Genomic DNA, 144,179 nt, shown 5'->3' with positions numbered 1-144,179 from the left:
CATCCTCAGTCATACTGTGATACACTTGGCAGTATGTTTCTGATCTAGGGAAAACCACATCTGTGTTTTATAAGTCATTCTATTAAAAGTGAATGGAAATTACTCTTTGCTGTTCTGCTATCCTTTCCATCTTTTTTTTGGGAAAAAAAAAAGTCCAACCCCCTGAAATTCAGAAAATATTTCAGTTGGTGGATGTCAGGATTTAGCTGAACATGTGATTTAAAAGTTCTGTGGTTATCATATGTATATGTGCACTCACACAAACCAAAGGTCAGGTCAAGCATCCTTCTGCCCTCCTGGCTGGCTCTCCCTGTCCTTCAAAACTTCTTACTTGCTGGATGTATATAACTTATTAACACCTCAGAGATGTGAATTTGCCTTCCAAAGGCAGCTATATCAGTCCTTTGTGGGTCTGACCTTCCTCACCATGGATTTACGGGATCAATGGAAGGAGTGAAAATTACTGGTCTGGGACAGTTAGACATTTAGAACAGAAGGCTTAATTGCTCCTTCTGCTGTCACTAGGGCTCTTCTCTTCTGGCTTTCCAGGGCATAACCTCTTGGGGGTTTTGCCAGAAATTTTGACCAGGATAAAAAAGACAAATCAGATTACTTGTGAAAACTTTTTAGCTATTTGGCATCTCGGCCAGGCCTCTGACAGGACGATGCACCAGGTGACTGGAGACTCCAGGCATGGCCTGAGCACAGGGGGCCCAGTGAACCCAACACAGCTGTCTGCAGTCAAGGCTTCACTGACCAAAACATCATGGACATATCAGGCTAAATGCATCTATGCTGCACAACCTATAAACTGATATTACTGTGTGGGAATTCCTAAACAAATATAGGCTTAATAAGTCTTAAATAGTGGCAATTTTAGCAAATACAGTGTCCACAACACAGGAATCTGGGTAGTCACATCTCTGCAACCAGCAAAGGAAACATGATCAAACAGGGCTTTGGACAGAAGATTTTTAAACCCTTTCTGTGGGTAGAGCCAAATTCCTTTAGTAATTTTAGTTCACAGGCCAAGGTTTATATTTAGGACTTTATACACACTTCAAGCAATAGCTACATTGCCTGTGGCATCAAAGCATTCATCTATAGAGTGTTGCCCCAAGTGTTTAACTTATCATGAACTAGTCCTTGGAATATCATTAGGTAAGCTAGAAAGATATAATGTTGTGGTGTTCATCTTGGCCCTTTCTTGTCGTTTGATACCCTGTTATAGAAGGTGACCTAAGCCTATTTAAAAGCTTTTCTGCCCTTCAGGATTGAAGACATGTATTTATTGAAGACTTTCCTCCAAACCTTGCACACTGAAGAAAGTACAACTTAATAGGAAAGCATCTTTAATGCTTTCAAGGCATCAGTGAGCTCAGTGGAGGTGGGAGGTAAGACTAGGCAAGACACACATGGAAAGGGAGCTGTTTACCTTGTGTCACACTTATGGCACAGCTAGGAATTGAACACAAGTCTTTTGACCCCCATCAAATAGTACTTTTATGAAGCTGAGTAAGATGTTAGTGGGAGAGGAATTGTACCTGCTCAAGGACTAGTGGCTGTGTGAAAAGAGGCAAAGGCAGCAGCCCCAGCTGAAGGAAGAAATTATAAGGAAAAAAAAAATTCCCTTTACTTTCCCTGCTTGGACTGTGACTGAACACTTGTAATGCTGGGATTTAATTTTCTCTGCTATTTGGGTGTGACTCATGGGGTGTTCCACTGCAACCCAATACCATGTCATTCCCACCCTATGGGTGACATTGGTTAGAAGTAATTAAACTCCCTGGCATTGATTCAGGCATACTCTGGGGTAAGGGCTCCTATCAGTTTGGGGACAATGTTTGAAAGCAGAGGTATCATTTGGTCTCTGTTTCTCATAAAATCTGACACAAGCAGCTGCACCAGACTGATGAGCTCTCCAAGGAGCCAGACATTCAACAGTGGTTACATCAGCCTTTGCAGCACCAGCAAGATGAATTTTGTAGCTGTGTTTGCATAACTCAGTGAAGGACCAAACCATAGCCCTGAGTTCTGTAGGGGCTGTAATGTTATGTGTACCATCTATAAAACTTCCATCCAGAGACTACCATCTTACCTTGGTAGCTGTCATGCCAGAAACTTGTTCTGGATATCAAGAAGGGGACAGGTTTGCTGATCTCACTGCAGCAGTTGGTGTTCTGGCTCATGCTCTTTGTGCCCATACTGGTCTTTCTCAGATTGTTGCTGGTCCTATGGGAGTCATGCACAAAGAAACATTGTCACAAAGCCACAGGCTCTTTTGTGTCTACCTTGGATAGGGCAAAGGGATTTTTTTCTGGGACTTACCTGGGACTGGAAAAAGCTTCTAAAACATCCAGCTGTATAACTGTGGTTTGCATGGAGAAAAGTGGCATAATTCATGATCTCCTGTAGAACAGGTCTTGTCTCTTTTGCTTTTCTATCACTCCCTTTAATTTGCACCTAATCAACAGTCTTATGCCCTCACCTCTGTGTCTTCTATGCAACCAGCTTTGCCTATCTGGGGTACTCTGCCATAGTTCTGGTCTACCTGCTGAATCAGTCCTTTTAAAGCCTTCTATCTACTTTTCTTTTTTCTTTCTTTCTTTTTTTCTTTTTTTTCATGTGAGCCCTAGGACTGACAGACCCTTGCTCAGGAAAATAGTATCAAGAAAAATAATTCCAGCAAAAGTGATTTTTACCCTTAATGGTCTTGTTCTAGCTTGTTCTTTCCCTGACCTTTCTACCAGAAATCGTTTAGGCTGCAGTAATTAAAACTGCCACCTTGCCACCCAAGGTGTCTATCCTTCAGAGGCCTTTTATCCACCCTACAGATGATGACCTTGATTCAAGAATACACCACCTGTTTCCAAATGCATGGAACAGTGTTCAAAGAAATTCATCACAATTCTTTACCAGGACAAATGCTGGATAAATCAGAAAGAAATATATGGGTAAGTGTACCAAATTACTATATTAATATATAAAGGTATATACTACAGCAAGAAGAATTTTCTCTAAAGTGCTCCCTTAAGTGTCACTCACACCAGCAAAACAAGTACTTTAGGTAGGAGAAACATTCTCTGGGGAGCCTGTGTTTTGTCGTTCTCCTGAAAAGCTGTAAAAATATATTAGTAAATTGTTAGTCATCATAAGACAGATACAACTGTGTAGCTTTGGTGACATGTACCAGGTATTTACATTTGATTTTCAAAAGTCACATTTTCATTAGAAATCTCTATGTCTGATTGAGCAACACCATTGCCTTTTGTCTGCATATTCTATGCATGGTAGTTACGATGCCCAGAACTCCCATCATCATTAATATGGACTATATGAAAAATAGACATAAATAAAGACAATACAGATTTTACTTAGTAATGCTGCTTGTATTTAATTCCTTATGACTTATATAAATTTTTTATATTTCTGGGTTTTCCTTTTAAATAAAATCTTCAGAAACACACACTGTTAAAGAAAGAAATTGACAAACCCCAAGGAAATGCTAAGTACAGAAACAATAACTTGTAGTGCTCACTGTGTTTAAGAAATTGAGCAATTTTTTTATCTGGATGGCAACCCATAGGTTTGGCTAAGCTGCATGGGACAACTGCCTGAGACTATGGCATTCAAACAAGGATTAAGTCCACGTGCTTTTTATAATCACTTAAATTTATGTACTTGCAAATACCACCATGAATAATGCAGTGCTTATATTGGCTGAAGTTTCTTTTTTGTCATGCTTTTTTTGGGAAAGAATAGGGTAACTGAAAATGCCTAAACAGCATCTCACTCAAACTGCACTTCCAAACCCCTCACTTTGTGCATGCAGCAGTTTCCCTGCTACTTTTCTTTGCAATACAGTGACCTCTACTTCCTGTCCAAACCTGTTGAGCAATGTCGCAATGTAATTCCAAACAGCTGCTGTGGTCACCCTATGGCTGTATATCAGCAGCGAGTGAAAACGATTTCTATATATAGTTTGTAAATCTGTTGGCAATGTTTGTAAAGCACACTGAGATTCTTCCTGAGAGATGAGAGCAGCTATATGAAAGCAAGAGCATTAAGATCTTTCTGGTGTAGCAGAAACTGGCACCGAGGAAATGGTCAGTCTGCAGAGATGTGGAGAAGCACTTGCTTTGAGCAAAACCCTGGCAGGAATACTTTGTACAGGTTCATCTTGCACTGTTGTTACCAAACATGACATTGTACTGACACAAGTAGCTTAAAAGGTATTGTCTGTCTAGGAAAGAAAGAAAACTGGTAATGGAAATTATGTATAAATTTGTCCCACTCACCTTCCCTACTTTAGCAAGATTCAGGTAGACAAAAGCAGCAATGGACTCTGAGTCTGCTGCACCCTTTGCACCCAGCTTCATATGTTTCCGTGTAATCAAAGAGACCTCTAAGATCCATGCATGAAAGACACTGGGTACAATGTGGGTAATAATTTTTCCTTCTTTTATTCAAAGGTTAAGGAATTTGGTAGTCCAGAAATGTACTTATTTGTACCCAGATTACTTTTTTTTCCCTAGTATCTCCCTGAAGCCAGGCTGACCTCTTGACTCTCCTTCCAAAATCCATCCTTATGCTCTTCGCATCGGCAGCACTATCAGAGCCTATTATGACCCTTCTGTCTTCTTCACAATCAAGGCAACCTGAACACTCCTTCCATCACAAAACATTATGTTAATGGTTGCCCCATGGCTTGCTATGGTGTATAGCGTTATGTATAGACTTCTGCTTATGTCCCCAGCAGGTATTGGGAGTCCTGTTTTCAGAACTAAACTGAGCAATAAGGCATCTCACATGAACATGTTTTTGAGTGAAAGCTGATCACTGTTTGTGGTGAGTCTGAGCTGTTAAGCTGGACCTGGAATCTGCCCTTCGGATAGCCTGGGGTGTGCTGCAGGGAATCAGCAGGAGAAGTCCATCTTTGAATTAGGATGCTGAGTTTGATTTCCCAACAAAGACTAGTTTTGGATCAGGGTCAGCTTTAAACTTACCCCACTTTTTGTTTCCCCAGCACAGATGAAGGGAAAGATCTTTTTCTCCTGTGTGACTCCCTGTTTATGGCATCACTAGACAACAGAATCATCTGGCATGGGGAAAAGCAGCTGAAAAATTGCTCCTTCAAATACCTTGGGTGCATGCTTTATCCCTTTTGCTCTGCTCATACCACTGTTAAATGTAGGTGATGACACATCCTTTTCAGGAACAGTACAGTGTCTGCAGTTTTCATAAATTACACCAGCCTCCCTGGGGGGAGAATGCTACAGCTTGTCCCATCAGTCTGCCTTGCAGTCCTGCTTCAATGTTGCTTGCTGACCCTTTGTCTCTCCAGGCCTTCAGCATGGGGCTGTATAAGCAGCATAAAGAAACTAAGACAGAGAAGTGTATATATATATACAACAGTTGACAGAGGGGAGAGGGGGAAGGCAGGCAGCAAGGAGCATGGAGGCAGGAGGCAGGACATGGGATGATTGGGGAGGGCAGGACAGGTCCGCAAACAGGCTGCAGAGGTTGTGCAGACAGTGAGGGGCTGTGCAGGGAGAGCAGGCAAGGGGAGCCAGCAAGGCCAGGGATGGAAAAGGCAGCACAGCAGCAAAGAGGCAGGAGAGGAGAAAGGTATAACGGTAGCATATACTATTCTTCATAGGCTGTGTGTTAATAAGTTTCCAGGTGAAGACAGGATGAGAAGACTCTTATTGCAAAAGGTGAAAGCATTTATTGCCTAAGCCACTAAGCACAAGCAAAGGCAAAAGCCTAAGCATAAGCAAAACCCACTACTGTGTTACACAGTCAACTTACATACTTTTCTAATACAGAGCTGTCACATCCCAATTGGCTATCCTTTCACTGACAGGGATCCAAGCAAAGCATACAATAGCATACTGACAAACAAGCTTCTCAACATATCCAGTCAACTTCTGCCTAGTTTTTCTCTTCAGTTACAAGATGTTTACATTCTTTCCAACTCAAAGACAAAACATAGCCTTCTCAAAAGTTGTTCAAAGGTTTGCTATCTTCCTACAGAAAGGAGAGAGCTAAGGGGCTGGCAGCTGGGGGTCTGTGTGAGGCGGTAGTAGGAAAGGAAAGCTGGTTGAGGAGTGAGGGGTGCAAAAGTGGTGGGGAGAAGGGGGAGCAAGCACTGCAGGCAGAAGGGTATCAGGAGAGATAGGGAAAGCCCAGACGTGCTGTGGTGCATTGTTTTTAATGTGCTCTATGGCAATTGGACCCGTTCCTGCAGTGTGAGACTGCAGCTCAGTATGAGCCAACGCATCTGTCTGACAGGCTGTCCTCAGGAGTCGTGACTGAAATAGCTGCTGCTCTGGAGCTGGCTGTCTCCCGTGCCTCAGGACAAGGTTGTGCAGCCCTCTCTTTGCTTGCCTGTAGTTTTCCCTGCACTCACCCAAGTGCAAGTAAAATTTAAACTGTGGGCTTTGCCCTGTTGGGGGGTGAGTACCATTTCTCAGATGTTGCTTAAGTCATTTCAGTCACCAGGCAAACATGCCTGAATTGTGGAAATGTGTGAGAAGCAAAACAGTTTCCTAGGCTGCTGCATGAAACAGGTTATTGCTTGGAGAGAAAAAACAAAAACATCACCAAAAACAATAACAAACATTTAGAACTGTTTCTTCTTTTAAAACCAAGAAAAGTTTGAAAGTCTTTTCTGCAATCTATATGCTGCTGAGTGGGCTTTGTCCCACCTGAAGCTGGGAACCCAGATACCAAGTATCTGCAAGGGCAGAGTGAATCCTGCTCCTATAAAATGGGTGCTCTCAGTTCTCATTTTCTCTTTTCCCAGGTCCTGAAGGGAGCAAAATCTTTTAATATTGAGTGATGAGTTTTCAAGGCCAATACATGAAACAGTTTATTCTCTGCATACAGGATTTCAGCAAGGCATTAGTGAGGTGAGTTTGGGTTTTCTGTGAGGTGGTGGCAAAACACTTTGGAGAATTCTTCTTAAACAGCTGTCAACATAGCCAGTTATAAACCTTCCCTCACTTAATATAATCATAGATTTTTTTTGTTTGGAAAAGAACTCTAAGATCATCTAATCCAACTGTCACCCTAAGACCACCGTGGCCATGAAACCATGTCCCAAAGTACCACGTCCACATGTTTATTGAACACCTCCAGGGGCAGTGACTCCACTACCTCCCTGGCAGCCTATTCCAATGTCTGAATGCTCTTTCAGTAAAGAATTTTTTCTTAATATCCAATGTAAACCTGCTCACACTACTCTTTCCTGCTTCTGCAATGGAAGGAAGTTCATGGTGCTAGCACAAGGTCTCTGTCCAAATTGTTTACCATGCTGTCCTTGAGCACATAGCCTAGGATGTCTAACACAATACTCAGACTGCTAATTTCTTTCCTTTTTTTTTTTTTTTTTTTTTAGAAATCCAAACATGTATAATGCCTGGGAAATGAGACTGTGAAACAGTAACAAAGGGTTTCAGGCAGGAATGCTACTAGTAGGAAAATGCAATTACTTCTTCCTTTTTAGCAGAGTTCCTGTCAGAAGTTGCATGAGTCGATTTAATCATAATTAAATAACTTGAATGTTAACCTGTGATGTGAACTGTTGTGGTCAGCATCTTCAGCAGTGGTTGGTGCCCACACCAGCTGAAGTGCTGCATAATGACAAATACCCACAAACAAGGAATTATAAGCTCAAAACTAGTGGGTACTTTCAGTCTTAAAGTCTCTGTACTACTATTTTTCCCCCTCACAAAGGAGGAGGTCTTGAAAGTACTACTGGACAAGTAAAGCCATTGGTAGTCTTGACATGCTGAAGAATAGGGGCAAACCAAAATGCTGAAAGGCTGTTTATTAAATGTGCATGATCTCTCCTGTACACTGAACAAGAGTAAAGGTCCTTGAGATTCATCAGTCTAGGATCAAAGCATATGATTTCAGAATTATGGAATTAAAGACCATCCTGTGCTCATCAACAAGCAAGGAGAGATAACATCCACACATTTTCTGACCTAGGTGTACTTAGCTTTACACTTTTAACATCCTTTTTATTGTGCTGCTTCTCTGGCTAACTCCAATGATAACAAAGTGAATCATTGTCCTAGACATACTGAAGAAATAGAATTGCTTAGACTTCTGTTATATATATTTATTTAAAGACAATTGTAGCACTTACAACGCAAAGTTGAAAAAAAAGGCATTTACTATCTTTTCCTGCCATTTTACAGGATTTGGCCTAAGCATCATTTCTGCAAGTGCAGCTGAAAGAGTGGACACAACCCACTGGCTTGTCTAGACACAGGAGGTTCATCACAGTGTCTTATATTGTGAAGGTAACACTCTTAGACGCATAAGCCAAACTATTTTGTATATTCCCCCTTTTTATTTTATGCAAAGGTTTGATCAATGTAAATGATTTATTAATGTATTTTGTGGTTTAGGGAAGACAAAGCTTGTAAGATTTATGCCCACTTCTTGAGCAAGCTAAACTGCATGGAATTAATATTAAAAATGTTGAAAGGAAAAAGACTATTTCTTTATGAAAATCATGCTTCATCTCTCCTCTCCATTGCCAGTAAACAGATATGCATAATAATAAAACTAAATTAACAATTTGGCTAAACATCATACATCAGTTCAGCTGTTCAATACATACTAACCAAAAAGAGAAGAGCAATACTTCGAACTATTTTCACTTGCATGCCCACTAAAACCTGACTTGACTTGCTACAAATAAACCTGTTGTGTATTACCATTTAATAAGGTTAATATATGTTGTTACAGACGTGCTCCTACTTCCCTCTACCATACCCAACTTTTTCTCTTTCTCTTTTCCTCTCCCTCTCTTTTTCTCCCAACACAGCTTTGCAGATATTGCTGATCAGCATATTTCAGAAAACGTTGCTAGTTCACCACAATTCATTGCTAATAGAGAAAAACAAAACCGCAACAAAAAAAAACCCAGAACCCCCCAAAACAAACCAAAAAAACCCCAACCAGTATTAAATTTAACCTCTTATTCAATAGTTTCTCAGAATCATAGAACACATTGGGTTGGAAGGGACCTTTAAAGGTCATCTAGTCCAATCCCCATACATAAAGCAAAGACATGTTTAACTAGATCTTACATTGGAAGATATCTGTCTACAAAAATATCAGAATAACCTATCATGTATTAGCAGACATAATATTCACATAGATACACATTTAAAATTAAGAATTGAAGAGCACTCTCCATCTGCACATCAGCCAGAAAGCAATAGCTATTGACTGAAACAGCCACTAGAGGCCTTCATTTGCTAGGGGCTGTCAGAAGTAAAGAAGACAGAGCACTGCTGCCCACCCAGGGCTGGTTCCCCCTAAAACTCTGTGGTCCCTTCTCACTCCTCCAGCAAAGTGCAATTGTCTTCAAGAAAAAAACAGTCTCACAGGAGCTTCAAATGGACATGTCAAGCTGATTCTCCCTCCAATCATTCTCAAAAAAAGAAGGGGCTTTATAAAATAATCCATTTGTGTGATTCATTACAGGCAAGACACAACAATGTGAGAACAATGCTCCCCGTGGGCATTGGCACTCTGGCCTCCTCTCTTTCTGGGCTGCCTTCTCACCGCTCTCCCCCTAAATGTCTTTGCAGGATAACTGTGTGGTTCCGCTTGAAAACCGTGAAAATGAGAGGAAGTCTGCTGAATGTTGGTGAGAGTGTTTTATCTGCAGCCCCTGTGGCAGCTCCGGATTAAATGGATTTTCTGTGTTCTATATCACATTTTGGAGATGAAGTCAGTGTAAATGCACCCGAAGTTTATTTGCTGCCGCTCCCTGGGTCTGTGAGGCTGGTATTCTCCTGCTAGCTGTCTGCTCTAAATATGGCCATGGCCAGTGTGTCAATAATCCCCCTCTTTAAGGGACCTACAAACACTAGTGTTGGGACATTCTTGCTGTTCAGATGTCTAGCTGACGTCTGATGCTTAAAACGGAGCATGCTTTCATCCCTTCCTGCATTGTCGTAAGCCCCCGATGATTACTCTTAAAAGGGTGCCTCAGCTACACAGGCAAACAGTTGCTGACCAAATGAGATATAGCTTGCTTGCTCCAGCCTTCTTGAATGCCTAGTCAGTTCAGGTTTGTACCAGTCTGACCAAGCTGGGACCATGTCTACCTTTGGCTACAGAAGAGAGCTCAGTAAATATGAAGACATTGACGAAGATGAGCTCCTTGCTTCTCTCACTGAAGAGGAGCTGAAGGAGCTGGAGCGGGAACTGGAGGACATAGAGCCTGACCATAACCTTCCGGTGGGTCAACGGCAGAAGAGTCTGACTGAGAAAACACCGACAGGGACTTTCAGCCGGGAAGCACTGATGGCCTATTGGGAGAATGAGACCAGAAAACTCTTAGAAAAAGAGAGGCTGGGTGCATGTGACAAGGTAAGATGAAGAGGCATTTACTGTTTCCTAGAAATATTTGGGTTTGTTCTTCCCTGGCATGATCTTGCTGACACTTCTCCTTTTCTTTTAGTTTTTTCATAGCATTTTTAAGAACATTATTAGCTGTACTTTTGTGGCAGCTAATGCACTCTGTGTTAGCTCAGAATTTTTATTCTCTCTTGAGGTGCCTTAAATGCTCAGTTGAGAACAGAAGAAAGTTCCATGAAAAAGCTATTATTAGTGATTAAAACAGGAAAAAAAATAAAGGGCATATTAGAAAGTATTGCTAGGTAACAATGTGGACTCTTGCTTTTGTCTAAAAGTTTAAAATGTGCCTTTTTCTTTACTTCAAAAAAATCTGTATTGATTGCTGAGAAGTATGTCAGAAAGATAATTTTAAATACATGCTCTGTCAGAAGTTGAGTAAGCAGCCGCCAGGCTTCATGCTTGCTGAAAGGAAGCTGCACTGCACTCAGCAGCTTATGTTGCTTTGTTCCTGCTAAGGATCCCTGGTGCAGCTCAGTACTCTTCTGGCAACCATTTTCAGAGGGTAGCTGTAAGTTATTTAAAAAGTGGCCTGGGGTAGAGTGATCAGCCAAAACATTTATCTGTAGTAAAAAAAAAAAAAAAAGGCAACCAATAGTGCATGTTAGCAGTTCATCCCCCAAAACAAAAAAAGAGCTGGTCCCTGAACTGCAAATGAACAGCACAGCTGGGCAGCGCTGTAAGGCTCAGGCCTAGCAGGTGATGAAAACTCTCAGCCTAAGCTAATGTCTGTGTTACCATCCTCCAACCCTTACTAAACAAATTGTGAGACTGAGCTCTATGAAAAACCAACTTCTGTTCTCACATTTGCTCCATGTAATTTCAAAGCAAAGTGAGGACTTGGGGATGTAACTTTTTGATTTCTAAGCACTGCTTATCACTGCTTCATACCGAGCTCTCTCCTTAAAAGGACAAGTTTTCCCAAGGCAAAGACAGCAAAACTGGACTTAGACCTTCTAACAGCCTTGATTCAAAAGCTTAGTTTATTTTCAAGGCAATAACTGCAAATTATCTAACACTTACATAAAATACACTCTTTAAGAAAAACCACCTGGATTAGATTATCCTGCAGTAACAACAGTCAGAATTTCTTTACACTGAAGTGTTCTTTCCTGCTCATGAATGGTGGTGTAGGCAAATGCACAGACCACTATCTGTCATCAGACCATTAGTATCAGCTTGCAGACATTGACTTCACTCCCTGTTTGTCAAGTCCTAGGGAGGCAATGTCAAGATTAATGTTTATTTCCAGCTAAGTTTGGAACTTGAAACCTGGGCAATTCCAAACCCCTCTCTAAACAAGCCTTGTTTGATGTCTTATATAATGGCAGGATATGTTTTTCTTTTCCCATTTCTCTGCAGCATTAACAATGTGTGTTGATCTGAAAAGAAACTTCCTAAATGCGTCTGTAAATATGAAAATGTTGACATGCTAATGTAGGGGGCACAAAGGCTCCTTTCACTGAAGGCAGTAAGAAATTTCCTTCTTTCTTGAAAGCAATTTTCTTCTTGCCCTCAACTCTCTGAAAGTTAGACACCTTATCTTAAATAGTTATTTGTGTTCCTTCTATAGTTAGTGGTGAGAGAGATCAACCCCTCCAGAAGGCAAATATCCTGCAGATAGCCTTTTAGGGTGAATGACTTGGCCTCCAAAGATATTTACCTCTGTGCACTGACTATCTTAGTCCTAACTTTTCATGGCATTACTACTATAAGTAAGATTAAGCCTTGCAGGCTATATGAAAATGCTGCCCCAGTAACAGAGCATCTCTATGGATATGCAAAAGAAAGAATACTTGATCTTAGAATTATCATGCAGATTGTTATGACACCAAATGATGGGATAAGAAGCAAAATCTCTTCTTTGTTCTCAGAAAATTATTCCACTCAAAGAAAAAAAAATAAGTATTTTTTAATTAATTTCATGTCATGAAGCACATTAGAGTCCATTTAGAGGCACCAATTTCTGCTCATCTGCAGCTGTGTTGAAGGCTCTAGTATACATTCCTGGATAGATAAAAGCTTAAGCCTGAAGACAGGTTCCTCAATGCCTGGTGTTTTCAGCTTTTGAAAGTCTGCACGTATGTGTAGAAACAACAGACACAAATCTTAGTCCCATAATAAATCTGGCTTAAATGCAGCCCTGTTTCTCCATGTAGCACAGCATCTCTCAGTGTAAGGGCCTTCCTGCACATGATCCACCCGAGAAACGACATGGCTCTGCAAGCCTTCCATGTGTAGGGCCATGGGGCTGGATCCTGCAAGCCCTGCAGGTGCTGAACACTTAGGAATGATAGGCTGAAACAGCTCCATGTCCTATTTCATTAGAATCATGCTTCTGCAGACATTACAGTTACTGCCTGTTTTGCAGGTGTCCCAACACAGAAATCTGTTTAAGACTGTGAACCAGTACTGTACAATCTGTCCTTACTATTATTTTAACTTTTCTCTGCATTTTTATACCTGGATAAGTAATCAAACTTAAAACTGCACAGGTTTTCTAAAAATAGACTGTCATGTTAGTAACACTCCAGTTTTCCAGAAGCACAAAACACAATCACTGTGTCTCCATAGGCTGTGCTCACTTTGTAGAATACCCTCTAGTATTTTGCAAAGACTAAAATATGAATATTGCTAAATATCTGCATACAGAACAATTATATGTCATCCAAAATTTTGTAAACATTTACATTTGGCTTGTCCAGTAAACAAAACAGGACCACGGGAGATCTTTTTGGGCAAGAGGTTCAAGGCTGGTTACAGCTTGTAGGTTCAGTCATGGCCTGTACAACACTGCTGTACTTCTGGAGTCCTCTGAGTGGAGAGTGAGACTTTCTGGGGGTGCAGACATTTTGCTGTTCCTCTACAGAGAAATGTCCTCAACCACCATAGCTGCTGAGGCTACCAGGCAGAGCTTTGAGAAGTAGACACATTTTGGTGCCCACCAAACATGCTAAAATAACTTTGGGGTTTAGAAAAACAGTCAGTTTACTCTGTAGGCAAGGAGTTATAGTGAGTTACGATATGGCAGCTGAGCTGTGACAGCTGTCAGTGAGCTCAGTCTTAAATCTTGTCAAACATGTGGGTATTATTGATATGTGATTGTTTCTTACCTGTGGGAACAGGTCTGAATCTTTTCTTCACAAATAGCTCTTAAGTGTATATAGCCTAGATGGTGCATCCAGAATCTTTTTGACATGACTCCTGTAGTTTGGTATTATTTTGCTTGTTGTTATGCATGTTTACATGTGCAAACACTATTTGTACTCTAAAGCATATCAGTCTTTAGCCTTTTTAGATATACTAACATATGCAAGGGAGTCTGAGCATAGACACAGATGTTTAATCCTTGTGCAATCAAGGAACTTGTTGCTCATAGAACGTGTCCATTCTGAAATTGCAGTCTTATGTTTCTGTGGGCAAATATCCAAATAACATACCCTTCTTGACATGCCAACACATAGAAAGCATGAAGTATGTTCATGTTGCAATATCTTGTATCAAATTTTCTCTTGCCAGAAATCAGTGAGGTTACTAAAAGTGTTCCAATGTATAATAAGCACTTGTCTTCTAAAGAATGTTTAATAAATACTATTAAAAAGGTGTTAGGTGCTGAAACATTTTCTGTTCTTCTAACGATCTCTGTTTCTGGGGATTTATCTTTAGCTTTCAGTATTAACTTAAATAGTTTCAAAATAATTGGTTTTGGGCAAAAAGGCAGCAGCTGCATTACTGCAGTCATGTTTAACACCCACACCTACCTTCTTGTTCAGGACTCTGAGCAAGAAGACAACAATTCAGAAGACATTCAAGAAGAATATTTCACAGAAAGCAATAGTGAAGTGTCTGAGGAGGCATATACTGAAGAGGATGATGATGAAGAAGAAGAGGAGGAGGAAAATGAAGATGATAGTGATGACGAGGATAATGAAAAGCAAAATGCTGCAGCTAGTGAAAGACCTGAGCATAGCAGGAGTTCTGATCACATCAGACACAGAAAGTGTAGTGGTGCAAAGGGCAGTGAAAACTTACTCAATGGCCACGATGGAAGAGACACCGATAATGTGAGTTTAAAAAGCAGTGCCATTCACCCTTGTGGAAATCCAACAGTTATTGAGGAAGCTTTGGAAAAAGTTAGGAGCAATGACCCTGACACCACAGACGTCAATCTGAACAACATTGAAAATATCACTTCACAGATGCTTATACAATTTTGTCAAGCCCTGAGGGACAACACAGTGGTAAAGTCATTCAGCTTGGCGAACACCCATGCTGATGACAGTGTTGCAATAGCTATTGCTGGTATGTTAAAGGTAAATCAGTATATCACTAGTTTGAATATTGAGTCAAATTTTATCACAGGCAAAGGAGTGCTAGCCATTATGAGAGCTTTGCAGAGCAACAACGTTCTAACAGAACTGCGGTTTCACAATCAAAGACACATCATGGGCAGCCAGGTGGAAATGGACATAGTAAAACTGTTGAAAGAGAACACCACTCTGGTCAAGCTTGGATATCACTTTGACCTTGCTGGGCCAAGAATGAGCATGACAAGTATCTTGACAAGAAATATGGATAAACAAAGGCAAAAGCGTATGCAGGAGCAGCGGCAACAAGAGTCTGGTAGTGATGGAGCCATCAATCCAAAGACCAAAGCCTTGCAGAAAGGGACACCTCGGTCCTCACCTTATGTGTCCCCCAAGAGCTCACCCTGGTCCTCTCCAAAGCTCTCTAAGAAAGTACCACCAGTGAAAAATCAGCCTTCAGCTCCTGCACCCCCACCTCCTCCTCCCCCTCCACCTCCTCCTCCTCCTCCTCCTCCCCCCCCAGTTATTCCAGAGAAGAAGGTACCAACCAGGAATATAGCTGAAGTCATAAAACAGCAAGAAAGCGCAAAAAAAGCCTTACAGAATGGACAGAAAAAGAAAAAAGGCAAAAAAACCAAAAAACATGAGAACAGCATATTGAAAGAAATTAAAAATTCTCTAAAATCAGTCTCAGACAGAAAATCAGAGGAAGGGTCACGACCCTCCACCCGTCCCTCCACCCCACAAAGGTCTCTCCATGACAACCTTATGGAAGCAATTCGGGCAAGCAGCATAAAGCAATTAAGGCGGGTAAGTAAGTGATTATATTTCAGTAACTGATTGTGGCTCAGATATAGCACAAGCTCAATTAATTTTTTTGCACATATATGTTTAATAAAAGAAAGTAACTCTTAGAAATGTGAGCACAAGAAAACATTTGAGAGGAGACTTTTCTCTGGTTAGTCTTTTCTCAGCACACTGATTTCACTCAGCTGTAATTTCTGACAGAAGTGGGGTACTTTTGCAGGTTCAAGCTTGTTATGGGAGATGCTGCATAGCATAGGTCTCTTCTTGGGAGTGTGTCTGGTAGGAATTTTGCCATCTAGACTATGCAGCAAGAGTAATGAACACCCTCTCCAACCCACGCCCCTCTTGTAGGTGGAAGTGCCAGAAGCCCTTCGGTGAAAGCCTGGACAACAGAAGCACAGCACTGCAGTTGTCAAGGGGAGGCTACTCATCTATTCACTGGTGGTAATATAGACTGTGTAGCAAGCTGCTTCTTAGATTCAAACCATTTCTCTTTTATTTCAAAGAAATAAACCTGCTAAATATCAAACAATGTTTTAAGGATACATTTGCCTTTTAATCTGTAAATATGGAAATAATTTTCTTTTTTATTTAATGAGATTTCTATGGAGGAAATGCTGTTTATTTAGATATTCTTTTCAATATCTGATTGCACATCACTGGACAAGTTCTTCACACTGAGATGTAATAGTTTACCAATCTGTGGTTTCTTCTTTTTTCCCATGAATTTACAATAAATGTGGTTTGAAGCTTTAAAGCAGACATATAGTCCTGGGTTTCTGTGAGCAAAAACCTACCAGATGTTTGTGTCAATTTAATGACCATTGGGGAAGTCTCCTGGGAAAGAACCTGAGATTCTTCCCAGATGCAGCCATCAAGCCTGCTTGGAGGATAGTAATCAAGCCTATACATTAGTGCAGTTTCATATTGTCATGGGAAAAAATGGTTCATAATGCTATATACTGCTAAAAAGGTAAGTCAGCGATCAATAGAGCTGCAGTTCATGTTGAGTTAACAGTTAAAAATTAGTGTAGCTATTTTAAAGATGCAGCAGAGTTACTCAGCTGAGATCCATTCAACACAAGTACACACTGCTGTATCTAGGCAGAACTAGCTCCATTATTTAGTCCAGCATTCAGGTGGAAAAAGACTTTCATGTGATATCAGCTGAACAACAAGCAGGGTGTGAACTGTCAATATGATATGGTGGAAGCAGAGCCAATATCATTTGGAGATGCAGGAGGTATCACATCACAGGCGACAGCATGAATAACCTTTCTTCATGTAGTACTAGACATCCTCCCCTGCCAGATCAGTTATGGTTCTGAGTGCTTTAGCTAGTGAGAAGTTAGCAATAATATGAAGGAAACTGAGCAGTGGCCAAAATGTTGAAAGGTAAGAGAGGATACATATTCAGAAACACTACTAAATATTAATTAGGTTGCTCATTTCAACAGTAAATAGCAGAATTAGTATTTCTTTTACATAAAACTACACCCAAGTAATTACTGAAAGTTGCCAGCATTGCAGTGGTAGGGAAAAAATGCAGATGTCTAGAAATATTAATGAGTCAGATTTCCCCTAAAAGAATAGATTACTGGATGGATAGGAAAGATAACAAACAGGCAATCAATCCGTTAGTGAATTGTCAGAAATGTTACTCTTATGGCAGGAAAATGATGAAAGTACTTCTTGCTTTTGTATTTATTGACTAGAACATACCAAAAGTGATTTATAGTTAACTGAAACATTTTCCAACATTTTTTCTTTTGCCTCAGGATAACAACAATTTATGAGTTATTTCTAGCCCCAGTATCACAGGCCTTTTTCTCCATTTGTAATTCATAGGCTTTAGCATAAAAATCAACCTATGGTTAGTGTCCCATGACTAAATGGAAAATCCAAGCTAGAGCCTGGGATCTTCTGAGGATAGAAGCTACACTGGAATGCAGACCACAGCCAGGAGGAGGCCTCTGACCCCAGACTTTGTTCATAGCAGCTTTGTGAAAGATAAGAAGCAGCAAAATGTTTAATCAAATGCCAGAAGCAGCTAAGCAGTTGCAAGGAAGAATGAAAGATTGGGAAGGAACTCAGGGAAAGTGTAATGGAGAGGATTTTGAGGAAGACAAGAAAATGCTTAAAAAAAAAAAAGAGCAGAGGAGAGAGAGGAGGGGAGGGGAGGGGAGGGGAGGGAAGGGGAGAGGAGGGGAGGGGAGGGGAGGGGAGGGGAGGGGAGGGGAGGGGAGGGGAGGGGAGGGGAGGAGAGGGGAGGGGAGGGGAGGGGAGGAGAGGGGAGGAGAGGAGAGGGGAGGGGAGGAGAGGGGAGGGGAGGGGAGGAGAGGGGAGGGGAGGGGAGGGGAGGAGAGGGGAGGGGAGGAGAAGGGAGGAGAGGAGAGGAGAGGAGAAAACTTAGAAAAGGGGAAAAAAGGAAGGTAAAATTAAATCTTCAGGTTGGTAAGAGCTGTTGGAGTTGCTCTTTTGCAGGAGGGGAAGCTGGTAGGCATAGCCCGTATGAAGGCTCAGTTATAGCTGCTGACTGCAGTTGCTGACAAGTAGGTTGTCAGTTCTCTCTGGTGTGAGGCCTCCTCTGATGATGGAGATTAGCATTTCAGCTAAAATGTAAAGTCACGGAAGCGGCAGCTGCATGCGATTATTTAAGCTTCGGCAGTACCCTCCCTCACGAGGTGTCAGTCCTGTGCCTTAGCCAAAGTCTAATCTGGGTAATTACGTTCTGCCTACATAAATTTCACAGTAGTTTCACTTGGAAGCATTTCAAGGCCTGCCTTCTATTTGCAGAGTTGAAAGGCAGAGCCCTTGAAAACACCTTGTTAAGATTTTGATGTCCCGCTGAAGGCACAGGCAGCCTCCTTCCCTTCTCAGGTGGGTGTCAGCCCTGCTGCTGGCAGCACTGAGCTGCCTCACAGAAGATTCCTTTCAGACAGGCGAGTAAGCATCATATGACAAGCATACAAAACCCCTCTAGGAGGTACTGTGCCACCTTCCTGGACTGCAAGATGGTTTAGCAGGAGCCAGGAGCTGTTATTCCAGCCTGGGGAGCAAACGTCCCTCAAAGGGGCCTTTTCCCTGGGGTCCAGGTCCTGCCTACAACTTCAGTTCCCATTCTACATCCTTTCCTTGAGTCACAAGGAGGCAAATCACCCTGTCTGAAAGATTGTCCCCTGGGTCAGCTTCTGCACATCCCATGTAGGGCTGTCCCACTCCTCTCAAAGACCAGCCAGAGAAACAAGCACACCAAAATCCGTCAAAATTAATTGGTCTGCATTAAAAGAGGTGCAAAGGATAGTGAAGTGCTTGCTGTCACTGAAGAGGTAAAGGGACAGGATGGGACAATGGATTATAATGTCTTTAGGAACAGAGGATATATCCTTAGAACATTATTCAACCACTCATAAGCTGCAGAAATAACCAGCCCACTGAAGAGCAGATATACTGTAGATTCCCAAGGAAAAAAAACCAAAAGCAAAACGTGTCTCCCCTATTTACACTAAATCAAATCTCTCCTCTGAGTGCTCCCCCAAATTTGGGCTGGGTGTGGGAGGGAAGGGCTGGCTTGTGCAGACCACACAAATTTCACACTGTAACTGAGACTGATAGGGGGTCCTTCCACCAGCTCATGGCTATCCTAAGTACCCAGCACTAAACAGCTGCTGTGGTGCCATTGCAGTGGTGATGTGAACCAGGCAGAGACTGCAGCCTTGCATAGTCGTTGAAGGCTCTGTTTCCACTGCAGCTTCGTGCTCTGGCCCTTCCCCATAATGTGTCCATGTGAGCACGCATGCTGTGTAACACAGCACAAAAGAGATGAGCTACCAAAACACCAGAAGTACAGAACTTGACTGTTACATGTAATTCCATACTTGGCCCTTTAATTTGTGCTTTGTCAGCTAGGGAACTGTCTGAGCTTATAGAAAGAAAAACAAGCTCATAGAAGTCCAAGAGATTGTATTCCTATGTCTTCCGAAAGTTTTCTGCCTCCCTGTTTCCTGAGTCCTCTGTCAGACATTCTGCTCTGCCACAGAGGAGGCTTAACTGGGTGTAGAGGTGCTAGCCTGACAGCCCTGCAGAGGTGCTTTCTTCCCACCAAACAGTGAAGGTGGCTAACAAGGCTCCTTCCAGGTAAAGCTGCATCCATTTCTGGTGACTGAGTCTGCACTGCATGCACCTGTAAAGCCAGAGAAGCTGATACAATGCAGCCCCAGCATGGCATGCTGGGAGGATGGGTATCCTGTGGCATGGGCAGCTGTGAGGCAGAGGGAGCAGGAGGGTATGGCCAAGGCCTCTATTTTGCCCACACACTAACACAACACGGGAACAACACTCCCAGCATAGAGGAGAACCTGTGAATATTCAAGAACTTCATGGCACCACTCACAGGTTTTCCTCAGAAGGTCACCAGATCTATGAAAGTAAGGCATAGCAGCTCCCTAGCCAACATACAGAGGGTTTGTCTGTGGCTTGTTTAGAGTGTGACACGTAACTACCGCAAGGTAGCCATGAAGGGGCTGCAATGCTTGGATGTAAGGGGAGAGGCAGCTCCAGTAACTATTCCAGGGTGCAGGCCCAAGTGAAACAGCATCTGGAAGTGTGTGCACAATTCCAGCAACTAACAGTCAAGAAAAATTGTTCTGAATTGGAAGAGGGGCAGAAAATGGCTAGAATAATTGGGGAATTGGAGAGGCTGTCCTCTGAGAGAGAGGAGAACAGGTGGTGGCATCAGTCTAGCCAAACAAAGGCTCGAAAGGATTTCAGCTCACATCTATAAATACTGCAAAGGGGAAAGAGCTACAGGACACCGTCAGCAGTAGAGGGAAAAAAAAAAAAAGAAGAAACAGGACAGAAACTGTGCATGACTGCATTTGGATCAGAAATTAGAAGACCTTTCCCAACTCTTATTACAAGAAGGTTATTAGAAAGGATGGAAGGAATAGGCTAATTCACCAACTTACTGTTAAAATAATGCAAGAAGCTTAGGAAAGGGTAGTATGGCATGGTGCTTTCCACAGTAGAGGCCTGAAACATGGAAGCTCCTCCCATTGTTATTTTAATGCTCTCAGATGTGATCACTGCACAGAATCTGCGAGACAGAACAGTATTGAAAGTTGTAAAAATCTACAATTTGCAGCAAGATTTATTTTTTTAAATCTATGCAAGTCAGATGTAACTTTAGAAACAGACTATCACTTGCAGGCAGTGTTTTCTACTGGGTGCTGGACTAATACCATCTATGCTTGATACCAACAGTAACTAAATACTTAGGGAGCAGAATTTGGCTCAGGTATTTATAAGTCCAGCACTGTACATACACTATTTTGGTCTTACACATCTCCATTTCCAAACTTTGAACTTAAGAAGGAATTAATGTTTAGATTACTTCCTGAAAAGTTACAACTAAAGTTTCTTTGACTTGCCAGGTCAATGACTGTGTTTTGAACATTATGTTCTTGAATGGGATGGTGATAATGGTGCCTTACATGCTGAGTGAAAACCTGCAACCAAGAGCCAAAGCCCTGCTCATAAATTAAGTTGTGTGTCTGTATCACTGAGAATGTGCTCTTTAGAAGCACCTGGTGATTTTGAGTGTCTACTTTTGCAATAAGCAGATATTTTTCTTTTCAGACATGTAAAATGTTAGCCCAGTAACGGTTTCAAGTTAGACACTTGTAAATGAAGTTTATTTTGCAGTATTTTGGTAATTTTATGTTATCAGATAATTCCCCTGCTTTTGGAAATACAGAGAACTCATTCTGCTATCCAGAAAAGGCCTTCATCATCTGTGGGAAGACATCTCACCATCCTACATCTCATCTGGGACTTCAGCTTTTCCAATTCTCAGCCTCACCCTGAGCTGCCATAATTTGGAAGCCATGAAGGAGAAGAATTACAAGCAAGGGGTGCCACCATAGCTTGGGTAGGAAAAGTGAGAGTATGAATCTGGACAAAGTAAGGGGGCTACTGGTAAGGATTTTAACTATAGCAGAGGAGCTCCCAGCTTGCACTGACCATTTGCCCTGGATCAGCGATGTTCCCCCACTTGCTAGGGCTGTCCTGTGAGGGGAATGCAGGCTGAAAATCCATTGCAGCTTTGGGTCTGCCAGGTGGAAAAAGCCTTCTGCTGAAACTGGAAGATGAAAGAGCAAACTGCAGCTAGTGTGCAGCAGTTGAGTGGCTTACTTTTTTTCTGTGAAGACAGTGTAAAAATAGGACAACTGTCACCAACTGGCTGGATGTAACTCTTCTGTGTGAAAGCAGGGTGACATTCTGCCTGACAGGTGTGTTTATTTGTCTGTAACGTTTGACTTTTTTTCAGCTTCAAATTAGTACAAATGTTATAAATCCTTTTTAATTGCAAACAATTGAATGATTGTCTACAGAACTCTAAGACAGGGAAAGGTGCTTCTCTTTCCTTAAAAGATTGTCAAAGGGAAAAACCTCAGTGAGTTTCTGGTAAGAGCCAGAACTAAACTGAGGGTTATGTCCTGGGCCATGCTTTTGCTACTTGTATACTCTACTGTACATTGCTTAATTTCTTGTGCCTTTACTTTGCCTTTGAAATATCAGTACTGATCTGCCTCACAGTATTGCAAAGCAGTGTCCACATAGAGTCAAGATCCTCAGACATCAAGAACTACTAAATGTGTTCTTTGTTTGTGGTTTTTATTATTATTTCTTTTTTAATTTTTTTTTCTTTAGCTATAAGGAATGTTTTGGCTGGCTGAATACAAGTGGATGTGATGAATGTCAGTGTATTTCTAAGTGGCAAGAGAAGTGCAGTATATGACCAAGTGCAGGAAATTTTGGAAATCTGATGAGGCAAGACAGGAAGACAGGAAACCCAAGGCCAACTCAGACATGCAATTTTGCTGTTGAAAGCAAGACATACCATTTCTGCTATTTAGGCATCTAAGAAACTGAAAGGATAATCAGAAATGCTTATGCACACTAGAAGAATAAATCTGGGCTATTTCCCAGGAGAGACTTGGGAGAAAAGTTTCACCAGACTAACCAAGTATAACCTCTATCCATCAGAAATTTTTCTTGCATGAAAGATGATTGAAGTTTCAATTCCATAGGTAAGAAATTCATCCCTTCTGCACATCACTATGCCTTTCTGCCAAGAGAATTAGGTCAATCCACCCATTAAGGGCTAAATGTTTGCAGGGCTTTTCTTCCCAGGGCTTTTTCTGAGAAATATTTGAAGCCACAGCTTTATTCTTTTGTGACCATACCCATGACTGTTCTTGAGGGCTGTCAATGAGCTATAGCTAAAGCAGTGAATTTCACAGGCACCTGAAGGAAGTGTTTATGTGTACACAGAGTGGGGTCACCCCTTTCAGTCGGTCTCAGCTTACTGCTCTTTAAATTAGCAATAGATGCTCATGTTGCTGTGTTTCACAAACAAGTTGCAAGGCAACAGTGCTCACATTTCATGTGCTCTTGAACGCTTCCGCCCAGCTCCAGCTCTTCATTTTCCACGACACAAGTCTGCCCTGACTGCCGTGGGTTAGCCCTGATTCTGCAAGGCAGGTAGGCAACATGCATGCTCTGCCTCTACTGGAAGCTGGTGAGACAGGCACCTGCACCAGTCCAGCTGGAGTGTGACTGCTCAGGCAGAACTCAGAAGGGGCAAATGTTTTTGCTTTTCATGCAGGTTTACTGCACAGATTTGGGTGCCTCACTGGCCCCTGTTACATAACTTCTAGTCTGCTCCCATTCATCTGCAGCAGGCTCTGTAGACTTCCCTACCACATTTCAGGTCTATCTTTTGTCTGGCCAGTCATGATTCAAACTTTTCAGTTTAGAGTGACCCAAACCAGTCTAAGGGAGATCCAACCACTCCAAACACCCCAATTGCTGGATTATAGGTGCAACACTAACCAGAGCAGCTCCAGGAGATTTTGCAAGTTTGGATCAGCACTACTCAGGCCCCTGCTGCCCCTTGTCTGTGCATTACTCCCTCTCTCACACCAAACGAACAAAAAAGAAAACCAACCAAACAAAAGAAAGACTGTTCTGGTTTGGTTCCCAAACGTCTCAGTGCAGGTTCAGTATTGTGTTGCTGGTGCAGGGGAGGGAATGGGAACCTCTGACCAGGAGCAGAGGTCAGAGCAGCATGGGTTTAGCTTGGCTTAAGTTGTTCCAGATCTGTAACCTAAGCTCTTTGTGACAACAGAACTGCAGATGTTGATAGCCCGACACAGCTGAACAGCCTGCATCACCCCACCAGTGTCGCTGGTTCCTGCTCTCAAATCCTCACCAAGATGAAACCCAGAGGTCACATGGAGAATTGAGATCACAGCTGGGTGCCAGACAATCTCAAACTCTAATCCTGCTCTGCTAGCTCTGTGCTATGAGACACGATGCACCTCAAGGGCACTGAGCAGGTTGTGTCAGCTTCCTGTCTCTGTAGAGCATGAAAAATACAGAAAGAGGTTCCAGAGCAGCCTTTGCTCCAAAACAAGATCAAACATAATTAAACCAGTCCTTAATTAAACCAGCCCTTAAAAACATGTAGTAGGTGTCACTCCTAGTCTCCCTAAACAATCATCCATTGGAAAGTCTCAGTGCTTCATCTTCTCAGGTGGAAAGGAAGCCCATTACTTTTGGTACCACCCAGACTGGACATGGAGGATTGTTAGGTCCATTAGGAGGACTATGGAGGCCACTGCAGTTGTTGTTTGACTGCCTCAGAGTGACAATGCATGGTGTCATCTGTGAGTGATGCATCTGTCAGTATGTTAATATTATAAATGCTGTGTCTCATTCTACCACTTAATTAAATTCATTGCTAAAGATATGGGGTCCTCTGGCAGTCATCCATCCATTCAAGAGGTAATAAGCTTCATAACTTACTGCATGGTTAGCCAGCTGTCATCCCACCAAGGGCATGATTAATTCTAACGCAATCAGCTATTCCCCTGCAGTGTTCCCCACAGATCCTCAGCTATATTCCCGTCCGGAAGAGACATGGTGGTGAGTAACTGGGAATACTGGGTTGTTATCACACTTGGGGATCTGCATGACCCAAGATTGCTCTCACTTTACTTGCTTTGCCTGTCAGTTTTCTGACACTGTCTCATTGTGCTGACACTAATAGTGCCATCTGGGGATGGAGTCATAGGTACAGAAGAAGTTTTTCATCAGGGATGGGCCAATTAATCACTCCCAGGTGGAACTTCTGCTCAGCAGAGAGTGGAAGAACGAGCCTGATCCTCCAGGTCTCAGGTGCTGCTGCTGTGTGGGACTCACATGCCTGAGATTGCTCAGAACAAAGATCTGAACTTCATTCTGTTGCTTTTCAATGAATGTTTAAACACCTTGTTGCCAAATCAGCCTCTTTCTGAGCTGATATTTACCAGCTCTCCAAATGGAACAGTAGTCTCAAGAGAATTTAATTTTGTTTGTAGGATATTTTCTTACTTAACATTCAAGGTTAATGCATCTCTTGTGCAGATTCTGGATCTCTCTCTCTCTGAAATGATTTTCATGAGGAGGTCTGGAGAATTCATTTCTTCTTGGGGCAAATAGTGAAACTGTTCAGTACTTCAAGAGCCATGGGATGGAAAACCTTTGTAGGGCCACTGAAAACTCTTGCTGTGGCTGGGAGAGCTGCAATAATCAATCTGCAAAGAAGATTCAAATCTGCTGCTCTGAGGTGTCAAGAGTTCTCTAGGGCCGTTGCTAGATTTCAAAAGCAAGTAATGGACTTGGGTATGCTATTTCTGACACAGAGCTTTAAAACACCTTTAAAGCAGCACATCTGATTTAGTTGAAATCAGCTGGGAATGACCTAGAGGCATATCAGGAGTTGCATCATTTATTACAATCAGCTTTTAAATGAAATTGGGGATTTAGTCTGGAAATACTGCTGAAGCTGTAGCTTACCTTGACTTCCTACCTCTTACACCAGGTAGTCTATAATGTTTGAAATGCAAATACTGAGCTAACCAGCAGCAGAATTTCCTGTTGGGTCTCATCAGCACAACTGCCTGTGAGTGGGAGTCTCACTCCAGTACATGGGGGAAGGCTGCATAAAAATATATGAGGAACTAAGGATGTTCTATCCCTTTATGTGCTTTTCAGCAAGCAGTATGTGAGGGATCACCTTTCTGTGAGATGGAGGTAGGCACCAGCTGCCAGTGATCAGAATTCTCACTTGTAGGGCTGCCTCACTGGCTTAGCCTCCATGCTGCAAAGCACCAAGAAATGTTTAACTGTAGTCAGTTTTTATTTCCATAACTCTTCCCATTCCTCTAATTACCACTTTCAAAATCATGGAGGAAGCATGCCCCATCACTTTATTTTCTTCTGCCACCCTTTCCCTTCATTTCAATGTTTTGCATAGAAGAGGCTTCCTTTGTTCCATGTGTGCTTTGGGACATTGTCTGTTTAATAACTCTCAGAGACATACTCAGCATGAGCCAAGTGTTATCAGCTTGGGCTCAGGCTGCTCTCAACAATGTCATTTTTTTCCTCACACGCCTCTGTGCTGGGCTCCACATTGTCATGTCAAAAGATACCTTTAACAACTTCTTTCCCCTTTAACCCTCAGCTGGCATTGCTTGGCTGTGTGACATTAAGTACATGAGGGAAGGAAAAGCCAAGCCTAAATCATGTAGAGTCTGCATCTAAGGTCCATAGAGCTGCTTTTCCTTCCTAGTGCGTCTGAACCAGAACAAAGAATAAGTGATCTTCTCATCTCATGTCTCACTACCAATGAAGAATGTACTTCCTAGCTTTTAAAACCTTAAAGTGTTTCAGGTAGAGGGTCCTGTTCTGGTGGTTGAAAATGTGAAAGACATAACTGAGAGGTTTCTCTGGCTGATAAAGAAAACTAAAACTGAATCTTCCTCTATGCATCTAAAAAAAAAAAAAAAGGCATTAATTTCTTTAAAGCAAAAACATTCACAAAGCTTTTTTTAATATAGACTTGCAGTGTTTCTTTATTCTAAAAAAACTTTTGCAGATTTTCCTGGAAAGCAGCTACTTAATTACCTGCACCACATATAAAAAATGTCATTGCAACCTGGAGGACAAGGTAAGTTTGTTCTGGCATTGAAAATTCTCCATCAGAATAATTTGATAAATATAAAGCAGCATGAATAACCAGTCTGATTTTTATTTTAAATGCTTTCTCCAGTGCCACAGGAGCATGTCCTTTATGCAGCTCCAGTGTCTGGACAGCCAAACAATTACCCTCGTTACAAAGGTCAAATGTTTTGCCAGCTTGCAAGAACTGCCAAAACTGTAATATGAACTTGTGGATCTCCTGATATATTCTGGTACAGACCGATGCCTTTCTGTGTAATGGTGCACTGCCTCAGATGGCCTAACAAATCCCTTCCCAAGTCTGTAATTCCAGTCTTTGTTTCTGCTCAGTGAATTCTGCCAAATGCTCATGTGCCCCAGAGAGTGAAGTCTGGGGTCTTTAATCGTACATACTGTGCAGATTGCTTCAGATGCTCCCATCTCCAGTGTAACCTTATCTTTTGTACATCAGCCGTCAGCCAGCATACATTTAGGAGGAAAAGGTGCTGAAAGGCAGAGACAGCCCCATGCCTTGCGTCCCTAGCAGGTAGCTATGGTACATGAGAACTGCTCAGTGAACATTGTAAAAACTAACCCCACAGGGCCTCACTATCTACAAACTAATAGTTCTATCCTTTACCAAACCCATGGCTGAAGTATCACACCAATTAACCACCTACTTTTCTCTGAGACTATTGCTAGTTAAGTACCACCATACTGCTGTGTTTGCTCTTGCAGACTCCCATCCCATTTCCAGAACAGTCTGACTCCATATCATAACTTATATCCACATCCATATCATAAACTCCAGTTTAGTAGTTCTAAATACAGCTTGGTGAAAAGACTTCATGACTGGGTAGAATGCAATGATGCTGGAAAGAAATAAAGAGCACGTACCTTTATTAACAAAACTCTGCAAAAGATTTGGTGAAATGAGCCTTCCTTGCCTGCAACTTGAGCAGTAATATTTTGCCTGAACCCTTTGCAGAACCTCTTGCAGTTTGATCTGGTTATTGTTAACAAAATGCTTAAAGGTCCTGAACAACATGCTGACATGTCTGCACAGAGAATAACCAATGTTTAAACTGAATGAGAAACTTTGGATTTAGTAGGTCTATGAGCTTCTGTTTAGCATGACCTTAAGAAGTTGCAGTGGGCAGAAACATTTTGTCAGTTTCACTCAAATCAGCAACAAAAAAGACAAAGCTTTTGTTTATTTCCCACCCACTCAGCTGCCCTCCTCCCCCCTTCTTTAATGCTGCAACATAGATGCTGCTAAATTAGCACCCAACTATCTTCACAGCAATAAAACAGGAGGTCAGATTTAAAGAGCTACATTTGCCCTTGTGTTTCTTGGAAGACCTCTCTGTCTCTAAGTTGACAGTGCAGCTGTTCACTGAAAATTATGCAGAAAGATTAGTAAAATCTTAGTTGGGATCTTAGAATATATGGCAAGTCTGATAGTTTTAAGTAAACATGGACCACATTGTTCAGCTGAAATAGCTGACACATTTTTGCACCATGACTGCAGTACTTACCAAATGCAAATAGTGAAAATTAAACTTAACAAAGTAAATCAGTCTGATTTCAGCTGCATCCAGTCACAAATATTCCTAATGTCCCATGATGATCCAAGAAGCTGCAGACAGCGTGACTGTCATCCTGCAGCAAAAATATTATCACACACTTCAAAGCTATTTGCTGCCTTTCCTCAAATAAAGTCAGAGCTTTAATGTGCACCCTGATGGAAACAGGATGGCCCTTTTCAAACAGAGATGATAGACACAAGGGAGTAAGATGAAACCAGCAGAGCCAGCACACAGAGCTGCAGTAACTCCAAGCCATATACAGAATGCCTCTTGTACTTAAAATCGGCTGAGGCCTCTGAGCTTTCTGAAAGCATAGCAGCAGCACAACTGCAATCTCTGGTCTTGCAGACTTGTGAGGATTCAGAAGAGGCACCAATTATAGTGATTTTATAATGACTTAAACCCATGAAACCAATGTTCTTTACATCCCTAGGGAGAAATGGGTGACCATTCGTGGCCCGTCAGCAAGGAAGTCTGATACATCAAACAGGCATTGCTGAGTGACCATATAGGTAGGGGCATACATAGCTGCTGCCACTCATACACAGTGGCTCGGGTGGCTTACCCCAGCAAGGACTCCCTGTTCAGGATCAGTTAAGCTTCTGACACTGTCAATCACAATGAAGCACTCTTGATGGGAGCTGATGGGAGAGGCTGTGCTGCAAACTTGATTTGTAAACCAGGGGATTAGCAATTGCTCTATAACTGTAAGTCCTCAACTCCATGTTTTTTCATATGGTTTATTAAAACTTTATTAAAACAAAATTTGGTAACTGTATGCTGTGGTTGGGTTTCAAGAGTTCTGATTGTACAGGAGATACTAAATTTAAAAGCAGTTTAAAGCAGCTCTTGAGTATGACCCAGTATTTGCACACACAGATAACCGATGGGCTTAACTCTGGGTTAGACATGATTCAAGGGAGTTTAGTTTTTGAGAGTTTAAAAACAGCTGCTGATTCTGCAAACCAGGCTTAGTAGGAATAAATTTTACTTTACGTCTTTGTTCTGAAAATTGAGATAACTGACTTTTAACAAGTAAAATGGCATTTTAAACTATTCTGTCTCATGTTTGGCCTGCAGTAGCTTGTTCCATCTGTATTTACATGCATTACATGCTGTTACCACTATTACACAGACAGTGAACTGAGGTTCAGGGCAAGACAGAGTGAGATTTGTCTTCAGATAAGACACCTACATCTAAGCATCTCAAGTATAGATGCCTATCTGTTCAATGGATGCCTACGTTCTTACTGCAGCCAGTGGTGAGAGTCTGAAGAGTGACTGAGATGGACAAATGTAGGGGCCTGCTTTTAGGATGCATCCCAATTCTGATTTTTCAGTACCACATCATCTGATCCTGAGAGACAATACAGCTAAATCTCTCGAACTCTGAGCTGCAAGACCTGTTACCTGAAGACATGACCCCCACACTGTTCACTAAAGGTTTCTGTATGCACTGCAGACAGTCATCCCTGATGGCTTTCACTCTTTGGAGTCATCTTCAAAAGAGTACCAAGAGATGATTTTCTTGAGGTTAAGACAAGATGCACCTGCCACATACAGCAGCACTTTCATCCAGGGCTCTGTCCTGGAAACAACTTGAATGAATTTAGGGCAAAGAATGGACAAGATGCAAATGTTCAGATAGTTTGACTTTTTACCATCTTCCAGAAGCACAAGCTCTTCCTATGCAAAGAGGGAACATCTGAAGAATGGGCCAAAGGTTAAGAGGCTTAGTGTTCAATGGCTTGGGGAATGACATAAGGAAGCATATCATCTAGTTTTATTGGAAAGTCAGGAATCACAAAGATCTGTAATGATCTCGTATTGTAGCATGCTTCTGGAGGATTTCAGGTCTGGTGGAAAGGCTGTTCTGACAGTGAAAACATGAGGAACAACATGACTAACAATTTCAGCTACTACAGCGTTTGATTTCAAGCAGGGGGTGGCAGCTACAGCCTTTCAGGAAACAAAGAGACCTTACCTACATGGTGACAATTCCTTTCTACTTGGCAGAACACAGAGATCTCACTAAATTCTCTGCACTGTGGTGTAGCTGAATGTAACCCGTCAGCTAGTATCCACAGTGCCAGGCACACGGAACGCTGCCCTAAACCCATTCAAAATTCAGGTATCATCTCCAGACTGGATGGGCAGCTGGATGGAAATGACAGACTCCTCACATAAAATAGTGGACCAATAATGATCATCCTGACTGGTCACTGTCCAAGGTCCATGTGATTTCTATAATCTAGGTCTATAGATAGGCCTATAACCTTGAGAGTCAGCATACAAGATGAAACAAGGCAATGTGTCCAGCAACAAAGAAAGATTAATTTCTTTTTTCTATGCCAGCAGTGATCTATGTTGTGTTGACTCCTTGAAGACTGGATTACAGCTATCTCTTGACCAGCTGACACTCATCACTCCTGTTGCTCATTAAAGCAAGTAGCACAAAGCTTTCCCTATTTATTACCTCAGAGTTGTCTTATGTAAGACCATTTTTTCCCTCGTAAAAGAATTCACATCAGTACAACTTCTGTTCACTGTGAAATGGCTCATGTTACACAGCGGCTGCATGTTGCAGGCTACTGAAGGTATTTGTTAGGCAATTGTGCTAACTGCATTTTTATGATGAGGCTTGAAGAGCTGTTCCAGAATGAGACAGTGGCAATGAAGACCAGAAAGGCTGAGAGCAGCAAGGACTGAAATGCAATAATGCCTCTGCAAGAAAGAGACACTTCAGTTATCTGGGTAGGGTGTTACTTTAGGAGTTAGAAGAGTACTCCTGTAAGGCAAGCACAGAGGATGTTACAGCACAAAAGCGATCCTTTGAATGTTACAGAATGACATAGGACAGGCTCATTTTTTTTTTCCATCTTGCTTTACTGAACTCTATTGGTTCTTCTGCAGACTTCTAATGAGATTTTTAGGCTTTTTAAGATCTCTGAAGACTCTTGTATGTTTTGATCTCCATTTTGGCCCCTAAAAAAAAAACCCTAGTAATGTTATGCCTTCTTCCAAGGCATCTCGCTAGCTGAGGTCTTAAATGTTTTTGCTAGATTTCCTTTTATCCTAGTCTGGTAAGAATTCTGCTTTACCTGATAGTTTGCATTAGAGAATTAGGGTAGTTCACAAGGAACATATGCTAGGTTTTTTCTATAAGGAGTAACCTGCATGGGATGGGTTACCTGGCCAAGAAGCAGATTACAATGCAATGTGCCACATTCAAATGCTTTTCTAGAGTCTGCGGGGAGACATCCAGCCAAGAAAATCAGTGTTCTCCTCTCCAAACCACAGAATGCCATTCAGTCAGAAGTCCTGAAAAAGTAATATAGAAATACTTCTAAAGATGTACTACTTCTGTTTGGCAAAGTGTAGACATGGTGAAGAAATGAAAAGGTCCAGGTACCATCCCATCATGCTCTTTATCCAGGAATTATATTGACTCACCTTTGAAATAGAGAATTTAGATAGGAGCAGGATGGAATACTGAGAACTAATCAATATCATCCCCAATTCAAAACCAAACCCAACAGCAATACGATGGTCTGTTTTCTTCCCTGTAATGTGCACTTGGCACCAGCTTTGATACGAGCTTGCCATTTGTTTTTACACCAGATAATCCACTATTAGCATGGTCAGAAACAGAAAACACAGGCCTGAGCATTAACGCAACCGGCAGCAGACAGCTCACTTCCTTTCCAAAACTCATCTTCCCCTTACCTGTCTTGGAGACAACAGGTTAGTGTTAGTAATATATTCTTTAAGGATTAGGTATTAGTGCTACTACTGATGAAAACTTAATTTTGGGTGTAGGACCTGGAAAGAGAATGCTACTACCTAGCAGATTTCTGTTTTAACCACCTGCCTTTCATGCTTACGCACATTACCCTCAGGAGACTAACTACACATTTTTCCGTTTCACTTTGAATTTAAAAATAAAGACAGACTCTCTGCTGACAGTTGAACATGCGTAACCCTGAAAAAGGACTATATCCTGAGGATCATTTCTTCCCTTGATGATGAAGTAATCACTATTTTATCCAAAAGACTATTCTACCCAGAAAAACTTTATAGTAGAACATAAAAAAAAAAAGGCAACGTGGAGGGGGCTGGTGGTGTAAAAAAAGGATGCAGGTTTATCAACAGTGTGTCAATCTGTTTACCTTCTGTCCTGAGTACCTGGGAAAATCCCATCTACCAACAAAGGTCTCTATCTCCAGCGCAGCTCCCCTGGTAGTTGCCTGGTTTTTGGCACCAACATCAAGAAGAGCCGATTCCAGATTCTGCATGCCTGCCAATGTCATTTAAGCAAATATTTTGTGTCTGATAGATGATACAAGTGTTATCATATTTCTTAAGCTTTACACTCCATATCATATTGTGTCCCCAAGCTGGCAGACGAGAAAATACAATGTGGATTTATGGCTGGTTTTGAACTCATTCTGTTTTTTTGGAACTCCTGAGGTTTTTTCCTCAGAAAACCTTACACTTCCTCATCTAATCCTTAAGTAACAAGTTTCAAATTTAGACTGCCTGAATAATAAAACTCAGAAAATATGATTAAGCTTCAGGGATGGTAAAATACACATATGAGGTAATGGCTCAAGAATTTCACTCAAAAGAGAGTCCAAAAACTCTTCAGAGAACTAGCAAAATGACCTTTAAATATGTTTGTTAGGGCTGACTGTAAAACCCACAATAAATATAAAATATCAAACTTCACAATTTCAGGTGTATATTAATCTGTTTATAGATGCAGGTATTACCCAAAAACTATATTAAAGTCTGAATACTTAACAAATTATTATTCTAGCTCATGTTAGCAGGTTGCTCCACAAATAACTGTAAAATTCATTGCAAAATCAATTCATTATTTGTATTTTGATATCAAGACACAACAATTTTACTTGTCAAGCTGTATCTGCATCGATTGCAAATCTGATTTCCAACAACTAATGGCTTTTTTCCAGCACAAAAGAGCAGACTTGCCATAGCAGTTTGGTGGTTAAAAACAAGTCTCTTCCACAACTGCATAAACATCCTCAAGCTTCTGAACACTACCCTAGAGAGAAGTGTTGGGCATTAAACCTCCACAGCTCACCTTCCAGCTCATAGCACCCTAACCTTTCCTCCTTCTCTCACAAGAAAACTCCAGGCAGTAAACAAATACATAGCAACAGGAACCCCTACTGCACTGCTACAAGATAATACTGGAGAGTCAGAGATTTAGTATATTCTAAGCTTCCTTAAATGATTTTTACTTTTCTATAAATAAAGCTGCTTATCACTGTACTTAAGCTTCAGGAACTTTAATTAGACCAGGAATTCCTCTAATGATTAGATAAAGGCTGTGGCAATGGATTGGTAAGAGTCAAAGAGAAACAAAAGGATCTCTCCTCCTTTCTGCTCTTTATGTACATCTTGCAAAAATAACCATTGTCAAATAAAAACAACATAAAGAAAAGCCTCCTTTCAAAAGGATGTTTTAAGCTTTTGCTTACTAAGCAATGAGAAAATATCTTTATAATTCAGCACACCCTGTAAGCAAACAACTTTACCTTGCACTTAAGGCCTAAAAAACATCAGAGCAGTACTAAGCTTCAAAAGAAAGTGGACAACAAACAAAAATGTCAAATGCTGAACTTGTCAGCTGCTCTGGAGGAAGAATATAGACTTCTGGTGTCCTCAGCTAAGATCTGTAAAACCCTCATAAGTTAGAGCAGTCACTGACAAGAGTTAACTATTTGGAGCTCCTTCTAAAGCATTTATTAATGAAACCATGTTTGTATGACCTTGAACTATTGCTGGATTATTGTGCTTGCCTGCAGCAGTAGCTGTTTCCAGAGAAGCTGCTGAGCAGCTGCAAGATCAGCCAAGAGTACAGGGTGTCACATTCTTCCTCATTGTGTTTACTCACTAGCACAATCCAACTTTCCAGAGACATGCAAACTACAGTGACTTGACAGTGCCTATTTACTGCTTGGCTAGGCAACCAAAGTTACTAAAGTGTAATCAAGATGCAGATTTATTTTTAAAGTTGTGCCACAATTAACAGATAAAAACCACACAGTTTTACACTAGTTGGGTCAAATTAATTTTATTATGCTCCAAGATGAATTGCCACCAGTGCAACATCCTATTCACTGTACATTTCAAAAATTCACATACTAAAAATTTCAGTTTGATAAATGGAAAACTGAATGATTGAGAAGTTCTCACGGATTTCGTACGTACAAGTGGCTAGCTGATATTGTCTATGCACATAGAGTGTTGAGATACAAAAGCCTCATGCTAGTTTGTTAATTGCTAAGGCTATCTGGACACTCATTTAACCTGACTATATAAGAGAGGCCTTCATTACAATGTTTAGCAACAATGCACCGGTATCATGAAATGCTATCTTCTGCTCATAGTGCAAGTGGCGGAGTGCTGAAGCATGCAGTTATGACTAACTCAACTGCCATTGCAGTCTTTATGCCTGTTATTTATCATGTACAAACACGGAAGTAAATATTAACCTGGACACCACAGAAAGTGAGGGTACTTTTTGTACGAAGAAACGGAAATAGAAAACCCAAAATCTTTCTTTGGCCAGTATCTACAAATCAAAGTTTTATTCAATAAGGTAACTTCAGAGCTCCCCAAACCTGGAATACAGAGTTTGATTAATGAACTGTGATGCTTTATTATTAACTATATTACAGAAATTCCAATTTTGGGAGCATAACAGGTAAATATATCTAGTAAGTAGCAGGTTAGGAAAACCTCTAGGCCTCATCTGCTGAATTTTAAAATGCCCTATATGCAATAAAAAATAAGGGAGCAGTGCCAGAAGTTATACGAAAGCCATACAAATATTTTCCTTATACACAGTAAGTTCTTGACTCCACTGCCATTAGCTACCCCAGGCTGCACTTGCACTTGCTCCAATGCTCAAGTCATTACAGCAAAGCTAGTAGGAAGTGTTTCTAGCAGCACAGGGCAACGTGAAAGTTACTGCAAGAAAGTGAGACCACTTGGAAATTTTTTTCCTCAAGTTATGTGCTTAAATTACACTTGGGAGTAAGTTAGCATCCTCTGAATAATTTAACTATACCCTTACCTCTCCCACTACTTTTCAGCAACTTTCTTTTCTTCTCATATGACTAGATTAATTCTAGGTTACAACTGAGTTAGAAATCCAAGCCGTATCATGCAGGTCCAGCCTGTCAAGATCAGGTCAACACTGGGTTTCTGTCAATACAATTCTGATAATTTAAGTTTAACTTGATAGCTTGACTACAGTCCAAGACCCAGGACACTATGCATTAACTACGCTCCAAATATGACTGACTTGACTAAACAGATAATGTGGTTTTTAAGAAGATTTCCTACCCAAAAGTCACACTAAGTACAGTAATTAATGCTGCAGATATTAAATACCCACATAGCATAGATTAGTATGTTGTAATAGGCTTACTGCACTACAAAGTACAACTTACATAAACGTGTGAGCTGTGAAATGAGAATCCCATCCGCTGTACACTTATTCAAATGCTATTCTTGTGAATCGGGTTCTTGATCTCCATCACAACCCTTGGTCTTAAAGCCAACATATGAAGACAGAATATTGCCATGAAGTTCGCTACTTATTCAGAGTGTATATTCTGAGTTAATGGTTTGCCAACTTTATGGATGTAGGATTGGTGTTTCAGCATTTGTTGTGTACCATAACGCAAAGACTGCAAAGGAATACCACTTATGTTTACTTTATTAGTACACCAATATCCTACAAATTTTAAAAAGTAATTAAACATTATTGAAGCAAGCATTAAGCGCAGCCCTTCAGCCTGAAAACCGTGTAAAATTGATTTAAAAAAATAAATCAAACTGTAGCAACTGCCAGCCTCCAGTACAGCCCCCGGTAATTTACACTTCTTCATTCCGAAAGTAAAAGCTGGGAAGAAAAAAAAAAAAAAAAAAAGACTGAACTTGTCTGCATCAAAGATGCCTTTATCGCTATTACAACATAAAGCCACCCTGTTTTAACTTCAGATAGAGTTCTCTACTTGAAAGATTGCTACTGCTATTCAGTAGCAGTCAACATTGCTACAGTTAGGGCAAAGTAATCTTCACAACTAGCATGCATTGCAGTGGTGATTTTGTTTTATGCAACACACACTGCTAAGATTTGAACTGCAATGTTGTGATGTACCTGAAACCACGCAACAGTATAACCCAGCCTCAACATTCATGTAGCATTGCATTTGAAATGAAGGGGCTAAATAAACTAAGAGCTGCATCACTTAAAGAACATAGTGCTATACTAGGTTTTAATAAGAAAATTTAGATACAGAAAAAGTAGGGTATGAAAATAGTGTTTTCCTTCTTGCATTATAACTAAATTACATTAAGGTTTTTGTCAGTCTCACATATTACATTTAAACTCCCTTATTGATGGAATGGAAAGTATTCACATGTACATGATCATCCAGGTGTAAACTTGCACACATTAACAGGGAGTATCTTTGAAGAGGATTTGACAAACCTTTACAGATTAAATGAGGTATTGCACAGATTAATAAAAAAGCAAAAGGCAACAAAAATATACAGCAAATTGGTAGACATTTACATGATAATTTTACAGAATCCATAGACAGAAAGTAGTGTTTAGTATATCATTCACCTTAAAAAATATATATAATAATATATGATCAATCATCCCATTCATCATCATCCTCAAAGTCTTCTTCATCGTCTTCATCCTCATCTTCGTCTGTAAGACAAAAAAAGCAAGTTGCTTGCACACACCAAATGAACATGACAAAAGTGTTCTTGATTGCTCCCCACAACTTTCTGAAAATAGATCGGTTCAAGGCAGTCACAACAATACATTTGGTAATGCTCTACTTTAAGATTTCTAGACACAACATTCAGTATAGATAGATACTGACTGAAAGTTAATCTAATTTGTTTCCTTTCTCACTCCTTTCACTGCACATGAAAAACATATCTTGTTTTCTGTTATGAAAAAAACAATCAAAAGTTCTCATTTAACATACAACTTGTTGCTCTTTCTTAGAGAATGGGTAATGGGCCAACTTGTTCCCAATTTAAACTTCTAGGACAGATTAATTTCTGATATGTAAGAACTGCTTCACCAAGTTTACCACATAATGAGATCTCTGTTTGCTGTACAAGCAGATAAAAAAATTTGTGAGCTAAAGACCATGCAGCTAATGGAATAGTCTAAGCTGCGTAATGCACACTGGCATTAGTATTTATTGTTAACTTTATTCAGCCTTACATGGTTTTTGTATGTATTATAATTTTAAAGTTGTAGCCTATTAAAATTAAACTACTTACTTGTGAGGCAAGAGCATTCCCTTCCTTAGGAAAACATTGTATTGAGCACTGTTCTGGTATTTATGTAAAATATCAGAACAGAAAATCACTATGTGGGGCAACAAATCAACAAAGTATATTGCCCTTAGTCAAATGGTCTGCTGAATGCAAATGCAGCTTTGGCATCAAGGCAAGCTCAGAAGAGATGTAACCAGCTGCACTGTAGCTACTGAACTGCACTTATTATAAGCTGGTACTTGAAATGCAAATCCTCTTCTAAGCACTGAAGTGTGGGAAGTTGATTCAGTACTAGTATGGGACTAGTCAAGCAACACTAGTTATCTGATTATTATCCAGCAGATGGCATCCAAAGCACACTGTAATCCGCAGCTTTGAGAGCATGACTCTTTTCCAGAGCTTTGGCTTCTACAAAGAGAAAGCATTAAAAACCTTCCCTCCCACATATTTCGATGATTTATTTAATCAGAAAACTAGTGGATAAAAATAAATCAGTCATTTAAAAAAATTATAAAAATATTAACGTTGATCAGGAATTTTTATTTCAGTATTACTGGAAACTACTATACACCAGTAATTCAAAGTAGCATGAAGTAACCATTCAAACCATCACTAGAGGCTTGCCTAGAGTATTGTGTATTGGATTATATGCTGAAATCTGTTGGGTTTTCCAACAATATTTTATGTTGAACAGCAGTGTTAACTCTTCAAAACCTGACACTGTGAGACTCACCTGAAGAATGAATGGCTTTGCTCCTTTTCTGCATAACTTCCATTAATGCACCCACAATTCCTGAGGTGGGTGCAGGTGTTGGTGGTGCACTCTCCTGACCATCAGATACCTTCAAAAAAAGGAAATTAATAAAACAGAACCTGTATATTTCAAGATAATCTTGTAAGAAAGTTTGATGAGTTTCTTCTCAGCTAGAAGGGCGAGTAAAACTAGCCTGCTTCTTTAGCTCAAGCTAAGTCTTTTTTTCTATGATAAAGTTAACCTCTTCTCTTTTGCCATGAAACACAACTATTACTACATACTCAAGATTAAGTCTTTCACAGCTCTGACTACCACAAAGCAAGTGCTCAATTAAAGGAAAGCTTCTTAACATGGTTGTGCATGGCTTGTGCACCTGCATAATTATTATTTATTTTATCCTTGGTATATATTCCAGAAAATACTTTTTCTTGTTTGGGTTTGTTAGCCAGGTCTGCTTCGGGTTGCTACTCCCTTCTGAAAGTTAGGGATAGCAAGTAGATATTAAAATGTCCTCACACTTCTTACATCGCAAACCTCAAGAGGACTGGCAAAACAAAACAAAACAAAGGGGGAAAAAAATAAGACAACAAACTAATGTTTGTCCAAAACCTAGTGTTGGCCATCCACTACCATTACTGTTGAAGACATCCCCTGCGACCCCTGCAGCTGTTTAGACAAATTTACTGAAGTATTCAGGAGATCAGCAATGCTTTGTAGCTCTTGCTGAAGTTCTTTAGAGCCTCAATATTGTGATGTCATCACTGTAGGATTTATGTAGGATTAGGAAAAGTGAGACATGAGTTTGAAACAAGGATAATTCCATGCACCAATACTCACCTATAGAAAATATATTTTCTAAGCATTTTCTCAGTGCTGTTTATAGCATCACTTCAACAACTCTAAAAGTTATGATCCATTCTAGAATAGAGCTGCAATTTACTGTCCACACTGCAGTACTGCAGCCATTTTGCATGTCCTAAGGGGACACAGATGAAGAGCAGCTTTTACTCACTGATTTCAGCTGTATACCCTGTCGTATCTGGTCTAACAGTGCATCTCTTCCTGAGCAAGACACCGGCCGATTGTTCTGTTCCACTTTCTTTAACTGAGCTCCTTCTCTGATTTGATCCAAGAGTGCTGCTTTGTTTCCTGCAGGAACTGGAAGCTGGTGATCAACCTCTGAAGGAAGGCCTGGTGGTGGAGGAGGACCAGGAGGGGGTGGAGGAGGAGGTGGTGGTGGAGGAACAGATGACCCACTTGCTGGTGGTGGTGGGGGCGGGGGAGGGCCAGATGGTGCAGATGATGAATGCACTGGTGGTGGTGGAGGATACATCCTATTTGGAGGGGGTGGGGGCACTGCTGCACCAGGTCTAGATGGAGGTGGGGGTGGAGGTGCTGCTGTGGGAGCTCTTGAAGGAGGTGGAGGTGGTGCCCCTCGGCCCCTAGCAGGGGGAGGAGGAGGGCCTGAACTATGGGGAGGTGGTGGTGGAGGTGGAGGGGGTCCTCCTCTACACGGTGGTGGTGGAGGTGGAGCTGAAACAAAACAAAACAATTTACAATTACATGCAACTCAATAAAAGAATGTCTTTCAGAGACAGCAGGAAAAAAAACAAACAAACTTGTCTTTTGCAAGGATCTCTGTGCCTGTGCAAATTTTACCAATTATGGATTAAGTTGAATATAGAACAATATAAACTGTGCTCATATGAATAGACACCAAAGCTGAATGCAGTCCCCTTGTCTGTTGTCTATTTTATAAAAGAATCAACATTGCAGGGAGCAAGTGCAATACACAGAAAGACTAAATAAAGTCACAAAACATGCTTGGACATTAACTCTGGTTTGGTCCTCCAGCAGTGATTTTCTTCATAATCAAATGATATCTTAAATCAGTATTTCAATTTCTCATGACAAAATGTAGAAAAAAAAAAAACCAAAAGATTCTTCTAGAATTTTGTTGAACCAGGAGGCAAAAGGAAAAAGTTTTGGAAAACAAATGTAATATGAAATACAGAATTCCTACTTTATAACTCATCCATTATTTTATTAGGTAATTATGGAGGCTAATTTTTTTGAAGTAACATCTTCTGGTAACGAAAAAGCTACTAATTACAAGGCAGTGTAACTGCCTCTTCATTCCTGTTACTGAAAATTAGATCTAACAATATCTTTTATGGCAGGAATTGTAGAAAGGAAACACCTTCAGGGCTACCTCATCACACAGGATCATTTCTATTACAAAACGGCCTTAAAATGTATTTGCCCTGCTAATCAAATTTTAAATAGCACCATTTAGTTTCCTCTTCCATTAAGCATCTAGCTTATGGCACTTTAGACTGTGTGATTGTTGCATGTAGTTAGTTAATAATCCAGGTGCCATCCCACAACTAAGAAAATTCATATTTGATTTCACATGCTTTGGGTAACACAAAAGGTATTACACTCAAGAAGACACTGCTTTATTTACCTTTTCTATTATCTCCTCCCTGTTACATGCTGAGAAAGCAGGCTGTCTGCACAAGAGCAAAGAGAGGACATCCCCCAAAGAGAGTTTTTTAGCAAGGAGACTATAGTGCCTCAGTGCCTCTTTCCCTGCTCATCTTAGAGAAACGTATCCCTCCTAAAACCCGGTGTTACGTTCCGTAAGTTCTACAAACTTGCATGTTTGCATCTACAAGCTCTGCATGTTTCCATCCCTACAAAAGAATACCATAAGGAGAATCTCCTCTCAAACTTCACATTTTCCAAGAGACATACTGTCAATATTCGTGATTCTAAGAAAGTCCCACTACTTTTTGGTTGCCCTGCTTGTACTTTCCTTTGCGTCCACTTGAGGGCAGTATGTCACAACGTGATTTACTCCGCAAGCCCTACAGACAGCTGTTTTTGTACTACCGCAAAGAGATACAAACATGGGTTACGCTCCGGAATCTATGCTGCCTGTAGATCTTAAACCCAAGTGTTAGGTTTTCCTGCGGGGAAGGCGTTTATTTGCACCCAGTTTATAAAGATATGCCACATCCAGTCTGTGGAAAGATAGTTCATGAGTTTTTATAAGGCCTGCCTGTGCTCAACTGAAGGAAGGAGGAACAAGGAGAAAGCATTTCTCTCATCTTCTCTCCATCTCCCAAACAAATGATACAAGAAAGGAAGTTTTAGCTTTTTTTTTTAAATAAATGCACATTAATCTGAACATTGTTATTAACAAGGAAAAAAACCAAACCCCAAACTGTAAAATCTTCTATTAATAGTACTGTCACTAAAAACAACCAACAGTAGCAAAACTAGGGAAAGGGCAGGAAAAACAGGAAAATAACTTCTGTTTTAGCAGTCCTAGCAGGGTGAATACGTAAGCACAGAAATTCTTGCAATAAACACAGAAAAAGGTGTTTCAGTTGGGAAAGAGCACTTCAAACAGCAGTCAAGCCTACACATCAAATAATGTAAATGTGGCTTAAAATCGCTGAAATATTTTATCTACCTCTATCAGAAAGCACAGAGGTAGATTATTATCACACAGTAAAGACGAGGCAGCTTTTCTTTCAATGACATACATGCAAATGGCTGTAACTGGAACACCCAACTAATAGAAAAACAGACATTTTTAAAGTATTTTAAGCTAGCCATAAATAAAACTTGAAAGTCTATCTTCTTGGTCCAATTTTATCACAGTCTGAGAGTAACAGCTCTGTAAACATTTAAACAGAGTAAAGATTATATTATGAAAGTGACAGATTTTGAGAAAAAAAATCTAACTGAAATTTTGCTTGCAGTTTAACTAGGGAGTTTGGTTACAATTTTTAGCATTGCAGTCAAACGGATGTGGACTCTGGTTTCTCATCTAGAAAGGAAATCACACAGCAGCAGCATACTTTGAAGCATATGTTTAGATGCCAGCTCAAATACATACATACCACTCCACCGTGGAGGACCTAAGGAATAAATGTGACAAGTCATTGTACCCTGAATCTGCACTCAAACATTGTATTCACTAGTTTTAAAGTGCTATAATTTCAATGGCATTTCTATCTTATTTCTCTTAAGATGCATTCTAGGCAAAGTTTTTAAAGTTTGACATTGGCAGTGCAAGTTTTCAGACTGACTTATTATGTCACAGGAAATGGCTTATGTGAGAATTTTCTTGCAGCAGCATCCTGCTCAAAACTAGCACATTTTACTTTGAATTAGAAAACAAAAAAAAAAAAGGTTTTAAAACAAAGAAACCCACAAAAGAACCCACAAAAAATAAAACCAAAACTGTTGCAGGTCTCTAGTTGTTGCAAGGCTCATTGCTGAGTGCTACCAGGGTAAATGGGCACCGTATGGACATCTGTCAGCCATGTACTACTACTATAACAAACAGCAAGATGGCTTCGACGATCTTAATTAATTTATAAGATTGAGACTACAAACAAACAGACAACATACAGTCTGAAAAACATCTATATTGAACATACTGCATGGCATTGTAGCTTGCAGTTACTGGAAATTCACTGACATAAGATTCTTATTCTTTAGGGAACAAGTACACTCATGGGTCACCAACATTTTTATATCATGCATGGTGTACAGAAACATTATGAAATCCAGTGCAACTGCAGTGACTTGAAGCCCAAGGAAGAGAACCAAAATCTCTTTATCAATAGCTTCTACTCTAATCCTTATATTAAAAAAAAAAAACCAAAAGCCCTGAAAATAAAAGGAATCCCACCTTGTCTCCGCAGTTCATTTTTAACAGCTTCCACACCTCCCGTTTTTTCAATGAAATCATATATGACCTTTGAAGTTTCTTTATCTTTCAGTTGAGCCTCTGAAATTCCACACAGATCAAACAGGTTTTTCAGTTCTGGGTCTAAGTTGTTCACCTGAAAGTCAGATATGTTAGTTTCAAGAAGCTTGAAATAGATGATTTCTTTTAAAATATAATTTGTATTGGAAAACCCCATAAACCATGTAATTAAAAAGAATAGCAAAGCCACATACCTATTTCTGGGTTGTCTTTTCAGTCAGAAAGGACTGGTTTAGGAGAGGTAAGTACTTTATACAAAAACTTAAGTTTTGCATCTTTTTCCCCTCAACCTTGGATCCCTCCTATTCCCTTCAACTCCAACATCTCTATGTTTGTATTGTATTATAAAATCACAATTTGTAACTATTTGAATGCACAGCTTTTTATTCAATGCTAATCTTCACAACTTACACAAAAAAGCCTGAAAAGCTTTTAATCATTCAGTGTCTTGAATAACTTGTTAAATTACTTACATCAAAACCTGTGTTTGGATCCCAACCAACATGTCCAATGTGTCTAAAAACAGAAGGAGAGTCCATTTAATCAGCATAAAAAGAACCCTGTTAACTAAAACAGGATACCAAGGTAACTGGAGATTACTACCAGCCTCTACCTCTAGTCTCGTTAAGACACGAAGCAATTCTTACTCTGCAGTGTCCCATTTAAGAATGGAATAGGAAAACTCTACTCTCAATTTTTTGTCTTGTGTCAAAAAGACCAACTGGAGAAGTCATTTCCTTCACTGGCTCTGTGCCACTCTGTGGTGCCTACAGATGGTGATGGAAAGACTGCAAACAGCTCCTGAAGCATTATTTTATGTGATGCTATAATCAGCTGAAAAGGCCAAAGAGTTTGTGCCTGACCAAGCTACTCCATGCAACTGCCACTGGCTATAGAAGACAGAACAATAATGTTACCAGGTTTCTTTTTGTCAATGGCCAGCCCAAGATACCATGAGGAAATCCAGTTGCACTCTTAGGAACAGTTTAGGCTAAAACTGTCACATTACAAGGACTGTTTCTCTCTCCTTACACGGTGCCTATTGCACCAGACCTTGTACACTTGCTTAGTATCCTCAAGAATACACATTTTTTAATGAGAATACTGAAACTCAGTGATTAGTTTTGGCCTTGGTATAACTATGATTATTTAACTACTTAGCTTGAGGGACATGAAAGAAAGTAAACCATCTGGTTCAAAATTATGTTATGCTACAAAAGAGGCAAAAAAGGAAAGCCCCTTGCTTTACCCAAGTATTTAAATGCCTTTCACTACCAAAACATGGGATGATTTATTGCTTAGAGAATTCCAGATGTTAAGCTACAGCTGGCTCACATGAATTAGATATGCATTTCCTAATACACAGTCCCATATCTGATTGGAATGTATTAACTGGCCTATGTAAATTGACAGAAATTTACCAGCTCATCAACATATCTGCATATCTGCTCTCAGGATGCCCTTTGAAGGGGCTGTGAACATATAATTCAGAGCTTAGTGCACTTAATTGACAGGAAAGTTTATATGGAGTAGCGTACATGGTATTTCTCCTTTATTTTTCATCCTTCACTGAACATCCCTCCTATGAAGAAAGACTGAGAGAACTTGGACTGTTTAATATGGAGAAGAGAAGGCTGAGAGGGGATTTTATTAATGTCTATAAATATCTGAGGGGTAGGTGTCAAGAGGAAGGGGACAGGCTCTTTTCAGTGGCAGCTGGTAATAGGACAAAGAATAATGGATATAAGCTAGAACACCGTAAGTTTCACCTCAAGATGAGGAGAAACTTCTTCACTGTGAGGGTGATGGAGTGCTGGAGCAGGCTGCCCAGAGTTGTAGAGTCTCATTCACTAGAGACTTTCAAAGCCAACCTGGACACGTTCCTGTGTGGCCTACCCTCACAGCACTCCAGCTAGCATTCACTGTAGCTCAGGTTACACATAATAGTAACATAATCAAGACTTTAGCATTTGCAAGTGTAATTGACATTAAGATAAAAACCAAAAACAAACAAACAAACAAACAAAAACCTACCAACCAACCAACCAACAACCCACACAAACCAAAACAAACCAAAAACCAGCCAACCAATAAAAACCCCAAAGAAACAAGAAACTCCATCCACCAGTCCCCAAACTCCAGAAAGTTCTTACTGGAAATTAGATGGCGTTCCAATATCTGCCTTTGTCAATCTTCTTTTCTTAGTTTTTCCTTTCTTCTTTTCTTTGGTATATGAAATATTGTTGACTTGTGGAGTATAAAATCTGTTAGTTGTAATTTCTGGGTTTTTGATGTCAACAGTTGCCATTGGTAGACTTGGGCCTGTGAAAGTAGGTAGAATTTGTATTTTACAAATTTGGCAAAGTACTTTTAAACTAAAGACTTTTCATGAACACAGAACACATGGAATGAGACATATCAAGGTGTAGCACAGCTACACTTCTAGATAAGATCAAAGAATGAGTGCCATAAACAGTAATGCTCAGTACCCATTACCATAGCAGCATAGGAAAGTGATTGCAACGGAGAGCAAACCTCCACTCAATAAGTGCCAAGCATGAATGCTTTCTGCTGTCACACTGAGAAACTGAACATCGCGAGAACATCTATAGGAACTAATCATGTTTTCTAATGTCTCACTCTTCGACAGGTTTGCAAAGTAATTGAAGTCCCAGGTAAGAAACAGAGCTTGAAGAACAGCACCAGAAAACAGAGCCAGCAAGAACAGCACCAGAAAAACAAGTTAAACACTCAAATTATGAATGATATTCTCAAACCTTCCTCTTTATTATAAACAATTCTGAATTACTACTGCAGTTGTTGAAAAAGCATCTGAATAATACTCCTGCTAATTTTAGCATTTTACTATTATGTTGCTTATAGAATACTTGCAAATACATGTACTTAGCAGGTATTCCAATGTATTCCATTTTCAGCTTTGACAGAAGGTAACTCTTGACATAAGCAAGTGATAGTAGTATTTAAACACTAAGCATCAATTTTTATATGTGTGCATATATGAAAAACTCATATATAAGTATGTATACATACACATACTTGTAAAAAATATGCAATAAGGGTATTTTCAGTTTTGAAAAAATGAGATTAAGTAATGAATTTAAGACCAGTTTGGACACAAATAGTTTGAAAACATCCTCTATTTGCCTGTGAGTTACTACTCAGCAGTTACTCATGCATCCAGTCTTACTGTGCAGATGACAAAAAAATCTTCTTAAGATTTGATAAATCAGAACCTTTTTGGACACTTTTTTTTTTTTCATAACTGCATTTTGTATGCATAATTCAAAGTTCTCTAAGCATTCTGTAAGGACCAACAAGTCTTAGGTTTCACAATCAAAAGTCCAAATGAGGAAGGAGCAGAAAATACACTGGGTAACACATCTGACATTTCTAGTTTACACCTCAGTGGGAAGCACTTAGTTCAGGCCAGACAAAGAACAAGAAACAAGAACAGAAATACACCAGACTAGACAAAACTAATCTGCTGAAATGCTTTAATCTAGAAATGTTATGACCTAAACAACTGCCCTTTGAGAACACCAAAGCACATTCTGACCACACAGTACTCTGCAGAACAATTTGCATTATTAAATTTTCCACAGAGCATAAATTTAGCATTAATTCCACTAGTCATCAAATATTATAAACGCAAAACTTAAGAAGTGGAGTTACGTAAAATCTTTGGGATTAATTGAAAATAAAAATAAAAAAACCCTCTAAGAGTTAATTTTCACTTTAATCACCTATTACATTTTTCTCTGTTATAGTCTATTTTCATCTATGATATCGATATTTGTAGTTTCAACAGATGTACTGATGTTAAAAAAGGCACCTGTACCTCTGCAGTGCTGTGAAGTTTGTGATATTCTTCTCAAAATTCCTAATAGCCACTGGAAAACAATGCACCTTTGTGCATATAAAATCCCGAAGTAACCATACATGGTCTTAACCATGTAAAGCATAAGCCATTTGCAAATTTAATTTTATTCAGCTGAGCAGACTGATAAGCCTGATTCCTTGACACTAACAATATTCATACAGAAGTTCACAGCAAACTCTTAAAATGAAAAATCTTTCTTACCGTCAGGTTTAGAACTTAGATGTCCATGAGAGGTAAAAGAATCTTGGGAATAATTGTACTCTTCTAGAACTGCCATATTTATATCCAACAAAATTTTTCCTATCATAAGACATGCACCTTCCCCATCAGGTGTAGCTAGCTCAATAAATGAAGATGAGAGAGGCACATAGAGCTCATCGCTAGGAAGTACCTGGCAGTACAGTGGCGTTAAGCATCCACTGTTACCAAGATCTGTGACATCTTCAGAAAATGTAGTACAGAACATTTTGAAATATTAATTCTGTGGAATTTTATTTTAGAAGCTCTGTAGGCATCGGTCCCAGGCTACAGACACCCCTACAATAATAAATGCAAACTGTTCTAGTTAATAGCTGAAACAAAATTCTGCCGCATGGTTCTTAAAGAGTCTCTCAAAATCTAATTCTCTGACAAATCCTCATTTCATCCAGAACTTCACTACAAGGTCAGTTCAACTACAGTAAGTCTTCTTTATTTGCATAAAGAGACCTAGCTATTACAAATGCGTAGAACATAAATCCCAGGAAATTACAGACTAGTACATTTTACATAACTCTTAATGCCAGTTTGATTTTAATCCTGCAATTCTACCCAAAAAACCTCAAATCCGTACCATTGAAAACGTCACATGACAAGACAGAGCGGTTTTTCCACGCAGCTTCAACATATGCAGAAAATCCAGACAAACAAGCTCCACTAAAACAAAATTCCCCATAGTATTTCAGGCATGGATCATGTGAGTCCAGAAATGTGACTGTTCTTGGTTTTCAGTTTTAAAGGTAATTACACATTGATACTCAGTAGAAAAAAAAAGCACATTCCTTCCCACCCACCCTCCCCACTTCCCCCCCAACAGAATTTCACTGCATAAGGAGAACAACGCAAAAGCCAGCTGATACAACAGTTTTCTCCCAGTTACATGCTGATAGTATGTAGTTGCTCTAGTCTGAATTGCAAATACTATAACCCATGCCCTGAGCATGTTTCATTTGCAACTACAGAGGGAATGAACATGCCTAACTCTCAGCAAGCAGAGAAGCCAGACGTTACAGAATTAGACAGAATCGGAAAATGAAGACAGGCAGCTCACAAAGAATACATGGTCTCTCAGTGAAATGGTTTACTGAGAAAGAAGAGATGCTTTGAGCTGTGATCACTAACTATAAACCTGCAACTTTGGACATAAACCTATGTATTTCACACACTGGTCAAGATAAAGGCACAGGATCCACGAATGCTAGTTTAGTGTGCAATATTTTTCTCAAAAAGTGTTGCCTGAGATCTTACAGGATTAATGATGAGAATGTTTTAATAATAAATGTTTGCCTGGATCTAGTTATCTTAACTGTTATTCAAAATACAGGTAGCAAACTAGACAAAAATTGTTTGTGTTACTGGTGAAAACATTTACAGTAGAGACAAAGGGTAAATTTTTTTGTGGTAGGTGGCACTATAGTAATCGCTGCTCTTTTAATTCCTATATACTCTGCAGACACTGATATCAGGAATGAGCTCTTTGAGTGAACAGAAGCAAATGTTCAAGCTTAAATGTTAAAGGCCTAAACTTCCTCAACACTTTATACTCATTTTTGAGAAGCATTAAAACCTGTGGGAGGCTTTATTTGGACAGAAAAGATCTCAGTAGTTCCCGTAATTTAGAACTAGTTAAGGATTGCCTAATTTGGTGACATACAAGTCTGAAACAAAGCTCTACATAAACACTATGTGACAGCAACAGGAATAAATAAAAAGGCATTGATTTATGCAAAAAACTTACCATTTGGTGGGTCTCGTCTTTTTTCTGTAGAAAAAGAAAAAGAGCTATTTATTCACACGCACCACGAGAAAAAAATAATTCTAGATTTTACTTTCTAGTGAAGCTTTCAATGACCTTGAACTCAATCTATTAATATCCTTAAAGCCTACTTACTGCGCAAATCATTACAGAGAAATAAAACCCCTGTCTTAGATAATAAGCACTAACTTCAACTTCGCAAACTGAGTATGAGCACACAAAAATAGCAACTGAATTGTTTTCAGACATGTTGATCACAAAGTAAGTTAAAAGACTAAAAATTAGATGCTTTTTGTACAACCTACCAAAGAAATATTTTGAAGTGTTACGGCTTCTAATTTCCACTGAATGAAACTGTCCCTTCATTTTTATTTGAAATAATTCATACTTTTATAAAGTATTCCTCTCTCACAGGATCTAAAATACATTATTTTCAAGTTTATGCAAAGAAAATAGGACATAGCACCTAAGTTATCAAACAGGTAACTAAGCAATATGGAACAGAACTAGAATCCCCTTGGTACTAATCTCATACTCAGTTCAGAAATTCTATTCACAACACCACTGTTTCACAGTCCATGAAGAATTTGGCTTGATGAGGTAAAATGTACTTGTAAACACTTCACACCTTAGTACTCTCAGACTGTAACAGTAAATTCTCCTTTAAAAGAGATTTCACTCACTCACTATTAATTCCATTTCCCACTTCAGCAAGTCCCAGAAAAATTGTAAAACTATTATATTATTCCAGACACAAATAAAAAGGTAAGGGATAAGGTGTGTCCAGAGATCGCATTGACCTTGTCCTAGCAATATTTTTGAAAAATACTAAGAGGCAGTTGCCTCTTAGATCACAGATGATTATTTTTAGGCACAGACATAGAGAACCTCTGCAAGGGTGCCTCAGCACAAAGTATTAGATCTGAGGGGACAAAAAAAATTGAGAAGAAAAAAAAAAGTTTGTTTTTTTTCCAAACACAGTGCTTTCTCTTCCTTGAAAACTCAGTTTGAGAAACCACTCATGTTGCACTGAAAAAAACCCACAAACCAAACCAAAACAACAAACACAAGAAAGAAAAAAAGGAAAAAAACCCAAACCACAAAACCCCCTTGCAAATTCAACTTTTGGAACATAATTAGAGTTTTATCCAACAACTCAGAGACAGCAAACGACAATGCAGGCCTGATTGCAAGTCATTTGGCACAGGATGGGAAGCTGGCAAAAGCAAGAGGTATTCATTCATAGGAAGTGTTAAGTGGCCTTGTGCCCAATCATGGGAATCTGTTACAATTCTCATTAGAAGAAAGAGTTCAAGTGATAAGACAGTGGAAAACAAAGCAAGACATTTTAAACACTTCCTGTAATTTTTGCTGAGTACATAAAAGATTAATTTTCACCCAAAGATACTAGAGCCATTTTTCTGTGATTCCTACTGCTGATTAGAAAATATGAACTCCTGTTCCAAAGTGTGGATGACCTTACTGGAGTGGTAGATTTCTCCTTTTTTGAAAATGCACATGCCTAAGGACCCGAAACAGATCAACTTCACCAGCTGCCTATGTCCCTTCTGAAAGTACTCCTGGAAATAAGAACAACCTACATCAAGTCTTGAATCTAATGCAAGTCGAGCACTTCAGACATGCCCTTATCTCCTAGGCAGCAAAACAAAAAGCTGTGACCAAAGATTAAAAAAACCCAAACAAACCAAAGCTCTCCATATTAAATACCCAGATTGAAGCTCATGAAGTGCATTAGAAAGGACATCAAGAGCTAAAAGCTTGTGGTGGAAAAAAGGCAGCTTCAGTGAGGCTAACAGAGCTTCCGTCCATGACCCACAAATAATCCATAAAAATTAGCCAAGAAGCCTCCTAACTTCAGAAAGGCAATTCAAAACAAGGCTCTGTTCTACAAGTCCTTGCTGCACTTTTATGGCTGAGTGCTCAGAAGGTGGGGAGGATGTGTGTACACATATTAACATTTCTGAGGCAAGATAATTAAAACTAATGCTACCTATGTGCAAGAACATCCAAAGTGAAAATGTGCTATGCTGACAAGCACTGAGACCAGAAAAAACACCATGTACACCCTGCTTACTGGGGGAACTATTTGAGATTAGGGTTTAAGAAATAAGTAGACAGATTATTTAAACAAGTCTACCAGAGAAATTTACTAATTATAGTAATTTCTTCATAATCTATGGTTAAGAATTTAAGTGACTTGAAAAAAATAAAAATCAGAATTTAGCTAGAGGAAGACCAGCCTGATATTAAAAAGATTAAGACAGCATGTCAATAATTCTTTTTCTGCATATCTCCCTGATTCTGTTCTCTGTCAGATATTTTGTACATTTGTGTGGCAGTTTAGGCTGGGTGCCCCCTGCCACTGCCGCATGAGATACACCTCTGGTGTCCTGGGTGCCCACCCACAGGGGTGGACACAGGAAACGATGTATTTCTACCCATAAATCCTGCGCCCTATAAAGCCATCTGCAGAGTCATTCTCTTCCTCTTTCTTCCCTCTCTGCTCCCATGGGAGATGTCCTCTCTTATCGGGTAATGCCGGGGGAGTATCCTCAAGGCCTCTTAGGCCTGTCTAGGCCTAATGCCAGGAGGAGAATGGAGGGGGGGCAGTCTCAGACCTGGCCAGCCTGAGACTTGCCTAGCAGCAGGAGGGGGAAGAAAGAGCCCTGGGGGGTTTGGGTTTACCCTCAGGTGGGAAGAAGGGAAGGATTGGGAAGCCTCTGGGAATTCTGTGAGGGGTTCTGTACGCTTTGGGATACTCTTTGTCACTATGCTTTGTAGTTTATAGTTCTCTGTAGCTTCACCAATTGCTTTTCCATTTAAACTTTCCATCACTCTCCAATCCGTTTGTGTGAGTCTCATTCTTTTGTCCCTTTCGGGGCAAGAGACGATCCGTCTGGTCCCAAACCAGCACAATTTGCAAGCTTTTGCGCATTCTCTTTCACCTCTCTGAAACTCAAGATCTGTCCACTTACTGGACTGCATTCATGCCCACTGAGGAGGGACAGAACACCATTGCCTCTTCTTGCAGCTTTTAGACAATATTATGGGTACTAATCTCAGCATGAAGATAAAGTTTTGTAAGACAGAACACACAGTTCTTGCTACTTTCCAACAACATAAGCTTTCCACAAGACTCTTGCAAAACTCTCCTAGCAAGTCACAAATGGTGTAACAGGCTAAGTCAACACAGAGTACTCATTTCAGTCGAAAGCATGTCAGGTGGCATTACTATGAAATGAAATGTATTTTGAAAGGCACAGGAGTAAAAATCCCTTTTAAAAAAACAGCATTAAAGCTACCAGACTATTACATCTCTGTTTGAGAAGTTAAGATGCATTACCATACACACATTATTTATACATAGAACACAAATATTATGCAACTTTGATACATATAATTTACAGTATATATATATAAAAAAAAAAACCTGTGGACAAATTACTGTATTTTAAATATTTATGAACACATAAATAAACACCATCAGCAAATCAGCTCTGACTTAAGCAAATGCAAAGCCTGTTATTTAGAAGCACAATTATATAGAGCTGCATCAAAGATACACAGAACTCCATCTGGTGGCTTGACTAAGGAACCTCGTGATTGTTTGCAATTCTTAGTTTTGCAGTTTGCGAGTTGTGATCTTTTGGTTTGGGTTTTTTTTTTAATTGAAGCTGTCTTCAAGTTTTTTGATGAGGGGGAGCTGTTTGTCAAAAGACAATGTATGGAATAAACTCATCCTACAACACAAGTTTCAGCACACAACCCAAGATAAGTTTTCAAAGAGTAAACAAGAAAAACCTATGGGGTCCTGCCAAGAAAAACTCCATGTGGAAGGACAGAGGTGAATTCACCTCTATCCTGTGTACAAGAAGTTAGAATGAAACCTCAGGAAGAGAAAACAGATTCACAGAATCATAAAGGTCTTTTCCAACGTAAATGATATTAAGATCATTGACTCCAACCACAATGTATGTATGTCTGATAATATAAAAGCTATGTAAGCTGATGTAAGATTACTTTTATGCAATATGTATGAGAAATTATCAAATGCCACTTCTGAGTGACCCTGCTGTCTCCAATAAAACCCTATGAACTTATTCGGAGCAGAAGGAATCTTAAAAAAACAAACAAAACCAAAACAAAAACCACAAAACCAAAACAAAGCAAACTAAAAAACCCACCAACATTTAAGATTCTGGAACAAATGCTTTGCACTCAAGTCACCGCACCTGAAGTCCGAGCAAATACACACAGATCGTGTGTATTTCCAAGAGTACTTTCAAGGATAGCACTCCAAAATGAGGGGTTCTTTTTTCATTAGTTTACACTGCATTGCTAGTGCAATTCAATTCCACAATGAATTACAAAAATGCATCCTGTAGCCTGGGAAGTCCATGCTACAGCTTACAGCAAGCCTGACCACATTCATGTGCTCCCAGCCTACATTTTAGAGCACCATATTCTTCACTGATGTGTGGCTGTCAGACAGGCAAGTTGTTTATGGTCTCCCTGGAAAATGACCAAGACAAGATCTGTAGGAAGTCTGAGCTGCCTTTAAAACACTGACCATGTTCCTAAGGCATCTTGCAGCTAGCTGTTCTTCACACTGTGCTGCAGTGGACACTACAGACACATTATGTCTCCTGATCTTGGCCTACAACAAAATCACTAGTTTTGAACAACATAGTTCTCTACTAAACACTGGATCAATGACAAAATTCATTTACATAAACTACTGAACATAGCAGACGGTAAAATATTTGTTATAATTAGTTATAAACAGCCCAGAGCAAAAAAGAGGATTTAGTCAAATATGAAAACGGCTTACAGGAAAATTTTTAGTTTTCCCCCTGATAGTTTACCGTTTTTACTTCCTCCTGAACTATATTTTCAAACACCACAACCTTGGAGTCTAGGATTTACAAGGAAACTTACAGTAGGATGCACCAAGTTATTTCAGAAATACAGTATTTTTGCACAAAAGAAGCACACTTTAATAACACAGTTACTTCTAAATATAAATGTGGCAATAGTGTCTTCCTGTAGTTTTCAGACATAGAAATAACTTCCTGCCTCTCCCCAACACAACATCAACAAGCCTGAATTTAAGATTAATTTGAATATTTACCAGATTTTCTCTGTCGTCGTCCAAGTAAATCTGTTACTGTTTTGCAGAATACTTTAGCTTCTTCTTCATTAGCAAAATTAAGACCAACTTGACATGTCTGAAAAACATTAATATTCCCCCACCCATGACTAAGAAAATGTTTGAAAGGCTTTCTTAAATGTCTTCTTACACCTTCTGAAGGTATAATCACAAAAAAAATAGAAAAAAAAAAATCAATCATCACTACCAATTTGGAACCAAGTCTTAATGAAACATTCTATCTTAGGAATGTTTGTCTGATAATCAATTTTCTAGAGATGACAGCTAACAAATTTGAACAAAATATTGCAGCTTGAAATCAAAGGGAGGGATAGAAAAATGTTTTGCCTTAAGAATATATGATATTCACAAACATCTTCTGCAATTAAAACAATTTCATTAAAGGGAGTTGAAAATAAAGAACTGCTTCCGTCCTATGGATTAGTAAGTTTTTTAGTTGAGATAAAAAAAATCGTTTTATAAATAAGCTTAAAAAGCTTCAAGGAACACAGGTAATGGTGTACTTTTAAAAACGATTCACAGAATGAAATAAAAACCTCAATTATATCAAAAGAGACTACTGTTCAAATAAAAGGCATTATAAAAATAAGTATTCAAACATGTTGAGACTCACATCTCCAGCAAAGGTATGAAAATATCGTCTCGGACTATTATATACAAAGTTATTGTACAGCTCCTGTTCCCATAGTAATTTCCCATCCTGAAAAGAAGAAAAAAAAATATTTTGAAAAACAGACTAATTGCAGACAATTTTGTTTGACAATGGAATCTCTTAAGAGTTAGAAGCTGCATGGTGCTAAGCATCTACCTTGCTATTAACCCAACAAAAGACTCAATCAAAATCCAAATAGACTGGAACTTGCAGAAGAGCTGTGGAAGACTATTCCATCAAGTCACTGTGTTCTGTTCACAATTTTCAAAACATCTTTCAGGTTCTGCAGTCCCTCAACAATGATACTTGGAGCAGTAACAGTGACGAGTGATAACAGCAATAAAGGAGACTTAAATTTCTTGTAATTTTCTCATGTTTGATTTGAAAACAGGTAAAGGAAACAAAAATCTCGTATTTTTAAGATTTTTATATATTTAAATGGCATTATAGAACAGCACCTCAGGAACTGGTTTCTCATTAAGTCTAGTAGTCAAGTGACCAAATCACAAAGTCCAATCACAAGCACCAATTAGCAATCCTGAACAAATCTGAGAGACTTCAAGCACTGAACGCTGACAGAAAACAAGTGGTCCCTGGCTTTAGAGGTAATAGGAAGCTTTCCAAAGTCTCAGTCACCCTTCTCAGTATCATTTTTGTTATGAAAACACATTTTATACACCTCATCTCTTAGTTCCCAATGTCTTAAGTGAAATGTTCTAATAGGACAAATATATTCAGTATAAATGTATGTATTGTGGAGGAAAAATACCCCAAGTTATTTGTCCTGCAGTTTTCACACGCACCAACACACCAATCAAAAAGATTGTTTCTGCCCATACAGAAGACAGCATCTATTTTATTAGTAGTGACACCTACTAGAATGTTGACAGCTATCCACATCAGTGACACTATACTAATTTTTACTAGTTTGACTAATCAGACCAGCTGTAAAGGCCAGTTCTGTGAGCTATAAGAAAGTTGTATCTGGTATTTATTTCATTGACATAAACTCACATCTATGAAATAATTTACAGTATCTTAGAAAGCTGCACTTTCCTATTATTAAGCACTGTAACTGCACCATCTAAAGCATAACTGTTTACCTGAAAACTTCTATGAGTTTGTATCTAAGACAACCTACACTCATTCAATATAAAATGGAGAATGAATACAATCAAGCTTAAAGAGTCTGAAAAAGAAAAAATTATGCTTACCTTAATATCAAATATTCTGATAAAATATGACCTCTGCGGATTGTCCTTTACAAGACAAGCTACACCACAGCATTTCTTTGACCACATGGCATTGCGATCTGCTGCATATATCTGAACAACTGCCGAAGACATCGTCTAAAAAGAAAAGGTAGCTATTACTTTTAAGTTAAAAATTACAAATTCCATGTTTTATTTTTTCATCGAAGCATCTCTTGATTTTGACCCTTGTTTTAGGCAGCAATTTTGATGATTTCCCATTTATCAACTTTACTGGTAACAGAGTAAAGTTCAAATGACTCCAAATCACTCCTACACTTCAGATTTTCACTTCTACACGATATTTAGACAGCTTAAGAACCTGACTGAACTTCATTTTTCTTGTTCGTAAAAATCAGCAAAGAGACTCTGTAAGAGGTGGGACCAGTAACGACAGTGGTCACACGAAGACCCCATTGTGTAACTAAATTTCTGTTCAGTTCTTCAAACCACATAGAAATGCAATACTGAGGCTAGAACTGCAAATTACACAGTGCCTGGAAGTGTTCCCATGTATTGGAACTGTCTACATTGCTTAATTGTTCCAATAGCCTCTGGCACGATTTTAGTCTATGCCAACTAGCAAACTCCTAAAATTCTTGGCCATGGTTTGAGAATCCACATGAGCTAGGCTCACTCACACAGCTGGCAACTTGAAATCATCCTGTTTTCAAACTTAGACATATATGTCCTATCTTAAGAGTCTAATGAGGGAATGAAAGTAGGATCCTTTGAGGTATCACAGGGACATAAAGCTTAAAGGCTCTGTAACGGCATAAGACCAGAGACCATCCAGCCCAGGAGCTACTCTCCAACAGCATCAGATGCCTAGGTAAGAATCCAAGAGTACACCATTACAGTATGGGAGTATACCCTCAGCAACTGGCACGCTGGAGTTTAAAGACTGCCTGAATTAGCATATGAATTTTACAGTACATGTTGGATTCTTCCTTGGTGAATTGACGCAATTCCTCTTCAGATCCATGTGAGCTTCTGGGCATCAGAACATTGGCCACGATTGTGTTTCACATTTCACTTAGGCACCATGTAAACAGTTAGCTACTTTAATCTAAAAGTTTGCTATCTGCTAGTTTCAGCTGACTGTCCCTCCTTGTTCTTACACTAGGGGATAGGTTTAGTGGTTTCATAGTTGCCTCTCCATGCTGCACACGCATTTATAAATAGCTGTCACACTTCTTTGCCCTTTAATTTCTCTACCGTTTAGGAAGAGATACTGGTTTTAAGTAATTATTATACCAAGAAAAAAAAATCATTCCGTACTTTAAGTAGCTTTGTCACTCTCATGTGGATCTTACCCAGTCCTGCTACATCATTCTTTGATTGGAGATAAGACTTACGCTGTATGAACTCAGTTTTAGTGTAAGGTGACAATAATACTGTTTTGTTCTCCATTTCTTTCTGTGTAAGTCAAAAGAGTTTCACTTCCTTTTTCACTATGGAACATTAAGCAGATGTTTTCATAGATCTGTTACAGTTACAAGGCCCTTCTGGAGGGATCATGTCTAACTTGAATAATTAGGTTTTCCTCACTTGCTCTACAAGCAATATTTTCCCTTTATCAGTACTGGCTACTTGCTTAAACAGTTGACATCTAGCATGCAGGCATGTCTTTTGCATTACAAGATAACCTACTAAGTTCCAGTATCACTCATATCATGCTTTTCAGCCTAGTTTAAAATACTCTGAAGAACCTAAATTTCATGGAATTTTAAAATTATCAAAAAACTTCCAGTGTTGTTGAAATAGAGTAAAAGTATTATAGCCAGACTGACAGACGCTCCTTGGGGAAGCTTTGTAACTTTTGCCCAAGAACTGTGACGTAACTTTCACAAGATTTTGAGACATAATTCTGTTCCTTTTTTGCAACGATCGCTTCAGAAGCTGTTAGACCAACTATAAATCTTTCCGGTAACCTACAGAAAAAGCTAAAGCATGACTGACTGATGAAAAGAAAGCTTTGCAATTGTCTCCTCAAATGCTCTACAACTAAGTGTACAGAAAAACTTGTCTCTACATAAACTAGAACAATATGAATAATTGAATCATAACCAGACTTGTTAAACGAGCAAAAAAGGACACTTGAATTAGCCATACTACCAAAGAAAACAGTTAGAGGATGTCACACTGCAGATATAAGACACGTCATTTTTCCCCATATGTTGCAACAGGTATAGGCTTTTGAGCACTACTGGCCAGATTTTGTTCAAAACTTCTTCTAACAGCGTTTTCTCTCATTTCTCAAATATCATCTCATTGTTAACACAACAAAAAAAGCACAGGTGGCCCATTCTTACAGTTGTAATGAAAGTATCAAATTCAACCACAGCAACCATCTCACTGCTCATGCAAGAAGCCGTCACAACCCTCCAGAAGTTCAGCTCCACTAAACTCTCCTCAACAGGCCTATGCAGCAGAAAAGGGTGATCTTGGCAAGAATTATGCAACTTAAATTCAAGACACAGAAGACAGTGATCTGTGCCAAGAAAGGCCTCCCCTATTGTATTTAGCAGTAAAAGCACTAACTGGGTAATGATGTAAAGATGATTGCACCCAAAACCTTGAACCAGCACCTACCCTAAGAGTAGGCAGAAGAAAAATACTGCACAAAGAGAGTGTGTCCTCAATCTGCATGACCATAACTTGGATACCCTACAAGTAGAGCTTAATTTACAAGTTAGAGAACATCCGAATCTGAAGTATGTGTTGTTTTGAGGTCTACCAAGGTTAAAGTCCAATTGTGTTTTAACATGCTCATTAGCATTATGCAAATCCTAGTGTTGACAGAGTGCAATGAGGCTTTCACATGTTAGAACATAATTACAAATTTCACTACAATTTTTTTTTTATTAAAAGGACAATACAGTGAAAAATACGAGACCTACTTTTGTGAGGAAGACAATAAAATCCATCTCCTTTTACTTTAGGCGCTGTTCATTTTCATCATGCAGAGTAGTGGTGCTATGCTTTATACTATTCAGTTGCTGGCAGACAGGTGGCAAACCCAGGTAATCAATTTTAGACCAAATTAAACAGGGCTCCCATTAAGTAAGCTAACGAGTGCATTTTTTCTTTTTTTTTCCCCTCAGGCATAGTAAATTGATTTGCAACTTAATATTTAGTTATTAATGATCTTCATTAATAGGAGGAAGACTTTGGAGCTGGCACTACTGTTGTAGTTAAGCACAGCTGTGCTTAACACTTTTGGCAAAGATCTTGTCCTTTTCATATACCTGGGAAAGATGCATGGGAAAAGAAATAAGGTAGCCCACCAAAACCCAATGGGCCACGGAGATGAGACTCACACACACACACACACCCCTCCTCCCCGTCAGTTCCCTTTGGTTTTTTCCACAGTCAACCTCTGGATGGAGGACATGCTATTGATTCCAAGGACTTGTCACTCCCCTCAAACTGATGAGCTATGAAGCAGTAAGTCTGGTGGTGGTAGCTGTATGCTGACCGACTCACTGACAGAACTGGTCTGGACCAGGATATACTACAGGATACATAGTATCAACAGAAGGCTCATGAAAACACCTCCCAACTTTAAGGGTCACAGTCTCCCCTCAAAAATGCAGAATCCTGAATAGGTATGGAATTTAATCACATATGAGAGGCTTGCTTTTCTTAGTTATCCTTTCCAGCCCCTGAGAAGCGTCTTAAAAGTAAAACTGGGAAAATTTGCCATGTAGCATAAACTACCAGAAGCAGTTGTTTCCAATCAGAAACAACTTGAAAAATAAACCCTATGCTGATACAATGCCTGTAGATTCATCACAAAGTCAATCTGAAGACTTTGGGCCTGAAACTCATAGCAAACCCAATTAGCTATTTGAAAATTTGCTGTGGTGAATAGTTGTGTGCAATCCAAACTCTGCAGTAACAGAAATCAGTATTTTTATTACATTTTCCTTAAAGAAGATATCTGGAAAAATTGTCTTGATCAATACTACAGCCAATACTTGTGTCAGGCATTTTTTAATACCTGCTATGGTAGAAATCCTTATTATAGCTAAGTCAACATGTGATGAAGCCTGACCAGCTGATGCTGGTTACTCCCAAATCACTCATTTCTTCTTTTAATGCAAGACCAGAAAAACAGCTTGCAGTTTGCTTCTGCAGTGACTGTTCAAGAATAAAGGGCTGTTGCTATTCATTGATATTGAAACAGTGGTAAGTAATAAGTCTTCCTCAGGCGGCAGGGTTCAGGAAGAGAGACATGATAACATCAAGTACAAATTCACTGTGCAAAAGGCTTACTAAGGTGTAAATCTAATCTTGACCACAAGGACTCCTAGGAAGCTTCAGTACCAAGGCAATCTCCAACAGTGGAGCATTATCCGAGTCATAGAAGATACAGAAACTCATTAAGACTCATGAATATAGCAGAAAGACATGAAGTAGAAGTGACAATGCAGGGTAGCTAACTCTGTAAGAAATCAAGATGAATCCATAGAAAATGAGGCCTTTAGACAATACTCAGTGTTTGATATTTATTTTGTTACATTTTAAGTATTCTGTACAAAACAAGACCAGACAAACAAAAAAATCCCAAACCAAACAAAGAAGAGAAAGCACCACTGACCAATCAAGCAGAAATACTACTTGAAATCTTAGTTTATCTGAAAAAAAAAGTTTAAGTAAACTTCAATAAATTCGTGTTATTCAAAGCAAACAAAATTGGAGTTAGTGATAATACCCTCCTGTTGTTCTGCAGTTATCTTTACTGCCATAAATATAGAGAGCTTCCAACAATATTCACCACAGCTATGCATTTTAGCTCATCACTCTTTATGCAGAAACATCAAACCTGCTGCAGGGACCTGGAACCTCCTCCCCTTCCCAAAGGAAGGCCTTCAGTGGCCCACACAAGCAAGCTGTGCTCATTCTTTCTGGCAGTTTCTTTTCGCTTCTGCACAGTGGTCCTGTTTCAAGAGAAAATGCAGCTATTTTCTTGGCATTGAGGATATCTCCTGCCAGTGGGAACAGTGTGTTCCCTTCCTGCTGATAACCCACTTCCAGGGTGAGTGTTCTCATCACCATGCAGTCCTACAGAAGGCATGCACTGCAATCTCCTCCAACAAATTAACTGAATAAGCCTGCCACTATTCAGATGATCCCTAACTAATTAGGCTACATAAACATGCAAGTATGCTTCCCTAACAATTCCCAAATTATAAGTAGCAGAGGCATTTGCTAGAACAGACAGAAAATATTTCCTAGCACTTTTGCAGAAACTTAGAAATGTTGAGTTTAGTTAAATTTAGAATCCCACAACATTTATTAGGTGTGGATAGTAGGTAACCTAAACCTCTTAAGCACAGGCAACTCGTATGATGGCTTTGGTGCAATTCAGGCATAACAGCAAGAAATGTGGACACAAATCAACACTTTCACCAAATTTTAAAGGCCTCAATAAATATTCACAAGTTTCAACTTGTAATTACTTTTGTAGTTTTAGACAGGAGGGGATGAAATAGGAAGAAACAGCACAAGGAGAGAAAAGACAAGTGACACTAAAGGCAGACTGCTTATGCTTCCTGATGACTTTTTCATCTGAAAGGGTTTATAGCTCCAGACAACAGAAGAAAGTACAGCAGATGCATCTGGCTGTCTTTTTAGCCTTTTTCCCTTAAACAGTGGATCAGGCTATTTATGGTTACAGCATCTTGTAAAAAAACCAAACCAAAACAACAACAACAACAAAAACCCCAACCAAAAAACCCCACCCCAAACCCCAAACAACAAAAAAAGCTTCAAACCCACCACCACCCCCACTAGCACACCAAACCAAACCTAAAAAGCTCCAACCAAACAAAAAAACAAAATAATAAAAGAAATAGTGCAATGACACTGTCTGGATAGTACACAACACTTTTCTGTACATAAGAATACTTTAAGGACTCCATAATATTTTGGCAACAAAATTAGATTTTAGTAAATTAGATTTTTCAACTCTCAAAGTGGTTTATGATTTATGTCTTTGTACCAGGTTGCCTCCAGAATCTTCACAAATGAATCTAGCATGTGACACTGTTCGCCCACTGGGGATTTGGATGCGTCTTTATTTACAACTTTGGTAAACTGTGGTAACTTCAATTTTTAAAGCTTTTGCAGCTGTTAAAGATGTATTTAACAAATTATTAGTAATTTCATCTTTAAAGACAATTGTGTATTGCAAAAAAGTTACCTTTGGATACTATAGAGAGGATTTTAAACTTCAGAAGTTTGCTGGCAGATTTCATCAAGTTAAGCAGCTGGAAACAATATTCTCATTTTAATGCCATTAACTAGGCATTATTTTCAGAAGACAGACTGATTGCTCCACAGACAGGAAAACCAAAGCAAGATTTCACATTATTTGACATAACTGACATAAGGAGAGCCTTTTGTAAATACCTGATCACACAAGAAAAACTTTACTTGGTGCAAGTTGAAAATTTACTCAACTGAAGACTCTGAGGCCTCACCAGTTCTGTTGCTAGTAAAATTATTTGCTACAGTAACCGTCAACATTAAATTTTAAGCATAAAGCTTGCTTTTCTTAATTTCCCATGATCTAACACTGATTTAAAAATGCAGTATCTATAGATGCTATGAAATTAACATTTCTTTTTCCCATCTATACATAATGTTAGGCTATGTTAAAAATACAGCCACAGTATAAGAGATGCTGCCTTCTTATTTGAAGGGAGAAGGAAAAAAAGGAAGTTTTTCTGCAGTAGTGAAAAAAACCCCAAAACATTCTGGGTATTTCCTGTAATTTCTGAAACACAAGGATCTTGTAAGCTAAAAGACAGTTCCACACAACAAATTGCCCACAACATTTAAGCAATCAAGAGACCAAAACTAACTAGAAAAAAAAATGTTATACCCAAGAACAGATATCGCTGTCTTGTTCTTATCAGCACACATGTCTAGCTGCAATACCCTCACTCAAGATGCTTGACTAATTTGGAGAAGGTACCAACGATCACTAAGTGATGTTACAGCAAAAAAAGGATTAAACAAGAGACTGCTGTTGAACAAATCTAAAATAAAGCTGGCCAACTCCTTTTTCAAACACTTGCTGCTCAATGGTGCATCACAGAAGACCAACAATTAAGATGTGGGCAAACAGCATAGCATACAAACCAAATCAAACAGCACATGATTAATTAAGAGAGAGAAATTTTTATTTTAAACAGAATAAAAGATATTTTTAAATCTTATACCCTCAGTTCAGAAAACATGTGCAAAACTTTGGTCTTCCAGGGATATGACATAACCAACATTCCAGAATGTAATATTCCAACCTATCTCATCTTAGCAGATCATTTACCAGATTACGTACACAACCTGGGATTTCATTAATGAGCAAGCTGAATGCTGTCACTTCCTGTTTACCTGCGCAGCATCATTTGTAGCTTATTCAGCTGTGTCACTCCGCTTAACACCTCTTGAAATCTTAGCTAGACAGAACATGACAAAACACAACTATTTTTGTTCCATAGTTACACACTTAGTTACTTTCAGAACAGTAGAAAGTGTGTTGCACACAGGCACCATCCACAAACTTGTCACTGTTCTACTGCCACGGAGCAAGAATTCTCTACAAGAGAATTGCTTGCTCTACAAGAGCAAGAATTTTCTCTACAGAAAAAAGATGTTTTGTTTTGCAGTTCTACTCCCACCCTTAGCCTCTGAATACACTTGGAATCAAGGCATATAAGATTGTTCCTCTTCACAGCTCACAGAATTTTTAGATGAAATGTTAAAGTCCACCTTTCAATTTTAAGCCATTTAAAAGCAATACTCCCGAGACTACACTGATCCTTATACAAATACAGCACAGTACACACACGTAGATTAACTGGTTCTCAAAACTATGTTTTATGGTCATACATAGAAATTGCAGATTGGTGTTTCAAGCCATACAGATTCAGGGCAAGAATCATGTTTCACGCAACCCATGGGATAAAACTGGAGCTCCAATCTGTTTTGTTCTGTGGTATGGTCTATTCAGGTCATACAAGGCAAACCAAGTCCTTTGACTCTTCTCTTCTACCAGCAACTCATTGCCTTCATGCACTAAGGTCCTCTTTTTTTCCAGCCTTCACCGACCATTTCACTTTCTATGCAGTAAGATTTTTTTCAGATGTTACATACTAGTTTTGTATTTGATGCAGGTTCTTATAAGTAAAGTCTCATACTCACTTCAAACACATGAGAGCGCTTTGAGAAAATGTTAGAATTTAGACCATTATCATCCATAAAATCCAAAATGGATTGGATTTGTTGGTTTTTTGTTTGGAGGTTTTTTGTTTCATTAAGAGTTAGACCTACACTAGCTCTTTACAGATTCACTTAATGGTACTTGTATCATCATGCTCACAAGTGAAAACATTCATAACAACAAACTGAGCAAAAAAATAATGTGAAGCATAAGCCTCAGGAATTCCTCAATTATCTTAGCTCTGGAATACTAATGAACTCCTGAAAATGCTATTTAGTATCTACTGGTGCTGTCAGGTTTCAGATTTTTTAAAAATTAAAATAAAGACCAAATATTTGCTTTGCAAAGGTAAGGTTTAAGTGAATTTTTCTTATTATTTATAAGCTTGAGGGCAGAATAAGAAATTTTAACTTCAGGTATTTACAGAACACTGAAGTAAAACAGCTTAAATTGTTTTAGAATCAAAACCTTTTCATTAGAAAACATTAACTACCTGCCAACATATAACAAAGAACCCCCTTCAATATGTTAACAAACTTGAGAAAAGGATATTAGAAGTAAAACCTCTTTGAGTAATAGCCAGCAACTGGTCTCACAATCATGTACACAACTTGTGGTCTGTTCTGTAAAGCAGACTCAATCTACTTACATAAAGGTACTTAGAAATGCAACCCCCCTCACTTTCACTGTGCCACAACTCAACATATTTCAATTCCTTCTCCATCAGCCCATGTTTGAACACAATAGTTATGATAATTTAAGTCAGCTATAAGGAAACTCTAAGCATACATAAGACTTTTGTTTTTAATACCAACAACTGAGTCTGCTACAAATAAATACCAGTTTTAAGTCTTTAAAAGTTTATATACGACAGGAAAAAAATAGTTGTAGTCTTTATAAGATGTCTGGCCATATCCAAAGCTCATGCCAGGGATACAATGCTCAAAGCTCTTTTGGAGTAGAAGAGTTGGTGAAAGCATCAGCTGAATGTCTGGGAGACTTATTTTTCATTTAGTTCTGGCAACAGCCTGCTGCATTTATTTCTCCCTTGTGCGTCCATTTCCTCATCTGTAATATGGAGATACAGACTCTACCTCTGTAAATTGTCTTGAAAACTAACAAAGGGGGAAAAAAACCCCAAAAAACCCCAAAAACCACATTTTGCTGCCACAGACAAAACCACAGAATTTTAGAGCGGAGGTGTGTGTGGGGTGTATTTACACTACCTTCTCTGCTAATAGCAGAGTATTAGACTTTGTTCCTGATATATGAATGTCAATTAATACCTGATAGCCTGGTCACTGCTGACTGTTTCAGATATGGAAATTCTTTTACCCTGAGGGATGTTCTTATGAATAAAGCAACATTTATTACAGTTGTTACAATTGCCACTGCCTGTATGGACTCCTTCTTTGCAGGTCCAAAGCATCACTTAACAGTGCACTGTGGAGGCCAAAAGCCACTTAAATTCACCTGTGTGTAAAACAAGGTCTAGTAGTTTGAAAGCAGTGTCACAGAATGGTATTATTAGGCAGACAATTCAGTGTAAATCTCAGGCTTATGGTGCCACCTATTTCCATTTTAGACAATCCACATCTGTAAATTCTTTGTAACAAACTTACTAAGCTTTTGTAAGTCATTATCACACTTACTTTTCACACAGTATATTTAACACTTGATTAAGATGGAAAAATAAGCAGCACAAGGCACATGACTCAATGATAAAAGCAAAATTATTTTTATGAAGTGATTTCCCATCTACCTGGCATTTCTCAGTGGTCTCTTCCATGATAACCCTGAACCCTGAGCAACAAAATACCCTGAAGTCTTAGTACCTAAGGATAAATAAACATTATGAAATGACACACCAAAAACTACTGAAAAATCTCTCACTACCAGAGGAACTAGATAAATATGTGACAAAAGAAATTTTGAAAACTAGGCACTCTGTTCTAGTTGTAACACTCTGTTCTAGTCTTCAGTAAGGGTGACCATCACTCTATCCATCTAGGTTCTTTTAAGAAGAATTAAAGCTACATAACAAGAAAATCTATTAATACTTTAACCTTTGGTATTACTACTTTTGCCTCCTAGAAACTTCATTAAGAGCTTGCCCTCAGCAATATTCTGTACCATGGGCTTTGAAACTCAAGACATGTGCTTAAATACTCAGGCCAGGTATTACCAACCTCAACTTCTACTACACAAGGAAAGTTCTCCTGTACAATTTGTGTTCTGTTACACTCTCCCCTTGGATTACCTAAAGGAATAGTACAAAGGCAGTATCTGAGTGTAGTTTGTTGATGGAAAAAAAAAATAGGAAAGGTATTGAGGAGTTTGCAACACCCAATTTTGATGGTGAAAAAAATATCCAATTAATTTCTGCCTAGCTAAGATTTCCGCAAGAAGTTCAAAGACCAATTTTGAAACTCAAGATATTAACAACAAAGTTAACAATCTCCTTTTCCAAACTTACTACCCACTGCCAAAAAATAAATGCACAGAGGGCTGCTGAACAGAACTGCTCCTTCCCTGAAGCCAAAATTCTTCCTAACTCCATGGTGTGCCAGAAGGTTACCTACCATGAGTTTGCCTGCTCTGCAGCAATTTTTTCATAAAAGATCTTAAGATATCTATACTTTTGATTCCAGTGGAAAAAAAATACTGAAAACAATAAATCTGCATTGCACTGGCAATTCAATCAGTCAGTATTGTTACTCTAATCAAGCATCAGATTTGAAGCATTACATGCTTCAGTTTCTGAACTACTTTTCTGCAAGTCTCTCAAGTCTGTTCCAGAGCTGAGAATGAGGTAGCATCACCAGTGTCACCATTTCTTGCTAAATGGGAGAACTGGGAAGAACCTTACTGTCACATCAAATGTTTGTCATTTTTCTGAACACCTCCACTTATATGATGATAGGTTACAGTGCTTTTATGATAGTACAAAGGCAGCAGTTGCATTGTTACGCCACACTAACAGAATAAAAACATTCACACTGGTTGTAACCATTAAGCAGGAAAAAAAGGGTTATCAGTGACATACTGATTAGATTTCTTCAGATGTGTAACACCTCTGGAAATGAGATATCCCTTCATAATGGCACTGATGCAACTTGAACCCAAACCACTCAAAGAACATACTCCTTGTCAAAGTAGAAATTGAGTTTCCAGGGTTTCAAGTTTTTCTACAGATATTCCTGTCCTTTGTGATCAACTCTGAGCATCTGTACACCCTCAATCTGTTATCATAAACCCAGAAAGCTCTTGATATTGAATATATAAAAGATAGTATCAGTCCCAGGAAAATACAGTTTAGAAAAAAAAGATTAAGACAGAGTTTAAGAAAAATGACACCTTACTCAAAAATCTTTATATGAGTCTTTATACAAGAAATAGGGTATTTCTTCCAGTTTTCTGGAAGAAATAATCACAAGAGTGGGACCTACAATTTCAAGAGAACTTGGCACATCCCCAAAGTCTCTAAAGAGGCTCAGAACTTTTCTTAAATTACATACAAACTATTTGTCTGAAGAAAAGCTCTACACAGGAATTAATTTTCTTGGTAGGCCAGTGCTCTGTAATCAAGAAGTACAGTAAGTGAAATGCAGTAACCCTTAAAGGTCGTCATCCCTGCTGTATGTAACATGGTCTATATAAGAATCACTGCTCCTTACCAGAACATAATATTATTTTTTTCCCCTCAAAAGAGGATCAGGAACTTCATGAGCTTGTGTTCACAATACATCAGATGCACTTGCTAATTTATCCATTGCAGTGGGCTTTTAAATGCACAGCCACACTTTTGTCTGCTGGAAACTACTAGTGATCTGCATCTTCTCAAGTTCCCAAAAGCAATTTCTAGGAGCAGAGAAACAAGACCGAATTTTGTTGCTGGCAGGAAAACCACATTTTACTCTGAGTTGATGTCGAAGAGAACAGTTATTACAACAGCAGCAGAACTGACTCTTATTGTCATGTACATGCTACCAACAACACTAGAATACTAGAACACTTCCATCTCTCCATCACCAGCATTACAGTTACTTTTGTCTCCTGATAGCTTTCACTCACTTGCACTGGTTGTGCAAGTATTAGTAACTAGGACCAGGAGCACTTTCTGGATCCAGTGGCAACTGGTACAGCAGAATGCACATCAGCACAGAACTCTCTCTCTCTCCTCCCAGCATGATGCAAATTGGGTAAGGATGGCCCTACTCATGCTGCCTACTAGGAACTGTGTTTACACCATTCTGTTCCCAAACCCACGTTCACTGATTTGGGCAATCTCTAGCTGCAGTACCCAAACCTGTGCCAGGAAGCGCACCAACAAATTAAACACCATGGACAGTCACAGAACAGTGCATCCGTCCATGCAACTGCCTTCTTAAATTTGTTAGCATCAATATGTTAGGACAGATGCCTGAGAGATCAGAGGTGAGAGAAAGGACAAGATGCATCCTTCTGCTACTAAGCTTCAATGTACCCTGGGTACATGTCTCACATTTTGAGCTTGTCAGTTCTGGTTACTGGAGACAGAAATGTCCAGATGGGTGCAGCCAGCATGAGGGATAGATCCCTTGGTTACACACCGTGAATCTTGGAGTGGCAGCAGGAGCACGTGTTCAATGAGCAACCCTCATCTAAACAACATGAACAGAGGACAGATGAACAACCAGTACTAGCTGTTTACAGGCAGCAAAGGCCAGATATGTTCAAAGAGACTGTTAAGGAATAATGTCAATGAAGAACTGAAGCACTGAGAGACCTCCTCAATGACATAAAATGGAGAAGTGAAAGTCATGACATGGAATAAAAATCTACATCTCCTACAGAAATACTTAGCACCAAATCCATTTCCCATCAAACAAATCTGTAATGCAGCTGTGTCGCATCTTCTACTGGCTTCGATACTGAGGCAAGAATGGGCACATTCTGTGCAGAGATACAGACCCAGTAACAGACTCTCCAGTATTTAAATGTTGGCATCTGCATATGGTATGGGCAAGTCTCTCAAAGACAAAACTAAAATATTTTTCTTAATAGATACGTGGTTTGTTGAATTCTGATTGAGTTCTTAGAGATCAAGTGAAAGCAGCATTTTCTGTTCCAAAGATATTAAAACCATGTATAATTTTAAATTTTAAAAGTTCCAGCTACATAAACTGAGAACAGTACTAACAGTGTGGTGTAACAGCTTAAAGAGGTCAACACTGTTTAAGAAAGATCAAAATGACAATACCTATGGTATGGCTAAAAAATACTAGTTGATATAAAATTGCATAAAATAAAGCCCCAAATCTATGATGCTTTGAAACTGTTAATTGCCAGGCTACTAAAAGTATGAATGCTAGTAATTCTGTGCCCAGTTATAACATGAATTCCATACCTGAGATACTCTTAAGTATAGGGCAAAGGCAATTGAAGTAAAACAGCCTTTTATTTTATTAGAAACTACTGCTTCCTTTGTTGCAAACATAAGGGGAAGTTTTTGCCTGTGGTATTGCACAGAGCACATACTGGTACAGGATGCTCATAGTTTTCTTCCTTTTTTCAGTTAACCACAAAAATCAAGTGCAGTTTTTCAGAGAGGAGCCTATTTGGTTGCCTTTTTGTATGTTCAGTGTCAGAAACCAAATGATGCTTCTATTTGCTTTGGCTGACTGAGGGGGAGTAAAGGAAAAAAAAAAAGTCTACATAAAAAGAATGACCACATCTTGGCTGGGCTCAGGAAGAAGTGTCACACGGTTAGAGGAGCGGGAAATAACTTACAGTTCAATCAAAGCAGGACCAAGCACTTTTGTGGTTTTGAATCTGAGCCGGCAGAGTTGCTGAAGCTGTATCTTCCAGAATACAATTTCTTAATATAGTGGCTTATAAACTGGAGAGTCTGGTACTGCCTGGAGAAGCAGCAATGGAGGGTGGAGGTGTGCAAGAAGCCTGAGGGATATCATACTCTGGTTTTCGCCTTCACCTCCCTTATACACCAAAAGTTCTCTTTTCTATGGCAATAATAAATACTTTGGACCAGTGAAGATGAAATAGGAGAGAAATATCTAATGGCCACACCCAAAGCTGAAGTGCACTCTTATGTATGTAGCAGCAAACAGCTGGCTAGCATAGAGACTCTTTCCTCTTCCTCCCTCCTGCAATGGTTTGTTGAGTTAAAAGAATTCAAACCACGTCTTTCGCGGCACTGGGTATGGGTAGGACTGCATCTCTGATAAGACACAACGTTCACCAGCAAGAACAAAGCACTTGTAAGGGAGTGGAAGGAAGAATGGTGAGGATGAGAGATACTTCTACATGGAAATCTTTGTGCAGATCACAGATACAGGGGCTCAAAGGAGAAAGGAAGATCTTGGAAGCACTAGAGGTACAAAGAGGAAAGTGGAAATAAGGGCAGGAAACCTTTTTTTTTAACACGTTTTCTGTCCCAGCAAAAAGAAAGAAGTGTGTGTGATAAGAGAGTGCAAGGAGACCCTGATTAAAGTGGAGAGACAAGATTTGGATGACAGAGATCATCGTGCAAGCAGATCAGGGAGACTGGGCTTACTAAAGAAATAGTGGTTAAATTGATTCATAAAATATCATTACCAACTTTAGAGTAATCTGCTATTAAAAAAAAATTAAAGCTTTCTTTTTTTACATGGAAACTAAGACTCTTTTTATGTCAATAAAGTATTGCTTCTGTTATAAAATGTACTAAGAAGGTTGTAAAACATCCCTTAATTTTCTTCATCCCTAACATAGGAAGATACCAATACAACAAATCATTATCCATTATTTTATTATCTACAAATCACACACAGATAAATAAATCTCTTGGCCATCACCTTGAGGGGGGCAGAGGTGTTTGTGGGGGTAGAATGCACCTACAATTTAATGCCAAATCCCTGTATTCAAATATTCTTCTTGTTCTCCAGTCTAGACAGCAAGATAAGAACTAGGTCTTGTTACTTAATACTCAGAGAATGTTATTTAGGAATCCCTGATTTAAACGTAAACATAATCTCACCAAGTGCTGCCTAACTTCTGGGAAAACCATCAATAACACTTGAAGCAAATGTATTTCTTAAAAGTGCTTGCGATTTTAGAGGCAATAGTTATCTTTCCATAATTAAGAGTTCAAATAATGAAATGCAAGGTTTTTTTTTATCTTTTTAAAGAGGAGGAAGTCCCATTTTCTTTCACTAGGTTCGTGTTTTTCAGATTGCAGGCACAGTACCCTTACTTGCAATATACTCAGTTACGTTCCCATCTAACTACACCACTCTGGTACTGTGCAGTGGCTAATCAACAAGTGGAGACAAAGGCAAAATAACACACTCACCTTGAAGAGAAATTAGGTAAGCGTAGGGGAATTCTGAACTACACATAAAGTTCTGAAGGAGAAAATCATGTGTGAAAGCATCTTACAGAAATGGAAACACTTATGACCTTGATTAGCAAGCCTTAATGCGATCTTTCAGCTTTAAGCTAGACATACTGGAGAACTGGAAAGTGCATTAACCCTGTTTCTCAGAAAATGTAAGATTAAAAAAAAAAAAAGAAGCTGCCTTAGACCGAGTATAGTAAGGCTAGCTAAATAAGCAGTACAGGAAAAACAGTCTCAGCAAGGTGAGGATGCATGTATGAAAGCAAGTGCCTAAGGTGAGCTGCAATCTGCTAATCTGCCATTATGTCACCAAGCTCTGCAGCAACAGTTTCCTTGCCAGCAATGATCTCTGCAGAACATTAAGCATACAGGAACTGAGTAATTCATTTAATGAACTGCTTCCAGAATCATATACTCTTTACACAGACATTTTAATTTGAGATACCTAAAGTGTTTTTCACTGCATAAACATGAAGAGCTGTTAGAGAAATTGTGAACCTTCGACTCATGGGTAGCTGAAAATACACTACCAAATCTGAAGTAATTATTAAGCAAGTGAGCAGCTTTCTAAGAAAGCATCCCTGTGACAGTTTGCATTACATCTCCTCTTCTTTCATTTGACCCTTCTAGTACACCACTCCTGTCACATGAAGATCACAGCACATTCTTTTAACTACAACTCTCCCTGAAGGTAACTGCACATCTACTGTGCCCACTTCATTGGTTATCCAGGCATAAACAACACCTCCGAAAGCAACTGAATTTAGTGTTGAAATGTATCCAAGCAAATACCCTGAGAAACGAAACTATCTTGTACAGCATCTGAGTTATCTCTGTAGAAAGAGCTGTTTAAAACCACCCATGAAGATAGACTTCCAGTTCTAAATCCATTTTGTATGATTTACTGTTATAACAAAAGCAAAGTGGCCAATTAAAAAAAATACCTCTGTGCCAAATTAACACAATGTCAACTTTCTTGAGCAAATTGTATCCCAACCTGCCAATAAGCTACTCTGTCTACTGTCCATGACACACAGTTGTTATTTCCCATATTTTACTATATAGGTGTTAGGTCATGAAACCATAAAACTTAGCATAGTGCAGGAGACTTATTTCTGTACTACAAATATTCCTGAAGAGATAAGCCTATGAGACATGCTCATGGAAGAGAAGACATAGCTTTAAATGAAAAGCAAACTTCCTCTGAGCGCTTAGAAGCTCACCAAACTCTATCTCCAATGCAGACATCTCTGACAATGAAAGGTCAGTGAAAGAATCAAGACTTTTATCATGTTGGTAAACAAACAATAAAATTCCTAAATGACATTCACTCATCATATACAAATCACTTCAATGCTTCCCCTATTCCAGCACTGACCTGCCAGGGGCAAATCGCACCTGTTGCTGGCACTTGTAGCCACTAAGTAACAATGATAGCAGTAACTAAGTTTGTAATTCCAGAACTACTAGAGACAGTAACAGTAGAGCAATAAGGGTCATAAGAATCTCTACAGAAGAGACAAGGATTTTTTTTCAGGCAGAAATGCCCAAACTCCTTGGAAAGATTCAAGTTTTAAAATTAGAATATTCACCATTATCACCTTTTTACCTTGAAATTGCATGGTCTAAGATGGATCTTATATACTCTACTTGCAACAAATTTGGCTTATACTAAACCCTTGAGAACTCCTGAAGAAATATGTGCAGAGGAAATGTTCTAGTGATAACAGACTCAGATCAATATTTGTAATCAGATAAAACAGAGAAATCACATCAATTATCCATTAAAGGATGAACACTTACCTATCTGCATGAAATAGTAAACTCCGTCTTTATTTTCTAACAGAAGCTACCTCTTCCTTAGGCATTCTCCTAATCAAGTGGTATCTGGACATCTTGGTGAAAACTGTGTAGTCAAAACATGACTGTTAATCTGAATCCTACATTAAAAACTTGCAGTCTAAATTCCTCCATCCAACCCTTAGCTGTGAGAAGCTGGTAAATTACAACACAACAGCTGGTGACTACAAATTGTTTTCATCCTGTTGTGTTTGCACACTACAGGATTCCAGAGCATGTTATCAGGAGTATAAGTGGTATATTTGGCAACCAACTGACCACAGAGATACTAAGAGACTTTTGTCACTTGACTACCTTCAAAACAGAGAAACATCTACAAAGCAGCTCAGAAGAAAACGCAAGAGCACTGAAATCCTAATAGTATTTGCTCCAGTCCTGTATTACTAGATCATCTTCTGTTAACACTTCGTAACAGAGACATACAACTGAAATTTGTAGTAGGATTCACATTGCATGTCAAGAAACAAATGTACATGTTTAGCATAGGGGCTACAAGCATGGTCAGAGAGACATAACTACTACAGTCACTGAAGCAGACAGAAATTCAGTTAAAAACTAAGTTTCTATGTTAAGGTGAGTAGATTTGGATAAAAGCTGATGATGTTTACTGACAATGATGGGATTTTAAAATCTACATTTCTGTCTCTTACTCTTGAACTGAATCCCACACTTGTGAATTGATGCTTTGTCTCAAATATATAGAGCTATGAGGTGCAATGCCTTGTAGTGTGTTCATATGTGGTCTCAAAACATTTCTCATCCATGGGTAAAATAATCTGTTTACAGCATAGTTCACTACTTAACTTAATAGCAAGTGATGAGAAAAACAAGCATGAGAAACACTTTATGATAAATAACCATACTGCAGATACATAGAGGCAGTTTGAGTATGATGGCTAAGCCACCTGCTCTAAAGAGTCTGACATGACCCATTTCTGTGAAAAACAGTCTTGTATGCACAGGTTTGGCTCCGAGGAACTTTCAAAACCCAATATAATTCATTCTAAATGGAAGATTACTGCCGTCAAGTCATTTAGGGAAAGGACTCCAGTGGATACTAGTGAGGCATCTGAAGATGTTGCATTATCTTTTGATAGAAAGGGACAGACCTCAAAAAAAATCCAGGTGTAATTCTCAAGTCTTCTGTTCTACAAGACCTTATCCCATACACTTTGTCTTCTTCCTCTGCATCTCATTTAAAAATACATGCAAAGCGATAACCACCACTGAACTGATGACTCAGTTCTTCCTACACATTTGAGATGTATCTCCTTTTCAAGCTACAACGTCAACCTTTTTTGGATGCACAGCCTGCAGCATAAACTCAAACGGAAGAGACCCAACACTTCTCAGCCACATGAACTTGCCCATTACTCAGACCTGTAGTCTTAGTTCATGCTGTCTTTTACTGATAAAACCTTTAATTCTTTTCAAGTAAGAGCTACAATAAAAACCCAAATGGCGGTCGCATCTCAACTATTACTGTAATTTGTCCTTTGATTCTGACATAAAATCTCATTCTGGTCACAAGCATTTTAAAAGCAGCTAAAACAGTTTTCTGAGTTTACTGTTGTGTCACTTCTCTTTTTGCGTTCTTTATCAGTTCCTGTTTACTACATCAACCATGGCAAGATCTTACAAAATAACAACCCATTCCTAGCCTTACTCATTATACCTTATCTAAGTGTTGAGTTCCATTCTAAGCAGTATAAAATACGCATACTTAATTACCTACTTCTAATGTTATCAAGTGCACATTTTTTGTGTTTTCTTTCCTAAGGCCTCTCACACACAGAATAACTTCTACAGGATAAACTAGTTTTTTCATCAGTGACATCACTGACCAATTCCATGTAAATTATAAAAGTATTGTCTTAGTTAAAAATTAATTAATGGGACACACAGCATTTATTTTTCCTTACAAAACTATTTCTTATTCCTATGGACAAACATTTATGTGACTCACTTTTATATAACTGAGCAGAGTTAATAAAAAACATCCAAGTTTTGTATAACCACAAAAGTATTTCATTAATATACACAAAAGTAATCTCATGGCTCACCTCAGCAAAAGTTTACATAGACTTTCATTTCTACATCATGATAAAAAATAGTTATTGAAAAATATCTACAAAGAATAAATTTCACACCTATCTCAGTATAAAAAAAAAAAAAAGTTATTTACCTGAATAAAAATCTGTTACATGCCTAAGCAACAATAAAAGTTCTGAAGGGTCACCTTATGCTGAATTCCTACTGATAGTAGTCCCACATTTGGTTTCATCTTTCAACCAAATTAACTGTAGCTGCAGCTTTGACTATTAGCCAGAAGCTTGGTTCTGAAAACCTAATCTATCATGGGCAAAGGTATTTTAATTGCCTAGATTCAGGTATTTTACAGCTCAGCAAGCGGTGCAAAAAAAGGGAGCAGGAAAAAATCAGTAACCTTCTGTATGTATGTTTACCTACTACACAATGAGATTCCCAAAGTTTCAGTAATAGTCAAGAAAATAGTATCAGTCTCAGCAACACACAAAGAGCAACGGCTTTTCACCACTGTGCCAACTGTCAGGTAAGCTTTTGTGTTTCCCAGTCATCATTACTTAAGATGCCATTGAAATAATGTCATTATCTGTGTTCATACACCGCAAGTACTCAATCAAAATTAAGGTACTTGAAAAATTCCTTTGCTCTTCCATAGAACATAAATTGAGTAGTTCAATCCTTGATGTTATTTTCAAGTAGTTGCCTTCTTATCAGTCAGAAACAGAGTCAAAGAAAAGACTGCTGAAATAAATCAGGTCCAGAGAGCCACATGCTTTCTTAACCAAGCCCCTCAGGACTGATAACAGAATTATGCCCTCCATAAATCATTACTACAAAAAGAGTATCTAGTTTAACATCTAAACTGTTCCTCTGGCATTTATTTCACTTGTAATCTAAACACAAGGTCAAGTGAAACACAAACTAAAATGATGTTGATATGGCAGAAGCACAGCACATGCAGTAGCGTACCCATGCTCCGCACTGACAGCAGCCTGTAGCAGCCTGGTAGCACAGACAATTCAGCTGATGGAAAAGCGAGCTTCTAGCATCCTACAGAACTTTTAAGGTTTTCCTTTCTTAAAAAGTAGCATTTAGTCTGAAGTTTCACTAATGCATAATTCAAACATGGGTATTAAGAGATCAAATACCATGTACTTTACACCAAAAAGGCATTTCTCAGTACAGTATGCCAGCACTGAGTCAGGCTGAAAAGGTCAAGAGCACCAAGAACACTACTGGGCTCTGACAAACAGATAGTGTAGGTTCAAGTTAGACAGCCAAAGCTGTTACCATCTCCAGGTGCCCATTCCATTTCTCTGACATACGTTGCCCTTCAACGGACAAACAGGTTTAAACTGTTGATGAATTAGTTTCTGAATTGTCACCATTTTTGGCTTATGATAAATTACAGTAAGGTGAGCCTATGCTTAACTGAGTGAGCATATAGGGCTGGAGGGCAAAGGTAAGAGAATGGGCTTAAAAGAACTTCAAATTGGAATGTCATACAAAATTCAGTGCAAACCACAAAAACGTGTAGTTTCAAGAAAAATACAAAGCAAGTTATGTCTATGAAGTTATCAACCTGTCATAAATCTTGTGACACCCAGATACTGTGAAGATATTTACCTCCAAAGTCTGCTTTCAACATGCTACTTATGCAGAGAAGTTGAGAACTTGAGTAGGTGAGTGTTACAGCTGACTGTAACAAAAATGAAGAGTGTGTTCACTTGACAAAATGCAAGTTGTAGAAAAAAACCCAAACAAACACAACACCCTGGAAATGAACTTACACATACAAACACATGCACTCATTTTAAATTTAGAGAAAAGTATTGGGGTTTGGTTTTATTTTTTTAATGAGCTAAACATATGAAATACATTTTTGAAAGTAGTTTAATTAATTGAAAGTAGTTTTTTTTTTTTATAAATCTATTACTTTCCAAAAAACAAGGTTTATAGTCTCACAGCCTGACCCATTTAACTTAGCTACTTGACAGCATCTTATTTAACCCACCCAAATGTAACTATCACCTACTTCCTGTTCTGTTACTACATCTTAGGCTTTCCTTGCAACAGTCAGCTTGATCAACAATACTATTTCAAAGTCCAAAGAGTTATGTAGAGCCATTACAACTGTAAGGATTTAAATCACAATTTTAACCTCATTAAACCACGATTTTAACCTAGCACTTTATAGTGCTACAGAAAGTAGCCTAACATTAGTATGCTAGGTGATGGACAAAAAGCATTAGAGGACAGTCAGGTAACAGAATTTTCAATGGCTTTCAAATGCCTATTTATTTTTTTTCAAAAAGCTTCTTCTTTATACTTTTCAAAAAACGCAGTATTTCTAAAACCCACTTATTTTCTAAAGGAAGTGGTTACCTTTCAAAACCTTCACGTAATTCTTGACAATGGGTAAGTACGATTTTAAAACAGTTTTATATTAATGTACAAGCAGGCATTCTGAAAGAAAACTTACTGATATACTTGGTAACATATTTACTGCAAGGTTTTTTCTTTTAACCATTACATTGCCTTTTCAAACAGGAAAAGATGTAGTATTTGAGTACACGAACCTGTTGTTTAGGCTAGGAAAAGCACAGACTAAATTCAAAGCAGGCCTAGCACTGATACGAGCCTTCTTACAACTTCATCAACACCGCTTTGTTGTACTGCAGGTGCACCTGGGGCTTGTCCCAGGCTTCTTGAGCAATTGAACTTTTGTCACCGAGCCCCGCGGCTGCTCCCTCGCTGGCCAGTGCCCCCTGCAGAGCATGGGTCAGCTGCAGGGCAGGGGTGAGCTCCAGTGGGTACCACTCAGGAGCTCAATGCCGCTGAACATGGAAGCACGGGAGGACAGAACCCATACCGGCGCTGGAGGGTCTCGGAACCACCCGGGAGCGCACGGCTCCAGCCAGAGCTGACACGGCAGAGAGGGTGAGGCTGGGCCCGGCGCTCGAGGTTGGCAGCACCGCCGGGCCGGGCTGGCCGAGGGCCCCTGCCACCCGCTCCGTAGCCGTAGCCACGCCACTCATTGCCCCCAGCACCCCACTTCATCTCCCACCGCTCGGGGTGCTGCGGAGGAGATGGGCAGGGTGCGAGGCCTGCGGAGGCCACCTCCCGTCCGAGCGTCGGGACGGGGCAGCTGAAACTTCCGCAGCCCTCAACTTCCCGGCGCCCCGGCCGGTCTGTTCCCATACGCCCTCTGCCTACTGTGGTCCCCCGTGCCCCGCATCCAGGGTCGCGACGGACTCGGGGACGCCAACCCGGGAATAGCAGGGGCAGCCCCCTCACCTCCCTGCCGCCCGGGCCAGGACTCACCACGCATTTCTTGCCGAGGAAGCTGAAAAGGCTCTCGTTCTCCTGCAGGGTGAGCAGCATGGAACCCACATTGGTGACCCGCCGCGGCTGCGGGGGCTGCTGCTGCGGGTTGCCACTCATGGCCGGGGCCGGCACGGCGCTGCCCTCGCCGCCCTGCGACCGTTGGTGCCCGCGGCCCCCTCCTCCTCTGCCGCCGCGGCCTCACAGCAGCCGCATCGCAGAGCCTCCCTCTCAGAGCCCTGGAAGGAGGAAGGTGGAGAAGAACGGAGGGGTCTCAGCCAGCTGCCAGCAGCCCACAGAGGGGATTCCAGGGAGGGTGGCTGCCGCGCTGGGGGCGCTTCACGCTAGCGGACGATCGCGCCCGTCCCTCCGAGAGACGCTAAACTTCCAACTCCGGCCCGGCTCCGGCGGCCCTACGATCCAACATGGCAGCGGGGGCGGGCGAGACCACAACGCGCGGCAGCCAGAGGGGAGGCAGGCAAGCGCTCTGCCGCCGCGACCATGCGCTGTGCGGGGAGGTAGTGGGGCGGGCCACCTTCCGCTCTCGTTGGGCCGAGCTGGGCAGCGCGCTGGCGAGAGCCCGCGCCCTTGTCAGTACCTGACAGGCCGGCTTGGCGGGTGCTGGGCGGAGACGGGGAACATCTGGGGAGGAGGAGGAAGAAGAGGAAGGATCGATCACCCGCGTTGCTGCCGACGCCTGCCCTAGATGGTGCCCTCACGGCAGGGACCGACGCGGCGCTGTCTCGGAGGCCATGGGAGCCGCAGGGACAGGACGTGAAGAGGAGGGCGGCCGGGGCGCCGCGGACGAAGGGCTGCGGAGCTGTGCTGGCCCGGCCCAAGACGGAGAAAGGTCACGTCCGTGACGGGAGTCACCTGGAGCTTGACGAGGTGCCGAAATCCGTTAATTTGCACCACTGTCTGAACCGAAGCTCGTTGCCGAGCAAGTGTGGTGGGTGGCCAGGCCTCACGCGGAGACGCGAGGACGAGGCTGTGTTGGAAGCCCTTTTGTGAAGCATGATTGTATTCGTAACACAAAACTCCTTTCTGAGTTTATTCATGGTTTGCTACACCAATTACCAAGTCGGTTGTGGTTTTCCCCGCCGTGTTGCGTGGGGTGAGTTGTTCATGGAGTCCTGGCTGTGCGCCGTCACACACAGGGGCAGGAGGGGGGCTGTCAGCCATCACGCTGCTTAGCACAGGATGCAACAGTTTGAGGTAAAATACCTAAAAATAGTAGTAGGCATTTTAGGCTCTCTGGGGGTCAGTTGCTGAGGAGAAATCGGGTATCAGCAGTCTTTGTCAGCTAAACTTCCCTTCCTCCTGCTTCTCTCCGTGTGATTTCAACTAGCTGAGATGAGGTTGATGATCCAGAACACAGCTGCCTTATGCCTAGCCTGGCTTTCAGATGCAGGAGAAGGAAAAAAAAAAAAGCCACCTTTTTTGTTTGTTTGTTTGTTTTGGGGTTTGGTTTTGTTGGGGTTGTTTGTTTGGTATGGTTTTGGGGATTGGTTTGGGTTTGGGTTTTTTTGCGTGCAGAGGTGAAAATTAGACATCCAAGTGAGCACCTTATTAGTTTTCTCAGTGTTTTTAGGTGGAGAATGTGTTACCTTCGCATCCTTTTGATAATTGTCCACCTGGGAGATGCTAAATCAATCCCCCCATTGTGATTTACTTCATATTGCAGGAAAGAATTGAAGAAGCACAAGAGGAAAGACGCTAGAGAAGCACAGGATGAAAACCCGGGAACAGAGCTCTTTGTATAAAGCTGCACTCTCTTGCTATCTTCTCAATGATCAGGCAGAAACAGTTGTCAATCCCTGCTGCTCATAGACCTTTTCCTCTGTAATTAAGAGCCTGTAACTGGGTCCAAAAGTGTAAGTAAGGGGGAATACGGTGGAAAATCATGAACTTCCAGCATAAAAAGAATTTAAGATATGTACAGATACAGGACTCTGCAATCTACGGATTTTACAGAACTGGCTTGGGCCTTTGTTGTAACAGAAAAACAGTAGGAAACAATGCTTTCAAAGTACTTTCCAGCAGTCCTAGGTTCTTCATTTTCATTCCTTTCTTGTGTAAGTAGGTGCATATTTTAGTGGAATGGGACATATTTTAGCTAAAGAGTATTGGCAGCACTTAGCTTGTAGAAAATGTACATAAAAATGTAAAACCCTTGGAAGCACTTTACAACACATTAGGATTTGGATGGATTTTTGGGTATTGGGTTTTTCTGTTTGCTTTGTTGTTATTTCATAAAACAATTAGTCTATAGCCAAAGCCCTTCCAAGAAAATTTACATGCCTGTGTTGGCAGCTATAGTGTATAGAGCTAAAAATATAGTACAATAGGTACATCATGGTACTGTCATCACTTCTCTAACCACTTATGTGCCTTGATTTTATATTTTTTCCCACATTCCTATTAACTTTTACTATTTGTTCGTTATTATGTAGATCTTGCCATTCAAAGAGAGTTCTGGGTGTTATGGGTAGTATGTTTTGCTTCACACTGTTCTTACACCAGCTGGCTGGTAGCTATTTGTAAGGGCCCTTCAACCTTCGGGCTCTATTGTTAGGCTTTTGTTTTCCTTTTTATTAGGGGTAAGCAGGAATGGGAAGAAAAAAGGACATTTTCAGACTCTGTGTTTCATTAGTAATGCAAAAGCTGTTTCTGGGTTTGTGTCATGGCAAAGCATTGAGTCCTGAATGGAAATGGAAATACCAGTATCTGCTGATAAGTCCAAAGGACCCATTGAAAAACAGATTTTTGCCTTTGCTATGTTCCCGCCTAAAAGCATCCAATTTCAAGCAAAGTTCTCAAGGACAGCCACCAGCTAGAATGACCTGTATATATCTTGAAGAAAATTGCAGTACTTTTTCTGACTTCCCTTATGGAAATTGCTGTCATTGTTTATTCCCAGTTTTCCTCTGAATTTCTCACTGTAGCCTTTAGGGTTCAAGCTGTGTTACCTTCTGCTGATGTCTGTAAGCTTTATGGGAAGCTGCTCTGCTCATGGGTTTTTCTGTTTCTGAGTACCCACAAGTAACACTAAGGTACTGAAATACATTGGAAGTGGCATAGCATGTATCATTATAAGCATGTTTAATGATTTTAAAGGTTTGTATCATAAATTCTTATTTAATAAACAGCTTTTATTATCCTTGTCAGACTTATCTTTGACAGGAAATATTTATCTCTGAATTTTGCCTTTAAATGTGAGTCTCTACAGGAATTTTTTTATGCTTTCATTCTTTAGAGTTTCAGAGTTTAAATTTTCACACAATTTCAGAAATAACATTCTGCAGTTGAAGGGAGTAAAAAAAGTAACGAAAACTTTCTACTTAAAGTTCATTTGTCTAGCACTATGAATATTTTAAAGGTTTTATCAAAGTCTGAATTATCTAACTGCAAGAAGAATTTAGTTCTCCAGTGATTTATTTGTTTATTTTTAGTAGTGTCACTGCATTTCCCAAATCTCAGTTTTTATCCTAGTGCTGAATTTATGTCACCCTGTTTCGTTCTCTGATTTTCCATAAGATGAGACAGTTGATTGCACCAAAGAACAAGCAGGCTTAAAGGAGAATGCAGCTCTCCTACTGTCTCTCTTCCATCTCATTTCTTTTCTCACAGATTTTATATTTGTTTCAAGCAGGTAATAGTCTGGAATAAAGATGTGGACCCTATGGTGTTTTTTTTTCCTCTATATTGAATTTATAGATTCAAAACAAACAAAATCTTGTAGATTTTTGGTTACAGAAGAACTTGAAGTGTAGCCACAGAAGTTGCAAAGTTGACAAGTTTTATTTTAATTGGTGAGGAAAGCCCCTGCTAGTTCCACATGGATGTGGAAGCATAGTGTCAGTAGGAAGAATTCTCTCCTTTTGTGGGGTGGGCTGTCTGCACAGCAGAGTTCTTGCTGTGTGAGTGAGCAGCCTGAGATCCAATGCTGTGGGACAGTAAGTTCTTTCATTTCTTGCATGAATGCCATCTTGGGTGCCAGCTAGAACTTTTTCTCTCCCTGTAGTGCTTGTAACGCATGTCTGTCTGTTTGCTGTATCTTTTCTTGCCCTTATCTTTGACCTCAGACTGTTTACTTGAAGGAAAGTAATTTGTGCCCTTCTGTTTTGCTCAGCAAAGGATAACATCGGATTTACATTGGTTGTAGAATTGCACTTTCAGTCTGCTGGGGTAAGATATGAGCAATTCTGTTTTAACTTTGAAATCAGTTTTGGGGAGATCTGGCTCTTTTCAAGAGCTCCTCTGCTATTCCTTTGTGGCCTCAAGTATCAGGTTGTATCACGCTCCTTTTCAGGACTGTGGAGAAGATGAACCAAACAACATACTGGAAATTGAGGCGTCCTCCCTCTCCTCTTATCATTTATTGATGGATTATCTCCTGTAGTAACTATGGAACAGTTCTGTAGCTGCTCTGCAAGTTAGAGGAAAACATTTTTCTTTCCGCAGGCCAGATAGCATTTAGCCTTGCATCAAAGCTCATCTTGAAAACTGTATAGTGCAGGGTTTATTGAAACGTTATTCTCTTTGCTTGGTTTATACCTCAGCAGAGATGTGACATCTGTGTTTTCTCCCAGCAATAACCATGAGTGAAGTAAATAAGTTAATTTTGATTTATCCACAAGTATTAAAAGGAATGTTTATTCCTTCCTCTCAGTTTCCTGTCATTTTTATATTCAGTGTAATAGACTCTCCCTTCAGCCATTAATCAGCTACTGTAAAGCTCAAGGATGGTACTAGTTAAAAAAAGAAAAAGAGACACATGTTCTTTCCTTACTGCGATCTGCATATCCATTGTTAGAACACATTTCCTTAACAACAGAAATCTTGCTCTGGCTTTGAAACATCAGTTCTTGTTTGCAGTGTGACTAACCTCCCACCCTGATCAGTATGGTTCAGACCAGGAAGTCTTATCCTCACTGAGCAGAGAGGGTGTAAGGGACTGGAAACCGTTGTAGATGTAGCTCAGCATTGTTGAGAGAGGGGCACAGGCAAGTGTATGCAAAACTCACTCTTTTTACTGTAAGCACCAAGTACAACATACGTACTTGCTGTCTTTAGAGCTGGCTTGAGAGGAGTAGTTTACTCCCAACAGGTTGATGAACAGCTGGCTAATATGTACTATATCTCTGCAATGATTGCAGTTTAGATACTGATGGATGACTTAATAACTTTCATGTAATATTTATTTTCTTTATTTCTTTTTCTTTCTTTTAATTCTGTATCCAGCATGTAACAACCCTAAGGAATAGGCATGAACCACACCTTGGTTCTTGTTGGGGTTCTGCTGTATGGAATTCATACTACAGATCCTTACTGCAGCTCTGTGGTGTGTCAGGGCTGGCGGTGTCCTGTCCATCCTGTTCTGCTGCTGCTCTCCAGGAGGCCAGAGTGAGATCCTGTCAAAGGTCAGTCCTCACCTGGCAGATCAGTCCAGGCATAAGGCTTCTCTGCTGCAACAGGCTGCCTGTGGTGCATTAGTAGTTCTTTTAATTGTCTTACTTCTATGAGGTTTTGCTAGTTGATTCAAATATTTCAGGGTAAAAAAAAAAAAAAGAAGAAAAAAGCACTCTTTATGCATCACTGTTCTTGAAGGTATATGGCTCCACCTCATAAAGCAAGATCAAGAACATGCATATCTTGATCAGCCTGATTTTTATGCTCATGGAGTTTACATATATCAGCTCCAGGCCAAATGGAGCCACTGGTGCAGTGAACTGCATCATTTTTATAGGAAAAAGAGAACATGTTTAACAAATCTAGAAGCTTAACAAATGTATGCTGTAGGAGCTTTAATAAATATAAACAAAAATAAATTGAACATGCTGCAAAGTGACTTGAGGAGATGGAAAACTACTGATTTTTTTCAAAACTGTATGCGCAATCAGTTGTCTCTTATGTGTATAATGCATCAACCAGAAAATCTGCAGTCTGTATAGCTGTTTCACTTCAGAGATAAGTCTAAAAGTAAATCTTTGGGTTTCTTTGCATCCTAGTGAGTAAAGATAATCAGATTTTCTTAAGGCCTTAGGAATATCTAGAATTAGCACAGATAACCAAGTTAATTTAATTGTTGTTTTCCTGGGTATGCTATTGCTACTTTCAATTAAGGACTCTTCCCATGGCGTGTTAAGATAGCATATACCAATGTGATCAGTGCTTTATGTATCTACTATCATCAACTCAACCTGAGTCTTAACCTAGCTGATTTTTTTTTTTTCTAACTAAAATCCCCCAGTATCTGTGGCACAGCAGTGCCTGAAGCCCTATACAGATTTAGTGCCTGGGTGCCTTGTAAACACATACAAGAACCAGCAGCTGATCCAGACAGAGACAACATTAAACTTGTAGAACATCTACAGGAGTCTGTCTTCTAAATTTAACTATCCGTGAATAGATGTTGATTCTGTGTGCTGCAACCTGAAGTAGAGCAATTTACTTAAGTTCCTTTAAACAATTTAATTTCTATGCTTCTCTGTGATGGATTTTGGAAGATGTGTAACTTCTTTTTGTAGATGTCATGGTTCTCCAAGTTTTTCATAATGTATTAAAAATACTTATCTCAGCTTTACACCTACCATTTTTCAGCTGTTAGGATATTTTTGTGGATTTAAAGAGGGCCAGAAGTGATTTTAAACGAAATCTAGACTTGGTTTTGCAGTGTTTGCTGCAATAGCAAACATGCAATGCTGACATGCTTTGCCCAGTTAGGTTTCTTGTGCTTTGTATCTGTTTAAAAGATTAAGCCAAACATCTTCATTTAAAATACTCTCACAGCATGATGAGTTGCTTTTCAAAACCTGGAAACCTGCAACACAGTTAATATGTCTTTCTGGCAAAATACTTGCTGCTGCTGTAGCAGCTCTTCCACAGAGGTCATGGCTGGGAGCCAGAGGAGGTTGGTAGAGAGCTAGGCAACCAGAAAAGAACAAGTTTGTCAGCATGTACAGCTGATTACTGTGAGAATAATTTTCCATAAGCATAGCCTGCAGAGTATGTGCTTATGGGTTTATATGTGTGTGTGTGTTAATTTTTCACTAAACTTCATGAAAGCTAAGCCATTTTTTAACTATGGTAGAAAGTAATTTGTTCAGCTGAGATGGAATACAGCTCAGGACAATTTTTATACTATTTTAATACTTCCTACACATTGCATTAGGCTGAGGTATGGTATTTTAGGCAATATAGGATTATTCCCATTATGATACATCATGATAATTATTTTGTATAGTTTTTTGATGTCTACTAGCTGCAGTGGTTAATTCAGAACGAAGACACGAGAAATTTTCAGAGTGGCAGAAAAGACAGCCTTTTAGTTATTATATTCTCCTGCTTGTGAATGTCATATAGATTGCCAACTTGTAAATGGTAAGAAATAAATTCACTTTTTCTAGATTGGTCACAATTATAACCATAGCATAACTCTGTGGGAGTATGGATGGTCTTACAAGTTTCGTGGTACTCTGTAATGCAAAAATCTCTAACCAAATGTGACTGAATTACATTTCCAATTTCCAAAGCAGGTTTAGATGTGTTTAATTGTTGCAGTGTATCTATACTTTCTCCTTTCTCAGGCTATGTCTGTGTGAAAAAGTCAAGGCTAAAAGAGTAAGACACAAGCCTATGTCACGTGGAGACTTCCTTCACACTGAAATAATTCAGTATTAGCTGGTTACCTAATGAATACTGTAAAGCAGGTGGATTGCAATAAGTGCATAAACTCTAAACCTTCAAAAGAGAAGGCAAAAATCAATTCATATTTACACTGAAAAAAATATTTTTGATGAAATAGTAACCCACTCAATTTTTAATATTGTTCTTGAATACACAGAATGTTTGGCAAAGTCTCTGTAACCATGTGTGGTTTATTTCAAATATGATGCAATCCATAACCTGCAGCCTGCTTAACTTTTCAATTTGAGCTGTCTGTATTATTTGTTGTCTTTGAATACAAGGAAGATCAGAATATTAGAGCACAGCAGCTTTGAGGATGAGTTGTAGGAACAAGATGAAATTCAGTAGTGAATAGCACTGTGTTTAACTGTCTCAGTTGAGAACAACCAAGGGGGGGTTGGCTGAGAATGATTGGGAGCTGCTGTGGCAGTATGGCCTTGAAAAGGTGGCAGTATGGCCTTGAAAAGGTGAATGGAAGTCCCAAGGGCTTCAGGGGAGAGATTCTCTCTAGAGTCAGAGAGTCATTAGTGCTGTTGTGGAAGGCCCTAATGCACCCGATCAGAAATACTGTGTATGATTCTCTCTACCGTAGCTTTCTGGAAGAAGAATTTAGTCTTGATCATATTCAGAGGAAAGACAGCATGTCCAGGAGAACAGGAAAGAGGACCTGAGGTATCATGGCAAAACAAAATAACAGAAGACCTGAGAAAAGATGTAACTGTTTCAATAAAGTGTACTTCCTGATCATTGAATAGCTACAATTTCTGTTCAACAGGTACAAATTCTGGGCACATATGCAATTTCTAAATAATCCACTGTGGCTACATCCTCATTTATCAAGTGATGAGGGACTTTGTGAGAAACATATCAAAGAAAAAAAACTTTTTTTTGTCCTGCACTGTTGGTTCAGGAAAGATGTTTAGAAATTAATGATGGATATGTTTAGACAGAAATGTACAGTTTTGTAAGGATCTGTAACATGACTCCAGCAGGATTAAGTGGAGGCAAAAAATTGAACTGCTTTTAAGCTGGAGCTGAACAAATTTGTCAAAGTGGTTCTATAACATGTTGCTTTTATACCAAAGGATGGGACTCAGTAATTCAGAAAACAGTAGATTTCCTGTTCATATTTGTATTTTAGATATCTCACCATCTGAAAAGTAATAATAAAAGCAGTGACTGCTATGGAAGGAATTCAGAATCCTTCTGCCTTAAGTTATGCAAAACTAATAAATTATTTGGGATCTGTTGGAGAACAGTAGCTTCTAAACAAATGTGTCAGAGGTTCATTTAAGTCTGTTTAGTCTGCACCGGTGAAATTGCTCTGAACAGAAAACACATGATAGAATATGTCTAATAGATCTTATTAAAAAGCTTTTTCATTCTCTTTAGCACTTCCCAATGATAGACAATTTCTTCTGCATTTAACAAAAAGTAATAAAATTTCTGAAGCCAAAGCTTGCAGGTTTGTTTAAAGCTGAAAGTTTATAACCTGTCTTTGTAGTGTACTTCTCACTCTCTGTATCTAGAAGTCAGTGGTTAAATAAAGTCTTCCTGGGAGGAAGTTGCCATTCTGAGTCATAAGCATTGAATTGACAACCTTTACAGAAATTTAAATGCAATCATATTAAACCATGCACTATAAACACTGAAGGACAGAATTCTTTCACTGGGTGCGGGGGCACTCAACTGCAGTATCTTGAAGAATAGCTTGTAGAGAATTTGTGCAACTATGCAAAGCAGTAATGCTGGAAACTGCCAGGCTAGCATACCTCTACCATGCCGTCAGGAAGATGGGCTATATAGTGGTACAGGACCCACCAGCCAGCAGCAATTATCTAAATGGTGTTTGCCCAGTGGAATAAAGCAACAGTCACATAAATAAATTGTTGTTTTCTTTCAGTGTCACACTAGAGCTGGATATTGTTCTTGCAAACATCATTTGAAACAAGTATATCAATAAAATGCAAATAACTATCACAATATTTCCTGGTGTATGTTTTAAGCATAAAAGTTTAGAAAAATCATTTCCTCTGAACCTACTTTGTGGATTCATGAGCATTTCTTCTGTTTCCTGTAACTATGTTTTTGGCTTATTTTGATTTTGCTCTTGCAACTGCAGAATTTGGCTACAGGTTTTACCCTTATAATCTCTGTGTAACCATGAAAAATGTGAATGTGTTAAAAATTATTTGAAAGTGCAAACACCACTCTTGGCACAGAAAATAAAGTTTACAAGAGAGATTCTTTTTTCCCCCAATTTTAGAAAGAATAGTTTCACATACGTAAAGGCCAGTTAACCTACTCAGGATGCCAAGCATACACTCCAAGAAGAAAATTAGAAAGGTTACAGGTAATGTTGTACTGGTGAAAACAAAGAATGCTGGAAAAAGGGTGCTGTGAAGATGTTGGACAGCTTTCTAGAACAGCAGAGGATTCAATATCAGGAAGTGGGAACATGTGAGATTCTTGTTCTGAATGAATTCCAGCACTTAAAAGTGCCAAAACATGATGACACTTTTGTGAAGCTGCCCCTAGATGCTGGGCTGAGCTCGTGGTGAAGTCTTTGGCAGACCCTCCTTGGTGGTGGATAATTCTCAGTGTAGTTTTCAAAGCCAACACAGATAGATGAGTGTAAAACCTGCCACTCACAGCATGATCCAGTCTGGTGGTCATGCATACAATGCTGCACAAGGGCTTCCTTGTTTTTATTCTTTCCCTATCACAACCTCTGGATTGCTTAAGATACGGCACTAGTATTAGCCTCCTGGGGAAGGGCATCTCAAGGTGATTGCAATCTACGTGTGTGGATGCAAACCCCACAGAGCTCAGTGTTGCTTACCAGAAGAGAGGAGTGCCGAAAAATAAATGGAATGAGGATCTGCCACTGTTCCAGTACTGATATCAATGCTTTCTGTATTGTAGCAGTAACTTAGTTCACTATCTCCCCTTCTACATTTTCTTTTTTATTAGAGCAAATTGTTTCTTACTCTGTTTCTTACTGTTCCCTTCTCCCTCAAAAGCACAGATACTAATAAAAGCTCAGTTTGTGCTTTGCTGTATTTGTTTTGATGAAACTAAATAGCTAAAGTTAGGCCAAAAGTTTTAACAAGCAAACAAACAAATCCCAGTAAAGAATCTACACAAGTGAGTCTTGTTTCAACATGTGCTTCTGAGCCAGCAAGCAGTTTTGAAGTATTTGAAAACAAAATTGTCCATTAACCAATGCAATCCATAAAGTTAATCATCTCTAATACACACTCCAAAGATTAGCAGTACTTTTGGGAGTTACACCTCTTCCCAAAGCCTGTTTGGCACTTTAGAAGCCTGTAGTGCATCTACTTCATGTCTTGTGATAGCCCACACTCTACAATGCAGTCTGCTCATTTATTGTTTGTTTCAATAAAATTGCTGTGTACTGCAGAGATGACAATGTTTGAGCATGTATATATGTATGTGTGTATATATATATACACACACACATATATGGATTAGTGCATATATCACCACTGTTTTCTCTTGTTCTGTGCTGGTTTTCCAACAGGGATTCATCCTAGACATTTGAGTAAAGGAAAAATCTCACCAGGTTTGCCTTCAATAATTTTAAGAGCATTCTTTGTATTTGGCCTTACAAATGTCCGTTGTAATGGAACTTTTGGACCAGCTAAGCCTGTAACAACTTTTAACATGGCTGTACTGTCTTGGTGAGAATTTATAGCCCAGGACCTGAGGCCAGGCAGGACTTCAAGGTAGTAGAGCTTTTCCTTGGAAAGCTTTTTACAACCAAGCTTTCTTAAGGTGCAAGTGTCTGAGAGCTTTCCTCAGATCTAATAAAACTAACTCATCAGCTGTTCCATGTTGGTTCACTTCAATTTACTCCAAGGGAATTTTTTGAATCTTAACATGACAAAAAAAGTGCAGAGAATGCAATAATTAACATGGCAATCAGTTTATGGCCAGTGATGGTGACCATGTTTTTTGCAATTATAAAACCAGCTCTGGGTTCTTTCACTCCAATTTTTGTTTGAACTCATGAGGTGATGTTTAAAGGATATTTCATCAAAACTTCATGCCAGTCTTTAGTCTGTGTAATGGGCTGCAAATGGTGCAGAATGGATTTCAAGAAAAGGTTCAGCTGCATCATGCTCACCACCAGGCCCAGAGTGCTACAGGAACAGCTAATTTCAGTGACGTTTTCAACCCAAGAAATACAGCAAGAGATGAAAAGGTGGGTGGAATGGCTAGCATTTAAATGGGTCAGACTGCTTCTAACATCAAAAGAGATTAAATCTAAGAACTACCCAAAAGGTCACCCAGATTCTTGCTTTGCCTAAGGCAGTATTTCCATAATGATTTTGGTCTGCAAAAATGCTTGGTACAAATGTGGAGTCAAGGAGACTAGGCAAGCTCCTAAATTTGCCAAGGGTTTTGTGTCATTCTGGAACTTGTTCTCTTTCCTTAAACATTGGACATTTGACTTCTAGATAGTGCCTTACCCAAATTATGTCTATACTGTATTTCTGTAACATTTCAGTTTTCTAATAAATGTAAGTTTACTGTACAAGGTTCTGATGTTTTTCCTCATTGGTTGAATAATCGGTTGGTTTGCTATACACACTTTTAATCTCTCTTGTTTAGTCTCTACAAATTCACAGCTAATCATGGACTTTCTAAGTTAAGACTTTGGGAAAGTGTTTTTTTTTTATTTTTTGCCTTTACAACTTTATGCATATGCAAATATATATAGGTATATCTCTTGATATTCTTTTGCTTCTTCATGATCAAATACTTCCATTATTTTACAACCTCATTCCTATCCCTTCTCAAGAGAAGGGAAAGATACCTCAGGTACAATATGTACCACCCGGCATCCCTGTAGGTACTTCTGAGATGGCAATTCCAGAATGGACACCTTCAGTTCCTTGAGGTTAAAGTGCATCAAAGAGCCCAGATGAATAATCCCTTAGCAGTTTAATCTTCAAGAACTGGAAACTCTGAAAGCTGTTTCCAGAAACATGTACATGAGGTGAGTCTAGCAAGGGGAGTGAAGGTGGAAGTGCTTGGACATTTGTTTTCCCACATGAGCTTTGGTCAGCAGAAGGCTCTGAACTGCTGTTCTCTCACACTGGGAGGATAGATAAGACCTATCTTCATTTCCAGCTCTTCATTTCACAGGTGTAGAGGAACTGTTGGGCAGCAAAACCAGCTAGCCTTTCTTTTTTTTCTCCCCATGTTTCTGGGATCGGCTAGTTCTGCAATAAGGTCAAGGGAAGGAGCTCGACTCAGGCTGTGAAGTCCAGCCTTCAACTACAGGAAAATGGCCTCTGAGCTTTGCTCCCAAGGGGTAATGCCACAGCAGGATGATATTTGTTGTGCAAGCGTCTGATTTTGGAGGGAGGATACTCTTGTTCTGTTTTGCTTTACAGCCCAACTCATATTCTGGATCTTGATTTTGGAAAGTAGCTGCAATTAATAAGAAATATCTTAGGGTTAACTGGCATTTCAGTGATTAAAATAATTAAAGCAGTTACTTCGCACATTCATTTTTGTGAATGCCACATTAAGTATACATTTACCACAGGCAACAAGAAATTAAAACATTCCTAAATATAAAGCTGCCAGCACTATAATATATAGTTCCTCTCACAGATTCACCTCAAAGGGATCCTGACAACCTCTTAATGCAGTGTGTGCAGTCCTATGTTAAGCTATTTTAATGGCTTTTAAATCAATTTTGATCTTTAAAGCTTCTTCTTGAAATCCATATTTAAGATACTCTGTATTAAGTCACTTGGACTGCTGAATTACATATCATACACAGGACTCAAAAACTCCTGATAATGTCATTTATATGAGGCACAAGGGGTGGGATTCACTTGACTGCATGCAGATCACTCCAGGAGCTATCTACTCCTAGCTATGTTAATCACATAATTTTCTCTTTATAACCAAAGAAGAAAAGAACTTTAAGGGTATGAGTCAGCTGATTTATTTCAGATATCTGGTAGATCTGGTATACAATCTGGTTAATTGCACCTCAAAAGCAGCTATTACTCCCTAATGGGTTCAAAAGGAGCTTTGGTGACCAAGTTCAGTTGTAGACATTTGTATTAGTGGTATCTAAAGAGAAGTGAGTCCCACTGAGATAGACTTGCCTTTAAACAAATGAGCTCAAGCACTACACATTTTACTCTTAGACCTACATCTGTCTGCATATTAAACAAACTGGTTATCATCAACAATATACTTAATCTTCTCTTTTCTGCTCCACAGTAGCTGACAAGTTGCTGTATAGCTCCTTAACAGTAGAAGAAAACGAGGTAATAAAAAAAACCCCAATCCCCAAAAATCAACAAGACAACAAGACTGAGAAAAATGAATCTGTATCTTGGTAATTCTCAGACTGGAGGCACAGGTCTCATTTTTTTTAAGCAAACTGAAATGGTCTTGACTCACTTCTGCAAATAAGACGTTGCCATTGCAAACATAGTCATTATTTTCTTGATATATTTTAGCTTGCCTCTCTCTCTCTTTTTTTTTTTTTTTAATTTTCTATGGCTGACTTCAAAAGGATTTTTCAAACATCATTCACGGACATTAGCCAATGTCTCAGTCATCTGTGCAGCATAATAAGTTATCAAAATATTGTGCATGTTTTGCATAACAAAGCAAAGGTCAGCTATAAAGTATTCTGAAACTTCTTATTTTTTAGACTCAAAAGGCTACTCTGTAGAATTATGAGAGCCAAAAAGAGAGGGCCTGGGGAGGATGGGGGGAGGGGAAGGGGAAGGTAATGAGAGAAAAGTGAAACTCAACTAAATCAAAAAACCCACAAACATTTTCATTAATACCCACAAGGTGGTGCCATTTCCTCAACTTGAAGTGCGATTTTCCTTTCAAAAGCAGTATTAAAATAACACGAAATTAATCCCCTTGAAAAGTGCGATGGAGTGCAGAAGTCTTACTAGGACGTCTAATATAGTGTTTAATGGAATTTAAATCTATACAGTCCTTGTGCTAGCCATCTTCACATGAGTAAGCTGCATCTTGCATGAACGCAGAGATGTATTTGCTAAGCTACGTGACAGAAATAACCTGTTAGTGCATATTGTCTGTGCAAGCTCTTCAGAGTCACATAACTCAGTCCGAGTGGGTTTCAGGTTTTTCTGTCCACCATAATCATTTAGCAAATTTCAAAATGTTATATCAAAGGTAATGTACTAAAGATGGATGACCTGCATGGATAGAAATGCAATTTATAAAGAGTAGAGTTGCCAGTGTGTGGCTGAGAACACATTTTAATTGCTGCGAATGATTATTCAAGTGAAAAACTATCAGCTACCAGCTTTCCTTTAAGTTGCTGTTGGGTTTGCAAAGATGGCAGTTAGAAAAAGACAAAATACTGGTAAATGTGTAGGAACACTAAAAAAGAACATTTTTACAGTAACTTCAGAAGACCTTTTGTCATGGTAACTGCTGTTTATTATTATTGCCAGCATATTAAGGATGAAAATGTGGAAGATTAAGAAACCAGTTTATGATTCTGTACAATACTTCATTGGTAAAAATATTTTCAAGTAATATATTGAAATGGCAGGAGATGGCAAAACAAGCAGTCCCTTGGCAGCTATCTGTCCCTATCCTTGGCTGCTCTTTGTTCATCCCTTTCCAGTTCCTCTGGATGCCCTGGTCTTTATCATCTTCTCCCATCCATACCGTAGTCTCTCTTATCTGCTTTTCTGGTTGCTTTCCCCTCACGCTCATTTAGTAGCTGCCTCCTCTGTAGGGAGGGTTTAATTGCTTTTATTTGAGGTACTTCTATTTCAAGTACTGCAAAATAGCATCTAGTGATGCAAAAACATTGGGAAAACTTGACTGTGTGCATTGTTGCCAGTCCAAGACATGATGAGGCATAATGTTGTGTTTTATCATGGAAATCTTAATCTGTATTTAAAGTATAAAAATCAACCTTTTATTCAAATTGTGTGCCTGATTCCTAATGAAAGTCAAAATACATAGGCTCCTACATGTCTCAGGCAGTCTTTTGAGTTTTATTCTGTTCACATGGTTAGGAAGAAAGGTGAATGACTGAAAGATTTCAAGTGTTTTTTATTGCCCAACAAATTCTTTTGAAATGTAGAAACCCTGATATGAGCTGGGTGACAAAGCATGAATTCGTTCCTGTTCCATGAAGCAAGTCATTATCTCAAGGTAATTCTTCACTCACACCCATCTTCAGCCTGACCCAGGTGATAGAGTGTCATAAATCCTAATTCTGGAGGGAACATCACTTGAAGCATGTTTCTATCCCAGTGGGTGTCAAAAGGGATCATTTACCTCAAACTACGTAAGTATGGGATTTTGCATGACTCAAGGCAGTACGACGACTCCATGCAAGTTTTGCTTAGGCAAGCTGCAATCACAAGGATGTGGCCCAGCCTAAGTCATCTGGTTCCTTATAGGAGTTCCCCATATGCAAATGCAGCCTGTGCTTGAAAAATGAAAATTGAAGATGAGACACAAATTGATACGGAAAATTACTCTGCTACTTACTTGATAATGCAGAGAAAGGAGCAAGAAAGCAGAAAAAGCTTTGAAATTAAGGTAAGATTTTCAAAGAAGTGGATATCATTTGGGTTAAATCTTAGACGAAACCTCAGTACGCCATACCTCTAAATAGTCCCACTTTATTATGTCATCTTTTTTATATTATGCCATATTTTTAGAGGAAAAAATAATTTGTTAGTCTTTGAAGCCATAATTAATGCCTCTTCTGTGGGGAAAAAAACCAACCAACAAAACACCCTTATTTCAGACAGTGGCTTTTGTGTTTCACAGTAAAAACTGAATCATATTTCCTTGTAAAGCAAAACAAAGTCCTCTGGTAGGAAGGGGAACAAGGAAGGAACAGCAAAGGCAGGAAAATACAGCTTCTGTGTCTGGGTAGATTTTGGAGCACATGATCCGAACTGTGTTCTTTGGGCCAGGAAAAACATTTGCCTTTTTTTTCCCTCTTATTTTCCTCTTTACAATTCATGGAAAACTTTACTTTCAAAAACCAGATCTGACTGTTTGGGATTGATTTTTGGCTTGCTGTGCTAAGTTAGATATAGCAGGCAACCTGCTTGACTAAGATGGGTTCTTGTTCAGAGCAAAGAAGGAAAAGAAGCTGGAAAGGAAGTTTGTGCATTAATTAGAAGAATGGTTATTTTAACGCTTGTATCAGAGGCACGAGATGGCTCTCTCTTCACAACTGATTGCTGGTTCCTTTTCAGTGGCAGGCTGCAGAACACTGTTTCCCCTGCAGACACTAGTTGCCTCAGGGTGCTGCAAGCATCCCTGTTTGCTCTTGGTGTAATGAAGATGTGCATCACCAATGGATTCTGGGTGCTGGCTCATGGTTCCCTCATTCCTGTTTCACCTGCAGCACTTCTGCAAGTCTTTCCGCTTTCAGCTTCTCCCACACAAAGAACTTCTAAAAGGCCAGAGGGCGTGACCAAAGCAAACACTTCTGCAAATTCCTATATTTATCACGTTTCTGCTAGCTGACAAATGACTTTTTGACATTGCATGAGCCTGAGTGGTCAACAAATATAAGAGCTAAACGATTCAGAAAAACAAATCTCTGGGTTTTATTGCTGTCTTACTGTTACCCTCCCCACTTATCCAAGTTCTGCCTTACAGAACAGGCTTTAGAAAACAAGACTAGATTGTGAAGTGCATTTTGTGAGCAGTGGGTTTCTGACTGATTTCTATATGTGTATACATGTACATAGATAAGCAAAGACACAGTTTCCACAGCAAGGTTTTTCTCAAATGCTCAGTTTTTCATTAGCATCCAAAAGTACTTATTGTGGAAGTGAAAAATCTTTTTCAATAGGGAGGACTGACCTGATCTCATCGGTATGCCATGATTTTGCTTGTTTTCGTCTCATATTAGAAAAATCTATGAAAACTGTGGAGATGCCCTTTTGCCACTGGCTTCAGCTTTTGCTTTCTGGCTATACAACAGAAACAGAAGAAACCTGCCTTGCAGAAGTATGTGGGAATTCATGGCTGTTCTTTAGCTTCCTCTTTTAGTCAACACACACTGACATTTTTTTCTCCTTATTAATTTGTCTCCTGCTGTTGCTTGAGAGTACTGTCAGCTGTACAGGCCTGTGAGTCAGCCACCTCTCTGCATGAAGCTGAACAATATATTCCATGTCTTCCTCCTTACAGTTTAAATATAACTACATTCCTCTGTTCAACCAGGAAAGAGGTCTGTTATTTATTCTCTTTCTTTATTATGAGATTGCTAGCTCCCTTTGGCATGACAATGAATATTCATCTGTGTTCAGGGAAAAAAAAAGGCATAACATTTTTATATAAAGGAGTGCCAAATAATGCCAATAATGACAGATTAAAAAAATAAATAGGAAAAGGACTTTGAGTGAAATACATCAGCATCTCAGAACTGGTGACTTTTCAGGGAAGGGTGTTCAGTGAGTCAACCTGACTTTTCACTGTTTGATGGATGTACCAAGAGTTGGGGATTCACAGATCTGATTTCGTGAGAGCTGATAAGGCATTTATCCCTGGAAGAGGCACTTTTTCTGTTTCATGGTTAGCTAGATAGTTATAGGGTATGTTTTAGTTTATCTGTCCATAAAATCCAATGCCCAGTATTTATCATTGAATGTGTTCAGAAATGCAAGAGAGGGATATAATCCTTTAACTCTCTAACCTTTGAAGGGATATATTTATAAAATTACATAAGGGCTTAAAGTGCAGGTAACTGTCTAGCAATACTTCGAAAAGCAACAAACCCAGTTCGGTGCAATCAGTCTTATGCCCAAGGATAGCTAGGTGCCTGACTGCACTGAAATCACCAATAAACAAAAAATAATTATGGGTGTGAGCCATTTGTCTTAAGAAGCCAAATCAGTTCAGCTGCTTTTAATAATATCAGCAAGTGCTTGTTTGAATCTTCAGGCAACGATGTGACTTGGAAATCTGACCAAGGAGCACAAAGCCTCTTACTTCATAGAAGCATAGAATCACAGAATAGTAGGGGTTCGAAGGGACCTCTGGATGTTATCTAGTCCAACATCCCTTGCTAACACAGGTATGCCTTGATCAGGTTGCACAGGAACACCTCCAGGCAGGTTTTGAAAGTCTCCAGGGAACGAAACTCCACAACATCTCCTGGCAGCCTGTTCTAGTGCTCTCTCACTCCTAAAGTAAAGATGTTTCTGCTGAAGTTCAAGTGAAACCTCCTATGTTCTAGTTTGTACCCATTGCCTTGCCCTATCATCAGCCAGAACTGAAAAGAGCCCAGCCCCATCCTTATGACCTCCATCCTTTAGATACTGATATGAATTTATAAGACCCCTTCTCAGTCTTCTATTTTGAAGGCTAAAGAACCCCAAGTCCTTCAGCCTCTCCTTACAAGACAGATGCTCCAGTCCATTAATCATTGTCATGACTCTCCATTGGACTCTCTTCAGTAGAGACTCTCTTGAACTGGGGAGCCCAGAACTGGACACAATACTTGTGATTAAGTTTAGTTAAAATAGACCCTTAGGAGTGGATTTCAGACCCAGGTACATGTATGGGCTTGAAATTAAACCATATCTCACCAGTCTAATCAACTTAACATTTATTTTAAAATCAGTATTAAAACCCAGTCTAATATCAGATTATTCCTGCACCCCTTCTTAGCCTTTTTTAATCCCATCTATTGAGCATAAGGAGTTCTTGTTTAGAAAGTGTTCAATTTAAGTTTTTAAAAAAATCTAGAAAGCAATTCTGCTATTAAATGTATCTTTACGGATACATTTACAGATCTCATACAGAGAACTGCTGCATTAGTCCAGTTGTTTGATAAAATGTAAGTATTTTGGAGGCATTTATCATGTAGAATGTGTTTGTGACACGGTGTAGAACTTGGATTTTAATATATATCAGGATTTCATATTTTTCTTATAATCTTTAAACATTAATGTTAATAATTATTTGGTAATTAGTTAGGAAATATACTTTGTAATTATTTTAACAGTTAGCTGGGGGGAAAATGCAACCCCAAAAATCAACAGAAAACCTCAACTGGTTCTGTATTTGAAAACAGACTACATATTCCTACTCCCATACTCCCATATTGTGATTTCCTGAGGCATTTCTATTGATATATAGGATTATATTTATCAGGAATGAAATTTTGAAATAATAATTTCACTATGTTTAGATGTCTGGGAACAGCTAAGCTTCCTCTCCAGCTCTAAATAAATACCTCTGTACATAAAATACATCTTTCTTCCTCAATTTCATTTAAGATCTAGGTTTCATTTGTCACTGAAATAAAACTAAAGCATAAGTCTCTCTCTGAAGTTTTTCCCTAACAGTCTTTCCCTCTCTTCTGCTGCAGACCATTATTCCTTCTGTCCTGCAAGAACAGTCTGTGTGGTTGAGGATGATGTCCAGCTGCTGAGAAGAAGGAGCACAACTTGGGAAGGCTCCTAATGTAGATGCTCACCACCTGAGTACATGAAGACACAGCAAGGCTGCTCTGGGGTTTTGGATTTAGCAGAAGCTTTGTACAGCAGAGGGAGAGGATGGCAGGAGCTAAACTGCAAATCCTGGTGTCATTCTCCTCCTCTCTGTCAGAATTATATTTATATACACACAGGTATCCCTTTGTCAGATGGCAGGAATTGACAGCTTCTGACTCATGGCAATTGTTGCACCTCCCTCATGATCTCCGTTTCTCAGATATCAGATGGAACTGCAAGATCAAGTAAAAATAACACCATCTGTGAAACACCCTGTGTTCTTAGTGCCCACACAAGTGGAGATAGAAAGAAAGGTGAAAACCCAAACCCTGCTGTGGGTTAGTATATCGCACTGGCTTTTTTTTAGTATTAGTATTGCCATCAAGTAGTACTATAAAAATGAAACTTGATCTCAAAGCTGTTTCTTCTATTCTGTGTTGTTTAGCATCTGTTTCATTATCCTGAATACGTTTTGTTTTTTTCTATTGGTGGCTTTTTTTCCCCAGCAGTTGAAGGAATTTCTCTTGCTCTATCAGCTGAGCACTGCCTGAATGACTTGTGATGCCTTGAAGAAACAAGTTCTTGAGCTGCCTTTGTCTCCTCTTTACCTTTCAGGATTCACTTTCCTGTGCATTTCTGAGTAAACCCTGGAGTGGGTGGTAGCTTGGTGGGTGCCAGCTGTTTATATCAAATTTGTTGCTCTTTCCTGCTCTGGCAGGAGGGTTGGGCTAGCTGACCTTTTGAGGTCCTTTCCCACCCCTAACGTTCTGTGATTCTGTGATTCCTACTTCAGTCAAAGAAATGCAATGCTTTCTACTGGTTTATCTGAGTCATTTTTTCCACCGCACCTCGGCATGTCTGTATTTTACTCTTATATGATGATAATTTTAATAACTGGAAAGTTATTCTTCACATGGTGTATTTGAACAGATATAACATGAAAATTATGGAAACCAATTCCTCATGAATTATGCCTGAGTTTGCTTCATGTTTTTCTACCTAAGCATGGGATAAGAAAAAGGAAAGCATTTCAGTTGAATGAAGTGAGACCCAGAATGAGAACAGCAATAAAAGGGCAGTATCGCTGCAGAGCTGGTAAGGCTGACCTGTGCAGAACTGAGGCTCTGAGGGGATGGTAACCCTTATAAGCAGGGTTAGGGAGCACCTGAGAAATACCTGGGTTAGCAGCCACCACCCAAGGTAAAGATGCAGCTAGAAATACATTGAGAAAGAGGCTTTTCATGTGTCAGGTTGGTCTCCACTCCCAAGCCTACAGGCCTGAACCTTTACAATGGCTTAGAAAAGAAGGTGTATATGAGGTCAAATACAAAAAGCTGTCTGCTTAATTTTAGCCTTTGTCTTATGTTCCATTTGCAGCAAATAAATTGCACTTTGTTTTGAATAATCTGTTGCTGAGTCCTGGCAGGTGCTCAGGAAAAGCCCTGCTGACTGGGTGAGCCCCCTTGCTGAGCTCTGTGATGGGAATCCTGAGCACAGGGCTGCAAGACTGCCAATGGCTGGTGAGGGAGGCGCCTTAGCAGTGTTACAGGGGTGCACTGTCTGATCCATAATGACTGAACAGCTATTAAATGCACCCTATAGCATATCCACTGAAGGTATTGGGCAACAGTAAGTAACGAGAAGTTATTTCAGTCTTTCATATTGTAGAAGGGATGTTAAAACTTTTACAGAACAAGTAAATATGGGCACAAGTCTATGTATCTGTGTAGTTGCAAGTCCTTCCCTGACAGCAAACACCAGCCTCACACTCAGGAGAGGCTCAGGTTTCAGCAATCATCCCACCTCAACCCATTGATGGAAAAAAACTGCTAAGTAAAAGATGAGAAAATAAGAGAGTCAGGCTGCAACCTGAAGAACCAGTACAGGGGATATCTGCTGTGCATGCCTCAACCTTGGGAAACCTTAGTTTGGAGCTCAGTCAAGGATGAAACATGCCAGTAGGAAACTTGCCTTTATTATTTCCCAGGCTTGGGGAGCTACTTGTTTCCTATTTAATTCAAATAGCTGTGGAGATTTGGAGACAAATGTGGTAACAACAACAACAGAAATGTCTGTAGCTGTTCCAAGAATTCTCTGTACTTGTTTCCTGTATTTATTTCAAATTTAATACTTATATGACAAGAGTCGTGCTTGATAAGATGAGGAAACTCAGGGTTTCCTTGTTTTACACTTTGCAAATCCCACACAGGGATGTGGGTGTTTAGGACCTGCTCATCTGCACTATTATGATACAAAAATGCCCTTGACCATCTTTGTATGTAGGGACTCCTATCCATCCCTGTACATCTGATGGGGTTTTGCTTGGTTGTTGAGTTAAGATTTAGCTGTTTAAGTTGTTGTCATATTGAATCATTTTAAAAGCCTCTTTCAGGAGCACACAAGGGTGCTGTGATATTGCTGGTGCCTCATGCCCTGCTTTTGTCACTCATGCCATCCCATGGCTCTCAGCCATCAGGATCAGGAATCAGCCATTCCTGGGTTCCACTTGGAGGAGTCACGCTCAGGGAACAGCAAAGACTGATCAATCAGAGATACATTTTTAGGGAGGTTTATCCTCAAATCACAGAACCACTTAGTTTGGAAAAGACCCATAAGATTATTGAGTACAACAATAAACCTAACACTGCCAAGTCCACCATTAAACCTCATCCCTAAACACCACTTCTATGCATCTCTTAAATACCTCCAGGGACAGTGATTCAACCAGTTCCCTGGGCAGACTGTTCTAATGCTTTGCAACCCTTCTGGTGAATGAATGGTTCCAATCTAAACCACCTCAAGAACAACTTGAGGTCATTTGCCCTGACCCTATTACTTGTTACTTTGGAGAGGCGACCAACACCCACCTCCCTGCAATCTCCTTTCAGATATCTGTTAAAAGCACTAAGGCCTCCCCTGAGCCTCCTGTTCTCCAGGCTGAACAACAACTGTTCCTTCAGCTGCTCCTTGTAAGACTCTTCACCAGCTTTGTGGCTTTTCTGTTGACATAGTCTAGCACCTTCCTTTCTTGTGGTGAGCAACCCAAAACAGAACACAGTATTTGTTTGAGGTACACTTCCACAATCACTTCCATATTCCTGTTGGCCACACTGTTTCTGGTACAAGATAAGATGCTGTTGGCCTTCTCAGCTACCTGAGCACACTGCTGCTTCATGTTCTGTCATCTGTGAGTCAGCACCCCCAGGTCCTTTTCTGCTTTTCAGGCAACTGCCCCAAGCCTATAACACTGCATGGGGTTGTTGTGACCCAAGTGCAGGACTCAGCTCTTGGCCCTGTTGAACCTCATCATCTGGCCTCAGCTCATCAATCCAGCCTGTCCAGATTCCTCTGCAGAGCCTTTCTACTCTATCAAGCAAATTAACACTCCTGCCTAGCTAGTTGTTGTCTGCAAACTTACTGAGGGTGCACTCAATCCTGCTGCCCAAGTCACTGGTAAAGATATCGAACAGAATACTGAGCCCTGGGGGACACCACTTGTGACTGGCCACCAACTGGATTTAGCTTCATTCACCACAACTCTTTGTCCAGCCGGACAGTTCTTTGAAATACCCTTCCTGAACTATTTTGTTTGCTTGGGTTTGAAAGTGTCCCTGCTTCTCCCTCTGCCATGGTGACTGAGCTGTCCCTACTGTTAATGACTGTCACTACTGAGTCCAGAGTGTGGCACTTTCAAAACAACCTAATTATTCTCAAATACCAGTCTGGTCATTCCCTTATCAGGTCATAAAAGTAGGTGGTATAAAATTATTGTGGCAAGACCATAAGAATTACTGACAAGTAATACAGCTAACTTTCAAACTAATTAATTTACATGGTGAGCATTTAGGTAAAATTCTGTCCTTAGCTTCAGATGCCCTCAGTTTCTCATTAGTTAAACCACCACTCATTAGGAAGAGCACATTTCTGGCACAAACACATTAGCTGTTGCAAATTGTTCCACCAAAGTTTTCTGCTGTTCACTGATTTTCTCAAGGTAAGTTCCATGCTATTTACTCAATATTTAGTAGAGACAAAGTTTTCACTTCTGCTTATTGCCTACCACTTCGGAAAACTTTCTGTGTTATTTTCTATAGCACGTCAATTATGGTGTCAGTCTCTTTCTCTCTCTCTATATATATATTTCTCCCCCCAGCCCCCGTCAAATAGCTATTTGCTATTACACTGTAATATGTAACAGCAATTTTAAATTAGAAAACTGATCATGAAATGATGCATGTGAATAAAATTCATATTTGAAAAACAAAATCAATGTTTTGACTTTAAGACATATCAGAAACTGATCAATTTAATACTTAAATGCACTGGACTATCCATGCAACACTACACACTAATCATATGCTGGTTGTGTATTTAATCTCATATGAAAAAGAAAAAAAAAAACACAACAAAAGAAACCCCAAAAATCTTTCATTAGAAGCAAAGCTTTTGGGGTAATTGTTTCAAGATGACTCAAATAAGGCAGTCCATCACTAACAAAATAATCTCAAAAGAATCCCAAAAGAGGACGCACTTATTTGTTTGACAGTGAGTTCTGTTTATGTATGATTGTTGTTAATATATTGTGCTATTTGTAGACCTAGAGGTATTTTAAATTCATATATTTGAGACAATGTAGACACCAGACAAACTGTGTATTGGTATGCAAATAATCTGAAATTAATTTCACCTCACTTCAAAATCTGTTTTATGTGTATTTTCCAAATTGTCCTGAGCTTCTATTCAGCAAACTGTAATATTTCCTTTTGTGATATCCAAAGAATAGGAACTATTTACTGCAAGCAGAGATTTACAGTGGAAATACGCAACCATTTCAAGCATTTGCCAACATATTAGGGGTTTTGAGCTGACTAAAGGACACATTTTTCCTCTCACAAGTTTATGAATACTTATTAGCTCCATTAATTCAACTGGAATATTTCCAGATTTACACCCTGCAATTAATTTCAATTGAATTTTCTTGAATTATACCACCTGAGAGCAGAATTTATCATCAAGAGAGCTAAAGTTAATTCAGCCCACAGCATTTTCTCAGGAATAAGCCAAGGCCTGATTGTAGGAACTTTCTGTTATCAATTCAGCTTAATTTTCTCTTTTACAAATGCCTCTAATAACAATAAACTTTTCAGACAATATGTGAATGAAGCAGATGGTGTGAAAGAAGCTAAACTATTTTAAATGCTTCACAACAATGCAAACTCATGCATTATTTATTGTACAATATTACTCATTCATACATTCTTATAAGCTATTAAAATTACATGCCAGAAGCTAGGATGTATTCTGTTAGTGCCAATTAATGTTCACAATCTCCAGTTAAAAGTATTTAGTAATAAAGTAAAAGAAAAATCTATGAAACAGTAAGAACTTGTTTTCAGAATACTGTTAGTAGGCACTTTTCACCCATCAAGGGCCAGGGCCAGAAAAAGAGTGTATTGAACGCTGCTTAGAACATTAGTCTTAATTATTCAGGGAATTAAGGCTTTAACAACTCTAGCAATCAATATGGCTCTTAGAGAATGCCAGCCCCCACAATTTATTTTTTCCTTTTTTTTTTTCATATGGAGATGAAATAAATGTTAAAATTGAATATAAGTGGTTATACTTTTAACAAAAATGGCACGTCTTTTTTTTTCTAAAATATATCTGACTCCAGCTCATAGTGCAATAGAAGCAGATGGAATGGATTTGGAAATTATACATCAAGCTTTTTCATTAAAATATTAGATCAGTGCTTCATATAATAGATGCACTCTGATGTATTAGATATGTGAAGTGGTGTCATACTTGATTTTATGTAGTTTCATCTACTCAAAAATTACTTCTTCTACTCAGTCCTTCAGTAATTGAAAAATTGTTTGTGGCACATTTATTCTATCTCCCTCTATTGCACAGACAGATTTAAACCATATTACTTTATCTTTCCCTGGTATCTAAAGTGTCATCAATACTCTGCAGTGATTTAAAAGGATAGGCCAGTCTTTTAACTAAAAGAGTACTGGGAACCATGACCTGTATCTTAATTTTCCCTCTGTCACTAATTTGCTAATAAATCACTGAGAAGTTTCAGTATCTCAGTAGGGAACATTTTTTTCCAGCAAGAAATTGATAATTAACATTTGAAAAACAGTTTGAAGTCCTTGTGTTAAAGGCAGTGGGGCAGTGAGGGAGGAGAGCTGGGGGGAAGGAAATCCTGGGCCCTGGCTGTCCCCACTGCTTGTGTTTGAGCATGAAGCAAGAAGAAGCTGACCCCAGCACATCCGTTTGGGTGACAGTTTACAGAGCTGTTGCAGCACTCCAGGGTGGACACTCAGCAGTTATGTAGGGTGCCTCCAGCTGTCTCCAGGCTACCCTGAAGATCTGGTGCAGGGAAGCTGAGGAAGCTTCACCTTTCCTCCCTTTGCTAACCTGCACCATCATTTCTTTTTTTTAAACATGAGTAAACCCACTGTCATTCCTCACAGCAAAAATTGCAATGTAAAAGAAAAGTCACAACTCTCCTGGTTTTACTGAGGTTTATATCAGGGAGAAAGTAATTTAAGGAGTGGTTCATACTCTATGAAATTAGTCCTACAGCCAAAGGGTGTGATGAAACACCATCACTATTTATAACATTGAGAAGCCCTCAGTCTTGCTGGTACCAGTGTTACTATCCAAAAAAAAAAAAAAAAAAGTTACAGGAAGACTAGGATAGAACAGGACATATGAAGTACAAAAGTGGTTATATTTAATAGAGGAGAATAATGATGGGTTCCGTGGGAAGAATATCTCTTCAAAGCCAGTTCTTTTATCTTTCATTCTCCTGCTTCTTTGTGGTCTTTTCTCTCAATTTAAGGCATGACACAAGCTGCAGATAGCAGAAACAAGAAAGCTAAACAGGAAATGCCTAATTTCTACTCCAAATGTGGTCAGCTTATGTTCAAAAAAGGACATGACTTTTCGCTGCCAATTTTGCACATTCCTCAGAGGAATGCAAACAATTCAGTTTCATTATTTTCCTTTCAAAGTGCCATTCTATTTAATTTATTTTCCAAGCAAAGCACTTCCCCACATATATGAGAAATACCAGCTGAAATGAACATGTGTTTACAATGAGAGAAAGTATAGCACTAAGCTCAGCAGTTGTAAGACGGGAGTTAATAATGCATATAAATTACAGAAAGTAAGCTTGGTAAAGTCTTATAAATCTAATGCAGGCCACAAAGCATGACTCTTCTGTGGGGAAAGGAAAAAAAATCGCCTTTCCTCTATGATTTGATTGTACCTCTTTCCTATTTTTTGATTTTAAATTATGTGAGATAGTGGTTAATGAGGGAATCTGAAATGATTGTTGTTTTTTCCAAATATGGTTCTGAATTCTGAAGTAATTGTGGAGTTTGGTGGAAGATGTGTGCAGCCTAAGTCATACCTCACAGGTCAAATTGCATGTTCCTGAGTTCTTACTTTCCCACTGCATGTGCCATTGCACACATTTCAATGGTCTTGAAACTTCAGAGTGTAGTTTTCCCTCTCCTGTCTGAACTGAAGCAGTGAGATAAACCCAGCTTAGTCACAGGATACTGGCTTCCAGATGTGATTTAGTTTTCAAGATCATCTTTAGGATATTTCAAAGAGATTGAAATGTCAACTAAACCATTGTACTTGAAATTTGGTCTAAATCTACACACTCTCTCCACTGGCAGCTATTGCTCAAAATCTCTTTTGCCTTAGGGCATACTTTGCCTTCACAGATCTGGAGAAATTCACAGATTTCTTCAAAACGTGTGAAAAAAATGACACACATTTTGCTTCTCATCCAACAAGGAAAGAACACTAATGAAATAAAGTTTCCAGAATATCAACTGTTAACTAAAATATACACTGAAAGATTTTTCAGTTTTATGAAATGCTTATTTGATTGAAAAGCGATTCTTCCTTTCTTGTTGCCCATTGACATTAAACTGTATTGGTAGTCAAAATACTTAAAATGTCCCACTCCTGCAAGATAAATATGAATAGTGAATATGTCTATGCAAATGAGCTGTTCATCTAGAAGAGATTATACACCTTGGGCATGAAGAATAATTAAATTAGTAGAAGATGAAAACAGAATTATGATAGCTAAATGTATGGATTATACTTCCTTGAAAAGTCAGCACACAGATTAATAAACAATGAGAGGATGCATTTTCTGTCTATTATGAAGTTGCTTTGGCTCACTATATGACCAACATATGAATCATAACAAAAAGTACCAGCTGTAACAGTATGTCTTTAAGTGCAAATAATGCTGGGATAATCAATAAAAACCATCAGAGAAGCAGAACTGGTTATCTGGGACACACAACGTGCAGATAGATTTATTTAGAATGAGAGTCTATATTTTTCCCGGTTTTAAGCTGTTTATGTTTGGAATTGAGCACAAGCCCTATGAGGAGAGGCTGAGGGAGCTGGGACTGTTTAGCCTGGAGAAGAGGAGGCTCAGGGGTGACCTCATTGCTGTCTACAACTACCTGAAGGGAGGTTGTAGCCAGGAGGGGTTTGGTCTCTTCTCCCAGGCAACCAGCACCAGAACAAGAGGACACAGTCTCAAGCTGCGCCAGGGGAGGTTTAGGCTGGAGGTGAGGAGAAAGTTCTTCACAGAGAGAGTGGTTGGCCATTGGAATGGGCTGCCCAGGGAGGTGGTGGAGTCACCATCCCTGGAGGTGTTCAAGAGAGGATTGGACGTGGCACTTGGTGCCATGGTTTAGATAGTCATGAGGTGTAGGGTGACAGGTTGGACTCGATGATCTTTGAGGTCTCTTCCAGCCTTCTTGATTCTATGATTCTATGATTCTGTGAATCAAAGCACAAAATTAGTTCAGCTGTTATCAACTATTTGGAATTCTGACCAATAAACACAATTGAAATAAAGGTTGGACTAAGTTAACAACATTTGCTTGGGAAAAACAAATTCTTTCTTGTTTCTTTTTACTAAAATGATGAAGGAATCCGCAGAAATTCATTAACTTTTTCTTTTCAAGAACTGGCAATTTTTCCATACCCATGAAAGGATACATTGACATTCAGCCATAACTCACTTCATCCTAAATTGCATAGTAGAAACAAGAACATAACCAAAACTTTTCTGAATACGGTAAAAAGGACTTCATCAACTAAAATGGATTTATGCTCAGGCCCCACTTCTTTCACTTATTAAGATTTAATTTTTGTTTTTAGAATATAGAGCAGAAACATTGAGAACAAATTCTGTTCTGAAAACACTGTAGTGCCTCAGAAAGCTATGTGCATCTTTGGGAAGTTAAATTAACCGTGATAATATATCATTGAATCAGAAATACGTGAGAATTTGAAGCAACGTTGATAATGAATTTCAAGGAGGAATTGTTAGTGTCTGTACTCATTAAAAATCAGAGATAAAGCAGTCCAATTAGTGCCCATGCATGAGACTAAAGGCCATAGTTCAAAAACACAGCAGTGGAAACTGTAATAAAAGATGGTTTATTGTTTAGAGGTTCTTTTGTCCATTTGTGAAACAACAGATAATTTATTTCCCCCTCTTTCACAACTATAGATTTACTTATTTCTTTGAAAACTTGTTTCATTTGACTTCAGATGGCTCTTCAAAGAAAAAGCATCTGTAATTAATTTCCCATGTGCAAATAATATCAGAATTAATTGCAGATTAATGCAATTGTATTAGAACATTTTCAGAGTATATTGTTTTGAATTGTCTCCCCTTAAAGGAGCTGTGTATATGTGAATCTCTCCTGTGTATAATAGAAAGTAGCATGAAAAATAAGATGCTTTGTAGTGAGATGCTCCAGCCATCTAAAAGATAGACTTTATCTAGGTACTTATCCTCTCCCTTTCTAGGTTAACAGAGTGAGTGTGGTGACTAATTCCATATAGCTTTAAATAGGGAATTTATAGTAGCTTTGAGAGGTGTCCAGCATTCACTGGAGGACCCTGAATGATTGTCCTTTACCAGGCTCCTATCTTTAAAGAAGCTGGAACAGGACTAAACTTATTTGTCTGGTTTTTTGTTTGTTTGTTTGTTGTTGGTTTTTTTTTTTTTTTTGTTTTTTTTGTGGGATTAACCTTGCAGATTCAGACATCTTCATGTCTACATTGAGTAAGGTATCCAGGCTTCTCCACAACTTCTATGAGATTTAATCAGTCTAGTCAAAAGAACCTCAAGAATTACTCAATGTCCTGAGATAAACACTTTTATTTTGTAACTTCCAGTGTTTTGGACCTGGTCCTGAGTGACCAGCTAAAAGCAGGTGATCCTGCTTGAGCAAGGGATTGGACCATCTGAATTCTGGAGGTTGCTGCCAACTTCAACCATGTGATTTAAAGCCTTGTCAGGGACAGTGAGAAGAATTGGCCAGGGACTAAAAGTAGAACTTAAAATTATTCTGCACTGTTATTTCCTGGCCTATCTCTGTTATGATTTATTATCTGCAATATTGTAATGCCTTGGGCTGACATAGGTACACAAGAACTAGACTGTATTAGTCATTAATACCAGACAAAATTATCTAATTCTATGTACATAATAACACAAGCCTGAACAATATCATCATTTGGATTGTGGTAATAGGCATCTGTGTTCTATTTCCCAGATCTTTTCTTGCAACAAAAATCACAAGAGTCCTTTTCTTTCTCTCTGGTGCTCTTCCCATTTCAACTGAGCTATCACTTTTTGAGAAATTCTTTGTTTATATTATGGGCTTGTTCTCATGTACTGAAAAGCAATCCAGTCCAAATAATGGAAAAACACTTACAAATGTAAAAAATCAGTTTGTTGCATCAAAGAAGGAATGTGAAGTACTGTAATGCATTCATACAAAAAACAGGAAGGGAAAGTCATCTTTTGTGGCTTTTTTGTTTGTTGGGTTGTTTTTTTCCCTGTCTATGGCATTATTTAGATGATGACTAAAGACTGTAGAAAAACAGAGAAAAAGAAGGCAGTTGGAAGCATAGGACTTCCTTCCAGCAAATCAGTGGAGTGATGATAACTTGGTATCCTTGTCCAATAAGCATGCTTGTACGTAGTACAAGCTTGATTGCCTGTAGCAATGGTCCATTTCACTCAAGGTTGTTATCCTTAATTGGATCTAAAGGATTGTGAGCAGAGTTTTGAAACTTGGGAGCATATTTATATTTAGGAACACAAAGTAAGCAGGCAGAGAGCAGGTGAGAAAGTAACAGGGACATAAATCTCAAGCTTGCTAATGAGAACTTGCTCCTGGGGAGCAAGACTTGTGGTTTCTTGCAGTTCTGCTCTTCTCTTGCTCCCCAGAGATATTGCTTAATGCAAATTGCCTGCCTTCACCTTTTGAAAAACTCTTTTTGTACCAGAACGCTGACTGGGGGGACTCAATGTTTTTCTGGGACTAGTAATAGGAAAACACAAGACTAGGAATACAGGAGAGAAAGGCTGTTCTGTAGGAGATAAAAAGACAAAGTAGAAATTTCTGGAAAAGACAAGATCAGAAGAACAGTGGCAGATAGGAAAAGAAACATGAAACCTAGATGGTAGAAGGGCAAGAAAGGACAAATGACAGGGGGAGAAATCCTGGATGGTACCACTTATGAGAGGCAACAAATGTTTGAACAGTGGAAAAGTTTTTTTCTTTAATAAGTCTGATGGCAGATTCAGATAGGGGTACCCACATCCTTCTTGGGGATTTGCCAGACCATTACAGATTAAAAAGGGGATATCCAAGAGTACTATTTAAGGTGGTGTGTTGACTATACTGGTTTGGAAAGCAGGAAACCTATAGTTTCAGGCTGTGAACTGATGGACGTGTAGGTGTGAATAGGTATTCTTTTCCAGGAAAAGAGTTACGTGGTTGATGTTAACTGAGTGAGAAAATACCAGGGACTAGTGAAACTAGGGTAATTATGATAGGATAACTTGGGTCTGACTTTACAGACAAGGAAAGAAATAATTAAAAATGAGTGCAAACTCAGGAAAATAGCCAGTTTTAGGACATTTCAAATTTATACAGCTGGTGCATGAATTGAGCCTGCAATGCAGACAGCAATTGCAGTAATTTAATGTGATTAAAATGGAGAAACTTAACAGGTGAATGACAGACGATAACAACTGAGAGGATATACCATGTCACACTACAGATGCAGTAACGTGCATAAGAACAAACTATTTTCATGATCTCTGGGTTCAAGCTGGTGCATCAGCTGGACCCCACTGTGTGGTGTATGTTCATCGACACTAGTAATTGGTATTGTATTCCCCAGCAAAGAGACCTGAATGATAAACCCCGGACAGAACTGAGCTGTGCTTCTTGGGGAAGGGAAAGGAGCAAGGGCAGATTCTGAAACAGCTGACTCCAGGCAAAGTGTGAACCCCACGATGTGTAATTTGTGGGTGTGGGTGCCCAGAGTGCCAGCAGACTAGCAACTCTGGCAAATCTCAGAATACTAGTAGTCCCCAGCCAGTGTGACTGTCAGGGAAAACAGAAGACCCTGAAAGGAAAGATTAAGGCTAATAAAACCTCACTTCTACCAACTAGGTCTCTTTTTTAAAGATAGAGCGTACTTTCCCAGCTGGATCAGATCTGCTTAATTTATTTTCTTTACATACTGATATCTATTTTGCTTTCAGCATAATAAGTAGTCGTTAATAGTATCATCCCTTCTAGCCTACAAATTGATCATCACTCTTGCATCTGATCATTAATAAAATGAAAATTAAATTCAAAGGTAGGTAACAATACACTTCAGATATGGTGAAAACTGCAGCATTTCTGAGATCTCTTGATTAATGTGTGTGAGGCAAATGGTATATTTTCCTCTTTTAAGTTATTCTTTGATTAACACATTTGCTATAAAGATCAAGAAGTGAATACATCTTAAGGAAAGGTCTGAATCATCTGTGGGAGGTGGCTGGGTGAGAAGGAAAGCAAGAAAAAACTGATCATCAGAACACACTTCTGGACAGTGAAATCTATCAAAAAGTCATTCAGAGCATTTGAAATCAGACTTAATTTTTACAAGATCACAGATGTGCACTTTTCTCTGTTTACACTGGATATAATATCAACAAAGGCAAGACAAACTAAAAGACCTGCCTTTGTCATCCTACCTGGCTCCAGAGTGGCTACTAGTTTTTAACGTGTCTTCTCTCATTTTTGTTTTCAAGGGCACATCATAGCAATTTCCCAGAAAAAAAAAAAACATACCATGGATGTTTGGGTCAAACTGTTAGCAGTGACAGTCCTGCTTACTATGGTTGATGCTCAGCTGCCAAAGCCAGCACGGGCCCCTCTGGTTCTGCACAAGCCCTTCGTGGTTGTTTGGAATGCGCCCACCGAGCAGTGCAGGCTGCGGTACAAAGTGGACCTGGATCTCAGTATTTTTGACATTGCATCCAACACCAATGAGACTTTGAGTGGATCCAATGTGACAATCTTCTATCACACTCATTTGGGATACTATCCCTTCTACTCAGATAACGGAGATCCTGTCAATGGAGGGGTGCCCCAGAATGAAAGTTTAATCAAACACCTTCGTAAAGCAAAGTCTGACATTGACTATTGCATACCCATGAAGAAATTTCAGGGGCTTGCAGTCATTGACTGGGAAAACTGGAGGCCCCAGTGGGATAGGAACTGGGGTAATAAAAGTATATATAGAAATAAATCTCTTGAGATCGTTAGGAGACGGCATCCTCAGTGGTCAGAGGACAAAATTAGGAAAGTGGCTAAAGAGGAATTTGAAAATGCTGGCAAGAGTTTTATGAACAACACTATCCTTCTGGCTGAGCATATGAGACCAAATGGTTTGTGGGGCTACTATCTTTACCCAGACTGCTACAATTATGATTACAAAGAACACCCGCAAACATACACAGGGAAATGTCCACCCATTGAGTCTTCCCGAAATGACCTCCTGCTGTGGCTGTGGAAGGAAAGCACTGCTCTCTACCCTTCTATATACTTGGATTATATACTAAAGTCAAGTCCAAATGCACTGAAATTTGTTCACTATCGGGTTAAGGAGGCAATACGTGTTGCATCAATTGCTAGAAAAGACTATGTTTTGCCTGTGTTTGTTTACTCCAGACCATTTTATGCCTATACTTTTCATGTTTTGACAGAGGTAAGCAGACAGACTTCTTTAGAAATCTAGAGATTAGGAAAAAAACTCTTTGAAAAAATACTTTCTAAAAGTATTCCTTATGCACTTCTAAGTTCATTTTTTTTGGTATTTAGGGCAACCCCTCTGAAAGGAAGTACTGTAGTCACAGTACAAAACTCTATACCTTTCAAGAGTTAAAATTGCAGTGCTTGGTCTACTTCTCTAGCATAACTTTGTATATTTCTAATGAGGGTAATTTAGAAAAAAAAAGTAAAGAAATAATTTCCTTAAGGAAACAATTCATTCTGATATTTTAATTCTTCAGAACAGCTTGTGAAATGAACTTGACAAATTTTCATGACATTTAAAACTAATTAGGGTAATGGGAAGATAAACTTTCATGAGATAGGAGCCTCAGGGCTTTTTTGTTTCTTTATCCAAATGTAAATTCGTTCAGTATAGAAATGAACCAGTCAAGTAAACTTGTTTGGCCTGAAGTAGCTAATTTCTGAATGAAGAACATTGGCCATCTTTCTTTTCAGAGGTATAACATGTTCAAATATCTTCATGATCCAACATTTAGTCCTAACACTGCAGAGTCCTTTTCATAAAGAAAGCAAATTTTTGAGTTCTGCATTGTTCTTTCAACCAATGATCAAATGCAATAAATATACAGAGGCCATATTGATGGTAAAAATACATGTACAGATTCTAGACTTTCTAGACTTTCTGGGTATGTAATGACATTTGTGGATCTCAGTTTGTTTATTCACATAAGAGAGAGGCATAGATGCTATTCATTTATTTAGTTATTGCCTCAAGTGTCTTTTGATTCTTGCTTTGATTGCTATCAATTTCTCAAAGGGGGGAGAAGATCTGGGGCAGGGAACTAATGAAAACAACCCATCAGTGGCTAAAGGCATCTGGTGGTACTCCCTCCCTTTAGTTTGCAGAGAGATGCTGCTTTAGTTTGCTTCTGTTGCTTCCAGAGACGAGTTCTTAGCAAAATGGTGAGAAAGTGCATTGGAATAGGCAACCATCAGTCCAGCAAACCACGGCTGCATGTAGTTTCTACCTGGAGCTGGAGCTGAGGATGGGTGGTGAAGAGTCTGAGAAGTGTTTCAGGCTGTGCCCAGGAAGTCAACAGTACATAGAAGCAATCATCAATTCAGTATGCCTCATTTTTAGCAACCAAGGACTCTTTGTAGCTGCTCTCTGTGTAATGTGGAAACTGCAGATCCTAGCTGACTCAGAAATCGTGGTCAAATAGGCCAGGCTGGGTCCTACTGACCGCAAAGGATCATTTGGGTTGGTACAGGCAGGATGTCACACAGATCACCTTCACTGCAGAACTCAGACTGTGAAATAAATGGCTGTTCTTCAAATGCTCAGGTTGCAATAATACATTTTTATAAGATAAATCAGTCCCTTGACCAATATAAAAATGTTACTGAAAGCTAAGAGTACTAACATGCTTTTAGCAGTTACGCACAACTTCAAGCTCTGTAGTGGTATAAATTTTGTGTTTTACCTCATGCTATTTTCTGAATAGTACAGTGGTAATTTGGAGTGATTGTCTTAAGTTATACTCTTTAAATCACTGTTCTTTTTTTTTCAATTGCATGTAGCCATTTACTTTTGTATGCTTTAAAGGTCACTTTACAACTCTGTAGCCAGGGAAGTTCTCTGTATAGCCACAGAAATGTCTTTGGGTTATGCTTCACTGCATACTTTCTGATAAGGACAGCACCGAGCTCCTCAGGCAGCCAAGGGAACAGGGCTTGATGTGTCTCCAGACTATACACATTGTATGAACAGCTTGAGCACTGCCAGGAACTTGCAGGGCTGCATTTAAGAAAACTCAAAGGTATCTGAGAAATTCATCATGCTTTTTTTATTTTTTGGAAACTATTTGTAAATTTTGAATTAGGTTCACAATCATTACAAAGGATTGCTAGAAATGAGTATAAGAAGTCTGCCATCTGTAGGGTATTTAGGAACTCTCTGCCTTGACAATTCAGTACTAAGCATGTGGGAGAGTGAAGTTACACAGTAGCATCTGTGCTTCCTGACTAGATGGCTGAAGTCATTAAAAGACCAGGATGACAATCAGCAAAGGATGAATAATATATAACAGTTCTCTCGTTCAGGTACAGACAGTCTTCTCTGATGGACACCATTCCCTGCAATCATGCCAGACTGGCACTGCCATTCCTGAATACAGAAAAACATCTGTAAATAAGACTGTTCAAAATTTAAAGGAAATATTACATATGTACTTCTTTTATTTCAACATGTAACGAAAACTGACTGTCCTCTTTCCTCTCAAGGTCCAATACTGAAACAGCTTAGCTCACCTATTTTTTTAGTGCCCAATGCAGTGACTTGGCTCATCAAAATAGAGAGAATCATTGATAGAAATTAGAGCCTCCTCCATCCACCCTGGCAAATCAGCTGTCTGCTCAGACAGCTCAGCACAGTCTTGAGGATCTTTGGTTGTTGCACACTGCCCCCAAAAGCTTGAATGCAAATGAACATCAGAAGGGAAGAGGCTTTTGTTGACTTAACACTTGGAGAAGTGCCAGATGCCTAAGTGGCAGCTGACCCATAAAATTGCCTCTGCAGGATAGTCTTCCAACATGGAGGGATGAGGATTTGACATAAGCAGTAAAATAGGATTCTCCACCTAGACAAATGCCAAGATGCTCATATTTAAAATTATATCTAAAAGTTTTTAAACTTGCATGTTTTCTTTTATGTGAGAACTTCTCACACTCACATGAAAGAGCCATGCCAGTGAGCCCACACTTACCCTAGGCTGTGCTGTGTGAAGACCAGCACTTAGTTCAGTCCTCAAACCAGGACTACACTATCTGAGGTCACTGGGGGAGCTTGTGTGCCCTGCTCAGGGCTTCATGGAAGCACCTCAATATCTGTGCTCTTGGTTTGCAGTTCTCAGCAGGTGAAAATTCTGTTTTCTAAACCTGTCTGTGGCAGGGAAAGATGATGGTGCCTCCTTTGTGTGGCCATCTAGACTAAGCAGTCACCTCTGGAGCACAAGCTCTTGGCTTAGTTCTCTTCCTAGCCTGCTCAGGAAGAATCCAACACCCTGTATTAGACACTAGGAAGGAGTTAGGGAATCAACAGACCAAAAAGAACGAGTGTTGTGTGAGAATGCAAAATCAAAGCAAGGGTACAACCTCCTGTTCATAGGTTATTCAGGGAATACTGAATATCTGTCATTACTAACAGTAATCAGGAATTACTTTTTAGCCAATTATCATAGATAGAAATGAGTTTAGGTGTAATTGATCATGCTTTGAAATTTAGCAGTGGAAGAAGATCCTCCCTCCATAATTTCTAAGATTTAATTGCATTTCTCAGAACACAATATTCGTGGTTACAGGGAACAGCTTTAAGACACTTGCAAGGTATGTTGCAATGTTTTTGGCAAGGCATCAGTGACTCCTGTTCTTCACACAGTCTCTGCTGTGATAAAGCTGTGTTACTGCTGTCACTACAACTCAAGTGCGTATTGGTGTAGCTCTAAAAGTGGACATGGTTAAGCCAGTATGTAAATGTATCACTGGGAGAAACTTATCTTTAAAAAATACATTGCCTGGAATAATGGCATTCACACTTAGCAACAGCAGCTCTGTAACCATACTGACATGGCTAAAGCAGAACAAGTAAGACCCTTGCCTAAAGCCCATCAACTGAAATTAGGCACTGTAAAAGATACGGGATCATACTTATCTTCACTTGCTCAAAAATGGTGCCTATTGTAATCATTCAAAGTCCCATATCCTAGTGTTTTTTTTACATTTATTTTTATATCTTTGATTTTCTGATGTTGTCTGGTTTTGACCTTTTTCAGAGAGATCTGGTCAACACCATTGGTGAAAGTGCGGCTTTGGGAGCAGCTGGAGTAGTTCTTTGGGGCAGTATGCAATATGCCAGCTCAAAGGTAGGTTGTATCACCTCAATGCCTCTCCTCTTTTACCACACTCTATGTTGCACCCATCTATCTTTCTCAGTGTAATCAGCCAGTGACTGAAGATGATGGCTCAATAATACTTTGTGGTCTTGTTAACCCTGTATCCAAGAAGGCCAATGGCATCCTGGCCTGCATGAGAAATAGTGTGGCCAGCAGGAGTAGAGAAGTCATTCTGCCCTTATACTCAGCACTGGTTAGACTACACCTTGAATACTGTGCCCAGTTCTGGGCTCCTCGGTTTAGGAAAGATGTTGAGTTGCTCGAACATGTCCAGAGGAGGGCAACAAGGCTGATGAAGGGTCTCGAGCACAAGCCCTGTGAGGAGGGGTTGAGGGAGGTGAGGGTGTTTAGCCTGGAGAAGAGCAGGCTCAGAGGAGACCTTATTGCCATCTACAACTGCCTGAAGGGAGGCTGTAGCCAGGTGGGGGTTGGTCTCTTCTCCCAGGCAACCAGCAACAGGAGGACACATTCTCAAGCTGTGCCAGAGGATGTTTAGGCTGGAGGTGAGGAGAAAATTCTTCACAGAAGGAGTAATTGGCCAGTGGAAAGGGCTGCCCAGGGGGGTGGTGGAGTCACCATCCCTGGAGGTGTTCAAAAAAAGCTTGGATGTGGCACTTGGAGCCATGGTTTAGTTGTCAGAAGGTGTTAGGTATTAGGTAATAGGTTGGACTTGATCTCTGAGGTCTTTTCCAACCTGGTTGATTCTGTGATTCTGTGGTTCTGTGATTCTGTATTTGCAATAGGCTGAGAAGTCCTATTGCTTCAGAGGACATTGCTTTGGGCAGGTCATCTGTGGCATTGTGGAATAACGAGTCCAGATTAGAAGAAAGAGATCTTTTGAAACAATAGCAAATATAAGGACAGATTGTTTTACTATGTTCTACTTTGTAGCTATGGCAGGTTATACAGATCCACAGAAAAGGAATGGAGTGTGGAGGAGAGCTATTTTCTCTGTTTAATGAGTGTTGAAATGACACAAGAAAAATAATGTTACCACAAGAAGAGGCATAGTTCCTCGTCCCTGGTTCTGCAGGCTTTCGTAACTAATCCTTCCTGAAGTAATGGAGGAGGCAGAAGGCTGCATGGATGTTTTACAGAAGGCATGACAGGCCAGCCCCACCCTTAAAACTGGGATAGGCTTTTGTGTTCACTCTGCTTTTCATTCAGACCACTCTCTACCTCCTGAAGTCTCTGGCAAAACACCACTGACTTGGGCAGAGAAAGAGGGAAATGTGAACTGAAACTTCCCAGCCACAATTGCATCAGCTTCTGTGCTGGTTTCTGAAAATGATGTTGCTTCTTGTAAACGGAAGGAATTGGAGAGATTAGGACCGAAGTGGTGACTCAATATGTGCTTAAAAACCTATTAATCCTGTGCATGGCTCCTTGTCAGTAGCCACCAGAAATCCTTACTTAAGGAGCTAGTTAGTCTCAGATTAGCATATAAACTCTCAGTTTGCTAGGACTTCTCCCTAGTATATTTCTACCAAGCAGCTAAACAGACAATATAGTAAAGGTCAATATTATGCTAATCTGCTACATGGAAGTAAATTCACTTAAACCTAATAGATTACTCCAGAAAAATTGATCTCAACAGGTTGCTTTAGCCAAGATCAGTTTTGCACTGGCATCTTCTTAGATATAACAAATTTGGACATGATGCTAGCTACTGAAAAATGTGTCATGATCTTTTATCTACAGGAGAGCTGTTCAACTGTGAAACAGTACATCGATGGACCCTTAGGACATTATGTCATTAATGTGACCTCAGCAGCCAAACTCTGTAGCAAAGTCCTGTGCAAGAAGAATGGAAGATGTATCCGCAAAAACAGCGACTCTTCTGCTTACCTCCATTTGCCACCCACTAATTTTAAGATCCGAACCCAACACTCAGAGAACGGCCCCAGGTTCCAGGTGACTGGGGAACCCAGCCTGGAGAATATTGAAGCCATGAGGCAAAGATTCATGTGTCAGTGTTACCAGGGCTGGACAGGAATATTTTGTGAATTGCCTGACCATAGGCTAATGGAGAACTGGGTTCATGTTTTGTTCAATAAATCAAGAAAACAAAAGCTTTATGTCTTCCTCTTAGGAGCCATGCAGCTTCTTCTGCTTTATACCACACACTAAAGTCTTCTGAGGCAGTGCAAGAAAGTAAGAAATGGTGCCACTAAGAGTTTCATTCCTCAGCAATTTTTTGTTGCACAGGGGAAACACATTATTGGTTAAATAGTTTTATTCTGTTTTCTGCATCTCCCACTCTTGGAATTACTTCAGACACTAAGTATTTTGAAAGCAACTCCCTCTTTTTTACTAGCTCCTTCACTCGTTACTCATGTTTTATTCATATGTTCAACAGGTAAGACTTCGCTGTAACAGTGGAAGCTTTACCTGAGTAAAAAAGTTGAACAAACATGTACAAAGATTCATCTGTATAGAAGCTTAAAATAGGACACAGACCCTCTGTTTCAGTTTTCATGTGGACCAGGGATTGTAAAATGTTCGCTGCAGCTCTTGATGAAGTCAAATGGCATTATGTGTGAGCAGCAGCACTGTGCCCAGAGCCACATCCACCAAAACTCACTAAGCCTGCTACTTGTGCATGGATAACGTGAAGAGTATGGAGTTATACATCAAAAATACATAAAAAAAATACATAAAAAATGTGTATTTCTGTATTTCAAGACCCCATTTCATTCATATTACTTCCAGAGGTATTAGTATTTCTGTTGTAGTTTTTTGCCATCAGTATCAGAGGTACTGTTTGACTGAAAAAATCTGCAATTGTCAGTCATTGGGCCAAATGTTCATTTTCCCACCATGCCCCCCAATGGACAGCACATATGTGTGTTTAGGTGAGGGGCTTCTGAGCTCTGAGAGTGGTGCTGGCAGCTGGCACTCTGCAATGCCAGCAGGCAACAGGAGACCATTTTTCCTCTTACTTCAACCCCTTGGGAAGCACTCAGCCTTGCAGCCTTAGCATCACTGCTGCAGGCCTTTAATTTCTATTCTACTCTGGTAAATCTGCTCTCCAACCATTCTTGTGCAGTCAACTGACCAAGATGGCTCATCAACAACTGAGAAATGGGAACAAGATGACAGATCCCACTGCCAATATGTATCTCTGTTGTGCAGAGGAGGAGAAAGGAAGAACTCTGCTCACTGGCAATGTTTTAGCTTGCAGTCTGCAGCTTCACATTGAGAAATTTTTGGAGGTGGTATAGCTTACAGAACTACTGATTAATTTAGCATCCATAACACACCACCCTGTCAGGCTGTGGCATGTCCATTTGCAGTTATTCATTGGTCCACATTCATGTGTTATCAAACATATTTCATCAAAGATCTTCCACACAGCCTTTCAATGCAACAAGCAATTAACCTCTTCATTGAATTGAAGGCAAACCCAATAAATTCCCTGCATGTCTCTGATTTAGGGAAGATACTAAAACAATTTTCTTCTGAAGCTTTGCTATGATGCATCGAAGTGAGAACTATTCCAGAGCATGGACACAGAAATTAATAAGGAACCCACTTGTAGGTTTAGGACTCTTCTTTTACCCTACCTAATGTGGACAGACTTTACTGTTTACATAACACAGTACACTATTACTGTAGCAGTTCAATTAAAATCATCTAGGCTGTGTGGAGAGGATACTCAGTTGAGTAAGGAGGTCTGAATCTGACCCTTAACCAAGCCCCTTCTTGATACTGCCCTAAACTCCTTTAAACATCAACATGACTCTATCCATCTATCTGTTGGGGTGTCCTATGTTCTTTTTAATTTCCTGTTACCTTTGATCACTTCTTCATGGCAACCTCACAAAAAACATCTTTCTTTGGTTTGCCAGGACTAGATTCATACCTGATGCTCAGATTCACTCTAGCTAAAGACCCTGCTCATTACAAACCTGCAGTGGATATGTTTTTGCTGCAATGATCCCTTTAAATGTAGTTACTGGAACAGGACTGAATTCAGTTAAACAGAGACTTAATGCTAGCTCTAGTGAATCACTCTGTTAATGACGTGCTGAGAAGCTACAGGAGAGTTTTGCCACTGACCTTTAGCTTTGTAGTGTATAACAGCGATGGAGGACAGTAAAAGCAAAGGTAAAAATCTCCCTTATTTTGGTGTGGGAGAATTAGAATTAAAGTTTAGAAAAACTGATACTTGTTAAGAACTATATCTTTAGACATAGGGTGTTTACCTTTTCAAATGTCTTTTGTTGATTATATATATATTCTGTCCTAGCAGTTCAAACTTTACTAAACTTCAAGGGGAACTTATACATACTTTAGTGTGTTGTGAACATAGAAATTGTTAGCCAAGTTTTGCTAAATAACTGTCACCACTGTAGGTCCGTGTTTAAACTGCATGCTCCTGCTTTGTGTAATCCTTTCCTGTGTTCTGAAACCAGAGGTGATATGAAAATGCTGTAATCCTCCCACAGTGTCAGTGAAATGTGGTTTTAAAGTGTTGTGTGTCACTTTGTGAATATTACCATTATTTCTATAGACTTATAAGAGTAAAGTCTGTTGTGAATTATCTAAACAATTTATTTGGATAGCACAAATTCAATTAAACTGACACAAGGTCTTCTTCAGCTAACATTCTGGTGCTTTGTGGGAAGTGAATACAAAGTATACAAATTCTGTGGGTGAAGTGGAAGCATGTCTATTTCCATCTGTGATGTTCTCTGTTAGGGTACAGAGCCCTGCTAAAATCCATGGGGCTTTGTCAGTTTATGTCAAGTGTAGATTTGCCCAATGTCTCTTTAGTCTAGGTTACCTCTTTACACAGAACAGTGTATGACTGTATGAGTGTCTGTGGTAGTAAATCTGCCTGAAAATGAAAGGTTTTGCATTTGGCTCTCATATTTCTTTGAAGAACAATAAGCCCAGTTATGCATCTTCATCGCCAGGTTGTCTTAGGTAGAAGACCAAAATCAGAATTTGGTCCCAGCTTCTTGATACCTATTAAAGAAACCTAGTATCAAAGTGAATTATCAAAGTGAATGCAATTTTTACAGGTTTCTTTATGTTTTGCTTTGTTTTGTTGGTTTGGTTGGTTTCTTTATGTTGTTTTTTGGGTGCCTGTTTTTTTGTTGTATTTAGTTTATTTTGTTGTGTGTTGGGTTTTTTTTTTTTCTGTTTGTTTTATTTTGGTTTAGGTTTATTTTTCTATTCAGGGCAGTTACAGCCCTTTCTTTTGTAAAGAAAATAAGATTTACCATCAGACAGTGTCCCTGGAAGCTCATTACAATTAAAGCTGCTGGCGAGTGGTGATGGAGGTAGATGCTGCTGACTGAGAGTGGGTGGAGGTTGCACAGATATATATAAGAGCTCGTCTGTGTGGGACCACTGTGCCAGCCAGTGTCAAAGTCAGGATGCATTTGATCTCCTTAACTCCACAGATGACTGTGCCCCAGATCACCTATCAGGATAGGGTCATGTTGCAGCTGCTGTTCTGAACAAGGGCAGCTACTGGACATGTGCAGAGTGCATGATTCCCTAGCTGACCAATTGCATGCTGTGAAAAGCAAAACAATAACATTCCATGTGTGCCAAGAACATCATCCTGACATGCTGGCATCTTCTATTGGGGAATGATTTTAGCTTATATACCTGGCTGGGTACTATTGATTAGGTAATTTCATAACAAAGATAAACAGCCACTCTGGGCAATAGAGGAGATTAGGGGGTTAGGGATATTGGTAGGGATGTATAGTGCTAGAGATATATACTGCTAGGGATAGATATGCTAGGAACATACTAGGGACTTCTACTTCTGCTAACTACTTCTTCTGTTAAGGGCTTCTGGGACTTCATCTGTAAGTGTGACTCTGTAACCCTGGGGATTCTACAACGTAGTAATAAAAGACTACTGTGAGGAATTCTGAGATTCTCTGCCCTCTGCGTTTCTGGAATCTCATTGTGGAGCAGGGTTCGTTCCTCATTCGTCACATCAAATGGGACCCTGTTATCAAGGGTTACTATAACTCTATCAGCACTCCGAAATGGGAGAGTGACAGGGTCACAATGTGGGGCTGCAACAGTGCCTTGTACCAGGGTGGGTCCAGGATGGGATCATGCAAGGCTGGTTGAGGTCTGATGCTTGTCAGGGCCAGCTGCCATGAAAGTAAAGCAGGCCAAGGCTCCTCTGCTCCCTTTCCTCATTTTGTGGGTACTTTGTGTTTATTGGTGGATTCAGCACCCCTCCAGGGACAAGTTTACTGGTGTCTTTCTTTTTACCTCTTCCCTGTGGAAAAATCTGAAATCTGACTTCTAACTTTTCTCAAATTTGATGACTTATTATTATTCAAAAACTTTGAAATTTGGGTGTTATGCTCATGTCTTTTATCTCTCTCATCACTGCTGGGTGTTGCACTGAATAAAATGTTGTATGTTCTGCACAACTCAAAAATGTGTGGGAAAGCTGGGATTCATTTTGTTCAACACCGATCTGACAGGCAGATATGTGGAGCTGTGATCCAAGTTTGATCAGGTTAAGGTGTCGCTAGCCTCTTCTTTCCACTACCAAATTTTCCTCTCACTCTCACTGCTCTATCATGCCATGATGTCCCCAGATTGTGCTGTCCCCGTTGTTTGGATGCCCTTGCACTGATCTAGATTGGGAAATCACCCAGGTCAAAAGTCCCCTTGTGAAAAAAAAAAAAAAAAGTTCCTCTTCCTGATTTTTTTTTTCTAAACTCAAATGAATTCCTCTATCTCTCTATCTAACTCGCATCATGTGGCTCACATGGCTAAGGTAGAGCTACGGAAGTGGGAAAAACCCATAAGGAAGTGGTAACAAAGCTGTAAGTTGATGCTTGCTACTCAAGAAAATACATTGTGAATAAGCATCATTGGTATGTAGTTGGCAGTATGGTCATAGCTCACCCAAGTTGTCCTCCAGGGTCTGTGTGACAGGAGAGGCAGCACCTGGCAACCTTTGGCCTCCCTCGTGCCTCTGTGGGGGACAGTGGGCAACACCAGTGTCCACAGATGGGGAGTTCTGCTGTGTCAGGGTGCTTGTTGGACTCCTTGCAGTGACTAACCCAGATCTCAGTAAGGCAAAGCTCACCTAGTGTGGCTCAGCTTGGGGTGTGGGCATTTAACATGTTTTCTGAAGCCTCTTTTTGCCACTTTAAGGTGTAAAAAGATGAGAAATGCTCACTGGCTGAACATAATTGTACCAGAATTTTTGTGTTTTGTCAGCTTTTTCCAAATATAATGTTCACTGCTAGAGACAAAAAATGGGAAAGATACCATTATCAAAAAATGTGCTAAGAGCCCTCATGGACAAAACCAACAGAATGAAACCTCAGACCACTTAGGAACTGTAACACTGCACAAATGCACGTATGTACATTTCTTCTATTAAAATTCCATGCTAAGATAAAAACAATGTTGCTTACATTAAAAATTACCTTGGTTTTGCACTGGTAGCATTAATTGCAGATAGTAAATTAAAATTGCTTCTCACATATAATAAGGAGACATATGAAAGAGGGTTTTTTGATAAAGAAACTTTTATACGCTTAAGGTGCTGTGGCAGCCAAAATATCTTTTCCTTTGCATTTCAGGAAAAGTAATTTCCTGTCAATCTGGGCCAGACTAGGAGAGTGAGAGAATTTGCAAACACAGGTTACTCTAAATATATGTTGAAATAATTGTTCTGTATCAAAGAAAGATACTGGCTGGGAATGGTATAGCTTCTCAGAGGCAAAAGTCTGATCTTTCAAAAAAATACAAACAAACAAACAAGCAAAAAGAACACCACCACCACAAAAAAAAAAAAAACCAAAACCAAAAAAAAACCCCAAAAAAACCCCAAAACAAAGCAAAACACAAAAACAGGGGAAAACAATGCTGTCATATACATCTTAATAAGATTAAAGCCGCTAAGTTGTTTTTTATTCAGTAATGGCACTGCATGGTTTCCTCATACTAGAGCACCCAGCAGTAAGGAGCAGTTGCAGCTCATTTAGAAAAGAGGAGAGAGCTCTTTCAGTAGCTTCCCAAAATAAGTGTGTGTTTGAGATCAACTGTGCTGCTTTTAATAGTTACAACATACCAGTGACCTTGTTTAATGTCACCAGAGTAGTTCCAAGGTAGCATTTTTCTGATCCAATGAATACTTTGTTTAAGCTGTAATAAGAAAACAAGGAGATGTATGTGTGTGTGTGTTACTATAGATACATATCTACATTCATGCTATGAATGAGCAGATGTGTCTGTCTGCTGTAAGACCTGTGTCTGTAAGCTGACCCAGGAGCAGCAGCACAGTTCTGAGGGGCATGAGGCTTTGTTTTCTGCCTGGAGGGAGCATGCTGGAAGGCAGTTGTGTAAGCACACAGCTTAGCACGTATGGCCTCTGCTGCAGTGAAGATTATGTCTGTTATGTAACCACATTTATGCAGGAAGCTAACAGCATCTAACCAGCTAAAAATAAGCAGACTTCTATAATTTCAAAGGACAATACTTTATAAACTTTGCTCATGCAGCTGCTCCTATGTCAACACTAAATATGGCCTCTTCGGATTTCTTTTTTTTTTTTAATGATATTGTAATTAGGATGATATTTTAACATGCTGGCAGCCTGTTTTCTCAGGAGTCAGAGTTCCTCTCATTTTTCTGTTACACCAAGAGCTCTTCTGGCTTTTATTTAAGGTGCACTCCAATATGTGCAAGAAGCAAAGCAGCCCAGAGTATCAGTCCTGATTTTCCTCCTCAGATAATCAAGCAGTCTGGCATCTGTGGGTGGCTTTTGGAAAAACGGTGTTTGTTTCCACACTGGTAATAACCTTCTCAGTCAATTAGACAGCAGATTATTAAGAACATTTTTTATATTGCTCCTTCAGATGCTGGGTTTCTAAAGCAGAACAAAAACCATTTAGCTTTTCCCTTTCCTGAAGTTGCACCTTGATCTGGAAGATGTTGCTTTCATACCTCAGCAGAAACACTCAGCTCTGAGTATACTTGGATTAAAACTCAATGGTAAATACACCTGATCACAGGTGAAGATGATAATTTGAGTGGTAGAATTACCTCATCTTTGAGAGAAATGCTTGGTTTGTGATTTTCCAGAATGCAATCCGTTTTAATTTTGGTGTGATTTCTCTGTTTTTAAAGGGGCACAATCTTATCTGTTGTAAGATGATTTATCTTCATTGGTTATCACTAGTTGAAAAGCAGGCATGAAATATTCATGTTTGCATTGTTCACCCTTAGATTTTCCCTTTTTAGACTATTAGTTCCCAGCACCAACCAGCTGCTGCAAGGACAGTCAGCAGCAGTTCCTCAAAATATCCCCTCTGTGCTGCCACTGAAGCATCAGGTCCTACGACAGCTGATGAGAGCTAGATGGAGGGACTGAGCTGGGGCACGGCCACTGAGCAAGGCTCCATTAGGTTTGCTCAGTGTCCATATGTGAGGCTTACTGAGGTTTAACATGATGCCTTACAATAATTGCTATAATCCCTTAGACTGACAACAGGAATTTGCTGTATTCCCTCCAACAATAACATTCAGTTCTAATGAAATGCTCAGCTGGTGGGGGGTGAGGAAGTCAAATGCTTTTTTATTGTTGTTGTGTTACAGATATTCTGTAGGAGGAGGAAGAAAGGAATGTCCCCTGAGTGTGCTGGTGCTGGGTGCAAGCTGTAATCACTCCAGTGTGCATGGGGGTGTTTGTTCTGCACAGCCTGGGGGGCATGATCTGGTTCAAATACAAAGTAACTCAGCTGGTCTCCCAGTAAAGTTAGTGGGAGGAGAGTCAGCGCCTTCCTATTGTGAAGGGATAACCATTTGCTTAATTTCTGTGAGAAGAATGTTCTTAGAACACCAGGCATCATTTATTTAGCTTTCAGTTAGCATTTACCATAGAACTGAATCGGGAAAGTGGACAGAGAGGAAAGCTACTTTTTAACAGGATCGATTCAGTGCAATCTAAAATGCTGTGAGGAATGAATCAAGCCAGCATGAATCTGTTGGTGTTTGCCCTTTCAGCCTCAGAAATTCAGGAATAAAAGGATGGTAATGGCATACCATTAAGCCTATTTCTGGTCAAAAATTGCCTTCAATCCATTGTGTGTGCTCCATGCACTCAGGAACTCCATGGAGCAGGAGAACCCAAGCAGTTCTGGTGCCTTAAAATGGGCTACAACTTTTTTCTAACACATCCTGACATCAAGTGTCTGGCTACTCTGTATTGTGATTGTGTAAGCACGTTTGACAAACATGGATTTTTGGAAAAGGGATGTTCTGAACTTCAGGGAAGTGAGCAGTGTGGCAAGAGACCTGGGCATTTTGGGAATCGGTTTAAGCCCACTCCTGAATACTGTTGTCACTATAATGAGATGATAGATTTCTCAGTTGTTGGAGAAGCATAGAGTAGGGTCAGTAGAACTGCCACCTGGGACTTCCAGTGGGTAGTCTGTGACCTGTTTCAGAGACTGGTGGACTGAGTCCCTTGGGAGGCAGCCCTGAGGGGCCAAGGAGTCCAGGAAGACTGGGCACTGTTGAAGAGGGAACTCTTAAAGTTACAGGAACAGGCCATCTTCATGTGCTGAAAGACAAGTTGGTGGGGAAGAAGGCTGGCCTGGCTAAATAGAGACATTTGGTTTCTGCTTAGAGGGAAAAGGACAGTCACTGTGGTCACTGGAATAAAGGGGCAGGCCACTCAGGAGGACTACATAGTTGTCATGAGATGTTGCAAGGAGAAAATCAGAAGAGACAAAGCCCAGCTGGAAATTAATTTGGCTTCATCTGTTAAAGAGAACAGAAAATGCTTCTACAAATACATTTGGAACAGAGGAGAATGTCTGTCCTTTGTTGGATTAGCGGGGACCGTAGCGGTCAAGGGTGAGGAAAAGACTAAGGTACTCAACATCTTGTTTGTCTCAGTCTTTAGAAGACCAGTTGTTTGCTGGACACCCAGCCCCCTGAGACAGGGATGGGGAGCAGGGTGAAAGAGGCGATGGTTTGTAACCTGCTGCACCACTTACACATAAATAAGTCTATGGGGCTGGATGGCATACACCAGAGGGTGCTGAGGGAGCTGTCAGAAATCCTCACTGAGCCACTTTCCATCTTTTACCAGCAGTCCTGGATAAGTGGGGAGGTCCCAGGTGACTGGAGATATGCAAACATGATACCCATCTACAGAAGGAGGACCAGGGGAACTACAGACCTGTCAGTCTGACTTCAGTGTTTGTGAAGGTCATGGGGCAGGTCATCCTGAGTGCCATTATGCAGCATGTGCAGGGCAACCAGATCAGGCCCAGTCAGCAAGGGCTCATGAAGGGCAGGTCCTGTTTAACCAACCTTATCTCGTTCTATGACAAGGTGACCTACTTAGTGGATGAAGCAAAGGCTGTGGATGGTGTTTATCTGGACATCAGTAAAGCCTTTGACACCATTTGCTACAGCATCCTCCTGGGGAAACTGGGTGCTTATGGCTTGGATGAGTGGACAATTCACTGGTTTAAGAACTGTCTGGATAGTTGGGCTCAAAGAGTGGTGGTGAATGGAGTTAAATCTAGTTGGTAGCCAGTATCCAGAGGATGCTGGAAAACCTTTAGGCTTGAAACAGAAGGGGAAAAGTTGTATGGAGTATTGAAATCCTTGCCAGGCTGGACATAGACCAAAGAAGCTTTCTGATTATTTCAATGTGTGCTGGAAAATGACCCAGTCACTGGCATCAAGAATATCAGGAAAGTACAAGCTAAGCATGAAGACTGATTTTATGGATGTTTCAAGGGGTCATTAAATCAATCCATCAAACCACCCACCTTTTGCCAGAACTAAGCGTGGGGTTAATCTTCCAGGGTGGACTACTGTCAGGTGTAATTGTCTACGAATGAGAGACATTTATTCAATATGAAATGGAGGAGAAGTAAATAGCAAAATGACAGTTGATCAATTTTCTTCATTTTCCATATTCAGGAGTCCAGCTATCAGTAGGCCATCAGAATGCAAGTATTCTCATATACATAATATGACAATCGTGGCAAAACAGGCTGAGACAACAGAGGTAGATGACTGTCTGGATGAACACACAAGCTTGTATCTTGTCTGCTAAAATCTGCTCTCCATTGTCCAGAAGCTCCAATTATTCATCAAAATAAGTTAATTTTTTCTATAAAATTGCAATCGGTACCTGCCTGCCAACCTGCCATACATGTGTTAAAATGCTGAGATATAGCTTTTGATGTTTTAGTCAGCTTATTCCATACAGATGCTATAGGAAATAGCTCTGCTGCACCAGATTCATACTTTAATTTGAAGTATTTTGAAGGTGCCCTGACTGAAATTTGAAATGTTCCTTGGAAGTTTGTGCTGCTCAGGCTTCCTACCACCTTCAGTAGAATCAGTGAAACACTGTACTAAGGTGGTTTGGATTTCAGCTATGACTCCTCAGTGTCACTAGGTCAGTCAGGTAACTGTGAGGTGAGGTCCTGCTGCATTTTTATTATTCACTATGCAGCATATTCAGTCCCCTGCATTTGCTAACATAATAGAGATATTCTGCAGATTCTCACTGAGGCAAATCACTAAAAGATGCCCTGGTCTAACAAGCCCCCATCCATATGACAGAAGGTAGAGGACAGCCACAATGTATCATCCCACACTGTCCTCTTTGAGGCTGCTGCAAACTCTGTGGCTCTCAGGGTCATTTCCTTTGTCAACAGCCTCTGAGAATATTGCCTCCAAATCCAGATCCAGCGCAGAGAGCAAGAAAGGCTGCTGACAGTATGGATTCAACTGGACAAGCCTTGTTCCAGCCCATCAGGCTTCTGAGTGTATCATCTTTAGCTTTGCTGGGAAAAAGTCAACAAAAAGATTATTCTGTAAAACTCCAGGGGTTTTATCGGATTGGTTTCAAAACCCATGCACATCTTTGATATGGGTATTTGGTGACTGGGTTGCCTGATTTAAAAGCCCATCAAGACTGGGTTGTGTCAATGTCATATTGTTGCAACAGTGTTACAAGAGAAAGGAGAAAAAGAGCTTTGTCTTTATTCAGCTGTTTGCTGCCTAATAAAGACATATGGTTTCTCCTCCCTCCCTGCTGGGAATTGATGCCCACTGTGCATTTTCTCTGTCAGCTAGACACCAAGGTGGGCTTCCTCCATGTTGGCTTGGTTTACAGAGAAAAGTATGACTAGCAGAAGGGGCATAACTGGACACATTCATTCTAGGTTTTGTCAACTATAACATACAAATTAAATACCTAGCATGGTGTGATCCTGCACAACTGGAAACAAGTCTGAAAAGCCTGAGGAAGAGGAAAAACATTTCACAAGTGATTACAGAGCCTGTTCCCAGTTGCAGTATGTGTGTGCTTGTGTGGTGGCTAAATGCATCAAATGGAATAAAATCAGATGTCATTAAACCTCAGTGATTTGCCCCCACACAGATTATAAAATGGTAACTGTTTCCTCCTTAACAATGAAGCAACTAGAAATATCTTTCCATGTGAAGTCGTCCATGACACAATTTTCTCAGCAAGCTGGGTGGTCTGCCAATTCCCTGCAGTCTTCAATAACCTATACTGATACTGTTGTTGTTACTGCTCATACTACTCTTCCCATGCCTTGGGGCGTTAAATCAGTGTATCCAACATGCAGTAAAGCACAGGGATAATTACACCCCAGCCCTGCTCAAGACCCATGGCATGAAGACATCCTGAGCCTCCCTACTCCCCTGCAGCAGGCAGACCGCAGCGAGACCAGCCTCCAGTGACCCCATAGGTTTTGGCACAGCCTGACTGGGCAGCTCTGGCCCTGCCTGCCCTGGGGTGAGATGCTGCTAGGTGCCCCAGGGTGAGAGTGGCTGTGGTGCGTGCCACTGGCTAGATTGTGGTAAGTGACATAGGTCTTGCATGGCAAGTGATCTTGGGGTAAATTACCTGAGGGATACACCCAGTCCAGCTAGTGACATCTCCCTGAATCAGACTGTGACAGGTGTGGGAGCAGAGGGGCAGAATGGTGGTACAGCTTTTGGGCGAGCTCAACATGCTGTGATTTAGAATCTCATGCTGCAATATGTTTAAAAAAAGCAATTGTAGGGATTTGCTGCCCTCTGGCAGGATTTTCTCACAGATCTGATTCTCTGTGAAATGCCAGAGCAGTGCTCAGTGACAATGCCTCAGCACAACAAGGTCTCTGTATTTCCCAGCTCACTGTCAGAAAAGCAAAGCAAATTGCTGGGCACTATTGCTGCAGCTACTCTGCAGCCCTCCTGGAAAGACAGAAGCACAAGCTGCTTCCAGGCAGGGGAGGGTGTAAGGACCAGAGCTGATGGGCTGTCATAATTGCCCTGTCCCATTCCTCCATCCCTCTGAGGTGATGGGACAGCAAGTTTGGCTTTCTAAAGCTAGGCAGTTCATTGGTTGTCTCCTCACAAGAGCAAGATCACCATCTTCTAGCTTTGGCTGTACAACTTTCTAGTGAGAAAATTCAGTTTGGCCTCTAATGATGACAAGCCCCGAGTGCCTTTGTTGAGTCTGATTTCTTGATATAGTATATGCAGCCTGAGACACACTCTGCAAATCAGGCTAATTTTCATTAACACCTAAAAGGCTTTATAGTTACCTTTGTTATTATTAAGAAAGCTTCAAGAATAAGGAAACCATTTACTCAGCAACCATTCCAACTGCAAGAGCCACAGCCACTAAAGACATCCTGGGGCCCTGGGGCCCATCCTGAAATGATGGCAACATCCCCAATGATTTCATTATACCTGGATTGATGAGACAAGCAGCTATGATTGCACTGACTTCCACTGATTTGCTTCAGCTGGGAATCTTCCCCCTTCCTGTGAGTTAGATTGTGCTCACTGTTTCTTCAGTATTAGCATGGTAGATACCTTAGAAGTGGCTGATACCAATTCATATAGCTATATATGCAATAAGCACTAATGCATCTTTTATTATGTTCTACAGATAAACCAGGAGATCTGTCTGATGTCTTTTAAGGAATGAAAGTATTTCCTGAAAATTTGGTGCTGTTATGAACCATTCGCTTTTTAGCTCCTGGCATGACTGCATAGCATTCATCTGGACTTCCCTTGCTATGAAAACAGCCTGACCACCAGTTTGGGAGAGGAAGCCTTTCATAGCTGCCTGCAACAACTGAAAGGCCTGTGCTCCCTGAGGTATGATGTCATATTGAACCTGAAAATATTCCATATGACTGGAAGCCCATGAGCTACAGGGGACATAACACAACCATGCTTTGTTTTAACAGGCTTGGCTATTATCCTTGGTACACATCACATGAAGTCCCTGTTAATGGTGTCCTACCCTAGACTTCAGTTTGCAAACTCATCTGGAAAAAAAAAAATGGCAGGGACATTAACTGTTACATCCAAGCTAAGGATTTCAGTGGATTAGCTCTCATACATTGGGAATACTGGAGACCTCAATGGGCCCACAACTAGGATGCAAAAGTTGTCTGCAGAACAAAGACCAGGAAACTCATAACTGAAATGGAAGGGAACATTTCAGCAAATAATGTTGAACATTTAGCCAGAGTTTCCTTTGAAGAAAGTGCTAAAGCTTTTATAAAGGAAACAATAGCATTTGGAATGAAAAGTAGACCAAAGGGCCTTTGGGGATATTATTTATACTCTGGCTGCCATAATTACAGTTTCCGTGATCATAACTACACTGGTTCCTGCCCAAAGAGTGAAGTTTTGAAGAACAATGAATTTTCCTGGCTCTGGAGTAGCAGTTCCATTGACAGTTAAGAAATGCCTTGGAAACAGTCAAAAACATTTTCTACTTTTCTCAGTTTAGGTTGAATGAATCCATAAATATTTCTTCCATGATATCCCAAGATTATGCTTTGCCTGTATTTGTGTATACTTTACTAGGTTATAGAGATGGCAAGCTTTTGCTGGAATAATATGGGCTGCTTTAAACACTCTTGCAGATGGTGCTTCAGGATAGAAACCCTCCTACTTGGGCCAGTTATGCTAGTTGATGTTAATTGCTCACCTGCTTTAAAGAGCTCAATGTTCTGAAGAAAATATACAGCCTTAAGTACCCATTTATTTATTTATTATTATTTTGCTTTAATTCATCACTAAATTATGCTCAAGTATGCATTTGAATGGCTTAAAAGGATTTCAGCAATTTGATGTGGTACGTAGGAGGAATTATACTTTAATAAATGTTACAAAATAAATGTTAATACATTAATCCTCCCTGATGTGCTTTCTTTGGCTCAGGTATGCAATCAACAGATAATCATCAGAGACTGCCCATTTATAGAAAGGAAACTGAGGCAGAGATGTTAGCAAATTGCTCAGTGTTACATCAGAATAGGAAACTGAAACCAACAGCCTTTTTGCACGCCTCCATCTTGAAGACATTTTAGTCTCATACTTACCTTGAAGCAGGCAAATGGTACACCAGAACTTCTCACATCAGCTGAACACACGCACTCATATATTTTCAAGATCAGTTCTTATTGATGTGATTCTGAACATCTTCCCAGAAACTGGATGAAAACAGTCTGTTTCCTGTGAAAAAGTAGCATAAGCTATCTGTCATAAACCTGTCTGCATGTAGAGAGTGACTGCACTGCCAGCAGGTTTCAATTTTTGTGTTTCAGAATTTAACTAGTGAGCTGTATTCACTTTTTGAAGGCTATGTTCAGTCTTCAGCCCCGGGACAGTGTCAGAAGTTGGCACTTTGGGAAAGAGGTGCAGATGACTGCTTTGGTTTTATCCAGCTTGTCCTTCCTTTTTTACTAGAAAAGGATAGAAGGACATCAGTAACAGCTGCAAGCTGATGTGCATTCTATTTCACATTTTATGCTCAGTTTCTGCCTCTTTTCCCCTTCAGGCAACTAATTTCTGTGAAGTTTTCTGCTTTGATTCTTGATATGCTTGTGGCCCTCCATCTCCCTTAAACTGATGATGATGTCTAGGAAGTCACTTGCATATCAATGATCTTCAGTGCTTGTAGCATAGCAATTCACTTGTTGCTGATCCTTAATCACTGTTCAAAATAAGGATCAGCATTCAAACACTAATTACGCTTCCCTTGCAGCCTGCAATATCCTACAGCAAAAGGTACAGTGAAAGACATCTCTGAAACAATGCCAGAAACAGCAAGTGTGGTGGGTTGAGACCTAAAACTACCACAGCAAGAAAATTGAAACTAAATTGTTAAGATTCACCAAGTGCTGCATTTTCCCTTCCATTTAAGGCTGCACAGTGCCAACATTCTTCCTCCTATAGTGGGTGCCTATTTACAGTCTTTTTTTCTAAGGTTTTCGTAAGAATCTCAGTGAACTCCTAGGGAAAGCAGCAAGAACAATGCATGTCATTGGAAACATAGCTGTCAAATTGGAGAGGGACTGGAAAACCACTGATTGACATAGCAGAATGGCTCTCTCCTTCCCCTTACCAGCAAAAACAGAACTGAGGGAATGCTTTGGGGAATTCTCATGGTAAAAATCCTGCTTTAATTAAAAGATTTTTGTTGCTTCTAGTAACTGATGGGATATAAAATAATTAAATTTTGTACCAAAGTAAATTAAAATGCATTTTTTCCCCTTGTGTTTGCTCACTTCCTTATTAGCAACATCTTGGGCAGTTTGCAACACCTAAGTTTGCAACTTTTGTGTTACTAGTCTTTGTACTCTAGACAGCAAATCTTCAGCCACAATAGAATAGAGTTCATAGGGACCAGGATGAAAAGAAAATCTAGTCTGAGGGATAGCCACATAACAAACCACTGGATTACTTTAGAATGAGTGTGAAATGCTGAATTAGCCTGACAGTGATGTCTTTACTCTTTTCACTGTAGCAAGACCTTATTAACACTTTGAAGAGAATGTAGAGGGAGCTGCAGACATTGCTATCTGATGATGTATGAATTTAACTTTTTCAGAAGTAAGTCTGTGCATGATTTAAATGCAGTGTATAAGATCATAATTTTATCTTATTACTAGACACTAAGTGCACCAGTTGTCAATACTCAGTACCAGCAGAGCTGACTACTTAACGAGTCTTTGCTCTCCCTAAGTCAGGACAACCATGGAACATGATCAGTTCTTTCTGCCAGGCACTTTGGAAGATGGTTCCTCAATAGATATCTACCCTTGGTAGATTCCTTTCCAGCAGGATAAAACACTAGCAAATCATCTGAATAGCACTTCACTCAGACCAGATTAGGGATACCAGTGCTGCCCACTAATTTCAGGTTATGAGAGCTCAGTGCTTTGTGTGTGGGCAAGTAAAATGAAGCAGGTTGTTGAGATCAGATGGAGAGGCTTTGTATTACATGATATTACACCCAGCCATATTAAAATCCAAGATTGAATTCTGAGGCTCTGTCACATGCTGGAACTTTCAGACAGGCACACATAAAAGACTTTACCCTTAAAGCTCTGTAAAATGAGTCTTCTGGGTTGCTTTTCTTCTGGCAGATAGCACAGAAAACCTAGCCAGCATGAGCATGAATGGCTGAAAATGAGTGTTCAGTTGTCCTCAACAAATTCATCACTTCAGCCAATTTTGTAAATACTTGGATGTGGTTTCTGTTGGAGTCAATGTGAATAGGAGGGTGAGTCAATGTGAATAGGAGGGTGAACTCCCTTCCAAATGAGTCAAGTGAGAAAGGTAAACCCCTGGAGCATCTCCATCAGTTCTGGACCTCCACAGTTTCACCACACAGCCAATGCTGTCATCATCTGCGTTTCTATCATACATCATGACTTTGGAGTCAAGTGAGAAAGGTAAACCCCTGGAGCATCTCCATCAGTTCTGGACCTCCACAGTTTCACCACACAGCCAATGCTGTCATCATCTGCGTTTCTATCATACATCATGACTTTGTAGATCTACATAGTGTGAGTAAAGTTGCCAAAGCCCTTTGCACCTCAACTGGGTTATATTTTCTGGATAAAGGTTCCTAATAATCCTTTAAATTAGTCAAATTTAAGATAGCTGGAATAAATTTGTTAATGCAGGGTGCTTAAATATTACCTATTTTTTAGAATGTAGAAGATAAAATGGAGTAGTTAGTTTCACAGTAGCTTTTTTGTTTTCCCTACCATTTATGGAGCAACTGCACAGAGGTGCTAAGCTTCACCAAGTGTGAATCAGGGTCATATATTAACAATATCACAGCAGCAGCTGAGTTGTGAAGCAGGGATCTTTGTCAGGAGAATGGATGACATGTGTGAATAACAGGAGAGCCTCAACATACCTAATATTTTAATTTAAGAATTTCCAGATAGATACCTTGAAGGAACAAGGATTTATTGTGAGAGGAGAAGCATCAGATGAAGATTGGGAATTAATAGTAGAGACATTTGTCTGCCATTGTTGTCAGGGTTATGAAGGAACTGACTGTAGGGAAGTTGCCAGCTAGGGAGCTCTGCAAATAATGTCTCACCCAAAAGATTTGCAGCAATCTGCCTGCTTCCTTTGCCTTTTTATGGGTCTTCTCTAACCACTACTTAGTCAAAAGCCTGGAGACTGGACATGTCATGATCCAAGCCCTGGAGCTGTGTCCTGAGATTTACTGAGTGTAAGACATGGACAGAGTGGGGCACCTTGAAGGCTGAGGCAGAAACATACAGGTCAGAGGCATATACCTTGCCCTTGATCCCACTTTCTGAGATTAGGGTGTTTAGGAGGTGAGAAGCCATGTTTCTGCCCAGCTGACATTCCACAAGCAGGACAGCAGAAGCTTGCTACTACTTAAAATAGCACAAGGTTCACTTTTTCCCTTTATAATGAAAGAGTCTACCCTTCTCTCCCTCCTACTGGATGGCTAGACCATCCTCCCAGAAAATAAAATACGAGGAGAGGTTTCTAGTTCCATTTCCATTTGAATGAATTCAAACCCATGTTTCTTTCCTCTTTCTTGTCCTGTGTGACAGAGGTGCTCATGTTTTGAGCTCTCCATAACGTAGAAAGGAATGACAGTCAGGAAAATAGGAAGAAAAAGGACAAGTCACACTCTGTTGATTAGTATAGTCACTGAAAAAGGAATGTATATTTTCTAATCAGAAAGCATCTCCCTGTGGGTTTTTGTTTTGTTTGGGTTTTTTGTTTTGTTTTGTTTTGTTTTGTTTTGTTTTATTTCTAATGCTGTGGCTGCTTAAGCTAAAATTACTACAAGGTGCTGGGAGCAGAAACTCCATCCTGAAACTATGACAAAATCCCAATGACTTTTAGATTTAAAGCTAATGAAAGCACCCCAGGGCTATTTTAGAGATGCAACCAACAAGGATCAGACAAGCTTATTATGTTCAACAAAAAAACATATTTATGTCCCAGCTGCCAATGTAAGATCTGTCCTCTGGAGGGGGTAGAAAGGCTCCCAGGGCTCTTCTTCCAGTCAGCAGGGAGAATAATACTTTTAAGAGATGATCATGAGCAGAAAAATACCTGGCATGTCTCCAGGGCACTCTGTGAACCTCCAGCTTCTCAGCTTCCCAGAGTTTAAGTATTCTTGAAATAGAATTTGTTTAAATTAAACAGTTAGAAACCATTTGTTTATTAATAACATACATGAAAAGATGCAAATGCACACATGTAATATGTATGTAAAATATTCATGCCTTTATATTAGAATCTCTGTAGCTGGAAAATGAATAGACAAATAGCTATATGACAAATAAGGGATATATAAGAGCTGTGTTGAGTTCCCTGCATTTTTCTGTCTGACCTAGGGAAACATTTGTAACATACCATCCAGCTCCCACTGGCTTCCACTATGCCTTTTGTCCCAGAACCTTAAAGATCCCATCAGTCTTAGAGGTTTGTGATTTTGCATCTCTTAGCAGCTTTTCATTCTTCAAACATGTACTATTATGCTCATATCTAACCTCAGTGAGCTATTGCCATAACGACGATGTTAAACAAGTGATTGCAAGGTGAACACTATGTTCTTGAAGGCAACTCAGAAGAACTTTCATTAATTACTTTGACAGAACTTCATTGTAGAAAGAAATATTATAAATTACCTTTAAGTTAGGGAGACTGTGACTAAACCACAGCCAGTCAATAAGAAATAAAATGAGTTTGGAATTATTCTTCTTTAAAAGAGAAAATATAAATCAAATTTAGGCTATTTCTTAAGGAAAATAAATGCAGGAAATCCACTAGATTTTTTTCTAAAGCGTAGTGAAAAAAAGTAGAGACATTTTGGTTGAATTTCTTTTTGATGGAATGGCTGTCTTAAAAATATGCAGTTTATTAAAATCAAAGTGCTGATTGTAGTGGATTTTTTAAAGGAAAGATATAAAAGTAATTTATCTGAAATTCTGCCTGTGCTGTAGGACTGAAGTACATGCTAATAGGAAATAAAATGTCTCAGTGTTTTCTGAGTAGCACTGTTAATTTGACTCTCCTTGCTGTCTTTGTTGAGGTCATATCTTACTGCTCAGAGTAACAATAGAAAAGAGACCCAGTGTATTATAAAATGAATTTTCAAAGTCTTTTGTGATTGTGTTAAATTAGCAACTGTCTGTAATACATTAATTCATCTTATATAAATATTATAAATATTCCTTGGTATTCAAACATGCACCTGGTTATGCAGGCTGAGATTTATCCCATCCAGTATATGTCGAAGTGGGACAACTCAATTAGAAACTAACCTGTTGAGAGGGAAGGCACCTCCTGAGGACCTTATAAAGAGTTGGACTGCTTATCTTCAGACTGTGGGTTCCTCTCAGTGTCCATATCTTCAAGATTTAGGCATGTCAAAACTAAGCATTGTGGTGATAAAATTATTCAGTAGGAGTTAGACACCTAAACAGGCCTGAAAAACTGCATGTGGGTTTAACCAGCAGCTGCATGGTTAAAAATGTCACACACGATAGGTAGAACATAATGCAGCCTGTCATAATAAAACTGATGGTGGAAAAAATATTCCAGCTGTAGGCTTTTTTCTCTGTGGAAGAACAAAGTTTGATTTATGTTATCGTATGTATCAAACGGTAGTAAAATCAACTCTCTCTGTACCTCCATGAGAACAGATGCTTTTAAGTACAATAAATAAACTTTATCTTATTATAGTACAGATTGTGAATCTTCCTTTCATGTTTTGTGAGACTAAACATTTCTTAGTAATATTATGTTAAAATAATAATATATGAAACCAAAAATCAGAGGAGAGATAATAAGAGGAGAAATATTTTGGTTAGTGTTTTTGATGGTCTGACTCAAAACCATATGAAGTCAACGGCAAGCCGCCCTTGGTTTCAAAAGGCCTCATATCAAGCTGGGATGCCTCACAAGGAATTACACCACAAGGGTCTTGACACCTTGATAAGTGATTCTTTCATGCTAAAACATTCCTAAAATAAATCAGAAGGCATGCTTTACAAGAAAACACAGGTTTGGAAGAAGCACGTGTAGGCACCTATTTAAAAGATCATTGTGGATATATCTAAGTTGTTAGAGGTTTCAATAAGCTGTTAACCATTTAGATAACCAATAAATACCCTGTGTCATTTGGTACTTGGCAATATTTATTGGTAGAAAGTATGAGAAAAATCTTAAATGTTCTTTTGCTAGCCAAAAGATTGTCAGCTCAAAATCTGCATGTATCTCACTAATAATTGAAAGCATGTACAACTTTCAGTACATCTAGGTTTTTAGCAGAGGCAACCAAGGTTATTGAAATGGATTTGTAGTTGTGAATAAGAATGAGACATTAGAAAACTGCTCTGATATTATTGCCTGCTGATCACCCTCCTGGGCTCTTCTATGACTCTCTTTGAAGTGGGAAATTTGATCCCAATTCTGAATATCAGGTCATTTGGAAGTTCTGTCTGTAGCAATTCTCTGGTATTGCTACGTTATACCACATTTTCCACTGGCTTTATTTTGACAAAGATGCGTTCTCTTTTTTTGCTTCTATTTACTGTCATCCTGGAAAAGAATGGAAATTTGAAGCTGGCACCTGGTTGCACTCATCTCATGAATTGGCTGTGAAATTCATGGCCTTGTTCCTTCATCTAGGTCATCAGGCAAACCCCATCTGCACGTGTAGCCAGTTAGGAGGTATAGGTCCAGGAGACAGCATGGTGAAGTCAGTGTTTCAAATTAAATCAGAAATTCTCATCTGAAGTAAGCAGCCCTTGTCCCTCCTAACATTCTAACTTGCTCAGTACTGAACTATTTTCCAAATCTCATTATCATCAAGGGAGCTGAAGGGTAATGTTGCTCCTTCTAGTCTATTTCTGCTGCGTGGTGTTACAGAAAGGGATTTTCCTTTATTACTCAAACAATTACAGATATCTGGATGTTGATCTAACTCCCAGGCTGGGGCTTTGCTGCAAATCAGTTTGATAGTCAAGTGCAAAATAGGGCTCCATTTAAGGAGTCAAACTAACAGTTTAAGAAATTGTTTCTATTATTGTAATTTTCGTGTAGATGAGGTTAAAGAGTAATTACATATCTGAGCCCTAGTACACTCAGTTATGACAGATTATTTTATGCTTATATTGATTAATTTAATCATCACTGTCATTGTACTGAGAACAGTGGAATAAACCATAGATCTCTTGTATCTTTTTGCATATTCTTCTACCTTGTCCTCCACTGGAGCTCTTTCTATCAAGAAAATCTGCCTTTATTGCACAGCAAGAGTATTAATTAGCATTCGGTTAAGGCAACATGAATACAAAAGATTTACTTGTATCTCCTGGGAGGGAAGTGGGTGTTAAATAGATGGTAAAATCTTTTTCTCCACTTTCAGAGTACACTGCTTTTATTTTAGTAATACACATTTTCTTACACTTTAAAAAAATATTCTACATTGTGATTTATTGTGTTCTAAATATAAAAATGGATCTGATTCTATCAAAGTCAGAAAAGGCTTTGTTTATGTTTTAAATGAGTAAAATAAAATGTGTAATTTACAGCCTGGTGTCGCCTTTAACTAAATTATTATTAGAATTTCTGTCTGGTAAAATGAAATATCACTACTCTCTATCATGGTCTTCAGTAGCAGTGACTTGATTGCACAACAGTCTGGAGCAGATGGAGAAAACTTAATTCGGCTCTATTTGTATCCAGAAATAAGATGCATACACTGAAGAGCAGCAGACACAAACTAGTTCTGCTTTATTATGCAACTAAGGAAACAGGAAAAATTGCAGTCAGAATTACCAGATTTACAACAGTTTCCTAAAATACATATATGCTAGAAACAGGCCTGACATTAGACTTCCCAGAAGTTATGAAACAAGTCCAGGCAATGTTTATTTATCTCCTAAGACAAAGTCTTTGTCTGTTACCAAAGAAAAGGCACATTCTGGAGCTTCCCTTGCCTTCCTTTACCACCTTAACTCTCCCAAGGTCATTCAGTTCCTGGGCCTTCAGGTTCATTAGAACATTTGTCTGGGAGAGCAACACGTGGAATGTTTAGAGAAGCAGAACCCAAAGGAGAAAGGAAACAGAAATGTAACAACTGTGCTGTGTACAGAGGCAATATTCACATCTGCTGGGGAATTGGGCTTCACAAGGGATGCAGCCCACTCCTGCTGAAAGCTAGCAAAATCCTTCCAGTCACTCTGACAGGACTCTCAAACTTCCATCAAAGAGAAGTGCAGGACTCTTAATTATGATTCAGCACACATCTGTAAAGGACAATGAAGGCTCAAAATGTAAAACTTAGTTCCGTATTTTAGACTCTTATTCCTAAAACTTATGTTGATCAAGTCCATGGTTTCATGGGGTTTTGGTTTGTTTTGTTGTTGTTTGTTTGTTTGTTTGCTTATTTGTTTTGTAGGGGTTTTATTGGTTGGGTTTCTGTTTGGGGGTTTTGTTGTTTGTTTGTTTGTTTGTTTAACCTCCAGAATATTCACTCTAGCACTTGTATTGATTTTATCTGGCCCATGAGGAACACTTGATGTCAAAGAGCATTATGGAAGACATGTTATCTTTCTGAATTTTGCTAGCTGTTTGATGTAAAACACTGGCAATTTAAAACTCCTGCTGAATTTTAAAACCATTTGGAAAATAAATCAGAGACTTCAATGGGATTTCTCCAATTTACACCAGCTGACCTGAGTCCTTTAGAACAGGCTAATACAATCAATAGGAAAACCTTTCAGTTGGTATGTGAAAAGTAGTATTCAACAGCCAGTTCAGTCCCATAGCTTTTCTGGTGGAATTTTTGCAAAGAGCACTGTCTCAACATTTTTAGTGGCTGCCCAGGTTCTGCTCAAAGCAGCCGCTATGACCTCACATGCTGTTGGGGTGGAGTAGGTGAAAGGACAAAAAATGGGAATATATGGTACTTGTATGCTGTGATAATTTCTCTCAACAGATGGGTAGGGAAAAGCAAAGTATTTGACTACTAAAATGGAGCCAAAAGAAGGAGCCCAGGTGACGCTGTCACACTGACATTCCATCCAGCTATGGGAGCACAGGTGCATAACACTGTGCCTCAAATTAGCACCAGCTCTCTGATTCTAACCAGATATCTAAATATGTACAGGAAGAAAGGCAGTGCTAGTAAAAGATGATCTGCATAGGATGTCAAGGTACTGATGCTCAGTGTATGGACCAAGTATATAAAAAATATTTAGCAAAAGTCATCCTGAACAATTGTTCAGCACAAGTCTGGCCGACATCTGCTCCATTGAGGGTCCAGTGCATCACCCGAGTACAGTCTTTATCACTGGACATGCTGACAGCCTCAAAAACATGCATAACATTTTCCTTCAATGGTTATAGCATTTCCCCAGGGTCTGGGGCTGACCTCAACAGCAAGGTGTAGAATTTAGCTTTCTTCTTGTTTCTCCTGACTGTAGTCTTAATATTTTATCTTGCTAACTTGATAAAGTAGGTCTATGATTGCATGGTATTTTGGGTAAAGCAGAACATTAAAGGCCAAACAGAAGATCTAAAATAACATCAAGCCCTAGTTTTCTACTTTTCCCCAGTGTCAGTGCATATGAGGCTGCTAGTGAGCTCCTCTCATCAAATACACCAAAACTGGTATAGTAACCCAGTAATATTGTTCATTTTATCTGTTCTTACTAGTACTTTTTTTCCTACTCATATGGAGGATGAATGGAAAGGACCATTTGAAAGATGGTACAGTGGCATCTCCCCATTTTGGATTTCTCCCTCTTGGCAGTTTGACATGTGTAGCAGATCTGCTGTTCTTGGCTGGGTCTGGAGCAGCAGACACACAAATGGCCCAGGTGGAATTATTTTAAACCAATTTCTGTATAAGCAGAAACTGGAAGCTGACCTGTAATTCCAAAAGAGCATCAAATCTCTCTCATATCCACTCCCACACTGAGCTCACATCCCGTTTCCCTACAGTTAAAGCTTTATTCAGAGAATCAGTTCCAGGTGGATAAATTTCCTAGAATGTGCATTCATTAGTTACTGCTGGCATAGCACAGTGAAGGTGGAGAGTGTTACACAAGCAAGTAATAATGCTGCTAATGTGTGCTATGATTAAGGCTGTTAAAATACCAACTGGCATTGCTGAAAATTTGGTGTCGTTAAATATATGTTAAGGCTTTATAATGAACTATCCGTGTAATTGGTCTTGTGCAGTCTTGGCAGACAGAGTTCTAGGGAAATAAGTTCAGTTTGCAACTTTGTAGTGCCAGGACTGTATTCTGTGGTAGGATTTGAAAGCACAGAGGCAAGGGCAGTGGCAAGCATTACTCTGGTGCCGTGCTGCGAACAGGCTGTGTTCTCTAGGGCTGCCTGCACTTTAGTCTTAGCTGCACCCTGATCTGTCTGCAGCCTGGCACACAACTCTGCTGCTCTGCACATGGCAGTGAGCTCTTGGGAAGAGAAAGGAATGGACATGACATACACACAAACTGTGTGCAGAACAATGCAAAGTGTCTGAACAACACAAAGCTGTGAAGGCAAGAGAAAGGTGAAAGTGAGATG

The 144,179-nt window shown here is 39.6% G+C and overlaps 3 protein-coding genes and 1 pseudogene across 3 annotated transcripts; 3 read left to right on the top strand and 1 right to left on the bottom strand.

The window, feature by feature from the left end:
• The first annotated feature begins 10,131 nt into the window (after positions 1-10,131).
• LMOD2 (leiomodin 2) lies at positions 10,132-15,941 on the top strand. Its single transcript, XM_054399668.1, has 3 exons — positions 10,132-10,404; positions 14,232-15,566; positions 15,915-15,941. The coding sequence occupies exons 1-3, from the start codon at positions 10,132-10,134 to the stop codon at positions 15,939-15,941; spliced, it is 1,635 nt and encodes a 544-aa protein (XP_054255643.1).
• Positions 15,942-36,015: 20,074 nt separating this feature from the next.
• WASL (WASP like actin nucleation promoting factor) lies at positions 36,016-79,061 on the bottom strand. The gene is made up of 12 exons (XM_054399594.1): positions 78,942-79,061; positions 56,062-56,196; positions 54,809-54,895; positions 54,157-54,253; positions 48,987-49,010; positions 45,243-45,411; positions 43,563-43,605; positions 43,012-43,165; positions 39,313-39,833; positions 38,280-38,388; positions 36,870-36,959; positions 36,016-36,140 (listed from the first exon to the last, which is right to left on the bottom strand). The coding sequence occupies exons 1-11, from the start codon at positions 79,059-79,061 to the stop codon at positions 36,898-36,900; spliced, it is 1,521 nt and encodes a 506-aa protein (XP_054255569.1). The 3' UTR covers positions 36,016-36,140; positions 36,870-36,897.
• A 33,311-nt stretch (positions 79,062-112,372) lies between these two features.
• LOC128981042 (hyaluronidase-1-like) lies at positions 112,373-119,396 on the top strand. Its single transcript, XM_054399683.1, has 3 exons — positions 112,373-113,290; positions 117,147-117,236; positions 118,968-119,396. The coding sequence occupies exons 1-3, from the start codon at positions 112,373-112,375 to the stop codon at positions 119,394-119,396; spliced, it is 1,437 nt and encodes a 478-aa protein (XP_054255658.1).
• Positions 119,397-132,283: 12,887 nt separating this feature from the next.
• LOC128981264 (hyaluronidase-4-like) lies at positions 132,284-133,180 on the top strand (annotated as a pseudogene).
• Positions 133,181-144,179: the final 10,999 nt, after the last annotated feature.

This window comes from Indicator indicator, chromosome 3 (assembly GCF_027791375.1).
Source record: "Indicator indicator isolate 239-I01 chromosome 3, UM_Iind_1.1, whole genome shotgun sequence".
Classification (NCBI taxonomy): Eukaryota; Metazoa; Chordata; class Aves; order Piciformes; family Indicatoridae; genus Indicator; species Indicator indicator.
This window is presented reverse-complemented; position numbering and strand designations above follow the sequence as displayed.

Bases quoted from the DNA above. Each gene is read 5' to 3' on its own strand.
- LMOD2 (XM_054399668.1), top strand. From the start codon at position 10,132: ATGTCTACCTTTGGCTACAGAAGAGAGCTCAGTAAATATGAAGACATT. The intron at 10,405-14,231 runs GTAAGATGAAGA...CAGGACTCTGAG, and splicing joins GGCTGGGTGCATGTGACAAG to CAAGAAGACAACAATTCAGA. The intron at 15,567-15,914 runs GTAAGTAAGTGA...CCCCTCTTGTAG, and splicing joins GCATAAAGCAATTAAGGCGG to GTGGAAGTGCCAGAAGCCCT.
- WASL (XM_054399594.1), bottom strand. From the start codon at position 79,061: ATGAGTGGCAACCCGCAGCAGCAGCCCCCGCAGCCGCGGCGGGTCACC. The intron at 54,254-54,808 runs GTGAGTCTCAAC...AATGTTTTTCAG, and splicing joins TTCATACCTTTGCTGGAGAT to ACATGTCAAGTTGGTCTTAA. The intron at 45,412-48,986 runs GTAAGTTTTTTG...CTACTTTCACAG, and splicing joins AAGACGAGACCCACCAAATG to GCCCAAGTCTACCAATGGCA.
- LOC128981042 (XM_054399683.1), top strand. From the start codon at position 112,373: ATGGATGTTTGGGTCAAACTGTTAGCAGTGACAGTCCTGCTTACTATG. The intron at 113,291-117,146 runs GTAAGCAGACAG...GACCTTTTTCAG, and splicing joins CTTTTCATGTTTTGACAGAG to AGAGATCTGGTCAACACCAT. The intron at 117,237-118,967 runs GTAGGTTGTATC...TTTTATCTACAG, and splicing joins TGCAATATGCCAGCTCAAAG to GAGAGCTGTTCAACTGTGAA.